Source organism: Callithrix jacchus, chromosome 18 (genome assembly GCF_049354715.1).
Source record: "Callithrix jacchus isolate 240 chromosome 18, calJac240_pri, whole genome shotgun sequence".
Classification (NCBI taxonomy): domain Eukaryota; kingdom Metazoa; phylum Chordata; class Mammalia; order Primates; family Cebidae; genus Callithrix; species Callithrix jacchus.
In genome coordinates, this window is record NC_133519.1 from 8,015,962 (window position 1) to 8,137,857 (window position 121,896).

Here is a 121,896-nt window from a genome sequence, read left to right on the forward strand (position 1 = left end):
ATCATTACCTCTAGTCATCATTTTCTGGCGGGATGTTCCTGGCCATATATGGACACCCTGGGATTGGAGGCTTGAATTCCATTTATTTTCCATCTGTAACAGGTCTGTTCACTAAATTTTCACAAGCAAAATAAAACAGAGAATTATCCCTGAAAAAGAGAAGAGAAATACTCTTCCTTTGGGTCAGATATCTCGATGCTCCCATAGAACACTTTGCTTCTCTGATCTGACTTCCTTTAAATTTTCATTGTTAGAAGTTAGGAAACCGAAGCATTTCCCTGCGCGCCTCTGAAGTGTCTCTCCTTAACAGCACAGTAGGCCTGTTTAAACATCGTGGGATTGGAAAGATTATGTCCTAAACTACAGTTTCTCTCCTTCAGTTATAACAAGAACTATGTGGCCAGGCACGGTGGCTCACGCCTATAATCCCAGCACTTTGGGAGGCCGAGCGGGTGGATCACAAGGTCAAGAGATCGAGACCATCCTGATCAACATGGTGAAACCCCGTCTCTACTAAAAATACAAAAAAAATTAGCTTGGCGTGGTGGCGCATGCCTGTAATCCCAGCTACTCAGGAGGCCAAGGCAGGAGAATTGCCTGAACCCAGGAGGTGGAGGTTGCGGTGAGCCAAGATTGCGGCATTGCACTCCAGCCTGGGTAACAAGAGCGAAACTCCGTCTCAAAAAAAAAAATCACAAGAAACTATGTACCTAGACATTTTTGAAAAATACAATCTTAGCATGGCGGCTTCGAGTATAGTAAGACACCGGCTTATTTGGCTTTGGTTTCAAAATGGCTAACAGGTGGTCAGGAGCGGCTTCTTACGTCTTGGACATGTATCATGAAACTAGCGTCAAGAATTGCTGGCTTCCAGTTTATATCTTTGATCCTATATAAAATAAGCAGTTTTGTGTCTCAAAACAGCTGGTTGGGAATCAATTTACTATCCTTTTTGTTATTTACCATTTTTTTGCATTTGCTTAATCTCCCTGCTGTTAGCAAGAGCAGCAGGAGGACTGAAGTCAGTCCTCCCCTTACGTGAAGTCAGGGATTCAGAGTTTCAGATTTCAGACGATACTATCAGTCCCAGGCACTGATTCTACGGAGTTCCCACTCTGCAGAGGGCCTTGTTCTGTGCTGTGATAATGGTCCCTGCCCTCTAAAGCTTTTGATGCTAAGCGGGGGAAACAAGACTGGTTAACGTATAGGGCTGAGAGCATGTGCTCATCACACACATTCATGTGGGTATGTGAGTGAAATACACATAGAGACACAAAACGACTAATATGGTACAATACAAGTAAGGCTGTCGAAACTGAGCTGATGATCAATGAGGGTAAGTATTGGCTAGATAGTTACGATTAGGTAAGATAGTAGTAAGATAGTAAAATATATGAGGGTTAGAGCACATTAAAGCCAGATTTGATCTTTTAGAAGTAAAGTTATTCAAATTGCTGTTTTAACATAAATTTTAGAACAAACTAGTTGATTAAAAAAATAATAATAACTTTTGGCCAGGCGCGGTGGCTCACGCCTGTAATCCCAGCACTTTGGGAGGCCAAGGCGGGTGGATCACGAGGTCAAGAGATCGAGACCATCCTCGTCAACATGGTGAAACCCCGTCTCTACTAAAAATACAAAAAATTAGCTGGGCCTGGTGGTGCGCGCCTGTAATCCCAGCTACTCAGGAGGCTGAGGCAGGAGAATTGCCTGAACCCAGGAGGCAGAGGTTGCGGTGAGCGGAGATCACGCCATTGCACTCCAGCCTGGGTAACAGGAGCGAAACTCCGTCTCAAAATAAATAAATAAATAAATAAATAAAATAACTTTTTCCTGGCTCTGCCACCGGGGTGAGCTTTATGCCTGGGCTGCTAACCTGACTGTCATGTTTTCCACCTATTTTCCAAAAGGCAGTGGGAATGGCTGCCACTCTTACCAGGGCAAGTACTAGACTTAACTAGAGTCTGAAGAGTCAAAAACAAATACAAGTGGCTGGGATTGTGAGTCGCTGGTTTGGATTCCGAGCTGCTGGTTCCCTCCCACTCTCCATTACCCGTTTCTACAAGGAACTCTTCCCGGTGCCACACTCATGACTGGGGATGCCACAGCTGCTGTCACCTTTTCAGAAGAGGAGAAGCTGCTGTCGGATACCCTGCTTGATTGGGAGTTTATGCGGCCCCAAGAGGAAGAGCACTCTCTGCTCTGTGTGTGCCCTGACAGCACAGCCTGCTGGACATTGCAGCTGCCCGCAGTTAGCATCGTGCCACCAGGTTTTGTCTGGCCAGACTCCAAATCACAAGTTGGAAATAGGCTTTTGTGCTCAGCAAATATCACTGTGATTAAAAAATAGTAGGCATAACCTTTTAGCCCCATAGCGTGGTGCATGGCTAGAAGCCTCCTAGAGCAGGGTCTTCTAACACGGGCTCCTGACCTGGTCTGAGGGCAGTGATGGTAAACTTTACAACTCTAGAGATGTTCAAGCTGGAGGAACAACTGTTCTCCAGTGAGGTGGAAGTTTTGCTCATCATCCTTCCTGGGTTACAGGTTTGCCCTGGATGAATGACCCAGTTGCAAGCAGCGCCTCGTCAGTTCAATGCCATTTCCATTAGCCATTGCTGTGCTAGAGGCATTATATATTATCATGTTTAATGATATTTTTTCTATAGACCAAATTTTAAACTCTATTAAAACAACTATATGTTACAGACCCTGAAACGTTTTCATTCTGTAGGACACTAAAAGTGTCCTAGAAGACCTTCCTCATCCTGTGACACGATTCCTTCCCAAAGCGTTCTCTCTGTTCTTTGGATTTAAAAGAGTAATCATAAAAATATACTGCCCTCAATGTGTAAAGCTATTAATAAAGGTTTCCAGATTTCAACTTAGAGAAGAGGAAACATAAATTAAGAGCACAGAAGTGAAAGAACTGTGCAGCTCTCTCTGATTGCAAGCAGTTTATCTCCGTGCTGCAGTGGGAGGAACCCAGCCTTTGTGACCAAGCAAACAGAACTGCTGCTATTTAGCTGTCTAACCTTGGACAATATATTTAGCCTCTCTGAGCCTCAGGTTTCTGTTTCCTTTTTTTTTTTTTTTTCTTTGAGACAGGGTTTTGCTCTGTCTCCCAGGATGGAGCATAGTGGCACAAATCAGGGCTCACTGAAACCTTGACCTCCCAGGCTCAAGCAATCCTCCTGCCTCAGCCTCCCAAGTAGCTGGGAACACAGGCATGCACCACCAAGCGCAGCTGATTTTTAAAGTTTTTTTGGTAGAGATGGGGTCTCACTGTGTTGCCCAGGCTAGTCTTGAATTCCTGGGCTCAAGTGACTCTCCTGCCTCGGCCTCACAAAGTTCTAGGATTACAGGCATGCGCCACCATGCCTAGCCTTCAGTTTTCTTATTTGCTGGAATTAAGTTAGTTAACAAATACTTATCAAGTTCTCACTGCGTGCTGGGCTGTGTGTCGGGCATTGAGTAGCAGTAAATAGGATAGGCGTGGCTCCTACCCTCATGGAACTTACAGTCTAGCAGGATCAAGTTAAATGAAATCATATAATGTCAAAGTTCTATCCCAAAGTAGGTATTCAATAAATGTGAATCCCCTTCCACTTTCCTTCAAACATCTGATCATTATATATTCTGACACAGTCAAACATCAGATGGCCACAGACAAGTTCATACATACAAGAATTTTGTTGGGAGCCCAGACACCCAGAGTATAAGGTAATTTTTCAGCATTATGTCTCATGAAACTTAGAGCAGTATGCGGTCTTGATTTAAATCCGTGTAACCAAGGGTTTCTATTTATGGTCAACAACGAACCCTTATTTTTGGTGGAGTTTAAGGAATTACACAGATACTGCCTCATCGATGCTTTCAGACCATTCGTGAAGTGAATGAGAATAGGTATTAATATTAGGCCCATTTGACAGATGAGGAAGCGATTGGAAGTAGATTCTTTGGGGCCTCCTTTGTTCCCTAGCGGTAGTCTGCACCGAGGAAGCGCTGAATAGACGCTGTTTACACGGTGACAGGTCCAGCAACTTGGAAAGGAGGGGTATCAGTCAGCAAAAACAGCCGCTGACTCGGGCTTGCATTGCGGCCGCTCAGCTTCTGTCTTCTCGCTCATTCCTTCAGGTGGGTGAGAAATGGGCGACTGGAGTTTCCTGGGGAACATCTTGGAGGAGGTGAATGAGCACTCCACCGTCATCGGCAGAGTCTGGCTCACCGTGCTGTTCATCTTCCGGATCCTCATCCTCGGCACGGCCGCAGAGTTCGTGTGGGGGGACGAGCAGTCCGACTTCGTGTGCAACACCCAGCAGCCTGGCTGCGAGAACGTCTGCTACGACGAGGCCTTCCCCATCTCCCACATCCGCCTGTGGGTGCTGCAGATCATCTTCGTGTCCACCCCGTCCCTGATGTACGTGGGCCACGCGGTGCACTTCGTCCGCATGGAGGAGAAGCGCAAAAGCCGCGAGGCAGAGCAGCTGGGCCAGCAGGCGGGGACCGACGGCGAGCGGGGGCCACTCGGCACGGACCAGGGCGGTGGCAAGAAGGGCGGCGGCAAAGGCACCAAGAAGTTCCGGCTGGAGGGGACCCTGCTGAGGACCTACATCTGCCACATCATCTTCAAGACCCTCTTTGAGGTGGGCTTCATTGTGGGCCACTACTTCCTGTACGGGTTCCGGATCCTGCCTCTGTATCGCTGCAGCCGCTGGCCCTGCCCCAACGTGGTGGACTGCTTCGTGTCCCGGCCCACGGAGAAAACCATCTTCATCCTCTTCATGTTGTCTGTGGCCTCCGTGTCCCTGTTCCTCAATGTGATGGAGTTGGGCCACCTGGGCCTGAAGGGGATCCGGGCTGCCTTCAAGAGGCCCGTAGAGCAGCCCCTGGGAGAGATTCCGGAGAAATCCCTCCACTCCATTGCTGTCTCCTCCATCCAGAAAGCCAAGGGCTATCAGCTCCTAGAAGAAGAGAAAATCGTTTCCCACTATTTCCCCTTGACTGAGGTTGGGATGGTGGAGACCAGCCCAGTCTCTGCCAAGCCTTTCAATCAGTTCGAGGAGAAGATCAGCACGGGACCCCTGGGTGACTTGTCCCGGGGCTACCAAGAGACACTGCCTTCCTACGCTCAGGTGGGGGTGCAGGAAGTGGAGGGCGAGGCGCTGCCTGCAGAGGAGGGAGCCGAACCCGAGGTGGGAGAGAAGCAGGAAGCAGAGAGGGTGACCACAGAGGAGCAGGAGAAGGTGGCAGTGCCAGACGGGGAGAAAGTAGAGACCCCCGGAGTGGGGAAGGAGGGTGAAAAAGAAGAGCTGCAGTCGGAGGTGGCAAAGCAAGGGCTGCCAGCTGAGAAGACGCCTTCACTCTGTCCAGAGCTGACGACAGATGATGCCAGACCCCTGAGCAGGCTGAGCAAAGCCAGCAGCCGAGCCAGGTCAGACGATCTAACCGTATGAAGTGAGGCCAAAGAAAAAAATATGCCCAAGCTTACATAAGGCAAGATGAAAGGAAAAGGTGCCAACCTGATCTGAGTCTTCTGTCCCCTGCCCTCGCCCCAGCCCCTGGTTGGACAGGCAGTGTATGCCACGCAACTAGGAAACAGCCTTTCCCACATCCAGCATAGGGGCTACCAAGATAAACCCATTGACCCACTAAAGTTCCCAGTCTCATAGGACTGCCCTCCTTCCTCCAAACCCAACAGCTGTGGGGGACTCTTCTTTCATGCCCATTTCTCCATAGAAACCCTTAAATCAGAATTGGGGTTGCCTCCTAGCTTTTTACCAGTCTTGTCTCGAGCTCACTAACTCAGCCAGAATCTATCATGCCAGCATTTCTGAAGCAGATATCATATGACCATATTTTGGGGATCTCAGCTCAAAAGTCTGCAGAATACAGGCAGGTAACAAATGTAAGTTACAAGGTGGCCCTGTTCTAATGCAAGGGAGAGAATGGGGCTGTGAAAGCTGGAGAGCAGGAGAAGTTGCTGCTCACTTCCAGGCAATAAGTACCATGAAGTGTTACCTGGTCTTTCCGATTTCTCAAGGGAAGCCAGAAATCCAACTTTTGTTTTTTAGACGGGCTCTCTGTTGCCCAGGCTGGAGTGCAGTGGCACAATCTCAGCTCACTGCAGTCTCAACCTCCCAGGCTCATGTGAGCCTCTCACCTTACCCTCCCAAGTAGCTGGGACTACAGGTGCACACCACCACACCTGGCTAATTTTCATACAGATGGGGTTTCACCATGTTGCCTAGGGTGGTCTCAGACTCCTGGCTCAGCCTCCCATAATGCTGGATTACAGGTGTACACCACCCTGCCTGGCCCATGAAATCTAAATTTTAATTGAAATTTTCAAAAGTGCTAATGTTGGCAACTAAATTTTAAATACAACATGTGGACCAAATGAAATACATGCAGGCCAAATTTAACCTGTGAGGCACCAATTTGCAATATCATCTTATGCTAATTAGCCCAGCTGTCTGATGGAATCAGTCTTATTATTTATGGTCTCAACTTGTTTCTGTGGCTCCCAAACCTTATTTCATTACTTCAGAGTGTTTTGTTTAAATCATCAGTCCAGGAGATATCCAGAGTTCTCCCGGACCATTATTTTGGGTCATGGCAACCCCTGGGTTCTGAAGCAATGATATGCTTTGTATTGGTGGGAATTCTGCCCTGGGTACCATCAGAGAAAGAGAGCAAGATGCCAGAACTCTCCCCGTGACATCAAAAGGCTTTGAGACAGGTTGCAGTTTTCTCCTTGAAGCAAAGAAGATCCTTTGTTTACTCCCCTGTTGCAGCGTCAGTGCTCAGCCTAAATTCTATACCTCTTTTCATCAGGGACTAGAAGCAAACCCAGTTTCGAGCGGAAGGACACCTGCTCACAGGTCTGTCCTAAGAAGAGGCAGCTCTCAGGCCTTGTGCAGGCACAAGACATGTACCAAAAGGGCCATCAGAGTGGCATCAGAGGGAGCCTCACACAAAGTGAGTGCTCACACGGCCAGGATCCCAAAGTGAAGTCCCGGGCCAAGCCTCATCCCTAGAAAGGACACGGAGGCTAAAGGAAACAAGAAGAATCTTGAAGGGCTCCTTGTCCTCGTGTTCCCACGACTCACCCTCCTCATCCCCAGAGTCTAGTCAGGGGAATTCCTCACGTACAAATTCGTATTTCATACTGGGAGCAGTTTTACCCTCAGCCAGTCAATTGCCAGAGCAGGAAGAGAAAACTATGCTTCATGGGCTGCAGTGCCAACGATAGGGTAGGAGTTATAGAAACCAAGTTGACGTGGCAGGGACCTGGACAGGAGCCAGCAAGTGACCCAGAACAGGTGCTTAGAAAAACGGCCTTGGTTGTATTTTCCCAACCCCGATCAGCACCATCTCAAACCGACCAATCCCCTTTGCTTCCTTTTAAGATATTCATTCAAAATATACCTTTCCAAAGCAGGCTCTCTCCAAAACTATTCCTCCCCCTTGACAAAATTTCCATTTCTTGGTGACCCATTTTAAAGCAAAGTGGTCTACAAATTAAACTCATTTTAAGGTTTGTTTGGTAATTACTCCCAGGAAAAACTGCATTTGAAAGAGAAAGACTAAACTGTATATTACCTGGGTATCCCAAAGTGACAAAGCTTCAGTGGGGGAATGTTGAATAGGAGAGGTATGTTTATCTTGAAGACACGTGGCTTTCTGGCCACTCCTTGATCGTACCCCCTGCAGGCAACGTTATTCCACACAGACCTTCTCTATGGTGAATGAATTAACAAGAGCCCAGGCCTGAGAACCAGAGCGAGCATCCTTGACCCTAATGGCGGCACTACTGTTCCTATAGTTTTGTTCCTGAAGACCCAGTTAAAAAGAGCCTTATGAATAACTTGATCATTACCAGAATAAAGTGTCTATCTCAACTAGAGCCTAATACAAAAAAGAAAAGAAAAGGAAAACTGATACCCTGTTCTAAGTAAAACTGCGGTCTGGTAGCAGTTATAGAAATGAGGGCTGCCAGTCTCCTTATCTCAGCTGGGACATACGTGTGTGCGTGAGTGTCTTTCCTCAGTTGAAGCAGCATCCCACTTCAATGCACATACCCACCCTGTCCCCACAGTTTCCCTCTTAGTCTTCCCAATAAAAGGAGAAGCCTATTTAGGAAGAAACAGACACGGGCATCAAGGGGCTGAGATTTTGTTTCTATTTCTGCCATTTAGTAGGCTGTATCATTACTGTGCCTTGAGCTCTCTGTACTTCAGTTTTCTGCCTACAAAGTAGAGCTGGCATTTGTCACCTTCCTACATGCAGGGGTGTCATAAAGGTTGAGTTGGCTGCCAAGCATGAAGCCTGCTGGATCCCTGAGAGATCCAACAGCAGTGAGACTGGCAAGAATGGGAGGTGATGGTTTCCATCTGTGCCCCCAACCTGCCTTGTAGTTACCTGGTGAGAGTTTTTCGGTGTGAAACAGACACTCCAGAGATCAGATTTCTCAGAAGACATTCAAAACAGAATCCTAACCCCATAGGTTTAGTAGGAACCTGAGGCTCATTGACCGTAAGAAATGACTGGAGACAGATTGCCAATTCCTTTCATCTGCTGAGAAAGATGTCCCATCTGAAGCTGCCACGCAACTGCAGCGAGTTTCCATTCAGAAGCAGCTGCATGTCTGTGGTGGTCCTGACTCTAGGCAGCTGCACCCCTCAGCATCTGTTTTGAGGCAAATAATTATGACTGACTCAGGACTATAATCCCCATGGGCTTCATTAAGCCCAGATTTAGTTTCTACTCCTAGTTGGTCCCTTATTAGATAAAAACCCTAGGGCACATGGACCTACCAATAAAAAGACACATTAGACAGCGGGACATCAGGACAGCATCCCCTCCTGGGACTCTGGAGAAGTCCCAGCTCCCTCCAGAGGAAAGGGACTACTCACTTGATAGCAGTTCTAACACTGCCATCCGGGAAGATCTGTGACCAAGGATAGAGGTGCTCCAAGTTCAGTTGGAAAGTTTAGAGCCTGGCTGTGTGAACCCTGGCCTAGCGTTTTGGGCATTGTAAAAAAGCCTGTCTGCTTTTCATCATGTCTTTGTCCCCTGCCACACAGGGGAAGCAGCCAGTACAGCACTGGACAGACATTCCTGAAGTTCTGTGTGACCTGGGGACGGTGCTGACTGCCCTTCCTGACTCTGGGTATGCCAAGATGCCGCTTACCTGCTCTGTGTGACAGTTTTCTCTACATTAATTGAGGGTGATAAGTTCTGCCCCTCCTTCACAAAATGTTATAGATCTTTTTAAACACTCACTAATTTGGAAATAAATGGAAAAAAAAGAAGGCATCATCCAAATTTGTAAGTCCATGTTGTAAAATGTATCCTGAAGCAGTGACGGTCATCACTTTAAATGCTGCATAGATTGTTAACTAAGACACTGATAAAAAGTGAGCCAATAACTAAAATAAGGGAAATAAGTTTGGAGGGACAACAGGTAGTCTTGAATTCCTAAGAATTATGGTACAAAAAAAAAAAAAGAATCTATTTAATCACACAAGAATCGGTTGCTGAAAGAGGTGCTGGAGGTACTCAGCTTACTAGAGCTTACCTATGGAGAAGATCACCCATGGAGAAGTGGAGAAGCATCAACCACTTGGACAGTCTCTGACTCATGGCAAAAGGGACTCCATGGACGCTGACAGAGCTGCATGCTGGAACTCTTCAGTCCAGGTCATGCGGAAGGCCTGTGGCGAGACTGGTACCAACCACTGGTCCTCCCCAGTTCTTGAGGAGGGTTGGGCATACGCTAAGTAAGAATGAGAACACCACCCCAACTACATGTCCCATTCCATTCCCCAGCCTCCTCTTCACTCCCTTCCCTCACCGTGAGTTACCCTCTATGCATATCATGTGCAAATGATTGCACAACCCAACTTAGCAAAGTTTAGATGCGAAAGGTTTGCCTGGTTGGAAGAAAAACTCTTCTGAGCGTAAATACAATCTGTAAAACTAGTAAGTTGGTACCTAGAAGTAATAGCGAAATAGGCAGGGAGACTTTTCCCTTTTTGCAATTATTGTATTATAACTAAATATGTGCTTGGGGAAGGGAGGAGAAAAAGGAAACAAAGTTCTAGGTTCAGCAGTTGGGTAAGAGGAAAGAAAAACTTTTATGAAAGCCAGTTCACCTAGACATTGCAGCTCCCAGAACCAGGAAAAAGGTGGTATTCAGCTCTGGCAGTAGCCACCGAGATGCAGTGGGACATCCCAGGGCCTCCAGTGCCACTGCTTTCTGGAAGTTCGCCCGAACAAAGAAGATTCTAAAAGAATGCATAAGGTTTCCCGAAGGGAAAGTAGATGGCCCCATGGCCTTTTTCTGCAATATTTTCATCTATGAAACAAAGTGTAAAGACTCAGTTTGTCAGGAAACACATTCATAACACACTTCCTGAGGAAATCTCTCCAAAAGAGAGATGCATAATTGGGACGGTGGCCCTGTATTCTCCAACCTTCCACATCCTCGTGTCAGAGCTCGTCATGTGCTGGAATGTTATAAAACAAATAAAATTGACTTGACTTTTCACCATCTTTGTTTTTTTCTTTTTATACGTCAGCTGAACTAGACTGTGAAGAGACGGCCTCAGTTTCCAGTTATTTTTCCTTTGGAGTTGAGGGCCTAGAAAGCAAGGGGAGTGGGGTAAAGGGGGTAAGGGTGGTACATTAGTAAATGTTTAACCACCAGCCCTCTCCAGGATAAAGAGGCTGACTTTGTAGTGTTTGCCAATTTCCTTGGTATAAATTCTCCCACTCCCACCAATTTCAAGCTACCAGCATCATGCCACTGAATGCAGAGTTGGGAAGATGTGCAATACCGTAACATTATAAAGTTTTCTACGATACAATGGATGTGTACCATTCAGTAGGTATAAATAACCTCAAGAACATAGACGATAGTACAATATTTAGGAAGTGTTCAGCTTTCAATATTTATTACCTTTGTGTTTCATATCTCTTTTGTTTAAATTTATATAACTTAATTGTTAATAATGACTATCCTTAACAAATGACTCACAGAATTCCTGAAAATTTGGCAAACGACTCTCGCCAGCCAGTACAAACCAGCTGTAGCACATCACTGCGTGGGAGGGAAGAGAATCTGATTTAGAAAGAACATGAAAACTTTCTTGATCAATGGAGATTTGGTCCATCTTCCCCCCGGCTCCGCCCGTTCACTACACAAATCTCAGGAAAAAATAAAAGGTGTATTTGTTTGGACTATGCAAAGGAATGGTAGAATGATATTTGTTCTCTTCCATGTCAATGAGAACTAAAGAAAGAGTTAAATTTGTTCATTACAGATAAAAATAAACTGATAACAAAATCAAATCAGCCGAAAGCTTCTGTCTGGGATTTATCATGTTACTTCTCTGCTCAAATTCCTTCTACGGCTCTTCATTGCCTACCGATAAATCCTAGATTTCTTTAACATGACTTACGAAGCCTTTCATTACTGACTCCAACCCACCTAGAGACTACAACTGTTTTTACCTGAGCAGAACGTATTCTCCTTCTTTTATAATCTCCATTTCATCTATGGGAAACGTCCTTCCTCAGTTAGATGTAGTCTTGATGAACCCCTAGCATCTCATGGTCAAGGGTCAGGCTTTTTCACCCAAATGGGCCAATCAGACACTCTCTCCCTGGAATGTGAATCCTGAATAGGAGTAATGACGAAACTGAAAATTGGCTGGAATTCATTTATCTTGGCTCCTGAAGAAAAATTCACAATTAGTTTCTTCTTACCTAGATTTCCAGGGGATGTTTGGCTTCACATCTTTCAGATCATCGTTCTTCAGTCTTCCCTCAATTTGCTAAGCTACCCCAGAGTTCCTTTTATTTTTTTAAATTTAACATAGCCAAAATCATCTCTTGCTAACACAGCCCGACTAGTACACCACCTTTCTAGCCTCTCCCATTTGTCTACACATACCTGAGCCCCAGCCTTACAGAACCATTGGCCAGTCCCCAGTATGGACAGTCCTGGCAGATACTGATGAATGTCACATTGTTTCAGGACTGCTCTGTCCAGCCTTTTTCCTGTAGTCAGCTTCTTCTCATCCTACGAGAGTCAGCTCAGTTGTCTTCCTCTTTATGCAATTTTACAAACTTCCCAAGAAAAGTCAGTTGCTCCCACTTCTGTGGTCTCTCAGTACTTCTGTGCCCATTCTGTCATAGCACTTGCCAAATCATTGGATTTACTTGCCTTTCTCCCATCTGACTGCAAGCAATGTTAGGACAGAGATTTTATCCTATATCACTGAATGCTCAGTACTTGGCACAGTGCCCGGAACGTTGTAATGTTTGCTGAATGAATGAATGATTCCTGAAACATCTCCCAGGGCAGGAAGAAGATAATCAGCCAAGTACTCCCCAGCAGTGGAGCAAGCTGACACTACAGAGACATGTATCTGAGGGAGAGGTTCCCTGAAGGTCCCAGGAGTTTCCAGCTTGAAACAAAGCAAACTTTCTTTGTCACAAATAAAGGAAGAAAAAGATATTTTCATATGAATCACTGGATGTTGTCACCTAGCACAACCCTGGAAGCCACATATTAAAGACGCTGTCCCCCAGAGCATCCTTGGAAGCCTTGTGATGAAGTCGTCAGTTTTTGGATGGTTGTAGATCAGAGGGCTTCCTACCCTGCCAATTTCCATTAATTGGACTTTTAGACCTTACATGAAATGAAAAATAAACGTTTATTGTATTAATCCACTCAGATGTCAAGATTTAATCTGTTCTAGTGTCTAGCATTATCTATTACACACCTAACCAAAGGGTACATTGAGGTTAGGTGTGATTATAACAAAAACCTAAAATATGTGGCTTAACAGTCAGAGAGTGGTAAAGAAACAAAAATCAAAGCCTACAAAGATGCAGACCCAGGTTTGAGCCATGCAACTATTTAATAAAAATATTACCTGTGATGACCTGTGTATTCGTTGTATATTGCTGTGTAGCAAATCACTCCAAAATGTACTGGCTTAAAACAACAAACATATATTATCCCTCACAGTTTCTGTAGGTCAGGAATTCTAGAGCAGCTTGGGGGTCTCTCGGAAGACTGCAGTCAAATATAGGTGGGACCTTCGGTTATCAAAGGTTTGACCAGGATGGTAGGATCCACTCATTCACACAACTCATGACTATCAAGTTAATGCTGGCAAGTGGTTTCTCTCCACTTGGGCCCCGCTATGGGGCTGCCTGAGTGTCCTTATGACCCAGTAGCTGGTTTCCCCCAGAGAAAGTGATTCAAGAGGCCAAAGCAGAAACTTCCGTGTCTTTTACGGCCTCACCTTGGAAGAAGTCACGTGCCATCAGTTCATCGTATTCCGTTGGTCATTTTCTTTCAGACTGCCCTGACCACCGTGGAGAGAATAAACTAGAAAGAAGCAAGATTTAAGACAAAGACATCAATTTTGGCTCTTTTTTCTGTTTCATTGATTTCATTGTACGTGTAATATCATTGTAATCTGCTCTAAATGCTTCTGTTCAGTTGTCACCATAAAGGAAGCCCTCATCCGAGGATAATGTGTGGTCATGACCCCATTGGCCAGGACAGTTTTTGTGTCCTCTTTTTTTCTTTTCCTACAGCATCTGTTTTTCTCTGACACTCAGCTTTCCTGAAAACTGTTTAGTGTTTCTAATTCATCCACGTTTTCCAGTTGTATTTTTCTTTCTCATCTGCTGCAGTTTTCATCTTTAAACTAGCTAGATCTGTAGATGGAAGAAACAATGAGGTACCTCCAAAATTGAGTTAGGTCAGTACAACCCAGAGAAAACGATGAGATGAGATCAACACAAGTGACCTGAGCCAATGGAATATAACTTAACAATAAAAAACATCTCCATCATAACTCCAAGGCAGCCATCATGACAAGGAATGTCCTTATGATACCACAAAAATAGTTCATCTCTGTAAGCTCTCTCAGATCAGAAGGTCAACTTTCTCCAGTTTTTTTTCATAACTGTATCAGAGTGAGGCACTATATTCTAGGACAACTCCATATTTTTCTTGAATTACAGATTACTTGTCTTCCTGTAAGTATTTTTTAGAAATTTACTTATCTCTAAGATTTTAAGTATTCTCACCACAAAAATAAGTATCTGAGGATTCTTCTTTACATTTTTATTAATTCTGTTGACCTAACTTTACTGTGTCTACTCAGGTCCTATACCTATTCTGGGACAGATGAGACTCTCGGTTTTATAGATAAGTAATAGATAGGGAACACAACAACAACTAGACAGAGAATAACCTGGAGTCTGTGGGAAGTTTCAGAGACATGAGAAGAAAACGATAAACACCAAAAGAACAGCATAATTTCAAAAGATCTTTACTTAAAAATAAAAATTTATTTATTTAAAATCTGTATTGTACTCTTGAAAAAAGGTTAAAGAATACATGGACTCTATAAAATAATACATGAAACACAAGATAATAAAGTGCTAGACTGAATTGTAAGAAGAGGTGGCAGAGTTAGCAAACAATGCCACAGCAGAATTTAAGAATCAAAAGCAGAATTAGCAATATATAAGACCAAATCAATTCTGTAAAGATTCAATATCAGAAACTCTCCCAAATGCCAAAAGAACGAACAGAGCTAAAAATTGTCAAAGAGCCCGCCGGGCGCGGTGGCTCAAGCCTGTAATCCCAGCACTTTGGGAGGCCGAGGCGGGTGGATCATGAGGTCAAGAGATCGAGACCATCCTGGTCAACATGGTGAAACCCCGTCTCTACTAAAAATACAAAAAATTACCTGGGCATGGTGGCGCGTGCCTGTAATCCCAGCTACTCAGGAGGATGAGGCAGGAGAATTGCCTGAACCCAGGAGGTGGAGGTTGTGGTGAGCCGAGATCGCGCCATTGCACTCCAGCCTGGGTAACAAGAGCGAAACTGTGTCTCAAAAAACAAACAAAAAAAAATGGTCAAAGAAGAAATAATAGATACGGAGGAAAGACAATAAAAATCCAACACATAGATATCGATGCTCCAGGAGAAAAGTCAGGACAAGTGAACCAACCATAAGCTCTAAAGATATAAGGAAATTTCCTTGAGCTGATAAAAGACCTGAAATTGCAAACTGGAAGGGACTCATCATGCACCAGGGAAAAAAATCTAGATAAATTTTGATTTGCAAGTATAAAGACATAATTATATAATTTAGAGATGTAAAGAAACAACCCCTGCCGTGGTTTTTGTGCCACTGAACAGTGGTGCTTCACATTCTTGTCCGCTTGTGAACACAGAGTAGGGTCATACCTCTCTCTTTAGGGAGGCGAGGCTTCCTTGAAGATAATAGACATTTCAAATGTCAACTGCTGAAAAGAGAAAGATTTTAAGATGAGAAAAGAGAATTTGGAAAGTGGACCTTAAACAGGAATGGGAGGGAATTCCTTTCTCTGAGCCTCATTCTCTTGAGTGTGCAAAGAGTCACAATATGCTCACCAGTGCTTCCAAAATAATAAGGGAAAATGGTATCTGCCATAGGGAGGCAAGCTAGGAACTAAGATGGGGAGTTAATGAGTTAATGGATGTCAAGATCTTAAAACAGTACCTGGCACATAGTAAGCACTCCACAAATGTTAGCTAGCAACACCTTCATGATTATCACTCTATGTGATAGGATTACTGTAATCTAGCATAGTATTAGTATTAGTATTATTTGAGACAGTCTTGCTCTGTTGCCCAGGCTGGAGTACAGTGACACTATCTCAGCTCACTGCAGCCTCCACCTCTCAAGTTCAAGCAATTCTCCTGCCTCAGCCTCCGGAGTAGCTGGGACTACAGGCTCGTCCCACCAAGCCTGGCTAATTTTTATATATTTAGTAGAGACAGGGTTTCACCATGTTGGCCAGGCTGCTCTCAAACTCCTGACCTCATGATCCACCCGCCTCAGCCTCCCAAAGTGCTGCGGTTACAGGCATGAGGCACAGCAACTGACCTAGTCTTATTATTAAATGAGGCACCTTAGACTCAGCTTTGATAGAGATTTAAGAGAAGAGTTTATGTGGTCTGGAGGAGTAAAGGAGAGAGATTCCTCCTCTCCCTCAGATGCCACTGTTGGGCATGGGGATGAGTAATAGCTCAAAAGGAAAAGGGAAGCTGGAATGAGCACAGGGAACCAAAACCTCAAGGCTCTCAGTTTCAGCCAGTCCTCTCAATGTGGCAATAGTCCTTCTGGTGCCAACTGTGGATGAGCAGAGTGTTTATCAAGTTACTTACAAAGGGGAAAAAAAATCAGGCTGGCATCATACTTCTCCGTAACACATTAAATCTCAGAAAAGAAGAGAATATCCATAGAATATTGAGGATGAAAAACTTAAGCTGAAAACGCCACAATAAGCCAAATTTCATTCATGTGTGAAGCCAATTGAAAGGAACTCTCAATTATGCAAAATCTCACAATACCTGCAAACCCTTCTTTAAAGAAAAACTTATTTCATAACCCACTCAAGCCAAAAGAAAAGTATTTTTTGTTTTTTGGTTTTGCTCTTGTCGCCAGGCTGGAGTGCAGTGGCGCAATCTCAGCTCACTGCATCCTCCACCTCCCAGGTTCAAGTGATTCTCCTGCCTCGGCCTCACCAGTAGCTGGGATTAGAGGTGTGCGCCATTGCACCTGGCTAATTTTTGTATTATTAGTAGAAATGGGGTTTCACCATATTGGCCAGGCTGCTCTCAAATTCCTGATCTCAGGTGATCCACCCACCTTAGCCTCCCAAAGTGCTGGGATTACAGGCATGAGCCACTATGCCTGGTCAAGAGAAATATTTTTTAAACGAATTCAAGGCCGAGGACGGTGGCTTATACCTCTAATCCCAACAATTTGGGAGGCAGAGGCAGGAGGACCGCGTGAGCCCAGGAGTTTGAGACTAGCCTGGGCACATTGTGAGACCCTGTCTCTACAAAAACTTTAAAATTAGCCAGGCATGGTGGTGCCTGCCTATACTCCCAGAATGAATTAAATGCACCTATGGATAGTTACAAACAGAATACAAATATCATAAGTAATGCTTAACACAAATACATTTTTAAGTAAGTTTTAAAAGTTAGGTCAGTTGGTCAAAGGACACAAAATTTCAGTTAGATAAGAGGAGTAAGTTGAAGAGATCTATTTATACAGTATGGTGACTATAGTTAACAAGAATGCATCGCATTTTGGAAAATCTCTGAGAGTAGATTTTAAGTATTCTCACCACAAAAATAAGTATCTGAAATACTACATAATGCTAATTAACTCGATTGAGCTATTCCACAATGTATACATATTTCAAAACATCGTTTTGTACATGACAAATTTATGTAATTGTTATTTATTAATTAATTGGCTCCCAGATTCCTCCTGGGAGTCACTTTCCGAAATCCCAAGTCCACTGGTCTACATTAGAGTTTATGAATCTACATTTCAAATAAGCTTCCCAAGGCGTTACAGAATCACACTTTGAAGAAAACTGCACCTCTTCATTTTCTAGTTATCAAGTATAGATACTGTCCATGGGACTAGTGGAAAATAAACACTTTTCCTTTGAATACTTGTGGTTTCCTGTCCAACTTACACTGGTGACTTAGTGGGGTACACAGGGGAGTTCAGAGACTCAGGAACCTGGCAAAGTGGGGAAAGCTTTAAGAGAGGATGTCTGTCCACGAAGGGAGGGAGCTGGAGTAGGATGCCATGGAAGTGGTGATGTCCTATGTCTCAAAAGATACCAGACTCACAACTGCATGTGAATCTACAGCTATACCACAATAAGTAAAAAGTTTCAAAAGAAAATCCCTAACAGAGATCACCCAACCACTGGCATGGGCAGGTGCTATGTATGTGCATGGAGAAGAGGTACTAGGGTGTTTCCCAGGGATCTAGTGTTAGTGTCAACTCCTGGACCCAATCCTTCGCATTAATTTGGAGAAAGCAGGTGAAATAGCTGTCAGGATGTGGATGGTGCTGGGAAGTGTGAGAGGACAGTTGTGCACACTGCAGTTGCCATGAAAAAGGGCGGTAAAGTGGTTGGGAGCAAACACTCGCCCAAAGGACACAGACTGATCATCTCCTCAATCGACTCTTTATAGCACATCTATGGGGCTGGCTGTCGATCTCTGGATGAGTGGCAAACAATGGCTAGTAGTTATGAACATGACATGTTTTGAAAACCTCCCTTGGAAACAGCACAAACTGGCGACCCAGGGCCCAAATGGTTTCACGGTCCATGAAGGCAGAACCAAAAGATCTCAGTATTCTAAGAGGATGGCAGCAGCTGGAGGGATCAGGAGAATATTACCAGCAGTAGAGACGGGAGGATGAGCCATTCCAGTGTCAGAGTCCACCATCACCAGTAGACTTGCTTTGAGAAGAGAGTTAATTGGATACTAAATGCAGCGTGTAGGTTTCTAGAGACATTCCTCAATCAAAATCAATCAAAAGCAGTCCCTTGAATCACCCAGGCCTCTCCTTTACCTGGACACAAGTGGTACAGTAGAGAGAATTCTGAACAGTATCACCCAAAGCTTTGCACAGGCCTTAGACCTGTAGGCACTGCACACCTTTCTATGCTATTCCAGGTTACTAAGACTCTGATCCCCACTGTGCACCCCAGTAAGCCACCAAGGTAAACTGCTTGCCTTGATAGGCTCTCTCAGCATTCTGCACTATCACACAATCCTGACTGTCAGGTGCTGCTATGTGGAAATCTACCTGCTTCCCGAATAGATATAGCCAGGACACGAAGTTCTCTGGTTTATGACACTCCCATAGTAGAGCTGCCTCCACAGCTCCTTGAACTTCTGGATCAGGGATTGACATCTCACAGGTAGTTGGTATGACAGAGTTCAATCCAATGAAAGGAAGACACGTTCCCTTGTGTATAATGAATCTGCGGGTCACTTATTCAAACTGTAATAGTCGGAACTCAGAAGCCGGATGTCAGGTCCCCTCAGGATTGTCCTTCTTGGTCTTAACTGTAGCCACTCCTACATACAGTGATTTCCTGGACTGGAGCCAGTTTGCAGAACTATGAGACTACAGGAACTACAAAGACTAGATGGCCCCACGTCGGCGGCAGAATAAGCACCACAGCAATGCATTAAGCCTACATGAAATGAGTGTTGAATGAATGAAGTAGCGACTCAGTGTATATTTGATCCACTGCAACATGATGGGAAGAGGGAAGAGGGAGTTTCTTCCTAAAATAATCCTTCTTCAGACTCTAAAAGAACTGATCCTTGTTTTGCGTTAAAATCTATCTTCATTTAACTTCCAGTCCTTTGCCCTACAGATAACTCTCGGGGCCACATCAGTTCTCCCCATTCTTTCACATGAAGACAGATGTCATGTTCGGAGTCACCTCTCTTCGCCTCCTTCCACCAGCCCTTATCTGGCAGTTCACCTTTGAGCGAGCTCCAAAATTCTACGTATAATCTCTTAAAAGTGTGGTACACGGATTGCAGTACTCCACGTGTGGCCTGACTAGTATGCAGCACGTTATCACCCCGTTTCTACAGACGGCGTGCTTTTCGTTGTTGTCACAGAAATGTATTTGTTAGTTATATTTGTTAATGTCTCATCTGCCTTTCCCGCCTTCCCTCACTTTGTGCAGTCACATTTGTCGAGTCAAGTAAAAGTAATAACATTTAGGACACAATGCCTGACTTACTATAATTACCATTATTATCTTATCAGCTATGATCATTACAAAACAGAATTAGCACTTAGCTCTCAAGCCCTACCTCCTTCAGCCTCAGAAATGATGCTGCATTGCGCCGCATCTGCTTCCCGTTTCGCCCCTAATTAAGCCCCGCCCCTAATTAAGCGCTGGCCCTGAGACCTAAGCGTCCGCCCCACCCACCACGCCGAGCCCGAGGCGGGAAGCTCTAGAGGTAGCCGCTGATTGGCTGGCTGGGGCGCAGCTTGATGGCGTCGGGCTTGCGAGCCGCTGTCCTGGTTGCGGCACCTGGGCGAAGGCCGCCTGAGTGACGGGGCCTGTGGCCCCAGCGTGCCGTGGCCTCGGGGAATGGGAAGTGGAGGCAGGAGTCCTCCCTACACTTCGCGATGAGTTTCCTGATCGACTCCAGCATCATGGTTACCTCCCAGGTGAGTCACCGCCTCCCGCCCCGACACCCGTCAGCCTCCCTTTGCCGAATTGCCCCCTCGGGTCCTCCTTGGTGCGGGCTGATCCCGGGTCTCGCTCCCCCCACGCAGCCTGCACCCGTCACTCCGGGACCCAGAGCGCGAAGAGGGTGTGAGATTGGCTGCGTCCGGTTCCCTCAGCCCCGGCTATCGAGAGGCTGGCCTGCGGCCGTCCGCGGCCCCACCCGGCCTCCATCCCCGGAATTTCAGTCCACTTTAGGAAGGGATCCGGGTCCGCCGGCCTCCACGCTAAGAGCCGGCACCGCCAGCCGAGGCGGCGGCCCTCGGAGCTGCTCGAAGCTTCCGGGCTGCGCCGCGGGCCCTGGACGGGGGAGGCGTGTGTGGTTCCGGGCGCGGGGCATGCGGCGCGCCAATCAGGGCTGGATACTGGGGCGCGTCAGTGCGGGCTTTGCTGTTAGATGTCACATCCTGAATCCTGGTATGGAGACATTTCCTGCTTCAAAATACCAATACAAGGTTATGCCGATACTTAAAAGTATCAGGTTTTGTTTTTGCGCTGACACCTCATCCTTTATCCTCTGCTTAATTACTCACCCTTTTCGGATGTTTTTCTGACCCTCATTTCTTCTCCATTGGACACCTTCATTTATTTGTACAATCAACATTTATCGACCATTCTATAAAGCTCTGAGCGTACAAACATGTAAGACATTGCTCAGTAGAAGCTTCGTCTAGTGAGCCTCTTGCTTTTACCGTGTCATCCATTGTGAATCTGTGTTTTCTTCCTAGCATTTAGCGTGGCACTGGCATCATTTATGTATGTGTTTATGATTTTATTTTTTGAGATCCTGCCTTGTTCATAGCTGTATCCCCACTTCAAGTGCAGGCATTCAATAAATAATTGTTGGCCAACTTAACATTTGTGAAGCTCAGACTACCTATTGACCTTTTTCCCTTCTTCTTTCTAATAATCTAAAGATGGTTTTTTGTTGTTGTTTTTACTTGTTCTCTCAAATGGCAAATGAGAAATAGTTACCTTTTGGGGCTTAAAGTGAACTAAATTTTTCTTCTTTGATTCCGTTTTTATATTGCTTCATCCTAGTACTCAGGTCCGTAGAGCGGAGCATTGTCCTTTTTTCAAAAACTTTTAAAATACTTAAAATATGAAAGAAGAAAAAGCCATCCATAATCCTACCACTGTAATGTAATTTTTTAAAATTTTTTAAATGACCACCTTTTCTATAGTTTTCATAATTATTGTTTTTAATTGGCTGCATAGTATTCAAATGTATTAATGTTAAAAAAAAACACCTGGACATGTAACTCTTCTGCTTAAAATCTTTCTAAGACTACCCAGTGCCCTTAGTGACAACTCAGGGTTGTTTTTAACTCTAGTACTAATTTAAGGGGAAAAAAAAAACACACACACACAATAGTTAATTCGCTTTTTTTTTTTTTTTTTTTTTTGAGACGGAGTTTCGCTCTTGTTACCCAGACTGGAGTGCAATGGCGCGATCTCAGCTCACCGCAACCTCCGCCTTCTGGGTTCAAGCAATTCTCCTGCCTCACCCTCCCGAGTAGCTGGGACTACAGGCACGTGCCACCATGCCCAGCTAATTTTTGTATTTTTAGTAGAGACGGGGTTTCACCTCATTGACCAGGATGGTCTCGATCTCTTGACCTCGTGATCCACCCGCCTCGGCCTCCCAAAGTGCTGGGATTATAGGCGTGAGCCACCGCGCCCGGCCAATTAGCTTTTTTTCATTAGAATAAAGAATATCAGTAGAGAATTGGCTTTGCGTCTTCATAGAATTAAAAAAATAATTAAAAAACAAAAAAGAAAATCAGCTTTGCATTGCAGCCTCTGAGATTTTTAGCATGGAATAATTGATACATTGAACCAAGGAAGTGGCTTTCTAATCTTGTGTGCCTTATAATCATAGACTTTTACTTCACTCATGCATCCGTAGGCAGTAATTGTTAAACCTGCTCTTTACAAACGCGGAGGAAAGACCCAACGACTCCTTTGCATGGAATGTTCTCTGTTCAAATATTTATGCGGCTACTTTATCATCATTTCGGTTTTAGTAAGAATGTCACTGTAGAAAGGTTTTACCTGATACCCTGCCCACAGCCAAAGTAGCTTTCCTTTTCGGGTGCCTTATTCCTCATTTCCATGTTTTATTTTCTTCTTGGCATCTATTACTGTTGTTCATGTGTTTTTTATCCGTCCGTGAAGATACTGTCTTTCTTGTTCTCTCCCGTGTTCTCCGGCATCTAGATCAGTTGCAGGCACATAGTAGAATTATAATGAATATTTATTTAATAAAAAGCACCTGTCTGTAGAAGTGTAGTTACCTTGGAAATACCACCACTGCCCCCTCTGCACCGCGCCCCCTGGACCTGAATTTTTACTGTTTTGTATTAACTGAAAGGTTCATTTCAAATGAAATCTGAAATCAGAGGTCACCTATTGAAGCTTGTTCACAGTGCCACAGGACAAAGTTCAAACTCCTTTATGTGGCTTTTCAGATCCCTTATTGATAGGACCCCAGCTCTTATCAGGTCCCTTATTGATGGGACCCTGGCTCTTCCCTCTTCAGCTGTGGCTCTCACCATTTTCTTCTTCAGACTTCCTCAGCTTTTTTTTTAGTTTCTTAAACTTGGCCATGCAGGCTGTGGTGCCTCCAGATTTCCGCACGGTCTGTGTTCTCTTTCTGGGCCTTTTCCTCACATACCTCCCTTCTTTCAGCCTTCAGATCTCAACTTGAACATCCAAGAGGCTTCCTCTAGACTGGACTAGATGACCCTGTACAGACTGTCATAGTGCCCTTCACCCACTTCCCCTGTCACAGCACTACCTACCACGTTGTTTTGGTAGATTGTCTCCTCCATCGATTAGAAAGTCCTTGAGAACAGCATTCATGCTCTCTTGTTTGCCGTTCTATCCCTTGGACCTGGCACATATTAGGCACTAATAAATATTTGTTCAATGATTAAAAGGCTGAATAAATGATCCAAGAAAGGTGTCTTTTATAGTTAATTCTTTAATAACTATCTTGCTGATGGCCATCGTTTTTTTTTTTTTAACTGTAGCTAATTTTCAACCCAGAGGTCATTTTTATAAAAGCAACTGTTATCTAACTCATGTTTTGAGCTCTCTATACAGTGCTAAGACTTATCAGTTCCAGAGCACACTCTTAAGTCCTAAGGTCAAGACTCAACTCTGTACAATTCTGAAAATATTGTCTCATTTTTAATAAGCTATGTGCCTCCCATTTTATTTGCAAAGCTGTTTGAAATTGCATTTTGCTTCTGCGTTCTTTTTGGATCCTCTATAATCTTCCCAGAATTTGTGTTTATCTTGGATGTAATGAATTCTTCAGCTACATTTGCGTGTGTGTGTGTGTGTGTGTGTGTGTGTGTGGTTTAAAAGTCTTTTTTTTTTCAACTTTTATTTTACTTTATTTTATTTTAGATTTGGTACATGTGCTGGGTATATTGTGAGAACTGAGGTTTGGGGTACAAATGATCCAGTCACCCAGGTACTGAGCATAGTACTTAATAATCATAGTACTCAAAAACTCAGTAATTAGTTTTTCAACCCTTACCCCTTCTCCCTGCCCCAAGTAGTCTCCAGTTTCTATTTTTGCCGTCTTTATGTTGGTGAGTACTCAATATTTAGCTCCCACTTAAAACTGAGAACATGTGATATTTGGTTTTCTGTTCTTGAGTTAAAATTTGCGTAGTATGATGACCTCTAACTATCTAGAGACCTCTATCTATGTTGTTGCAAAGGACATAATTTTGCTCTGAAAGTCTTTTTAAGCTTTCTTTGTCAATGTGAAAGGAGGCCACAATGAAATATTAAAGGTATATGTCTGTTTCTGTTTTCTTCCATTCCCGTCGCCATCATATAAACTTAGAGTTTTTGCTTGTTTTCTCTTCCTTGTCTAAAGTCCCATTTTACAGCGATTTTGGTGATTTCTTTTTAATCATCCATTTCTACTATACATATCACTCTCAGTCCTAACTGCCCACTTCTCTATCTTCATAAGTCATATAAATATGGTCTCTAAATTCTGAATTTTCATCTGTCTCCATGGTAATTATTTATAACAGCCAAAGGATATCCTGGACATTTTCTCCTAATCATTTTGACCCTTTCCTTTTCTACTTGATCTAGATGCTTGGATTCAACTTTCTTTCTTTCTTTTTTTTTTGAGACAGAGTTTCACTCTCATGGAGCAAAACTCCCAGGTTGGAGTGCAGTGCCGTTATCTTGGCTCACCACAGCCTCCACCTCCTGGGTTCAGTCGATTTTCTTGCCTCAGCTTCCTGAGTAGCTGGTATTACAGGCACCTACCACCACGCCCAGTTAATTTTTGTACTTTTAGTAGAGATGGAGTTTTGCCATGTTGGCCCGGCTGGTTTTGAACTCCTGACCTCAGGTGATCCGCCCGCCTTGGCCTCCCAAAGTGCTGGTATTACAGGTGTGAGCCACTGCACCCGGCCCCAGCTGACACCTCTTGTTTGTTTACCTTCATATATAGGTCCACACTTGGATCACTGCTATAGTCTAATACTAATACAGAGGCCTGAAGTCTGCTGTAGAAAATCACACAGCTCTGTAACTTGCCAACGCCATGAGTTTAACCCTCAGCTCACTGAATTATTCTTTTTCTTGACTTTACTCAGCTACTTGTTTCATTCCCCTTAAAGTCTCTCTGAATCTTTGTCACTCTCCTCAAAGCCCCCTTTTCCATACCCACCTCTCTTACTCTTAGCAGATGACCGTGCCTCGTACTTACTCAACAAAAGTGAAGCCAAAAGATATGACCTCCTACTATTAATACTGCCTGCATTTTCATCCGAAAGGTTATCTGTATTCACAACCATTCCTACCTCCTTTCGTCCCATTTCCTCCCAGTAGAAAACGTGGTTCCTCTACTCCGGTTTAAGGCCATTCTACCTACCTTTGATCTTAGAGTAGGCTGCTCTGAGGTGGTTAAAAGCACAGATTTTCTAGATAGACTCAATAAGAGCTGAAAAAAATATGAAGAAAACAAAAACAAAAACACAGATTTTGGAGTCAAACAGGCTTCAGTTCATTCTTGATTCTGACACTTACTATAAATTGGTTAACTTCTTGAACCTCATCTATCTCTGTGAAAATAGGACAATCAAACCCGCCTTACTGGGTTTTGATCATTTTCATGAGAGTATAATGCTAAGTGCTAATTAGAGGGCCTGGAATATAGTAAATGCTCAGTGAAAGTTAGCTGGTGACAATAATAATAAATAATAGTATTGTCAGTTCATCCTTTAGAATTGCATCATCCTTCTCATCTTTCTTTCCTTCCTTTACTGCTTTCTTCCCCCTTGGCCAATAAACTTTCCCTTAAGTCCACATTCTTCTCTAGCCTATTGCCTAATGTTTTCTTGTTTCTCATTCCTTGCTCTCCCTAGAGTAATTTGCATTTACTATCCCCACTGCTCCCGTTCATTCTAACCTGCTAACACTGGTTCCTGCCTCTACCTCCCCATTCAAACTGTTGCCTTATCCTCTAGTGTTTTCCTCTTGGCACATTGCTCTCCTCACTCTAGATACTATTCCCAGGTGATCTCATGTACTTTGGTAGTTTCAGCTCGTAGGTATATCTTACATGCCTTCACAATCTTTCTTTTATTCACATGCTTGCTGGATATCTTGACCCATCTTGCTGGCTGTCCCTCAGGCCCTTAGTGTGTTCAAAACTGAGCTCATTATTTCCCATCCTCTGCCCCCTTTCCTAAATCTCTTCTTCCTCCAATATTCTTTATAGAAATTGGGTAGCTTCACTCTTCAACTCATATTCCAAACTAGTCATCCCTGACTTCTCTCTGCTGATTTTACCTTCTAAACAGTTCTCAGATCTGTTGTCTCCTCTCCTGTCACCAAATGTCTTAATTCAGGGCTTTATCATCTTTCTTCTGAACTCCCATATCACGTTTCCATAATGTTTCTCCTCCTACAATGTTGTTTCCTTCAAATGTGTCTTCCACACAGCCACCATACTGCTCTGCATGACATATCAGACAACCGTCACCACCTTAGACTGTAATCTAAGCTCCTTAGGGTGGCCTTCGGAGCTCTTAGTGATTGGACATCCACTCCTCCTGTCTAGCCTCATTTTTAACCGCTTCCTTCTTTGAATTCCATCTTCTAGCAGCACCAAACCATGTGTAGTTTCCGGCATATACCATGCCATTAACTCTGTGCCTTTACTCATGCCCTTTGCTATCTGGAAAGTCCTGTCCCCCTACCCCACCACCAGTCTTTTCTCTACCTGATTTGTTTATTTGTTCATTTGTTTTGTTTTGAGACAGGGGCTTGCTCTGTCCCCCAGGCTGGATTGCAGTGACATGCTCACGGCTCATTGTAGCCTCCACCTGCCAGGCTCAAGTGGCCCTTCCACCTCAGCCTCCCCATCAGCTGGAACTACAGGCATGCACTACCAAAAATTAGCTTAGTTAATTTTTGTTATTTTTTGTAGAGATGGGGTTTCATCATCCTGCCCAAGCTGGTCTTGAACTCTAGGCTCAAGCGATCCACCCGCCTTGGCCTCTCAAAAGTGCTGGAATTACAGGCACAAGCCACTATGTCCAGCCTCCATACCTGATTCTTACTTATCCTTTGAGAGGGTGGTTTTTAATATGTTAGGGGTGGTGGAAACCTTTGAGTGTGTGACGAATACCTTGGAATACACATAATCCCAAAATTTGCATACAATATCAGGTTTTAACCCCAAATTAAAACTTCCTTCAGCTCAGGCATTACCTTCTCCAGAAAATCTGCCCTAGCCCCTACAGATTGCTTTGGTCTCCCTCTTTCATGTTGTTTTACAGTATCATGTATGTATCTCTATCATTGCACATCCAGGTTATGTTATAATTATTTATGTAGTGTCTTCACTGTATTGTGAGCTTCTGGAGGGGAGTAACCGTCTTACTCATCTTTGTATCTCCAGCACCTAGCATAGCACAGGGGAATTATTACAGAAAATTGAAGATTGAATGCTGAGGAATAAACCATCTTTTATGTAAGCACTTAAGGAGCACCTGCTATGTGCCAGGCTTTGTGCTGGATGCTAAGGATACAAAAACTACAAGACAAACATGGGTTTTGTCCTCATAGAGCTTATAATCTAATGTCAAAAAATATTAAAATCAGGCTTCACAAAACAGTATGGGAAGCACTTTGATGAGGGAAGTACAACGTAGCATAGGGTTATATAAAAAGAGCAATTTATCTGTATTTGGAGGGCAGAGAAGACCTTCCCCAGGGAGTAAATAGGATAACTGGGAGAGGGCTAGAGAGCAGTTCCTGTCAGAGGTCTCAACGGGAAGGAATATGGGTCTAAAGAACCACAGGAAGTTCCAGGGGGCTGAACACATGAGTTTGGTAGGCAGGGCTGGGTAGACTAGTTTGATACCAACCTAGTCTGTGCTGAGCTTCTGAGTTTACACTTGCTCAATCAACTAGTCCCTAGGAAGGCATAAAATCATTTTATTCATAAAGGTCCTAGCCAGTCTAAGAAGAAAAAAGTAGTTGTGTCAGTGTGTGTATATGTATAGAAGGTTCTATCTACTACACACCAGCTTCACCAGCTGTCATGTGGCTATGGTCTCTGCCAGTTTGAAACAAAGCTGACAAGAGAGGGATCCTGCAATCCCTTGGCTTTACACCGAGATGAAACCACTTTACGTGGATTAAGCAGGATGGCGGAGAAGTTAAGAAAACTCTGAAGGAAATACGGAGAAAAAATATTAGGCTTTCTACTGCTCCTCTAATTTTGGTCTCGACTCCTCACTCATGAAGTTTTTATTCTTTTAATTAATTTATTTTTATTTATTTTTTGAGACAGGGTCTCATTCTGTAGCCCAGGATGAAGCGCAGTGGTGCAGTCATGGCTCACTGCAGCCTCAACTTCCTAGGCTCAGGTGATCCTCCCCCCTCAGCCTCCCAGGGGCCTGGGACGACAGGCACCCCCCACCATGCCCAGCTAATTTTTATGTCTCTGTATATTTTTTGTTGAGACAGGGTTTCGCCATGTTGGCCAGGATGATGTTTTTTTTTTTTGAGATGGAGTTTCGCTCTTGTCACCCAGGCTGGAGTGCAATGGCGTGATCTCGGCTCACCGCAACTTCCGCCTCCTGGGTTCAGGCAATTCTCCTGCCTCAGCCTCCTGAGTAGCTGGGATTACAGGCACTCGCCACCATGCCCAGCTCATTTTTTGTATCTTTAGTAGAGACGGGGTTTCACCATTTTGACTCAGATGGTCTCGATCATTTGACCTCGTGATCCACCCGCCTCGGCCTCCCAAGGTGTTTTTTTTAAATACTTGCAATCAAGGATCTTCCATAAGAAGCAAATCTCACTTGGACTCCTTTTCTTTTTCTTTTTTTCTTTTTTTTTTGGAGTGCAGTGGCACGATACCAGCTGTGCAACCTCCGCCTCCCAGATTCAAGAGGTTCTCACGCCTCTCACCCTGGAGTAGCTGGGATTACAGGTACCCACCACCACGCCCAGCTAATTTTTGTATTTTCAGTGGAGACAGGGCTTCGCCAGGTTGGCCAGGCTGGTCTCGAACTCCTGGCCTCAGGTGATCTGCCCGCCTTGTCCTCCCAAAGTGCTGGAATTACAAGTGTGAGGCACTGTGCCTGGCCACTGACTCCTTTTCTGTTTGCGAACTTCTGTGGCTCATATAATAATTATCATAATGTAACTGGGTTTTGGGGTGCCGGGGAGGCAGAGCTCCCCCGAGAGAATATTGTAGTTTTTTGGTCTCTCGCCCTCTCAAGAATGAGAGGGGACCACGGCAGGTGCGCGGTAAGCTCGTAAAGTAAATACCAGACCCAAGAAGTGTTGCAGAAAAGTTATTTATTTAGGTTAAAAAAAGAAGAGAGAGAACTTCCACGAAGAGTGTGCAAGGGGACTCCAGAGGGGAAAACCAGGAGAGAGAAAGACAGCTTCCAGGAGAGTGGAAGGGAATCCAAACATGGAGTCCAAAGGGGTATGCAAGAAGGGGACTTTTAACCTGGGAGAAACCCCCACCTTCTCCTAGACCTCTGGCCAATGAAAGAAGGTCCTTAGAACTTCCGCTGGAGTGATTGACTTTTTGATTCTTCCCTCGCCCGCAAAAATTAAAACAGAGACCGTTAAATCTCCCGGAGGGAGAGAGATGGTGGGAGAGGTGGGGCATGGTCGTGGTGCTGGAAGTTCTTGCCCTTAAAACTACATTCCCTTGTGGACCCGGAAAGAGAACACATTTCTTCAATAATATTGTGGGAAAATATGTACTTCTATTTTTGTCTTACTTAAAGCACACTCTGTAACATGGATAACTTCCAACATCCAAGAGCATTTAAACATTTATTTCCACTGTTATGAGCTGTAATAAGTAGGTCTTATAAGAGTGGATCTTATCTTTAATCCCTGAAATAAGTTAACTGCCTAGTTAGACCTTTTATCCTAAAAGAGTTTCTATAAAACATTTCTCAAAAGAAAATATGTATTGACATTCTGTCTTTCTCCTCCAGATACTGTTTTTTGGATTTGGGTGGCTTTTCTTCATGCGCCAATTGTTTAAGGACTATGAGGTGAGAAGAAATATCATTTTGTTATACTTACACTGTATGAATTTAGATTGTTTTAAATTGGGGCAAGAAAAATGCCTCCATTAAAGAAACATTATGTTCATTTCCAAGATAGGAAGCTTTTGCCAAATAAGTACTATATAACTATTAGATTGGAGAATATAATTAGGCTTAATTGATTCAAAAGTGGGGGGAAAGGCAAGTCACATTTAGCGAGAAGCTAGGAGCAAGGAATATCATGCCTTAGTCATATCAGGATATTCACCAGAGCAAATAGGAGAGAATTCTATAGGAGAGAATTGAATTCATAATGTCTCACAGATGCTCCCTTTCATTTGTCTATCTGGCCCTGAATTGCCAGTCTTACGTTCTAAGTTAATACCAAAATCCTAAGGCTGGTCTTGTTCTTATCCTAAGCTTTGGATTCAGAAGATCACCACCCTAGACTGGACATTTCCTAATTATAATAAGATCAGTGGTTATCGTATACCTTTGGGTGTTATATTATTTCTCGGATGTTATATTTCTTGAATATTCTCCATTAAACTTTTCTGGGGAGTTTATTGTCTGAAAGAGCCCGGGATTCTGCAGATTTTCTTCTGCCCAGTACTTTAAGGACTTCCACGGAGGTTCCAGAACTGATCCAGGATCTGCAGAGTATTGAAGAACCCCTCTGAAGATTAACCCTTATATACAAGTGTCATTTTTTTTTTTTTTTTGGTCAGTGTGCATCAGGAATTCTAAGTGCTACTTCTGACCCTGTCACTTCATCTTCTTGTGCTCAAAATTCTCGATCCACAAGAGGATGCTGGTAATAGTGACTCAAGACTCAGAAGTGCCACCTACTTTGATCTTTTTCTTTAGCTCCAGGCAAATTGCTGTTGTGGCCGTATTTCTGATGACTTGAGAATTTCCTCAAAATAAGCTTTCTGACGTGGAACCAGAAGGAGGTTATCAGTTCAGTTTTTAAACAAGGAAATAACTTCTCGTCTCTATCTGGCTTTTAACAGGTGCGTCAGTACGTCGTACAGGTGATCTTCTCCGTGACGTTTGCATTTTCTTGCACCATGTTTGAGCTCATTATCTTTGAAATCTTGGGAGTGTTGAATAGCAGGTGAGTAAGAGTACTGAGTAACTCTAACTCCTCTTGAAGAGTTCTGTCTACATTCTTTATGGTGGAAAAGCTACCTGGATCTCCTAACTGAAAAAAAACCACTGTGTGAATAGTTTAGTCTCAGTAACTGCAATGATCACAGCAAATATGGGTCACAGCCGCCTAATAACTGATTTGACAAGGATTATGAGATACCAGGAAAAAAAGGTCTGACCATTAACTCTGAAGAACTCATTGGAGTGAGGCTATGAAGCCTCAGTCCCAGGCTTCACTCCTAGAAGCTTTATTTTTCCCATACTGCTCATGACTGAATTCCAGTAACCCCTTCACATTGTTTTGCTGATTGAAAAGCTCTACCTGAAAAGATCAAAATTCCTCAGAGCTGCTTAATGATCTCTCTGAAGACTGAACTCCAGTTCTTACTTAACTTAGTTACTTTCTTTAAGACACTTTTTAAAGGTAACACTTTACTCCCCTTCAAATAACAGACCTGTTAGTTTATTAGACAAATCTGTCCAGAGTATTTCTTGCTTGTGCTGCAAGCTTGAATATTTTTTAGGCCAGCATTTATATGTAGGGTTCATCAGCTATGCTATGCAGACCTTTGTTGTACTGTTTTATCACCACCTGGAAAATATTTTAAGAATAAAGTAGTCTTGCCCTGTAAAGTTAGGACTCAGCACCAAGGTAAGTTTGTTATAGACCCCTGACACTTGAGGCTTGTAGAGAGACTGTACTCTCAAATCCTTCTTTGATAATCAGAGTTGAAAACAAAATTTAAATTAAAAACTTACTATGCAGATGGTTAATCACAAAACAATAAAAGGTTAAGAGAGAGAGTAAGGCGGAAGACACAGTGGCTCACGCCTATAATCCAAGCACTTTGGAAGGCTGAGGCAGGAGGATCACTTGAGTGCAGGAGTTCAAGAGCAGCCTGGACACCACAGTGAGACCCTGTCTCTACAAAAAAATATAAAAATTGGCCTGGCGCAGTGGCTCAAGCCTGTAATCCCAGCACTTTGGGAGGCCGAGGCAGGTGGATCACGAGGTCAAGAGATCGAGACCATCCTGGTCAACATGGTGAAACGCCGTCTCTACTAAAAATACAAAAAATTAGCTGGGCATGGTGGCGCGTGCCTGTAATCCCAGCTACTCAGGAGGCTGAGGCAGGAGAATTGCCTGAACCCAGGAGGCGGAGGTTGTGGTGAGCCAAGATCGCGCCATTGCACTCCAGCCTGGGTAACGAGCGAAACTCCATCTCAAAAAAAAATTAAAATTAAAATTAAAAATGATCAGAGTATGGTAGTACACACCTGTAGTCCCAGCTACTTTAGAGGCTGAAGCAGAAGGATCCTTTGAGCCCCGAGTTTGAGGATCTTCATTGAGCTGTGATCACTGGACAAACTGACAGTGAGACCCTGTCTATTAAAAGGGTGGGGCAGGGGAATCAGGGTTGATAATAGTGGTCTCTTGATAACAATGAATAACATGTATTTTGGTAGAACAGAAATATGTTCTGATTCTTGTGCTTTTAAACTTGTTCTTTAATAATCCAAACTGTTTTTGGATAAGCTAGATATAGATCCTTTGACTGTAGAGAATAGACAAGTATTATTTTACATAATGGTTATTAAATTTTATTATCGCAGCCTGCATCTTTTACTACTGTTTAAGCAGAGGTTGGCAGACTTTCTTCTGTAAAAGGCCAGATAGTAAATATTTTAGGCTCTCTGGACCAGAAGGTTTCTATCACAGCTACTCAGCTCTGCTGTTGTAGAGCGAAAGCAGTCATAGGCAGCATATAAACAAATGAGCATGGCCGTGCTCCAATAAAACTTAATTTGTAAAAACAGGTGGCTGCCAGGCCACGGTTTGCCAACTACTTATCTAAATATTGATCCAGAGGATTCAGATACTCTAAAGCTATAGTTACTGTTTTTGGTAGATGATATCCCCCAACTTTTAACTCATATAGGTGGTTAATAACCCATATAGTAAGAAACATCAGTCATACTTTGGTGTATATTTCTTAAGTTTCTTAAATAGTTAAAGAGGATAAGAAGTAACATTGCTAAAATCTGGTTCTTTTTTGTGTGCTTAATAGAGGATTGGGTTTGTTCAGTGTGAGACATGTCTTCAGTTACACCTGTTTTTTCATGCTAATGTTTCACCCAATTATGGAACAGAAATGTGAGCCTTGATGATGTAGTGTAACTGTGCATTGACTGGATTCAGAATCGTTTTAAAAAAGAATCTTGGCCAAAATATTCCTTTGACTCACCTCTGAGCAGAGATTGTAGGAATTCCTATTCAAATACGTAATCTTGTTGGCATCCTTAATTCTTTTAAGAGAATATCACTTTACTCTCAGCTCAAAAGACTAGTTAAAGCATGTGGTTCACTTTTAATTGGCAGTCCATATGCCAATTAAAGTTGTACTTGTTATTTCAAACCCACTGCCTCCCAAAATCTTTCAGAAGCTTAGCTGAAATACTATGTAGGATTGCCTGGAGGATGTCCAGCTTGTTTCCTTCTCTAAATGCTCTAAAGTAGGTTAATCTAGAGGAGCAAAAAGCTGTCAATATATCTAGTCTAAATGATATTTACTCCCTGTAGGGTAGCTTTTACTGAAGGCTCTTTGTTTTCTGATGCCTGCCATCCGTACTAAGGAAGGAACAGTAAGAAATACCTTTGTGAGCTGGGTGCAGTGGCTCATACCAGTAATCCCAATACTTTGGGAGGCCAAGGTGGGCAGATCACGAGGTCAGAAGTTCAAGACTGGCTGGGCATGGTGGCTCATGCCTGTAATCCCAGCACTTTGGGAGGCCAAGGTGGGCAGATTACCTGAGGTCGGGAGTTCAAGACCAGCCTGACCAACATGGTGAAACCCTGTCTTAAAAAAACAACAACAAAGAAATAGCCTTCTGAAACTCATTGATATTTGTTGTGAACTGAACGCGAGCCTGGGAATCTCGTCAAGCGAGAGGGTCCCAAACCTGGAAGAGAGTGTGCACGGAAAAAAAAGGAGACAGAGAGTGGGGTCTGGAGGACTGATTAGGCTATGCCCAAACAGCAATTTTATTTGTGCAGTAGGTTCCATTATATACTTTTCTACTTAATGTTAAGTCAAATCAAAGCATTTCTTAAATAACAAAAGAAACAAAAAACAATTCTGGGGAACTAGTAAAAGGAACAGATACTGATTTAAAAGGTCAAGGGGGAAGTAGGTGATGCTGATTATCAATATTATCAGAACAACCAGTAACTTGGATAACAATCTTCAATTATCTAGAAGTCACAAGCTCAGCAGTAAATCATGCATCTGCAAAAGACAAGGACCGCAGGGGAGGTCACCAGGCTGAAACAATGCCTGGTAAACAAAGTCATAGAACTGGTTAAGATTAGAAGCCAGAAAGGGGAACACAATACCCAGTTGAATCACTTCAAGGTTCACCCAGCCGTTATCTCATCAACCAAGAAGGCTGAAAATAGTGTTCTGTTTAGTCATTCTTCTCCCAATTTTTCCTCCCCATAGCTCAACACCCTCCAGCCAGGGAAAGTATGTAAGGAATCAAGCTCACCTAATGGCAGAGGCCAAGTTGTTAGCCTCTCGCAGGGGCGATCACCACAGATATTTCTCTGGAAAGGATGTTGTTGATGCCACTGTTAATTACCTTTGCATTTTCTTTTTATGAAATCTTTGAAGAAATGTTATTGTAATCTTGCTAATAATTCAGTAACAATAAATTGATAATAATTCTTCCTTTGAGCGATTAATTTATTTTATTACAGACACTATGATTTTATCTAACGGATCAAAGTTTTTATTTCACATTGACCATTAGAAAACTTATAGCTCAGTTTATGACCTACCCATAGCAAGTTTCTAGAATTCTGTTTTATATTAGCCATCAGGTTTGGCCAAATATTTTACTATCTGTTACCAATTGTTTCTTTCTCTCATCTTTTCTTATAGTTCTTTTCATCATCCTGTATTTTATTTGTCTTTATAAGCCATTTAACCACTTTTGCCTTTTTTGAAACAAGGCCTAAATAAGTTTAAATCAGTAAATACAAAGGACACCATCAAGAAAGTGAACAAACATTTTAAGAACAAGAGAAAATTTTTACAAATTACCTATCTGATAATGGACTGGGACTCTTATCTAGAATATATAAAGAATCCTTACAGTTCAATAATATAATACAATTAAAAAATGACTTAAAAATCTGAGTAGGCATTTCTCCAAAGATGATATACAAACAGTGAGTAAGCACATATGAATAGATGCCCAGTACCATTAGCCATCAAGGAAATGCAAATCAAAACCACAGTGAGATTACCACTTTACACCCATTAAGATGGCTATAACCAAAAAAACAGACAATTGCAAGTGTTGACAAGGCTGAGGAGAAAGTGGAACTCTCATACACTGCTGAGGAAAATGTAAAATGATGTGGCCACGTTGGGAAACAGTAGGAGTGCCTCAAAAGATTAAATACAGATTTATCACCTGACCCAACAATTCCACTCCATTTCTACCTAAAGAGAAAGGAAAACATACATCCACACCAAAATGTATACACATACATTCATAGCATCTCTATTTATAATAGCTAAAAACAGCCCAAATGTCTTCACCTAATGAATACATAAGCAAAATATAATATAGCCAAAAGTAATGGGATGAATATTTTTCAACCATCAAAGGAATTGTTGGTAGATACTATAACACGGATGAACCTTGCAAACATTATGGTAAGTAAAAGAAGCCAGTCACAAAAGATCACATATTGGTGGCTTCCTAGAAACAGAAAGCATATTGCTGCTTTCCTAGAGCCGAAGAGGTTGGGGAGAAGCAGGGAGTGACTCCTAATGGCGACAGGGTTTCTTTATGGAGTAATGAAAATGTTCTAAAATTGACTGAGGTGATGATTTCACAACTCTGAGTATACAAAATCCATTGTATATGGAAACTTTAAATGGGTAAATTATATCTCATTAAAACTTATTTAAAAAGTGCTAAAAGTTTTAATAAAATACATCTTATAAAATGTAATAAAAGTAATTCATGCAAATCAGGTGTTTATATCAAGAGTACAAAAGAAATAATTTTGAGTCTTAATAGCATGTATTACTGTTAGCATTTATTTTCCTTAAATTCTTACATTGGACACTAAGATTGGCATCAATATGGTGACCTCCTGGGAATGGCAGACCACCAGGTTGCCTAAGGCGGAGTGAACTGGCCCAGGTTGGAAACAGAGCAGGTCAAAACTCCTGTGCTGATCAGTAGTGGGAAGAGCCACTGCACTCCAGCCTGGGCACCAGAGCGAGACCTCGTCTCTATAAAAAAAAAGAAAAAAAAAAAAAACAAAATTCTTACATTGGAATAAGATTCCTACTGGTGAGTAAAACAATTGTCATTCTACCAGCAATGGCGTATGTTGATATATGTTAATGGTATATGTTGCCTATGAATATATCAAAAGCATAAACATTTTAATATATGAAATTCTTGGGTTAAAATGGTAGTCATATATGCCTTTCAAAAATTTGTATTTTTTAATCTCTACGAATGAGTAGATTATGAGAGCCTGGTAGCTTTATTAGATAGGATATGTTCAATATTGAGTCCAAAGAGCGAAAGACCCTTTGGAATACTGAAGAGAAAGTTGCTGCCCTCTCTCCCTCCCAGTGACAGTCTTTGACATTCATTTCAGCTCTCGTTATTTTCACTGGAAAATGAACCTGTGTGTAATTCTGCTGATCCTGGTTTTCATGGTGCCTTTTTACATTGGCTATTTTATTGTGAGCAACATCCAGCTGCGTAAGTATTTCACCCTCTCAGTCAGCACAGAGACTGAGATGAGTATTTGAGAGAACTGAAATTGTGGATTGTTTCCTTTCTCCATTAACTTCCAGTGGTTACTGCTATTTGAGGACACCTCACACACAGTATCTTAAAAATGAATATAAAATAAATATTGAATGAATGGCACAAAGTAAATATTGAGTGAATGGTTAGGTTATTTTTTCTGCCACAGCTTTATTTTTCTACTTAATAATGTCTCCTTTAATTCATCCCACATGTTAAACTCAGCTAAATTTTTCTTACAGTGGTAAGGATGCTTTCCCTAAAAATTATACTGTTCATCACTCATGTGCCAAGTGAATTAGCAGCCAAATATTAATTAGCATTATCTTATATTTTTAAATAGAGCAAGCTGTTTAACCTATATCTATTTTTCCTAACAGTTTTGTCTCCTCTGTCTCAGTGCATAAACAACGACTGCTTTTTTCCTGTCTCTTATGGCTGACCTTTATGTATTTCTTCTGGAAACTAGGAGATCCCTTTCCCATTCTCAGCCCAAAACATGGTGAGTATATATGAGAGGGCAGAGATGGGGGGAAGAAGTTTTGTTTAATTTTCTAATGTGAAAAAATTAAATTTCTTGGGGAAAAAATAATAAACTCACAGGTTCTTGGGATTTGGAAAAAAAAATTCCGATTTTGAAGAGGATAGCAAGGTATTTCTCTGAAAAATGTCTGATTTTGAGTCACATTTTCTTCTTCATTAAGAGATAATGCTGGTTTTGGAACTCACTTCTGTTATTCTAGAGTAGAAATTTTTGACCTTCATTTACTGAATATACTTCAAGGGTAAAAGGAAAGAACAGTGTCTAACTCATAGTGTATATGGAACTGCAGCAGTATATTTGTATGTGTATTTGGAGGTCAGGTATCAATAAACTTTTGTCAGATTTCCAAAGAAATCTGTGTGGCCACTGTTTAAGTGATGATAAAGATTGCCTTTAGGGAAGCATATGTATTTGGGGAGAGGTGACATAAAATGCTCACAATTAGTAGATAAAGAAAAGCTTTCCAAGAATCAGTGTTTCCCTTCTAACAAAAAAAGTTCATTTTAAAACAAGAAATTGGGCAGAGCCCTAATGTTTAAGCTAAAAACAATGAACAGAAGTACCTCAGCTAGCAAGTCCCAGAACGATTTCAGAAGCATGTATGACTCTGTCCACGAGGACTAGAGAGCCCGGCTGTAATACATCTACTCAAGCTTTCATACTGGAACTGTTTTAATATACATCTCTTTATTCACCATCCTGCCATAGCCATTATCAGGGTTCTTATTGCAGAAAACAGAATCTACTGTAACTAATTTAAAGCAGAAAATGATAAATTATACAGTATCAGGCAATTTAGAGACTTTCCAGGAAAGCAGGGATGCAAAGCTTAAATGCTATATAGTAAAGAGAAATACGCAACTATGCCACAGTACAAACCGGAAAACCTCACTGAAGTCATCACTTGCCGCTCAAGGTCTGTGACATCAGGGGCCTCTGTCCTAGCTGTTTGAGTTCCTAAGTGCTGTCACCACCCCTGCATTGTTCACTGCTGCATTTGAGGCCTCCCGTAGGCCTGGTTCTCTGGTGAAATCTAGGTAACATTTAGAACCCTATCTTCAAGGAAGTCTAAGAAAGAACATCTGGCTTTCTAGACTCTGCAGTACCAAAAGAAATGCTAGAATAGGATTGGAATTGATGTTGACTGAGCCAGTGTCTATTAGAGAATCTGCCATCCCTCCCACACACCCTTCCCTTTATATTCATTGCCTATTACAGGAATTTCAGGAGAGAAGGGTTGTGAGACGCTCCAGCGGTGGGGTCAGAGATGTGCAGTTTTGAAAAGCATATGCAGTACCATAAATAGTTGTATATTTTCAAATAAGAATAACTGTCTCAAAAATTTCAAATAATGTTAAAGGCCGGAAAACTTAACACCAGCCTACCAAAAACATTGAGACTCTTAGGGTTGAAACTCTTTCACGACCTTTCATGACCTGGCTACTGCTCTCCATACATGTTCCGACTCCAGTCCTGTGAAATCATTTCAAGTTTCTCTTTTTTTCTTTTTCTTTGTGGATAGAGTTTCACTGTCACCCAGGCTGGAGTGCAGTGGCACGATCTCAGCTAACTGCACCCTCCAAAGCTGTCTTCCAGGCTCAAGTGATCCTCCCACCTCAGCCTCCTGGGTAACTGGGGCTACAGGCACATGCTACCACACCTGGCTAATTTTTTATTTTTTCATAGAGATGGCGTTTTCTCCATGTTGCTCAGGATGGTCTCAAACTCCTGAGCTCAAGGGATCGACCCATCTCGGCCTCCCAAAGTGCTGGGATTACAAGTGTGAGCCACCGTACCCGGCCTCAGTTTCTAGAGCTGTTTTATCAGACTGGACAATCCTTCATCCCCAGTCTACCTAGAAAATGTCTACTTATTCTTTCTAGATTCAACTCTCGTCAATTCCTCTAAGAAGATTTTCCTGGCCATCATTAGGAGATATTAATTGCTCCCACCTCAGGGTATTTATATCATCTATAAAACTTATAATTTAATGTTTTCTTTTCCAACTTCCTGATCAACACAGGAGCTGCCTGAGTTCAGAAAACTACATGTTATTTGTCTTTGTATCCCCAGTGCCCATTGTGGAACCTAACATACTACAGGTGTTTAATACATGTTCTTTGAATCAGTGAATGGAAAAAATGGAGTCTCTCCAAAGTGATAGATGAGTTTAATAATTTAACACTCCAGATAGGAATTTAGGAAATGCTAATGTGATCAGCATGCCTATGCCAGTGGTCGAAAAAGACTTGGACTAAAGAGCCCTGCTAGTGTAGTCCTCATATAAACCTATTTCAAATAAACCCACAGACAGGCAGATTTATTTGTGATGGTAGAAGTCAGAGAGAAAAGTTACAAAAGGCCCCTAGGGAGGGCTGCTGACAGGGCAAACACAGGGTCACATGCAGTACAGAGACCTGACTCTGACACCTTTCTCCAGCTTTCTCCTATGTGCATTCAGCTCACATGACCAGTGCGGCCAGGCCATGCCAGAGGGAAGATGAAGGCCGTAGTATCTATTGTCCTTTCATCAACCCCTTTTTCTAAATTCTATTGGATTATCCTGAAAAGGACACTGAGGGAGAAAGCTAGGGAGATAATTTGTTTTATTCTTTCCATAGTACTCCAATAGTCATTACAGTTTTATGCTTGAATATTCAGGTATCTTAATTTATTTAACCCTCTAAGAGAAGTAAGGAGTTAGAAAAGTTTAGCTGGTAGCTGAGAAGTAGCCAACCTTACACTACCTTCTCAGAGCTTTCCCAGGACTGTCCCAGCAACCAGTGTGGTTATTTATTGCTCTGGAGACTAAAAAAAAAATGGGCTGGGCACACTGGCTCACATCTGTAATCTCAGCATTTTGGGAGGCCAAGACAGGGAGATCACTTGAGGCCAGGAGTTAGAGACCAGCCTGGGTAACATGGCAAGACCCCATCTCTACTAAAAATACTGAAATTAGCCAGATACGGTGGCGTATGCCTGTAATCCCAGCTACTCAGGAGGCTGAAACACAAGAATTGCTTGAACCCAGGAGGCTGAGGTTGCAGTGAGACAAGATCATGCCACTGCCCTCCAGTCCCCAGACAGAACAAGACTCTGTCTCAGGAAAAAAAAAAAAAGGCCGGACGCGGTGGCTCGAGCCTATAATCCCAGCACTCTGGGAGGACAAGTTGGGCAGATCACGAGATCAAGAGATCGAGACCATGGTGAAACCCCTTCTCTACCAAAAAGTACAAAAATTAGCTGGGCGTAGTGGTTCGCGCCTGTGGTCCCAGCTACTCGGGAGGCTGAGTCAGGAGAATTGTTTGAACCTGGAAAATGGAGGTTGCAGTAAGCCAAGATCATGCCACTGCACTCTAGCCTGGCCCCTGGCAACAGAGCAAGGCTGTGTCTCAAAAAAAAAAAAAAAAAAAATTCTTACTTATAATTTTAAAAAATCTATAAAAGTACTTCTCGTGCAGTCCCTGACCCTTGGAATGTCCTTAGTGGGAAAGAGTAAGAGATTACAAAAGACTGTAAGGAATCGAATCTGTGTGAGCAGCTGTCAAAGGTGAGATGGTCTTCTGCCAGTCTCCTTATTCATCTGACTTTCCATGTGTTAACTGGTAAATGAAGATAATGATGACTGACTCTTCATAGAAATGCTGAGATTAAGTAAATAGCATCTACAACCAGAAAAAGATGTGTAAAAAAAGGACAAAGACCACCACCATGTTAAAAGGAATAAAGGTAGAGGGCGAATCTTTTTCAGTTTTTCGTATTTAATAACCCATATTAGTCCCTTGGATTTTTCTATGTTCCTGAGTGATACTATATTCAACAAACATTTGTTGAACACCTTCCATGTGCCAGGCAGTAAGGAAAACAAAGATCAGTAAGACATGATTTCTTCTTGTAAAAGGGTTGCAAATTCAAGAGATACATGGAAAGTAGAATCAACGGAATTTAGGTGAGGATTTGTTCGTTCACGTAGCATTACACAGATATTTATTGAGCATCTACTTTATGTTTAGCACTGGAAACAAATCACAAACAAAACAAACTTGGTTTCTGCCCTCTTGAAATTTATAGTCTTGTGGGTGGAACTAGACGAAAAAGAGTTAAATATGTAAATAAAGAATTGCCAGTTGTGATCATTGTCCTCAAAGAGCAAACAGGTTGCTGTGATAGAGAAAAATGCAGAAAAATTAGTGCAAGAAGTTAGATCCATTCTTTCTGACACGGTGATATTTAAGCTGAGATTTAAAGGACAAGACCAAAGGAAGACCCAGTAAGAAGGCACAAAAGACATCACGTAGGCCGGGCGCGATGGCTCACGCCTGTAATCCCAGCACTTTGGGAGGCCAAGGCGGGCAAATCACGAGGTCAAGAGATCGAGACCATCCTGACCAACATGGTGAAACCCCATCTCTACTAAACATACAAACAATTAGTTGGGTGTGGTGGTGCAGGCCTGTAGTCCCAGCTACTCGGGAGGCTGAGACAGGAGGATTGCTTGAACCCAGGAGGCGGAGTTTGCAGTGAGCTGAGATCGCGCCATTGCACTCCAGCCTGGCTCCTGGCGACAGAGCGAGACTGTCTCAAAAAAAACAAAGACATCATGTAAAGCCCTGGGGTAGAAAGACCTTGGTGTATTTAAGGAAAGGCAAGAGATAGAACGGGGAGTAATTGTATAGATTTTATTGTTACGGTGACTCAATAGTTGATTATGTCATTCTAAGACAGGTGAGGGGAAAGATAATTTTAATTTGGTATATGCTGAATTTAAGTTACCTATGCATATCCAGGTGATGTTAAATAAGCAATCGGATGTACAAATCAGGAGCTTAGGGAAAAGGTAGAAATGTATCAGTCCTCATAGAGACGACTCCAGGAATCTAAACAACTAGAAATCATCAGCTAAATGCCATCAGTAATGCTGAGGAAATTGGTGAGATTACCCAAGCAAAAAATGTGTATACTGAAATGAAAGAGAACTCTGGTCCATACAGAGCAAGAAGTGACCGAGAAAAAGCAATTAGAGAAGTGAAAGGGAAAACCTAGAGAAATGGTGTTGTGGAAGCCAAGAAGATACAATAATTTTTTTTTTTTTTTTTTTTTTTTTTTGAGACGGAGTTTCGCTCTTGTTACCCAGGCTGGAGTGCAATGGCGTGATCTCAGCTCACCACAACCTCCGCCTCCTGGGTTCAGGCAAGTCTCCTGCCTCAGCCTCCTGAGTAGCTGGGATTACAGGCGCGCGCCACCATGCCCAGCTAATTTTTTGTGTTTTTAGTAGAGACGGGGTTTCACCATGTTGACCAGGATGGTCTCGATCTCTTGACCTCGTGATCCACCCGCCTCGGCTTCCCAAAGTGCTGGGATTACAGGCTTGAGCCACCGCGCCCGGCCGATAAAATAATTTTAAACAAAAATGATCCAATGTCATGCAAGAGCCAGTAAAACAAGGCTTGGAAAATGGTGAATTTTGCGACCAGTAGAAAATTCATGACCATAGTGTAGAGTGAAGGTAGTTTGTAGTGGAGTGAAGGTAATTTATATCTAATAGCTGATGTTTTTTATAGTAAGGGCATTGGCAAGAGAAGGACACAGGTAGGAAAAATAAAGAGTAACTGCTGAGGAAGATGGGAAGAGATGGCTGACCAAAGGCAAGATAAGGATTAGTCAGTAGTGTGAGAGCTCTCTTAGGACTGAAGAGCATAAATCTGTAATGGCTCCAAAATCAGTGTGAATTCTAGCAATTTTCAGAAGCAAGACATGGGCACAGGGAAGGCAGAGTGTTAAACTGATCCAGAGTTGGGAGTTTGTAGGATTAGCGTTTCAGAAGGAAGATAGTAGGAGATTGAGGGTCCTGGTGAGAGAATTTGAAGCCAGCAAGCCTGGAGTCCAGGCTGGGTGAAGAATGGGGAAGCAGAAGACCAGAGGTCGCACTGACCTCTAGAACGAGTGTAGCGCAAATAAAGGAGAAAGGGAACTTGAAGGCTAGGAAGGGCGGCAGGGGTCAGAAAAGGAATGTTGGAATTTTCAGTTTTGAGGCTGACAGAATTCCTGAATTATAACTCTGGCATTTGACCATAGGAGTGAATGGCTGAAGTGAATTCTATTCCAGAAATCCAATTAAAACTGTTTTTTCTGCAATGCCAAACTTCCTGAGTTATTCTTCAGCATTGCTTTCTCTCATTTATCCCAAGGACATCAGCCAGCAGTATTTAACTGCTAAATTGATTTTCAGCATTCTCAAGTGATATGAAACAATTAATAATTAAGAGACAATTTATCATCTACAACTGATGTGTTTGCCTTTGAATTTCTCATTCATCTGTAAGCTTAGCCCATTTACTAGATGAATTCTGTGTTAATAAACACAGATGCAAAAAAGACAAAAGCAGAAGAGTATGACCTTAGGGGAAATATATATGTATCAAAGATAACTAGCACAAAGTATTTCCAGAAGATTTACTTTCCTCATTTCTTTGCTGTTTTTACCAAAAGTACTTTGCTTTGTTAGCATTCATGTTACCAAGAGTGAACAGTCAGTGACCGTTATTTATAATTACTGTTGTTGTTATTTTACTGCCATCAGCCAATAAAAGACATCACTGTGAAGCATATGGGACAAGAGGAAAATCAGTAAACTTCTAGTATATTTATTATAGATAATCTACACATTGGCCGGGTGTAGTGGCTCACGCCTGTAATCCCAGCACTTTGGGAGGCCAAGACGGGCGGATCACGAGGTCAGGAGTTCAAGATCAGAGTGACCAACATGGTAAAAACCCCGTCTCTACTAAAAATACAAAAAAATTAGCTGGGCATGGTAGCATGCGCCTGTAGTCCCAGCTACTCGGGAAGCTGAGGCAGGAGAATCGCTTGAACCCAGGAGGTGGAGGTTGCAGTGAGCCAAGATCACGCCACTGCACTCCAGCCTGGGCGACAGTGCGAGACTGTAAAAAAAAAAAAAAAAAGATAATCTACACATTAATAATTAAAAGTTGGCTTGTATGAGTTCGTTATGTGTACTGCTTGGTGTTTTCAGTGATGCTTCCTTTTGCAGTGCAGATGAGAGCCATTTTATCTACATTACCTGGCATTAATGTACCCTGATGTTTGTAGGGATTTTATCCATCGAACAGCTCATCAGCCGGGTTGGTGTGATTGGAGTGACCCTCATGGCTCTTCTTTCTGGATTTGGTGCTGTCAACTGCCCATACACTTACATGTCTTACTTCCTCAGGTAACAGAGCACTTTGCAGCTTTTCTTCTTTGCTCCATTACTTCTTGAATACATGTCATATTATGCCACCGTCTTTAAGATTATGTATTAGATCTATGACCCTGTCTTTTTATTCTTCTCTTCCTCTGTCCCTATGGGCATTGACCTGGAAGTCTTTCTAAATAAGTCTTATCACTTGTGTTGCTTTCCTTTATTATTTGTGCTACATTCTATTATTTTTTAAATGGCAAATTTCAATCCGACGCTCCCCTCCCACTTTTTAAAGGCACATTTCTAGTGACCAGCAGTATAAACTAACCCCAACTTCAGCAGTTTAGTTCTCCTAGAGTTTTAATAGAGCAGGAGAAGACAATGCCAACTTAAAAGTGTGCTTAAACATACATTCTAAATGTCACTGACCAAGATCCTGCCACTCCACTCCAGCCTGGGTGACAGAGCAGGACTCTTTCATAGAAAAATACAGCGAGTTGGGCTGGACATGGTGGCTCATGCCTGTAATCCCAGCACTTTGGGAGGCCAAGGTGGGCAGATCACCTGAGGTCAGAAGTTCGAGACCAGCCTGACCAAGGTGGTGAAACCCCATCACTACTAAAAGTTCACAAAATTAACCAGGCATGGTAGCACATGCCTATATTCCCAGCTACTCAGGAGGCTGAGGCAGGAGAATCCCTTGAACCCGGGAGGTGGAGGTTGCAGTGAGCCAAGGTTGTGCCATTGCACTCCAGCCTGGGCAATAAGAGCGAAACTCCGTCTCAAAACAAACACAAAAAAGATAAATATGATGGGTCGATGGGTGTGGCAAACCACCATGGCACATGTATACCTGTGTAACAAACCTGCAAGTTCTGCACATGTATTCCAGAACTCAAAGTATGATTTTAAAAAAAGATATTTTTAAAAATAAAAATAAATATATATATGTATATAAATGTCACTGGATCAAAGCTAAGAAAAACCGTAAGACAGCTGGGTAAATTCCATTTCCCTGAGATCCCAGAGGATTAGCTATAAGAAATGAGAGCAAAAGCATTTTAGTTTATTATGGTCATTTTATTATTTTGTAGAAAAAAGTAGTAACAGTTGAAGTTTATGTGTGTCTCCAGATAACCTGTATCGTGCCCAAGAGTGGGACCCCAAAACATTTTACTAACAGTTTATGCTTGTTGTAGGAATGTGACTGACACCGATATTCTAGCCCTGGAACGCCGACTGCTGCAAACCATGGATATGATCATAAGCAAAAAGAAAAGGTAAGACGTCAGTACTGTCAAACATCTGGGCTCTGTCACAATTGCATTAGGGCCGGGTGCAGTGGCTCACGCCTGTAATCCTAGCACTTTGGGAGGCCAAGGTAGGCGGATCACCTGGGGTCAGGAGTTCAAGACCAGCCTGGCCATCATGGTGAAACCCCATCTTAAAAAAAAACAAGTAAAAGAAAATTTTACTATGAATTAGTGTTGGCAGGGCATTTTATCCTATTCATTTTTGTTATAAGGTGAAGTACTATCAAAGATACAGTGTCGACTGGACACCATGGCTCACACCTGTGATCCCAGCACTTTGGGAGGCCCAGGCAGGAGGATCACGTTAGCCCAGAAGTTCAAAACTAGCCTGGGTAACATAGTGAGACTCCATTTCTTTAAAATAACAATAATACTTTTTAAAAAATTAAAAATATAAAAAATTGTTAAAGGCTGGGTGCGGTGGCTCAAGCCTGTAATCCCAGCACTTTGGGAGGCCGAGGCAGGTGGATCATGAGGTCAAGAGATCAAGACCATCCTGGTCAACATGGTGAAACCCCGTCTCTACTAAAAAAAAAAAAAAATACAAAAAATTAGCTGGGCATGGTGGCGCGTGCCTGTAATCCCAGCTACTCAGGAGGCGGAGGTTGCGGTGGGCCGAGATCGCGCCATTGCACTCCGGCCTGGGTAACAAGAGTAAAACTCCGTCTCAAAAAAAAAAAAAAAAAATTCAGTGTTTTGTGTGAAGGAAAATTCTCAAATTCAATCTCATTTCTTGAATTTAGATTATTCTCCTTGGATAAATTATTAGAATAACTTTTTTTAATTTTTTAAATTATAAATTGACAAATTATAATTATGTATATTTTTATGGCATACAAAGTGGAATAATTAAATCGAGCGAATTAACATATCCATCTTACATGTTTGTATATTTTTTTGTGGTGAACATTTGAAATTTGCTCTCAGTGATTATGAAATATGCAATACATTATTATATTCATCATGCTTTACAGTATGTCACCAAAAAAAACCTTATTCCTCCCGTCTAATTGAAGCTTTGTACCCTTTGACCATCGTCCCACCTACGCAGCTTCTGATAACTATCATTCTCCTCTGCTTCTGTTGACTTGTTTTAGATTCCATATGTAAGTAAGAATATGCAGTATTTATCTTTCTGTGTCCACTCATGTTGCTTAGCATAGTGTTCTCCAGTTACATTCATGTTGTCACAAATGAATTTCTTTCCTTAAGGCTTTATAGTGTCCGTTGTGTATATATGCCATATCTTCTTTATCCATTTTTCTGTTGATGGACATATAAATTGGAACCATAACTTGGCTATCCTAAATACTACTGCAGTGAATGTGGGAGTGCAGATATCTCTTTCACATACTGATTTCAGATCTTTTTGGTAAATACTCAGAAGTGGGATTGCTGGATCATATAACAATTCCCTTTTCAGTTTTTTTAGGAACCTCCACACTGTTTTTCATAGTGGTTGTGCTAATTTTCATTCCCACCAACAGCGTAATAAGGTTCCCTTTTCTCTGCATTCATACCAACATTCTTTATCTTTTGCCCCTTTGATAATAGCCATTCTGACAGGTATGAGGGGATATCTCATTGTGGTTTTAGTTTGCAATTCCTTAATGGTTAGTATATTGAACATTATATGTCTGTTGGCCATGTGTATGCCTTCTTTTGAGAAATAGCTATTCAGGTTCCTTGCCCATTTAAAAATCAGATTATTTGTTTTCTTTCTATAAAGTTATTTAGGGTCCTTATGTATCTTATATACTAACCCCTTATAAGACATACGGCTTGCAGTTATTTTCCCCCAGTCCGTAAGTTGTCTCTTTACTCTGTCAGTTGTTTTCTGTGTTGTGCAGAAGCTTTTTATTTTGATGTAATCCCGTTTGGTTTTTCTCCCGTTGTCTTCTAATAGTTTTATAGTTTCCAATCTTAAGTCTTTTGAGTCAATTTTTTTTTTTTTTTTTTTTTTTTTGAGACAGAGTCTCGTTCTGTTGCCCAGGCTGGGTGCAGTGGAGCAATCTTGGCTCAGTGCAACCTCTAACTGCCTGATTCAAGCAATTCTCCTGCATCAGCCTCCCGAGTAGCTGGGATTACAGGCACGTGCCACCACACCCAGCTAAATTTTTTGTATGTTTAGTAGAGACGGTGTTTTACCGTTGTTGGCCAGGTCAGTCTCAAACCCCTGACCTCAGGTGATCCACCGACCTTGGCCTCCCAAAGTGCTGGGATTACAGGAGTGAGCTACCGCTCGCAGCCGAGTGAATTTTTATTATGTTGAGTGAGGTAAGGGTCCAGTTTCATTCTTCTGCAGATGGGTTTTCAGTTTTCTCAACACCATTTATTGAAAAGACTGTCCTTTTCCCAATGTGTACATGTGGCACCCTTGTCAAAAATCAATTGACCATACATGTGTGAATTTATTTCTGGGCTCTCTATTCTCTTCCCTTAGTCAATGAATGAGTCTGTGCTTATGCTCATATCATGCTGTTTTAATTACTATTGCTTTGTAGTGTAATTTGAAATAAGATAGTATGATGCCCCCAGCTTTGTTCTTTCATTCATGATTGCCTTGGCAATTCCAGTTTTTTGTGGTTCCATATGAATTTTACAATTATTTTTTCTATTTCTATGAAAAATGACATTGGAATTTTGATAGGGATTACATTAAATCTATAGATTGCTTTAGGTAGTATGGACTTTTAACAACACTAATGTTCAATGAACATTCCAAAAATAAAATAAAGAGAACCATCTCACTTAAAATAGCTACAAGAAAAAAATACTTAGGAGTAAATTTAACCAAGGAGGAAGAAAGACCTGGACACTGAAAACTGTACAATATTAATGGAAGAAATTGAAGCAGACACAAATAAATGGAAAGATATCCCATGCTCATGGACTGGTGGATAACTTTTATATTCCAAGAATGGAATATTGTCTATTGTCCTGAATTTTTAAAAAGTCTATTGTCCTGGCTGGGCTCAGTGACTCATGCCTGTAATCCGAGCACTTTGGAAGGGTGAGGCAGGCAGAACATCTGAGATCAGGAGTTCAAGATCAGCCTGACCAAACATGAAGAAACTCTATCTCTACTAAAAATACAAAATTAGCCTGGCGTGGTGGCGCATGCCTGTAATCCCAGCCACTCGAGAGGTTGAGGCAGGAGAATGGCTTGAATCCAGGAGGTGGAGGTTGCAGTGAGCCGAGATTGCACCATTAAACTCCAGCCTGGGCAACAAGAGCAAAACTCCGTATCAAAAAAAAAAAAAAAAGGCTATTGTCCTGAATTTTTACAATCTTTTACATATCTGATTTAGAACTCAGCTTAAGTACTTTTAAAATGTATATTTTCAAATGGCATTTCATAGAAATCTATATCATAGTGGATAAAAGCATAGGCTTTGAAATCAGACTGTGTCTGAATTTGAATCCTTGATCTACATCTTAATGGTGTGACCTTGAACTAGTTACTCTGTTTTTGTGCCTCGTTTGTAAAAATAGAGGTAATAATAATGAGTTAAGACTTAGAACAATGAGTTAGACCCCTTAGAACAATGACCCACATGTAGCTAAGGACAACTACTGAACTTATTAATAATCTCTACAGTATAATCATTTGCTTTTCATGCTTTGCCTTCATTTATTCATTCATAGATTCATTCACTTAATAATTTATAAGGGCCGGGCACGGTGGCTCAAGCCTGTAATCCCAGCACTTTGGGAGGCCGAGGCGGGTGGATCACGAGGTCAAGAGATCGAGACCGATCGATCCAAGATGGCCGACCACTAACAGCTCAGGATTGTAGCTCCCAGTGAAAGCTCAGAGAACGAGACGACGCCACAACTTTAGACGAATTTTCGTCACTCACCGATTAGCCGATTCCCAGTGGAGGAGCCCCACAGGTCGCCAGCGCGACTCTTGTGGCCCCCGCAGCGGTTTGGCCAGCGTCTCGGCGCAGCAGCTCTTCATGCAGAGCCAACGGGACTGCTTTCCCTACTGACCGGAGTTTGGAGCTCCGGGAAGTCAGAGCCGCTTGTTGCAGACTCAAGAGGGAAGCCAGAACAGAGATTCGCGGGCAGAAGAGCACCATCAGTCTTATCGCTGCTATTTAGACCGCCACAGTGGGTTGCTCGGATCCCAGCACTGGGAATCAATAAGTCGGACCTTGACTCAGAAACCTAATTAGAAAGGCGGTTCATCTACAATGAAGGGGAAAAAAACAGCCTAAGAAGGCCGAGTATACTCAAAATCAGAACCCATCAGCAACGGAACAAGCCCTGATGGAAAAGGACTCATCAGCAACGGAACAAGCCCTGATGGAAAAGGACTCATCAGTAACGGAACAAGCCCTGATGGAAAAGGACTGTGTTCCATTATCTGAAGTAGGCTTTAAAAGGTGGATGATAAGAAACTTCTGGGAGTTAAAGGAACTTGTTCTAACCCAATGTAAAGAAACTAAGAACTTGGAAAAAAGATTCGATGAAATGTTGAAAAGAATAGACAATATAGAGAGGAATACAAATGAACTTATGGAGTTGAAAAATACAACACGAGAACTTAGTGAAATATGTACAAGCTTAAACAGCCGAATGGATCAAGCAGAAGAAAGGGTATCAGAGGTCGAAGACCAACTTAATGAAACAAAACGACAAGACAAGAATAGAGAAAAAAGGATAAAAAGGAATGAGCAAAGTCTCCAAGCAATATGGGACTATGTGAAAAGACCTAATATACGCTTGATTGGTGTACCTGAATGTGACGGAGAGAATGAATTCAAGCTGGAAAATACTCTCCAGGACATTATCCAGGAAAATTTTCCTAATTTAGCAAAGCAGAACACTATTCAACCCCAGGCAATACAGAGAACACCACAAAGATATTCCTCAAGAAGACCAACCCCAAGGCACATAATCATTAGATTCACCAAGATCGAAACGAAGGAGAAAATATTAAGGGCAGCCAGAGAGAAAGATCAAGTTACCCATAAAGGTAAGCCTATTAGGCTTACAGCAGATCTCTCAACGGAAACCCTACAAGCTAGAAGAGAGTGGGGGCCAATATTCAATATACTTAATCAACAGAACTTTCAGCCCAGAATATCATATTCTGCCAATTTAAGCTTTACATTTGAAGGAAAAATAAAATCTTTTAGGAACAAGCAAGTACTCAGAGATTTTATTACCACCAGGCCTGCTTTACAAGAACTTCTAAAAGAAGCATTATACACAGAAAGGAACAACCAGTATGACCCTTTCTAAAAATACACCAAAAAGTAAAGAGCATTAACATAAAGAAGAATTTTTATCAACGAAAGGACAAAATAGCCAGTTAATATCAAATGGCAGCAACCCTAAATTTAAATCGACCAAATCTCCCAATCAAAAGATACAGACAAAATCTAACGGTATATCCAAAGATATACATAGACTCAAAATAAAGGGTTGGAAAAAAAAAACGTACCAACCAAATGGAGAGCAAAAATAAATAAATAAAAAGCAGGAGTTGCAACTTTCACATTTCACAAAATAGATTTCAAAGCTACAAGGATACAAGGGTAAAAGGATTAATGTAATAATAAGAGATCTTAACACCCAGATACATAAGACACATAATGAGATTTAGATTCAACGAGACAGAAAATTGATAACGATATCTGGGACTGGAACTAAGATCCAGAACAAATAAACTCAATAGAGCTCTCCATTTTAAACACACAAAATATACATTATCCACAAAATCTAACGATATATCTAAAGATATACAAAGACTCAAAACAAGGGGATGGAAAAAAACTCACCAACCAAATGGAGAGCAAAAATAAATAAATAAAAAGCAGGAGTTGCAATTCTCACACTTAATAGATTTCAAAGCTACAAGGATGCAAGGGTAAAAGGATTAATGTAATAATAAGAGATCTTAACACCCAGATACATAAGACACATGAGATTTAGATTCAACGAGACAACAAATTGATAACGATATCCAGGACTTGAACTAAGATCCAGAACAAATAAACACAATATAGTTCTCCATTTTAAACACATAAAATATGCATTAACCACTTTAAACACTCAAAATATTGATCGGCCATTATTGAAACCCATTCTAGGAATGAAGTAATATTCCTTTTTCCCTCTTTTTCTTTTTTTCCCCTTCTTTTTCTCTTTTTCCCTCTAAAAAAATAAAAATAAAAAATAAAACTTTTCTTTTTGTATATAACATGATGTTTTGATACACATAGTGAAAAAAGAAAAAGAAAAAAAAAAAAGAGAGATCGAGACCATCCTGGTCAACATGGTGAAACCCCGTCTCTACTAAAAATACAAAAAATTAGCTGGGCATGGTGGCGCGCGCCTGTAGTCCCAGCTACTCAGGAGGCTGAGGCAGGAGAATTGCCTGAACCCAGGAGGTGGAGGTTGCCGTGAGCCGAGATCGCGCCATTGCACTCCAGCCTGGGTAACAAGAGCGAAACTCCATCTCAAAAGAAAAAAAAATTTATAGAAAACCTAGTTCATGCCAGGCACTGTACTAGATACTAGGGATAGAGTGATGAACAAGTGAACCATTTCTCACCTTCATGAAGCTTATTACTCTACTCTCTCTATGATCGTTATTATTATCCAATATAAATGGAAACAGGTTTTGAATTGCATGAGTATTTTCACCTTTCGTATTTCCTTCTTCAACACTTTTCTATAGTAAGACCCATAGTCAAGTCAAAGAAGCCTTAATGTAAGAGATAACATTAGAAATTAGAATGATAAAGAAGGCTCAGCTTCACCAACTAATTATTTGTCTCTATCTCTGCATGTCTTTACTAGGATATTGAAGGTAGACACGTGTATAATTTATTTTATTTACATTTATTATTTTACATGAATGTATATAAATGCATATTTTTAAAAATGTAACAATAAGAGCAAGATTCTTCAAAAGTGAAAGATTTATATGTGAACAATATCATTTTGATTCCCAAGGCTATTCTCCTTCTCACTGTATTTCTTTTATTCATATAAAGAGATTAATATATAAAAGTGAAGTCGTGGCCAGGTACTCATGCCTGTAATTCCAGCACTTTGAGAGGCTGAGGTCAGGAGTTCGAGACCAGCCTGGCCAACATGGCAAAACCTAATCTCTAGTAAAAGTGCAAAAATTAGCCTGGCGCAGTGGTACATGCCTGTAATCCCAGCTACTTTGGAGGCTGAGGCAGGAAAACCGCTTGGACCGGGGAGGCATAGGTTGTAGTGAGCTGAGATTGCACCAGTACACTCCAGCCTGGGGGACAGAACGAGACTGTCTCAAAAAAAAAGAGAAGTTGTGACCCATGTCAAGTGTGGATGTGTACTTTTAAGCCATTTCATACTAGTAGTGCTTAGGAATTGACTCTGATCTATATACAGTATATCCGGTTTCCCCTGTAATGCATTGTCCGGTCAGGATCAGGAATGGTTTGTGGTCCAGCAGTAGGTTTTATTAATTTGAGTGGCTCACAGAAGAATCAGCCTCCCAGCATGACCCCATTAGCACAGTCCTTTGCCCAGTGGAACTCACAGGGCAGATAGACAGCTAACATGACAACACAGGGGCCCTTGGGATTCATACAGTGCCCTTGCCATTTTCCACAATATAGAAAAACTTTTTGTTGTTTGCAAGTGGTTTTATACAATAAACATTTTTTTAATAAAAAAGAAAAATTGTTTTTGCAAACACTCATAGTTGGAAAGAAGTAGTGACCAGAAAACCATCTTTCCCCTTAACAGTAGAGGGCCATAGTGAGATGACATACAAGAAAAGTAACATTTGTTATGTACAAAAGAGTTAATGCTCGAAAAAGGGAGGAGGAAAGAGGCAAAAATCTTCCTATTTGGAACAGTGGAGGAAAAAAATGTTAACCTCTACTTTGAATTTGTTTTTTTAGGATCTGTTAGAAATTTTGTAGGGATGGGGGAAGAAATGTATTCACTAGTGAAACTTCAACACCAGCCACAGCCACTCTCAAATGATAATAGACGAAACTTCCAGAAATGACAGTGGAGTTTAAGCAATTCCTTCTATAGAAAATCATGAAAACTGGGAAAAATATTAAAAGCAAGTATTTGAAGTCACTGGAGAAAATAAACAAAGGCAGGTGGAAATTTGAGAAGAGCATCAGGTAACTGTTACAAGTTGATGGCTATCTTGCCTGCATGTGCTCCTCAAGCACCACCCACCCTCCCAGCACCCGCTCAAGTGTACAGGTTGATAAGAGTTTAAATCAGCTGAGTAACTGAAAATTTAAAGGGGGAATTTTGGAAGTGAGGGAAATACAGAAGGACTAAGATCCAAAATCTCAGTGTAAACCCTTCCCAAATCCCTGTATCATCATTAAATAATGTATTTCCATGGTACACACCAAAGAGCCTGAGAAAAAATAGGCAAAAACTAGAAGAGAGTCTATCCTTGATGTACTGAACTCCTTGGTGTGATCTGCAAGGTTGCTGTGCCTCTGATTGAGTGCATTTTCTGGGCTATATGCAGCTTGAACACACAGCTTGGATGACAGAAAGTGAAAGCCTTACTGGCTGGAGGTGTCAGAGGGTAGAACTCAGAACTGGCAAAGCTACTGAAAATTTACGGGATCCCTAGAGGTATAAGATCCACAGAGAGATTATGTCCTAAAATATGACTATAGAATCTGCCCAGACTGCCATCACCCTACACAAAATCAAGCTCAGTGGAGACTTTCGGAGAGTTAGGCTAAAAAAGAAGCTAGAAACCAGAAGACTCAGCAGGAACATTAGCTGCTGCAGGTATGACGGATTTCACAGTTTGAGTCTAAGTAAATTAACTGCTTATTAGTACCAAAAAAAATTCTCGGAAAAACAAACCAGATTCCAAAGTCACTACAATATATTACCTTCAAGAAAATTTGCTAGGCATGTAAAGAAAGGACCGTATGACCAATGTTCAAGATAAAAAGCGGTTCATAGATACTAACTCCAGGTGGGTCCAGATCAAAGATTTCACAAAGACTTGAAGTAACCATTACAAATACATTCAAAGGAAAAGCAGGATAGGATAGTGAAGGAAAGTGTGATCCAAGTGAAAAGAGGGAATCCCAGCAGAGAAGTGGAAACTTTTACAAAACGACAAAACAGAAATCCGAAGACCGAAAACTGCAATAACTGAAATAAAAATTGTACTAGGTAGGCTGAATCGGAGAATTGAGATGACAGAAGAATCAGATCAATAAAAATTCAGGCGGGGCACAGTGACTCACGCCTGTAATCCCAGCACTTTGGGAGGCTGATGTGGGTGGATCACCTGAGGTCAGGAGTTCGAGACCAGCCTGGCCAACATAGTGAAACCCTGTCTCTACTAAAAATACAAAATTAGCTGAGGCAGGAGAATCACTTGAACCCAGGCGGCAGAAGTTGTAGTAAGCTGAGATTGTGCCACTGCACTCCAGCTTGGGCGACAGAGCGAGACTTTTTCTCAAAACATAAAAATTGAGATCAATAGATATCATGTAATCTTAAGAATAGAGAGGTAGAAGATTGAAGAGAAATGGCCAGGTGCTCATGCCTGTATTCTTAGCACTTGGGGAGGCCAAGGCAGGCAGATCACATGAGGTCTGGCGAACATGGCGAAACCCTGTCTCTACCAAAAATACAAAAAAAAAAAAAATTAGCTGGGCATGGTGGTGGGTGCCTGTAATCCCAGCTACTCAGGAGGCAGAGGCTGGAGAATGGCTTGAACTCGGGAGGCAGAAGTTGCAGTAAGCTGCAGTTGTGCCACTGCACTCCAGCCCAGGTGACAGAGCAAGACTCTTACCTCGAATGAAAAAAATATATATATATATATATTTTTTTTTTGAGACGGAGTTTCGCTCTTGTTAACCAGGCTGGAGTGCAATGGTGCGATCTCGGCTCACCGCAACCTCCGCCTCCTGGGTTCAGGCAATTCTCCTGCCTTAGCCTCCCGAGCAGCTGGGATTACAGGCACCCACACATGCCCAGCTAATTTTTTGTAATTTTAGTAGAGACGGGGTTTCACCATGTTGACCAAGATGGTCTTGATCTGTTGACCTCGTGATCCACTCGCCTTGGCCTCCCAAAGTGCTGAGATTACAGGCTTGAGCCACCGCACCCAGCCCAAAAAATATATATATATTTTTTTTTAATGAAGAAAAATGAACAAAAGTTTCAGTAAGAGACGATATGAAGCAGTCCAGCATTGTTTTGATTGGAGTCCTAGAAGAAAAGGAAAGGCAAAAAAAGAAATACCGGCCCAAAACGTAAGAAAACTACATCTGTGTGTACATACAGTTAACCTGCTAAAAGTCAAAGAGGATATATCTTGAAAGCAGGAAGAGGAAAATGATACATATAGGGCAACGGTGGAAAAAAAGTAATGGTTATTCAACAACATTGTAGAATACAAAATAAACAGACAAAAATCAGTTGTAGCCAGGAGCAGTGGTGCGTGTGCCTGACCAGCTACTCAGGAGGCTAAAGCCAGAGGATTGTTTGGGCCCAGGAATTTGAACGCAGCCCGAGAGCAGCATAACCAGACCCAATCTCTCAAACCAAATTCTTAAAAAGTCAATTATATTTCTATAAACTAGCAATGGACATATGGATATCAGATGCTTAAATATATTATTTACAGTCACTCAGAAAATGAAATACTTAGGTGGAAGTCTAATAAAACACGTATAGGACTTGTAACTGAAAATTATAAAACTAATGAAGAAAAAGAAGATGCAAATAAAGAGACATACCATATTTATGGACTGGAAGACAACATAGTAATGATATTCTCCCCAAATTGATACATAAAGTCATTCATTTCAAAATCCCAGTAAGATTTATTTGTAGATATGCACAAAATGATTCTAAAATTTGTACAGAAAGGCAAAATAACTAAAATAGCTGGTATAATTTTGAAAAGAACAATGTGAGAAGAATTCGTCTACCTGATCTTAAAATGTGTGACACAGCTGCAGTAATCAAGACTGTGGTACTGACAGACATAGATCAGTGAAACAGAAAAGAGAACCCAGAAATACTAACCCATGGCCAGGCACGGTGGCTCGTGCCTGTAATCTCAGCACTTTGGGAGGCTGAGGTGGGTGGATCACCTGAGGTCAGGAGTTGGAGACTAGCCTGACCAGTATCGCAAAACCTCATCTCTACTAAAAATACAAAAATTAGCTGGACATGGTGTGCGCCTGTAGTCCCAGCTACTTGGGAGGCTGAGACAGGAGAATTGCTTGAACCAAGGAGGTGGAGGTTGCACTAAACTGAGATCACACCACTGCATTCCCCACTGGGCGACTGAGCAAGATGCCGTCTCAAAAAAAATGACAAAAAAAAAAAAATACACAAATACACCCAGCTAATTTTTGACAAAGATATAAAAGCAGTTCAGTAGAGGAAAGATAGCCTTTCACCAAATGGTGTTAGAGCAATTAGGCATCCATAGGTTAAAAAAATGAATTTAAATCTAAGTTTTACTTACGCCTTACATAAAATTAAAACAGATAATAGACTAAAATGTAAAACTATACGACTTTTAGGGAAAAAAAACAGGGCCGGGTGTTGTGGCTCATGCCTGTAATCCAAGTGCTTTGGAGGCCAAGGCAGGCGGATCACCTGAGTTCAAGACCAGCCTGACCAACATGGTGAAACCCCATCAAAAAAAAAAGCAATAAAGATTAAAAAAAAAAAACAGGAAATAATCTTTGGAATCAAGGGCTAGGCAAAAAGTTCTTTACTTAATACCAAAAGTGCAATCCATAAAAGGAAGAAATGATAAATTGGGCTCCATCAAAATGTAACCCTTTTGCTCTGTAAAAGACTGTTAAGAGGATCAAAAGACAAGCTACCACCTGGGAGAAAATATTTGCAAACCACTTATTTGAGAAAGCACTAGTATCTAGAATAAAAAATGTTCAAAGCTTGTATTTAGAAAGAAAAAGTGCAGTCAGAAAATAGGCAAAAAAGAATGAACGTTTTTACTGTAGAGGATATAAAAATGGCACATAAGCACACGAAGAAGTGTTCAGTGGTGTTAGCCGTTATGTACATGCCATTAAAACCACGTGAGATATCAGTACACACCTATCAGAATAGCTGACACAAAAATTAGTGACAACACCAAATACTAGGAAGGATCACTCGTACAGTGCTGGCATCCGGGTAGAATGGTACAGTCCCTCGGGAACACAGTTTAGGTATTTCTTTAAAAACTAAACATACAGTTACCACACCCCAACAATTGCACTTCTGGGCGTTTATCCAAAAAAATGAAGATTTGTGTTCACACAAAAAACTGTACTTGAATGTTTATAGCAGCTTTATTAGTAGCCCAGAACTAGAAAGAAGTGAGATATCCTTCAGTGGGTGAATGGTTAAACTGTGGTACACTCATGCCATGGAATACTACTTAGCAGGAAAAATGAACAAGCTATTGATACACGCAACGGCCCGGATGAGTCTCTAGAAAATTATGTTGAGTGAAAAAATAATTCCCAAAGGATATATACTGTATTATTCAAGTTACGTATACAATTTTTTTGCTCCCCCTGCCCTCCGCCAAGTTATACATACATTTTTGAATTGACGCAATTATAGAAATGTGAGAGAGATTCGTGGAGAACAGATTAGTGGTTGCCAGAGTTAAGGAGTTGGAGGTGGGAGGGAGGTAAACTTCAGGTGCAGTCTGAGGGATCCTTGTGGTGATGGAAATATCCTGTATTGTGACTCTGTCAATGCCAGTATCCTGGTTGTTCTATAGTTTTGCAAGATGTTTCAGTTGGGGAAATCTGGGTCAAGAGTACCTGGAATCTCTGTATTTTTTCTCAAAACTACATATGAATCTACAATTATTTTGAAAAGTTTAAGAAAAGTACTGGCTGACTTCCTACTAGAAACGGCAGAGACCAGAAAACAGTAGACTGACATTTAAACCACAGTGACATTTTTTAGCTTCTTCTCTTGTATACTGCCACCAAACCTCAGCCAAATGCGTGTTTTTCCGTATTAGGAACTTTTAAATGACACTGGGCTAATAGCAAATAGAAAGTTTCTTGTTGAGCTGCCCTTGTTATAAAGAGGCAATGGTGATGATGATAGGAACGTGAAGATGGGAGGTGATCTAGTTCTACGGTACCTCGTATTGTTGGGGGTTTAATTCCTTTTCACATTTCAGAAGGTTTAATATTGTCACCTTCTTAAATATATGATCATTTCTTTTTCATCTACAACTTATTTGATAAACCAAAATTGGTTTAGAATTAATAGATTCTTAATACAATTGAAAGTAAAAGTGGATTGTTTACAACAAGGCCATCCTTATCTATGTGCAGCCAACTTTTACTTCTAGTGATTTCACTTCTTCGCCTATTATGAGACCACAGCACAGTGTCAATCACCTTTGCATATTCAATCGATTCCACTCCACAGCCAGTCATTAGTGTTTGTTGTATTGTAGACGCTGAAAATAAGGACAATAGAATGGAGCTCTGTACTTCATCTCTCCCGACTGCCTCCTCCCAGCATGTTAAGCTGAAAGGAGCTATTAAATGAGTGGAATAGAACCCTTGCCTTCTTTGTGTATGTGTTCTAGCTTTTTCAACTATGAAAATGTAAAAACCTAGAATTACTAAGCCTTAATCTTACAAGTCAGAATCTCCCTAGGTCGGAGCTTCTTCCTGGTTGTTATTACATCTTCCCAGAATGGTGAGTGATAGGAGATGTATAGTTGGGAGCAGAAAGAGCTAAAAGAGCTGTTTCGTTCACTCACTGTCCAGGCAAAGGCCATTTTCAAAAGGAAGCAGTAAAGTCCAAATGGCTGCCATTCTTTCTTATTAATACCATTTTGGCTAGTGGCTCAACGAATTTCACCCATAGAAATATCATTTGGTCTTTGGTATCATTGGTACTATTTGTATTAGTCCCAGGCATAAATACCAGTGCTGCTTCTTGCTCTTCACCATTTTTGTCTCTTGCCTCCCAAAAATATCCACCTTGAGTTATATTTTTCTTTGGTCCTGCTACTCTATTTTTATTACACTCATCCTGCTTTGGGAGGCCGAGGCGGGTAGATCACGAGGTCAGGAGATTGAGACCATCCTGGCCAACATCGTGAAACCCCGTCTCTGAAAAAAAAAAAAAAAAAATGCTCAGTGAGTTGGCAAAGAGAATAAAAATGAAAAATAAAAAAAGTGACTCATCCTAGTTCATTTTATGCCTGTAGGCCTGGGCCCATTAAACCCTTTAAGTAATCATTTATGTACAAATGATCTTTTTTTTAACCTCACGGGGACTCTGTTAATACCGTTGTGGTGGGCTGGGACATGCCAGCAGCTACCACTGTGCTAGTCAGTCCTCCACAGACTGAGAGGACAAGAGGAAGGAGTGATAGGTTTCCTGTTGATTTATTCAGTCATAGGACAGATTACAGAAGGTGAGGACATTGGACTTAGAGACTAATATTTTAGAAGGGGACAAGTTTATATAAATTTGCTATTTTTTTCCTTTTATCTGCCTTTGAAAAAAAAGGAAGAAAACACATACTGAGTTCCTAACTGTGTACTGGTCGCTTGGGTATGTTAGCTGTTGTATTGTGTCTTTCAGTGGTAACTGTAGTAATTAAAGTATGCATTGCTCTTTGTAGTTGACAACATGAATTCATATTTATCATTTTATTTGTCTTCACGACCATCCAGAGATTGGGAGAAGAAAACTCTAAGACCTCCCAGCTGCCAAGTGGCAGAACAATCCTCAAATTTATTGCCTAGCCCAAATTCTATGCTTCTTCACCCAGGCCACATTGCTTCTAGTTGTAAGTAGTGGAAAAGTAGGACTCCAGGCCAGGCACGGTGGCTCACGTCTGTAATCCCAGCACTTTGGGAGGCCCAGGCGGGTAGATCACCTGAGGTCAGGTGTTCAAGACCAGCCTGGCCAACATGGTGAAACCCCATCTCTACTAAAAATACAAAAAATTAGCTGGGCCTGGTGGCAGCTGCCTGTAATCTCAGCTACTCAGGAGGCTGAAGCAGAATTGCTTGAACCAGGGAGGCAGAAGTTGCAGCCAAGATGGACTGCACCATCGCACTCCAGCCTGAGCAACAAGAGCGAAACTCCCTCTCAAAAAGAAAAAACAAAAAGTAGGACTCGAGAATCAGTATCCTTCCATAAACAGCTCAGTACATGAGGGAGGCAGTCATGAGACTGGAGAGTGGATGGGACTGGACTGTGAGGGTCCCTGCTTCCTTGCTGAGGTTTTATATTTTCTTTCATTTCAGGATGGCAATGGCACGGAGAACAATGTTCCAGAAGGGGGAGGTGCATAACAAACCATCAGGTTTCTGGGGAATGATAAAAAGTGTTGCCACTTCAGCACCAGGAAGTGAAAGTATCCTTTGTTCCTCTGCTTGATTCTTTTTTCAACTCTGGAGGAAGGGCAAATGGAAAAAGTAGTATTGGGATAGTCCCTTCTAAGGTACCTGACTGCATCAGAGTCCAGACTCCTACGAGCTAGGCTTAGGGAGTACCATGTGTACAGTCATCTTTCCAACACCCACACAAGATCATAACATTATGTCTTTGGGCTGAAGCGGTCCTAAAATGTCAGTCTCTCCATTTTACAGATGAGAAAATAGACCCAGAGAGATTAAGTCACACAGTGGTTTGTGGCAAAGCTAGGAACATAACTGTGGTCTCCTCTTCATAGTTCTTTCCGCTACACTATTACATTTCTCACCTCTGAAACACCACCATAAAGCATAATGACTACCTAAAATAAATGGCTTGTATATGGGATGGTAAAGGCCTATTATCTATCTATTTATATAGAGTTTTGCTCTTGTTGCCCAGGCTGGAGTGCAATGGCACAATCTTGGCTCAGCACAATCCCAGCTCACCGCAGCCTCCACCTCCGGGGTTCAAGCGATTCTCCTGCCTCAGCCTGCAGAGTGGCTGGGATTACAGGCATGCACCACCACACCCGGCTAATTTTGTATTTTTAGTAGAGACGGGGTTCCTCCATGTTGGTCAGGCTGGTCTCAAACTCCTGACCTCCGGTAATCCGCCCGCTTCAGCCTCCCAAAGTGCTAGGATTATAGGCATGAGCCGTGGCGCAGGCCCATAAAGGCCAATTTCTAAAGTACTTAGCATTCCTAAACAAATTTTAATTAGCTCTCCTTCTCCAGTGACTCTTTGGTTTCAAGAATCAAGGAGAGGTTGGGTACAGTGGCTCATCCCTGTAATCCCAGCACTTTGCAAGGCCAAGGTTGGCAGATCACTTGAGCCCAGGAGTTCGAGACCAGCTTGGGCAACATGGCAAAACCCCATCTCTACAAAAAATACAAAAATTAGCCAGGCCTACTGGCATGTGCCTGCAGTCCCAACTACTCGGGAGGCAGAGGTGGGAGGATTGCTTGAACTTGGGAGGCTAAGGTTGCAGTGAGCCCAGATAACACCACCTCTGTTGCCCGGGCAACAGAGGTAGACCCTGTCTCAAAAAATAAAAAATAAAATCAAGGAGATTTGATTAAGAGACTAATAAATTGTTCTTTCCTGACTGGTTACGATATTGAACTACTTGCCAAGTTAGGTAACCATATTTCCGTGTAGCTCTGACACTGTTAGGTCAAAACTTGGGGAACTCAGCATGAGGTAGCATGCTCCTATTTGCTTCTCTGGCCCAGGGAAATACAAATTCCTTTTTGCCTCAATTAAAGAATGATGTCTATTCTTGCTATAAATGATGATTTATGTCCTGCTGTAGAGTGAAAATAAGAAGATCAAAGAAAGGCAAGAAGATTATGGAAGAGAAAGAAAAGGGATTGATTTAGATTTATTTAATTTAGATTTATTTAAACATTTATTTCGTATCTCCTATTTCCAGGCCGAGTGCTAAGGAATAAAATGATAATACAGCCTTTCTCCCCAAGGAGTTTACCCTCTAATCATGGGAGAGACAGGCATATAACTAAACCATGTTTGGTGGCCTGAACCATGCCAATAGTAGCCACTAGAGGAACTGAAGGCCACTTACTGATTGCATAATAGTGGGAAAAAATCACAGAAAGGAGGGAGGATTTGGATTGAATGATATGCTTTTATTTTAGAAGGGGCTGTATTTACCGTTTTTATTACTTAAAAGTCCATAAAAGCCAATAATACAGGTATGAGCTGTGTTAGTGATGAGTCAACAAATATATTAGGATTATTTAACCTCCCTGAGCCCCTGTTTTCCAAACAGGGAAGTATGAACTCTACCTGATTGAGTTCTTGGAAAATGACATCGTGTAATGGAAACGGCAGGCTTCGGAGGAGAAAAGGATCTAACTTTGCACCTCCACCAATTAACTGTGTGACTTTGAGCAAGTTATTTAACTCTGAGCTTCACTTTCCTTATATGCAAAATGGATAACACCTCTTTCATGGGATTGTTTAGAGAAGACAATGTTTGAAAAGAAAATGTCAGTAAATCCTAGCCTGTATTAGAACACAGTGTAAAGTGTTCGTTCCCTTTTATAGCATATAAGCATTATAGTTATTCAGATAATGTAGGAGAAAGCTATGCTTCATTATAGATGTTACTATTATGTAACCATTTACAATGTTGAATGTAACATTTGGCTTAATCTAACTAGATAAATCAAAAAACACATGAAACCATCTGTTTGAGCCGCCTGACTTCAGAGAAACTGAGTGGTAATTGTTTGGTGGTGACGCTCCTGATGGAGAAGCTTTTACACACCTGTGTCAGAGGTTGGGCACTTGCTCTGAAATAGCGCTGCTGACTGTGAAACAGGAAATTGAGAATACAGGCAATTCCTGGAATCCACTAGAGGAGAAACCAGAAGTATATGTTTTCTTATTGCCATTTCTTGAAATTCCTATGTGATTTAAACCTTGATGCCCATTTTGTGCCAGATCTTACTCTTATTCAACAGGAAGTGGATGCTTTGGAAGAACTAAGCAGGCAGCTTTTTCTGGAAACAGCTGATCTGTATGCTACCAAGGTACAGAGCAAGGAAACTGAAGTGTGGTTTTTACCAATATGATTAAAGAGAGAACAACACTAAATGGCTTTTTCGGGTTCTCTGTGGCCAAGCAAGAGACACCTCACAGCTCTGATATCAGCCGTGAAGCATTAGGGATGAGGGATCCCTCTTCATGAAATTGCTCCTATCACTAGCAAAATCCTTAATGGAACACTCTCAATAGTAGCAATTGTAGGGCTAGTCAGAAGAAGCTTTTCAACATTTAGGAAGGTGATACATACCATCTCCTACTGACCTTGTATGAAGATGGTAGCTACTTTTATTCCTTTATAAATTAGTGATATTATAAGAGCAATAGTCACCTGTCTGCAATGCATGGCCTAGCCCTATTTTAAAGGATCCAGATCAGTGTCAAAACTGCAAGAAGTAACTTTGCTATGTACACCTAAAATAAAATATAATTTAAATATGTAAAATATGTTAGTAAAGATTGCAAACTGTTTTAATTCTTTTTGAGGACAACTTTACAGGAGTAGCCATATAGAACAGAGGTTAACATAGGCTTTGGAAACAGACCTGAGCCTGCTCACCAGCTGTGTGAATTTCAGCAACTTATTAATCTCTCAGAGCCTCCATTTTTCTCATCTATAAAATTAAGGTAATAGAACATATCTCATAAGAGTCTTAATGAAGACTAAGTGGATAATGCATGTAAGATGTTATCCCAGTCCCTGGCTGAAAGTAAGCATCAGTAAATGTTGGTCGCAGCCACTATTACTATTACAGTGTATGGTTTTTTTTATTTAGCCTGAACAGTGATTCATAGAGGGAAGAATACTTGTGTTGAATATAAATTTATATTTTGCTGAGCACCATGTTTTGTGTTTGTTTTCCCCCAGGAGAGAATAGAATACTCCAAAACCTTCAAAGGGAAATACTTTAATTTTCTTGGTTACTTTTTCTCTATTTACTGTGTTTGGAAAATTTTCATGGTAAGTGTATTATTTTTAATTGTCAGAGTTTAGGTTTTTCCCTAGTAATGGCAGGGTGGTAAGAGTGGATTTGACTGATACATTGAAATAAATTCCAAATGTGATTGAGTCAACAGAGACCATGATCGTTCACATCTCTTGGCTTCATTCTTTTTCCTCTCCCCTTTTTTAGATCATGTAGAAAAGGGAGGTTGCATTTTTCTTCTGTCAGAAATTGTTAATAAGGCTTAGTTTATGAAGTATCTAAATTGAAGCCGGAGCAGTGGCCCATGCCTGTAATCCCAGCACTTTGGGAGGTCAAGGCAGGCAGATCATCTTAGGTCAGGAGTTCAAGACCACTCAGGCCAACATGGTGAAACCCCACCTCTACTAAAAATAGAAAAATTAGCCAGGTGTGGTGGTGGGTGCCTGGAACCCCAGCTATTCGGGAGGCTGAGGCAGGAGAATCACTGGAACCCAAGAGGTGGAGGTTGCAGTGAGCCAAGATCATGCCACTGCACTGCAGCCTAGGGGACAGAGCGAGACTCCATCTCAACAAAAATAACCAATTAATTAATTAATTGAATGTGAACATTTCTTATTTTACATTCTGCTTTCTGTATTATGAGTACATGACTGTATATAACCTCAACTTCTACCTTCAGCTCAGAAGTACTTGTCCTTTTTAGTGTATACCTATTAAGTTCATAGTAAATTCTAAAATGTATTTCCATGGATAAATTCATTCGCCGTACCTATAGCTCTGATTCTTTTGTGGTTTATGTACAGCATCTGTCGTTACCTCTAATTCAGGTATTAATGGATTTCATTGTGATTACGGAAAAGGCTGATTTGGCTGTCTAGTTTGATGACTTTCCTACTGGGATTGTATTTGGGCAAAGAGGAGCTTTGTCAGCTTGTTAGTTAATTTTGATCAATGTAGATGAATAAGGGTTTTGGATGTAAAGTATCTAGTGTTACAATAAATGTATGTCAATACTACTCAGATGACATTTTGAAATCTCCATTCATTGGGAGAGAATGAATGAAGATAGTATGTTCAGTTAGTGAAGCTACTAAAAGGTATTTTCCTAAGATACAGCCTTTAGGGAAGCATGTCTTTTTTTTTTTTTTTTTTTTAAGATGGAGTCTCTGTCGCCCAAGCTAGAGGGCAGTGGCACAGTCTTGGCTCACTGCCACCTCTGCCTCCCAGGCTCAAGCAATTCTCCTGCCTCGGCCTCCCAAGTAGCTGCGATTACAAGTCTGTACCACCACACCAGGCTAATTGTTTTGTATTTTAGTAGAGACAGGGTTTCACCGTGTTGCCCAGGGTGGCTTCAAATTCCTGAGCTCAGGCAATCTACCCGTCTCAGCCTCCCAAAGTGCTGGGATTGGGATTATAGGCATGAACCACCACGCCCAGCCTAGGGAAGCATGTCATTTTTTAACAGCTTTATCGGGGTATAACTGATACATAAACTGAACATGTTAACATATTTATATATCCCTGTGTAACAACCATCACCACAGTCAAGACAGAGAACATGTCCATCCATCACTGCCGTAATATTCCTTGTGTCCTTTATAATGCCTTTCTCCCACACCTCTAGTCTCCAGACAACTGCCAATCTGCTTTCTCTCATTATGTATTAGTTTGTGTTTTCCAGTATGTTATGTAAGTAGAATCCTACAATATATATCCTTTTTCTGTCTGGCATATTTTACTCAGCATGATTATTTTACATTTTATCCATGTTATGATATGTATCCGTAGTTTATTCCTTTTTATTTCTGAGTAGTGTTTCCATGGTTTGGCCATGCCACAATTTTGTTTGTCCTTTCATCTGATGATGGGTATTTGGTTCTTTCCAGTTTGAGGATATTACAGATAAAGTCTCTGTGAACATTTGTGTACAATTTTGTGTAGAGGCATAGGCTTTCTCTTGAGTAGGCACTAAGGAGTGGAGTGCCTGGATCATATGGCAGGTGTAATGTTTAACTTTTGAAGAAACAGCAACTCTTTTCCAAAAATATTGGTGATTAACATTTCTACCTGCACTGTATGAGTGTCAGTTCTTCCACACCCTCACCAACACGCTACATGGCCAGTCTTAATAATTTTAGACATTCTGATAGATATGAGGTGGTATTGCATTGTGGTTTTAATTAGATTTCTTTAATGTCTAATAATATTGAGCATCTGGTCATGTGTTTATTTTCCACCCTTTTTTTTTTTTTTTTTTGGTGAATTATCTGAATCTTTTGCCATTTTTTTTTTTTTTTTAATTTTTGGTTCTGAGGTACATGTGCAGGATGTGCAGGTTTGTTATATAGGTAAGAGTGTACCATGATGATTTGCTGCATCTATCAACCTGTCACCTAGGTATTAAGCCCAGCATCCATTAGCTATTTTTCCTGATTCTCTCCCTCCCCCTGCCCCACCTCGAAAGGTCTCAGTTTGTGTTTTTCCCTTCCCTGTGTCTGTGTGTTCACATTGTTCAGCTCCCACTTATAAGTGAGAACATGTGGTATTTGGTTTTCTGTTCCCGCATTAGTTTGATGAGGATGATGGCTTCCAGTTCCATCCGTGTCCCTGCAAAGGACATGTTCTCATTCCTTTTTATGACTGTATAGTATTCCATGTGTATATGTACCACATTTTCTTTATCCAGTCTATCACTGATGGACATTTGGGTTGATTCCTTGTCTTTGCTATTGTAAATAGTGCTGCAGTGGACATACATGTGTATGTATCTTTATAATGGAATGGTTTATATTCCTTTGGGTGTATATCCAGTAATGGGATTGCTGGGTCAAATGGCATTTCTGGTGCGAGGTCTTTGAGGAGTCACCATACTGTCTTCCACAATGGTTGAGTTCATGTACTTTCCCACCTTCACTGTCAAAGCGTTCCTATTTTCTCTGTAGCCTTGCCAGCATCTGTTGTTTCTTGACTTTTCGATAATTGCCATTCTGACTGGTGTGAGATGGTTTCTCATTGTGGTTTTGATTTGCATTTCTCTAATGATCAGTGATACTGAGCTTTTTTTTTCATGTTTGTTGGCCACATAAATGTCTTCTTTTGAGAATTATCTGTTATGTCCTTTGCCCACTTTTTAATGGGGTTGTTTGATTTTTTTTCTTGTAAATTTGTTTAAGTTCCTTGTAGATTCTGGATATTAGGCCTTTGTCAGATGGATAGATTGTGAAAATACCTCCCATTCTGTAGGTTGCTTGTTCACCCTGATGATAGTTTATTTTGCTGTGCAGAAGCTCTTTAATTAGATATCATTTGTCAATTTTTGCTTTTGTGGAAATTGCTTTTGACATTTTTGTCATGAAACCTTTGCCTGCGCCGTGTCCTAAATGGTATTGCCTAGATTTTCTTCTAGGTTTTTTATAGTTTTGGGTTTTACATTTAGTCTTTTTGATTTGTTTTGTCTTATTTTTTGAGGCCCACAAACATTTTTACTTGTATTGAATGTACTTCATGTTACACTCTACCTTGTTCACTAGTCTAAGTGAGATGATACACGACATATAGAGGAATGTTATTTATAAAATACCCAAAACCTTTCAAGTTTTTTGCTCATTCATTTCACCATGTGCTCAGAAATAATTTGCATCCCTGGGCACAAATTTCATTTCTTCCTTCAGAATGTCCACAGTATGGAACAATTATTGGTAACAAAGTATTGCAAAAGATGCAAAACAAGAACACAAAAATGGAATGCAAGAGGAAAACAACCCATTTATATGGTAGTTTATAAACAAGCTAAGGCCTGAGAAATGAATTTTAGAACTCAATTCAGTTTTTTCCATAAACCAAAGTTATAATATCTTACCTACAAATCATGTACAACTGCTTGTGAAATAGGCTTTCTTTTTTTTTTTTTTTTTTTGAGACAGAGTTTCGCTCTCGTTACCCAGGCTGGAGTGCAATGGCACCATCTCGGCTCACCGCAACCTCCGCCTCCTGGGTTCAAGAAATTCTCCTGCCTCAGCCTCCTGAGTAGCTGGGACTACAGGCATGCGCCACCGTGCCCAGCTAATTTTTGTATTTTTAGTAGAGACGGGGTTTCACCATGTTGACCAGGATGGTCTCTATCTCTTGACCTCATGATCCACCCGCCTCAGCCTCCCAAAGTGCTGGGATTATAGGCGTGAGCCACCGCGCCCGGCCATAAATAGGCTTTCTTAGAATAAACCCATTTTGAATCACTCAGCACAGTTCAAAGACAAAAAGTAAAGATCTTTTGTAGAGAAAAGCCTTTTTTAAAATTTTTTATTTTTTTACAGGACTACCCTATAGGCTGTGCACCCAGAGTAGCTGAGAAAAGCCTTTTAAAGGCCGGGTGTGGTGGCTCATGCCTGTAATCCAAGCACTTTGGAGGCCAAGGTGGGCTGATCACCTGAGGTCGAGAGTTCAAGACCAGCCTGACCAACATGGTGAAACCCAGTCTTTAAAAAAAAGAAAAATAAGAAAAGCCTTTTAAAAACCCAAGAGATGTACTTCACACAGACTAAACCCTGATTTTGCATGTAACGGGCTGTTGATTTGGCTTAATTTTATCACACACAAGACTTGCCACAATAGTGAAGGGAAGACAAAGTCAGGCTAACAACAAAAGAAATCACAAATACAACAACACATTTCAGTTGAGAGCAGGTGCTGTTTATTAAGTGACCAGCTTGGAAAAATAATCATGGCAGACACCTTAGTTCATTCTTCTAATAAGCCTGTTGATCTCATCCTCCCTGGTGCCGGCATCTCCACCCTTCTACAAAATTGGTGGTCTTCTTCTTCATTCCGCCTCGTGGAGAAGATAACTCGAAGGGCCACAGGAAGTTACTTGCTTCTTTGAAGCGTTTTCCAACAGTCTAGATCTCATGAATCAGATCCTCCATGCAGATGATGCCATATTTTCCAAGAGATCGAGCAATCAGAGCGTCATCTGTCAAAGCAATGCGCTTCTTTTTGATTTTGCTGTAACCGTGTTTGTAGATTAGTTCATTTACTGACTTCAGATTTGGGTACCACATGCAATACATGGCTCTACAATCCTCGGCATGTTAATTGAAGCCTTGCTGAGCTTCACAAAGGTTCCACTGAAGATTTGACGAAGGCGAAGAAGCTGCAACACCTTTCGGACCTTTGGGCTCACACCATTGGTACCTCTGATCCTGATGACAGATGCCAGTTTGGGTTCTGCAGGTACACGGAAGTTGCCAGCTTTCCTTGTCATCCTCACCATTCAAACTTCAGTTCTGTACACCTGCCTATATTCCTTGTGATAATGCTTCGCTTTTTCATAGATAAGCTTCCTCCTTACCTTTCGAAGCATCTTTTGGGCAAACTCCTTTCTCAGGCGTTTGATCTTCAGCTCTGCGAAATTCCTTCCCTTTTTCTTAAGGGTTTCTGGCACAGCAGGAACCTTCTTCTTTTTCTTCTCTTCTACACCCTCCATGGTTCCAGCTGGAAAAAGAGCTACATTTAGTCCATCTTGAGTTAATTTTTGTATAAGGTGTAAAGAAGGGTTCCAATTTCAGTTTTCTGCATATGGCTAGCCAGTTTTCCCAGCACTGTTTATTAAACAGGGAGTCCTTTCCCCATTGCTTGTTTTTGTCAGCTTTGTCAAGGATCAGATGGCTGTAGATGTGCAGTCTTGTTTCTGAGTTCTCGGTTCTGTTCCATTGGTCTATGTATCTGTTTTTGTACCAGCACCATACTATTTTGGTTACTGTAACCTTGTAGTATAGTTTGAAGTCACGTAGCGTGAAGCCTCCAGCTCTGTTCTTTTACTTTATGATCATCTTGACTGCACAGGTTCTTTCTTGCTTCCATATGAATTTTTAAATTATTTTTTCTAATTCTGTGAAGAATGTCAATGGTAGTTTAATGGGAGTAGCATTGAATCTATAAATTACTTTGGGCAGTATGGCCATTTTCTTGGTATTGATTCTTCCTGTCCAGGAGCATGGAATGCTTTTGCATTTGTTTGTGTCCTGTCTGAGTCCCTTGAGCAGTGGTTTGCAGTTCTCCTGGAAGAGGTCTTTCACTTCTATTATTAGCTGTATTCCCAGGTGTTTTATTCTCTTTGTAGCAATTGTAAATGGGAGGTCATTAATGATTTGGCGCTCTGCTTGTCTGTTGTTAGTGTATAGGAATGCTTGTGAGTTTTGCACATTGATTTTTGTATCCTCAGACTTTGTTGAAGTTGCTTATCAATTTAAGTAGCTTTTGGGCTGAGACATGGGGTTTTCTAGAAATAGGATTATGTCATCTGCAAACAATGAGAATTTGACTTCCTCTCTTCCTATCTGAATACTCTTTATTTATTTCTCTTGCCTGATTGTGCTGGCCAGAACTTCCAATAGTATGTTGAGTAGGAGTGGTGAGAGAGGGCACCCTGTCTTGTGCTGGTTTTCAAAGGGAATGCTTCCAGCTTTTGCCCATTCAGTATGATATTGGCTGTGGGTTTGTTATAAGTGGCTCTTATTATTTTGAGGTATGTTCCTTTAATTTATTAAAGTTTATTGAGAGTTTGTAGCATAAAGGAATGTTGAATTTTATGAAAGGCCTTTTCTGTGTTTATTGAGATAATCGTGTGGTTTTTGTCATTGGTTCTATTTATGTGATGGATTATGTTTATTGATTCACGTGTGTTGAACCAGCCTTGCATCCTGGGGATGAAACCGAGTTGATCATGGTAGATAAGTTTTTTGATGTGCTGCTGGATTTGGTTTGCCAGGATTTTTGCATCGGTGTTCTTCAGGGATGTTGGTCTCTGATGTTGTTGTAGCTCTGCCAGGTTTTGGTATCAGGATGATGCTGGCCTCATAAAATGAGTTAGGGAGGAGTGCCTCCTTTCCCATTGTTCGGAATCATTTCAGAAGAAATGGTACCAGCTCCTCTTTGTACCTCTGAATTCAGCTGTAAATCCATCTGGTCCTGGGCTTTTTTTGGTGATAGGCTACTTATTACTGCCCCAATTTCAGAACTCATTATGGGTCTATTCAGGGATTCAACTTCTCCCTGGTTCAGTCTTGGGAGGGTGTATGCGTCCAGGAATGTATCCATTTCTTCTAGATTTTCTAGTTTATTTGCATAGAGGTGTTATAGTATTGTCTGATGGTTATTTGTATTTCTGTGGTGTCAGTGGTGATACCCCTCCCCTTTATCATTTTTATTGTGTGTTCGATTCTTCTCTCTTTTTTCTTTATGAGTCTAGTAGCAATCTATATTTTATTAATTTTTTCAAAAAACTGGCTCCTGGATTCGTTGACTTGTCGAGGGGTTTGTTGTGGCTCTGTCTCCTTCAGTTCTGCTCTGACCTTGATGTTTTCTTGTCTTCTGCTAGCTTTGGAGTTCGTTTGCTCTTGGTTCTCTAGTTCTTTTAGTTGTGATGTTAGGCTGTCGATTTGAGCTCTTTCTGGCTTTTCGATGTGGGCATTTAGTGCAATCCATTTCCCTCTTAACACTGCTTTAGCTGTGTCCCGGAGATTCGGGTATGTTGTCTCTTTGTGCTCATTAGTGTCAAAGAACTTCTTGACTTCTGCCTTAATTTCGTTATTTACTAAGGAGTCATTCAGGAGCAGGTTGTTCAATTTTCATGTAGTTGTGTGGTTTTGAGTTAGTTTCTTAGTCTTGAGTTCTAATTTGATTGTGTTGTGGTCTGAGAGACTATTTGTTATGATTTCAGTTTTTTTGCATTTGCTGAGGAGTGTTTTACTTCCAATTATGTGATCAGTTTTAGAGTAAGTGCCATGTGGCACCAAGAAGAATGTATATTCTGTTGTTTTTGGGTAGAGAGTTCTGCAGATGTCTATCAGATCCACTTGATCCAGAGCCGAGTTCCAGTCCTGAATATTTCTGTTAATTTTCTGTCTCAATGATCTGTCTAATATTGACAGTGGGGTGTTAAAGTCTCCCACTATTATTATGTGGGAGTATAAATCTCTTTGTTGGTCTCTAAGAACTTGCTTTATAGATCTGGGTGCTCCTGTATTGGGTATATATATATTTAGGATAGTTAATTCTTCTTGTTGAATTGAATCCTTTACCATTGTGATGTAATGCCCTTCTTTGTCTTTTTTTTTTTTTTTTTGTCTTTGTTGGTTTAAAATCTGTTTTGTCAGAAACTAGGATTGCAACCCCTGCTTTGTTTTTTTTGTTTTTTCTTTTTTTGCTTTCCATTTCCTTGGTAAATTTTCTTCCACCCTTTTATTTTGAGCCTATGTGTTTCTTTGCATGTGAGATGGGTCCCCCAATGCAGCACACCAATGGATCTTGACTCTTTATCCAGCTTGCCATTCCATGTCTTTTATTTGGGGCATTTAGCCCATTTACATTTAAGGTGAATATTGTTATGTGTGATTTGATCCTGTCATCATGACGCTAACTGGTTATTTTGCAGACTTGTGATTGTAGGTGCTTCATAGTGTCATTACTCTGTGAACTTCAGTGTGTTTTTGTAGTGGCTGGTAATAGTTTTTCTTTTCCATATTTAGTGCTTCCTTCAGGAGCTCTTGAAAGGTGTGGTGACAAGTTCTCTAGCATTTACTTGTCTGAAAAGGAATTTATTTTATTATGAAAAGGATTTTATTTCTCCTTTGCATATGAAGCTTACTTTGGCCAGATAAGAAATTCTGAGTTGGAAATTCTGTTCTTTAATAATGTTGAATATTGGCTCCCAGTCCCTTCTGGCTTGTCTGAGAGGTCTGTGTTAATCTGATGGATTTCCCTTTGTAAGTGACCTGGCCTTTCTCTCTGGCTGCCATTAACATTTTTTCCTTCATTTCTACTTTGGAGAATCTAATAATTATGTCTTGGGGTTGATCTTCTCATGAAGTATTTTACTGGAGTTCTCTGGATTTCCTGAATTTGAATGTTGGCCTCTCTTGCTAATCGGGAAGTTCTAGCCTGTCTTGCTAGATTGGGGAAGTTCTCATAGATGATATCCTGAAGTATGTTTTTCAACTTGAAACTTGGTTCCATTCTCCCCATCTCTCTCAGGTACCCCAATCAGCTGCAGGTTTCAGTCTTTCTACATAATCCCATAGTTCTTAGAGGTTTTGTTTATTCCTTATAATTCTTTTTTTTCTAACCTTGTCTGCCTGTCTTATTTCAGCAAGATAGTCTTCAGGTTCTGAGATCCGTTCCTCTGCTTGGTCCCTTCAACTACTGATACTTGTGGTTGCATTGTGAAGTTCACATCATGCGTGCTTCAGCTCCATCAGGTTATGTTCCTCTTTAAACTGGTTATTCTGGTTAACAGCTCCTGTAATAGTTTATCATGGTTCTTAGCTTCTTTGCATTGAGTTAGAACATTACTCCTTATGCTCAACCAAGTTTGCTCTTGCCCACCTTCTAAAGCCTACTTCTGTCAGTTCATCCGTCTCACCCTCGGCCTCAGCCCAGTTCTGTGCCCTGGCTGGAGAGGTGTTATGATCATCTGGAAGAGAAGAGGCACTCTGGCTTTTTGAGTTTTCAGCATTTGTGTGTTGATGCTTTCTCATCATCCTCAGTTTATCTACCTTCAATTTTTGAGGCTGCTGACCTTTGGATGGGGTGTTTTGGGGGGTCTTTATTTGTTGATGCTGTTGTTGTTCATTTCTGTTTGTTTTTCTTTTAACAGTCAGGCCTCTCTTCTGTAGGGCTGCTGCCATTTGCTGGGGGTCCAATCCATACCCTACTTGCCTGGGTCCCTTCCACACCTGGAGGTATCACCAGTGGAGGCTGCAGAACAGCAAAGATGGCAGCCTGCTCCTTCCTCTGGGAGCTCTGTCCCAGAGGGGCACTGATCTTATGCCAGCGACATATATATGGTGCCTGGCAACCCCTGGTGAGGGGTTTCACCTAGTCAGGACACACTGGATCAGGGACCTGCTTAAGGAAGCACTCTGACTGCCCCATGGCAGAGCAGCTATGCTGCACCAAAGGGAATCCCCCCTCCTCTGGACTGCCCAGACTCTTCAGAGCCAGCAGGCAGGAAAGACTAAGTCCGCTGAACTTTGGAGACCATAACCACCCCTACCCCTAAGGGCTCCTTTCCAAGGAGATCAGAGTTCTCTCCATAAAACCCTACCAGAAGTTGCTGAAATTTCTGTGGGGAGGCCCCGCCTGGTGAGGAGGAATGGATCCAGGACCCACCTAAAGAAGCAGTCTGGTCACCGTCTGCCAAAGCACTGTGCTGCACTGCGGGGAATTCCCCCTGGTCCAAACCACCTATTCTCCCCAGCACTGGCAGGGGCAAATGGCAGACGGGACCCCCAGTGATGGCGGCTGCCCCAGGAACTTGGTCATCTTAGGCAGTCTCCAGCCTGCTGCTGCTGGCTGCAACCCCAGTGGCCGTGGAGCATCTGGGCAGCTCTCTGCTTGGGACCCAGGGCCCTGTTGGCATGGGCACACGAGGGGATCTCCTGATTCACAGGTTACACAGATCTGTAGAAGAAGCATGGTTTCCTGGAGGGCGCTGCAATCACTCACCACCTCCCTTGGTTGGGGATGGGAACTCCCTTTGCTCTGTGTGGCTCCCGGGTGGGGCCGCTGCACAACCCTGCTTTTCCTCGCTCTCTGTGGGTTGTGCCAACTGCCTAGTCAGTCTCGATGAGAGAGCCTGGTTACCTCAGCCCGAAGGTGCAGTATTCACTAGCTGTTTTCATTCTTGATGGGAGCCGCCAGCAGCAGCTACTTCTAGTTGGCCATCTTGGCCCCTCCCCCGACCTTGCCAGTGTTTTAATTAAGTTGTTCCTTTCCCCTGTGCTTCCTTCCTGTCTGTCTGCTTATCCTTTTTCTCCTGCTCCTCCTGCAGTCTTATCGCACTGGCTAAAACCTTCAGTACAAAGTTGAATAGAAGTGGTAGGAATAGTCATCCTACCCTTATTCCTGACAATCTCACCATTCAGTATGACATTAGGCTTTCCCCAGATGCCCTTTCTCAGGTTTTTTTCAAAAACCTGGTTCCTGGATTCGTTGACTTTTTTTGAAGGGTTTGTTATGTCTCTAATTACTTCAGTTCTACTCTGACCTTGGTTATTTCTTGTCTTCTGTTAGTCCAGCTAATTTTCGTATTTGTAGTAGAGACAGGGTTTCACCATGTTGACCAGGCTGGTCTTGAACTCCTGACCTCAGGTGATCCACCCACCTCAGCTTCCCAAAGTGCTGGCATTACAGATGTGAGCCGTGGCACCCAGCCTCATGTATACGTTTTTATGTGAACATATGTTTTAATTTCTCTTACATGTACATGTAGGGGTAGAATTGCTGTGTCATATGCTAAGTATATGTTTAACCTTTTAAAGAACTACTAGACTTTTCCAAAACGGCAGCACCAATTTACATTCCTGTCAGCAGGGGACGAGGGTTCTAATTTCTCCACGTCTTCATCAACACTTGTTATCGTCTTTTTTATTATAGCCATCCTCATGAGTATGACAGTGACGTCTCTCTTGTTATTAATATTGGTAACCTGTGACTTCCCTCTTTTGCCTTTATCAGTCTAATAGAAGTTTATTGATTTTATCGAACTTTTTAAAGAACCAACTTTTGGGTTAACTGGTTTTCACTCTTGCCTTGGTCTTTATTATTTCCTTTCTTCTGCTGATTTTGAGTCTTCTTTTTCTAATTTCTTAAGATAGAAACTAAGGCCGGGCGTGGTGGCTCACGCCTGTAATCCCAGCACTTTGGGAGGCCGAGGTGGGTGGATCACGAGGTCAAGAGATGGAGACCATCCTGGTCAACATGGTGAAACCCTGTCTCTACTAAAAATACAAAAAATTAGCTGGGCGTGGTGGCTCACGCCTGTAATCCCAGCACTTTGGGAGGCCGAGGTGGGTGGATCACGAGGTCAAGAGATGGAGACCATCCTGGTCAACATGGTGAAACCCTGTCTCTACTAAAAATACAAAAAATTAGCTGGGCGTGGTGGCTCACGCCTGTAATCCCAGCACTTTGGGAGGCCGAGGTGGGTGGATCACGAGGTCAAGAGATGGAGACCATCCTGGTCAACATGGTGAAACCCTGTCTCTACTAAAAATACAAAAAATTAGCTGGGCATGGTGGTGCACGCCTGTAATCCCAGCTACTCAGGAGGCTGAGGCAGGAGAATTGCCTGAACCCAGGAGGCGGAGGTTGCGGTGAGCCGAGATGGCGCCATTGCACTCCAGCCTGAGTAACAGCAAAACTCCGTCTCAAAAAAAAAAAGATAGAAACTAAGATCACTGATTGGAGACCTTTGCTGATATAGGTGTTTTAATGCTATACATTTCTTGCTATGTACTGCTGTAATAGATCTCACAAATTTTAATGAATTGTATTTCTCATTCAATTCAAAATGCTGATTTCTCTTTGATTCCCTCTTTGATTCATGGGTGATTTAGAAATGTGTTATAAAATATTTGAGGATCTTCCAAATATTATTCTCTAATTGATTTCTAATTTAATTTCATGTGGTGTAAGAACATACTTTGTATGATATGAATCTTTTAAAATGTATTGACTTGGGCCGGGCGCGGTGGCTCAAGCCTGTAATCCCAGCACTTTGGGAGGCCGAGGCAGGTGGATCACGAGGTCAAAAGATCGAGACCATCCTGGTCAACATGGTGAAACCCCGTCTCTACTAAAAATACAAAAAATTAGCTGGGCATGGTGGCGCGTACCTGTAATCCCAGCTACTCGGGAGGCTGAGGCAGGAGAATTGCCTGAGCCCAGGAGGCGGAGGTTGCGGTGAGCCGAGATCGCGCCATTGCACTCCAGCCTGGGTAACAAGAGCGAAACTCCGTCTTTAAAAAAAAGAAAAAAAAATGTATTGACTTGTTTCCTTTCCCAGACAGAATATGGTCATTTGAGCTCATACATGTATCTGAGTAGGTTATATATTCCGCTCTTGTTGGCAGGAGTGTTATATAAATGTCAATTGTGTCAAATTGATTGATAGTATTGTTAGTTTCTGACTAATTATATCAATTATTGAGAGAGGGGGTTCCAGCTATTATTGTGGATTTGTCCATTTCTTTTTTATTTCTATCAGTTTTGCTTTATGTATTTTGGAGCTCTGTCATTAAGTGCATAGACATTTAGAATCATTGTGTACCCCTTGTTGAAATGATCCTTTTATCATTCTGAAATGTCACTTTTAATACCTGGCAGTATTTTTTTGCTATGAAATCTACTTCATCTGACATTAATATCAACATCCTAGCTTTTTTTTTTTTTTTTTTTTAAAGACAGAGTCTTGCTGTATTGCCAGGCTGGAGTGCAGTGGCACCATTCAGGCTCACTGCAACCTCCACCTCCCAGGTTCAAGCAATTCTCCTGCCTCAACTTCCCGAGTAGCTGGGGAAGCTAAGTATATGCTACCACGTCCAGCTAATTTTTGTATTTTTAGTAGAGACGGGGTTTCACCATGTTGGCCAGGATGGTCTTGATCTCTTGACCTCGTGATCCACCCTCCTCAGCCTCCCAAAGTGCTGGGATTACAGGCATGAGCCACCGCGCCCAGCCTCTGACGTTCTAGCTTTCTTTTGATTAGTGTTAGCATAATATATTTTTTCCATCCTTCTACTTTAAACCTATTTGTATCTTTATGTTTATTACAGTGCATTTCTCATAAGCAATGTATAGTTGAATCTCGCTTTTTTCTTCGATCTAACCATTTCATTGACATGTTTAGGCCAGGGATCAGCAATCTATAGCCCACAGGCCAAACCTAACCACTGCCAAAAGCATTTGGAAGTAAAGTTTTATTGGAACACAGCCAAGTCCATTCATTTGTGTATGTCTGTGGCTGCTGTCACACTCCAGTGGCAGAGCTTGCTCACCTTTTGTGCAGACCATTTACATTTAATGTGATTATTGATGAGTTTCAATTTTATTTTTGATTTGGTTGGATTTTTTTTTTTTTTTTTTTCTTTTTGAGACGGAGTTTTGCTCATGTTACCCAGGCTGGAGTGCAATGGCACCATCTCGGCTCACCGCAACCTCCGCCTCCTGGGTTCAGGCAATTCTCCTGCCTCAGCCTCCCAAGTAGCTGGGACTACAGGCACGCGCCACCATGCCCAGCTAATTTTTGTATTTTTAGTAGAGACGGGGTTTCACAATGGTGACCAGGATGGTCTCGATCTCTTAACCTCGTGATCCACCTGCCTCAGCCTCCCAAAGTGCTGGGATTATAGGCGTGAGCCCCCGCGCCCGGCTAATGTGGTTGGATTTTAAACTACTGTGTTGCTATTTCTTTTTTTTTTTTTTGAGACAGAGTTTTGCTCTTGTTACCCAGGCTGGAGTGCAATGGCACGATCTCGGCTCACCGCAACCTCCGCCCCCCTGGGTACAGGCAATTCTCCTGCCTCAGCCTCCTGAGTAGCTGGGATTACAGGCACGTGCCACCATGCCCAGCTAATTTTTTTGTAATTTTTAGTAGAGACGGGGTTTCACCATGTTGACCAGGATGGTCTCGATCTGTTGACCTCGTGATCCACCTGCCTCGGCCTCCCAAAGTGCTGGGATTACAGGCTTGAGCCACCGCACCCGGCCCTGTGTTGCTATTTCTTTTCATTGGTCCCATCTGTTCTTTTTTCTCTTTTTCCTTTTTTCAAACTGCCATCTTGGAGTTTGAGCGTTTTTCATGATTCCTTTTGATATCATTCGTTGACTTATTGGCTATAACTCCTTTTTTGTTATTTTAGTATTTGCTGTTAGAGCATTCAGAAAATAACCACAAGGTATGACTCTGGGATTTCTTGATTCTCTTAATCTGACTTCATCTACCAGAATGTTACCTTTCTGGCTCCTGATAAATTAAGGCATATATGCCATAGCTTTATTCCCCTTGACTCTTTACCAAAAAGAAAGATGGAGTAAATAGGGACTTTTGTTTGCCTGTATATGGTTTGGATTGAGAGTAGAATTGCCTTTTTAGGAACACTGATCTGTAAGATACGTTATAGAGACTATTTATTAGTTTGAGTCACTTTCTGGAAAAGTAAGTGATTGTTAAGATGCTCTAACATAAAAGTCTACATCTTTGCAGGCCACCATCAATATTGTTTTTGATCGAGTTGGGAAAACAGATCCTGTCACAAGAGGCATTGAGATCACTGTGAATTATCTGGGAATCCAATTTGATGTAAGCGTTCTATCAAGATTCTGGTTTGTCATGTTTCTTTATCTGCTACAACTTCCCATTGTTAAGTTAGTCATTTGCATGCTGTAGTTACTGGCTTCTGCTTTTGCTCTTCCCATTCTCCTGTGTATAGTTTGACGGATTCACATGGAAAAAAAATTTTTAAGTTAAATATATTTGAATTGTATTTATTTTTTAATTATACTTTAAGTTCTGGGGTACATGTGCAGATCGTGCAGGATTGTTACATAGGTATACATATGCCATGGTGGTTTGCTGCATCCATCCCCCGTCACCTAATTAGGTATTTCTCCTAATGTTATCCCAACCCAGTCCCCCCACACCCTGCTAGAAAATTTTTATGTTTTGATGTATTCACATGGAAAATTTGTAAAAGGCCAAGATTCTCTTAGCATAAAGCCAGCAGTCATGACTGATACTTAATATTGTCATGGATGCTGATTATTTCTGTAGTTGCTCCTTTACTTGTGTACCCAGCTGCCAGTTTACCATTTTCTCCCCACCAAAGTGTTCAGGTACTTCTCTTTCTGATTCTTGATGAGCTCTTCAAACACACAACTCACCTTTGATGCCCCAAGGGAAAATTAGCCACTAATTAGTGTTCTTTGCTGTAAGAAATGATCTTTATCAGTTAATGTGGACCTTGGGCTAAAGATGGCAACTGTCACCTATGCACAAAGTTGTTTTTTATTGTCTTTTTACCTGTTTCATAATACCACTGTCATAAATACACCCTCGTCCTAATCGAAGTTCAGTGTCTTTATTCATGAATCAGAGCCAGTGACTCTGACTGAATAGGACATTAACAGTAAGACCAACGTCACACTCTTAGTTCCGGTGTAGACCATTTAGCTGTGCTGTCAGCCTAAACCAGTCTGCACGCTCCCCCAGTCAGACATGCCCCTGACCTCAAAGGGACTTGGATAAAATTAAAGTGAACCAGAGCAAACTGAGCCCAATCCTTGAGAAACATCTCAACGGACATGCTTCTTGATGCTAAATCAATAGTGTATCTTCTTTGAGTGTAAAGGAACATAGTATCTTTTCTTTGAGTAGTATACAAATTATATTAAGTATGCTTTACAGGCAAGGTCCTGTGGGTCATGACTGTAGTCCCAGCACTTTGAGAGGCTGAGACAGATCACTTGAGTCCAGGAGTTCCAGACCAGCCTGGGCAACAGTGAAACCCCATCTCTACATAAAATACATAAAGATTAGCTAGACATGGTAGCATGCACCTGTAGTCCCAGCTACGCAGGGGGCTGAAGCAGGAGGATCACTCGGTCTGGGGGAGGCAGAAGTTGCAGTGAGCTGATATAGTGCCACTGCACTCCAGTCCAGTCGATAGAGTGAGACCCCCATCTCAAAAACCAAGAAAAAGTATGCTTTGCTCTTGTTGCATTTATGTTTTCTTCATTTAAGTGTTTTACTGGGCTGAATTTTTAGCAATGCTTTTCCTTTTCTGTACTTTTTGAGGATATTTAATGGCCATGGATATGTACAATCTGTAATTCATCTGTTTACTCCATATTTTTTTATTTTGAATAACAGATCTTTCAGATGTTCGTAATAGCAGCTCCCTTTCAGATACTTTTTGGAACTGAATCAAACACAGGGTCCCAAAACTCCTCACTGTGAAGCAGGAGGAGAAGAAGGATCATGTGGTTCCAATGAGGTGCAGAATTTAGCTATTTCCTAGAATTTAACTGAGAATGTCTACATACTCTTGTTAAAAAGAGAAACATTCCTTGAAGTCTTGGTGGTTAGGGAACTGTTATTCATAGAGACTGAAAATAATCGAGCTATTATTTAGTTTCCTTTTCATTCCTGCTTTTCGTTCATCACAGTAACACTGTACCATCACTTCCATGTTTTTCTCATGTATCATTCTTACCACTTCTCTGTACTTGCTGCCAGCCATAGTGACTCGTGCCTGTAATACCAACCCTTTGGGAGGCTAATCTGGGAGTACTGCATGAGCCCAGAAGTTTGAGACCAGCCTGGACCATATAGAAAGACTGGCTCTACAAAAAATAAAAAATGTTAAGGTTTCAGTAAGTCTGCTAATTAAGATACCCACTGCAGTCTTTCTGTAGGTGCTTTTACCACTTACTTGCTTTCCTCTCTCCCTGAAGAAAAGAAAGCATCAGGTAGGGTCTAATGAAGTTCCCTCTCACGGTCATGTGAATGATCAGAATCTAGTTCAGCCTTTACATCTCTCTGAACAGAGACTGAGCAGTTATGTTTCCTTCCTGTTACGGTGGCAGGTGAAGTTTTGGTCCCAACACATTTCCTTCATTCTCGTTGGAATAATCATTGTCACATCCATCAGAGGATTGCTGATCACTCTTACCAAGGTATGTTTCACCACAGTGTTAAAAGGTACTGCTTATCATTGGTTTAATTAAATATGGTACCATGAGATAATTTTACCTAATTAAGAATTCTGCCTCCTGAGACTTTAAACAACAGTCCCAAGTATTTAAAAGACATACAACAGAATTTTTTAAAAGTTAAACTACTATATAAATTGACGATATATTTACATCATATACCAATTATAGATAGGTACATTTACCAAAGGTAATAGAGTAAGATATGGGTCTATTTCGTTCACTGATGATGCCATGAACCTAGCACATGGTAGGCAGGTATTCGGCTATTTGAGACTAGAAGGGTAAGTGTGAGAATCACTTACAGAGAAGATACGGAATAGGGGAGCAGAGTATGGTGAGTCCTCAGTGTCGTCAGTAGGTTCTGGAAAACAGCGGCTTTAAGCAGAACTATATACACCAAGTCATCAAAAAAGTTCCATTCAGCATTTCGTTATAATGTTGATGAGAAAAATGTGGTTTTGTTATACATCATTTCACTTAAAATCTGTTTCTAAGACCCTATAAATGGCACTGAGGAAGAACCTAATGAATTCAGCTGTTTTCTAATCAGGGTAGGAAGACTTCATGGAGGTGGAAACTGAGCCCTCTCTGATAGGAAAGGTAGGGACTTAGAATCCAGGAGCTGTTTAAATGGAAGAGAAGGGGTTGGGACAGGAAGGGATCTGTAGTCACTTAGCATAGTTTTAGAAAGAGCGCAGGAGCCTAGTAACAATTACAAATGCTTGGAGTGGGCTGGAGTGATCCGACTTAATGTTTTATAGGGATGTTAAGTCATATGTATCACATAGCTTCTGAAGTTTGACAGCAATAGGAATCCTTTCATGTTATGTAATTAAATTGCCTCCAGGGAAAATGATACCTTTTTCAGCAGTCTAAATTAAATCTCTTGTTTATAGCCTTAATCATATTGTTCTATACAGGCTTGTGGCATGGAAGAGCCACTTTTGATCAAATGCTAACCATATTTCTTATTGTTGATGACACAGGAATCTAACAGTGTGGCACACATTTATCTCCCTCTTTCTTGACAGTTCTTTTATGCCATCTCTAGCAGTAAGTCCTCCAATGTCATTGTCCTGCTGTTAGCACAGATCATGGTAAGTTTAATGAGTTCGCTTTATGTTTACAACTGTAAAACATCGGAAATGTGCTTGATACTTTTAAGAATTGTACTAATTTCTTTCGTCCTCCTCCTCACTACATTTAGTCACTTCTGGATTAATTCATGTGACTTACAGGGCATGTACTTTGTCTCCTCTGTGCTGCTGATTCGAATGAGTATGCCTCTAGAGTACCGCACCATAATCACTGAAGTCCTTGGCGAGCTGCAGTTCAACTTCTACCACCGTTGGTTTGACGTGATCTTCCTGGTCAGCGCGCTCTCTAGCATACTGTTCCTCTATCTGGCTCACAAACAGGCACCAGAGAAGCATATGGCACCTTGAACTTAGGCCTACTGCAGACTGTTAGAGGCCAGTGGTCTCAAAATTTAGATAAAAGAGGGGCAGAAAACGGAGGGAACCAGGGCCTGACATTTTACAAACACACACAACGCTGTGGTAGCATTTTTACCGCTCACATACTCCTTCCCCACCGGGTGATACTATGATCACGAGTAGCATCAGCCAGAACATGAGGGAGAGAAGTAACTCAAGACAATACTCAGCAGAGTGTCCTGTGTGGACTTGAGGCTGGTGCAGAAGCGGAGAGGAGCCAAGAGACTCAAGGGGAGAAATACACTGGAACTCTGGGGCAAGAGATGTCTGCGGTAGCTGGCCAAACACACAGGATTTCCGTTTTAAGGTTCACATGGAGAAGGTTACAGCTTTCGCTTGAGATTGACTGTCATTAAAATCAGATTGTAACACTTTGGCCTTAAGTTCATTTTATCAAGCATAGCTTGGTATTATGTAACCTAAGTTAGCATCCCATCCCTCCTCATCTGATCCTGCCACATTAAAATAACTAAGAGGTTTCTGTTCTTTTCCGGGAAGGGGACGGTGTGTCCCTGAAATAGATTCTACCAAAAGGGAGGCTTCAGGTATGTCATTTTTTCTTGATTTCCTGTTAACTAGGTATTATATCCTACATTCAATTCGGTGGTGATGTTTTCTTTCTGTTTTTTCCTATCTGCCCCTCATGCTGCGGGGTGAAACCATGAATAACTTGACTGGGGGAATAAGTCATTTGTGAAAGAAAAATGATGGAAAATTTTTAGAACACTCAGACGTGCAATTTAAGAAAATTCTGAATTTTATTACTAAGGTCTTATCTCTATTGTATTTTGGGTTTCTAGAGGCAAATGAAGGTTAAAGCATAAAAAGTGAATCCAAAACAAACACCATCAAGCGCACTCAAAAGGCAGTTGTTAATGGTATTAGGCAACCACAACGTTGTTACAAAAGCAGGCTTTTAACAGGCTTATCTGCCAAGACGCTTTGATAAGCAGCTGTCGCCCATACAGAGTTAGGAATCATCTTTGGTGCTCAAGGAGCCCGTAGGAGTAAGAGCCATCATACAGAGAAATGCAGTTACGTTGAAGCTTGGAAGAGATCACATGAAGAGTCTAGCTCCTGCCTTACCTCTTCCTAAGTTAACCATAAATTACCCGACAGCTATAGCCACCAGAAAGACAAATAATAACAGAAGACAGTCACACATGACGAATGGTTTCCAGTGAAGGTTTTCTTTAAAGAGACAGTAAACAGGTGGCAACTCATTCCTCGAGAAAGGATTCCTGTTCAGTACCCACAAACAACTCTCAGATAAACAGCCGAGGCTATTTGTTTTCATCACATCTCTGTATCTTCAGAATTGGAAGAAGAATGTGAGGCTGTACTGTGGGCCTGTGTAAAAGAAAAATAGTTCACAGTTGGTAGAGTAACGGAAGGGGTGATCTAGCCTAGGGCCGTGTGACCTGAGTCAGGTGACCTGAATCTACACTTGACGGTTTTCAACATGTTGTTTGACACGTGAACAAATTCCTTAATGTCTGTTTATATTTTTTCTTGTAAGACTAGGATAGTAGTCCTGGCGCGGTGGCTCACGCCTATAATCCCAGCACCTTGGGAGACTAAGGCGGGTGGATTACCTGAGATCAGGAGTTCAAGACCAGTCTGACCAACATGGTGAAACCGTCTCAAAAAATAAAAAAAGACTAGGAAGTCAATTATAGTACTATCCTAAAGAGAAAGTGCAGACTTTTTAAAAGACAACTAGAATAGTCTTTATATAAGCATTCTAGAATACAATCAGTGGGCGTTGTGTGTTCATTAAACTGGGTTTATTCAAGTTAGTATTCCACCAATTAGAATTAAATTAATGGAAAGAAGAACAATATTGAGTTAAACTTTTTTAGAGTCTTGGCTTTGCTATAAATTTCCTTTATGAACTTGGATCAGTCCGTTTACTTTTGGACCTCGAATTCATCTATGAAAAATTGGGCAAAAATATAAAACTGACACTTATCAAGAAATTTAATCCAAATATATATAGAATGCCTAATCTTTCCTAGTAAAAAAAAATGGACTACCTGTCAATTATTTTAAACAATATTGTCTGACTATCACCATTTACGTACTCACTGTGAGCCAGGAACTATTCAAAGCACTTTATTAATATAGTTAAGAATAATCTTAGTTAACATGATCCTGATAACAATTATCCCTGTTTTATGGGTGGGAAAACTGAGGAACGGAAGAAATAAATCTGTTTTCCCACAGCTGACCGATGACAGAACCAGAATTCATACCGAGATCATCTGATTCAGGCTTTTCTGGGGGGTTCCCATTACAATACTGATAAACTTTTTACCTGTTATCAGCTCTAGACAACTGCTGTCAACTGCATGCTGTGAAAGAAATCTGTTGTCCTTATACTGCCTCCTGTCCTCTACAATAACTTGATTTGTTAGTTATCTTTACATTGTCATTTTCTAGTTTTTAAAGAAAGCTGTAGCAAACAGACAATAAACACACTCATTAGGGACTGTACCCACACCCTAGTGAATTAGATCACGAAAGAAACAGACCAACACTCACTCGTTCTTTCGCCATGTGTGAGTCAGGCTCCGACTCCACCACTGTTCCTTCTTTAGAATCTGGAGGGCTGTCAAGCGGATCCGCCAGGGAGGAAACAATAGGGATTTCCTTAGCTTGGAAATAGTCATAGGCTTGCTTTCCGCAGACTAAAAGTGTGACATTCTTCCCACTGCTCTGGATTCTGTCCACCACCTTCTCATAGGCTTCCTCCAGCACATTCACCCCATTCACTTCGATGATGATATCCTCATCCTGCAGCCCAGCCAAGTCAGCAGGGCCACCCTTCTGCACCTGTGAACAGAAGGCCTGCGTTACCTATTTCAAATACAGAGAAGGGCACATCAGACCAGCTCTCCTTCAGGGGAGAGATGAGGAGCTCAAGAATTTATTCTTAACCATGTTATTATTTCTCCTTGAGGTACAGAAGTTGAGAGAGCTGATGCTTTTCTATTTCTGAAAGCTGTAACTTCCATACTCGCATGATTAGCAGTATTATAAATCGTGGTTCCGTGTCATATTATATGTGTTCTGGGGTGAAGCGGGATGAACAGATCCCCCTTCTTCACTCCCAACTTCAGAGCTATAGGGAGTCTTCTCACTATCAGTCCCGACAGGGTAAGGGGTGTTATGCCAGATGCACAGAAGCAAACAAGTATGACTGACTGACAGGGCTGATGGTGACTGTCAACTAGAGTTCAGTCAGCTCACACTGTTGGGAACAGACGGTTGAGAAGCAAAAAAATGTGAGCTGACAACATACTGGTTGCTAACCTGAAGGTATGGGACCATGACAACATTGATCTGAACCCACGTGAGACCCTCGATGTGTGCCTTCAACGTAGTCTCTCTACTAAACCATCAATGGGTGGGAGAAGCTGAGACTATCCTAACTGTGGCTGTGTTTGTTGAGCCGCTGGAACCAGATTACCATACCTCTTTGATGAATGAGCCTGGCAGACCCCGAATCGAATTTAAGTGAAAGCCATAGCCATTTTCACCTTTAGCCAGCCTGCAGAGTTTGGGCTTATGATCTACTTCCTCTGTAGTATCTGACGGACTTGAGACTTTCAGAGAAGCGAAAGTAGGAGCTGGAGCCTCCTTGACAGAGCCATTGGGCAGTTCTTGACTTTTATAGTAGAGAAATGGAGAAAAATGAGCCTTTTGAAAAATAAAGGGAAGAACATTAACTTATTTGTAACCAAATAGTTATACTTTGTTAAATGTGCTAATTTTTAAGGTATCCGTATCATACACTCTTCTTCCAGATGTGTCTGATTGTAGGCTGTAAAATTTCTCTACTGCCCCAACCAGGAAAGGTATAAGATTGTACTTTGTAGTGGAGTAATGTGTATACATGCACACACATGTACATGAACATAAAACCAGTATGGGATGCTGTACAAGGATCTAAAAAGATGTCTAAAAAATTGCTGTCAATTCACTCAGCAATCTATACATAATCCCCTGCTGGGAAATGACACGTGACTGACTAGCCCAGTACCTCATGCAGAGTACATTCTTCCTGCCTTTCAGAAAGATGGTCTTCAGAGCTCCTTAGACACATTAGGAAAAGTAAAACACGACCAGGCGCAGTGGCTCACACCTATAATCCCAGCACTTTGGGAGGCCGAGGCGGGTTGGTCACAAGCTCAAGAGATCAAGATCATCTTGGTCAACATGGTGAAACCCCGTCTCTACTAAAAATACAAAAAATTAGCTGGGCATGGTGGCGCGTGCCTGTAATCCCAGCTACTCAGGAGGCTGAGGCAGGAGAATTGCCTGAACCCAGGAGGCGGAGGTTGCGGTGAGCCGAGATTGCGCCATTGCACTCCAGCCTGGGTAACGAGTGAAACTCCGTATCAAAAAGAAAAAGTAAAACGCAAGACACTTGTGATGGTTAACGTTAGGTACCAGCTTGACTGGATTAAGGAATACCTAGAAACCCAGCAAGGCATTATTTGGGTGTGTGTCTGAGGGTGGTTCCAGAGGGGACTGGCATGCAAGTCCAGATGAACTCAGAAAAGGCAACTGTGTCTGTCGTCTGCTGGAGCTTGATACACTCTTCCTCTCCTGTGCTTGGACATCAGAATTCCAGGTTCTCAGGCCTTTGAACTCCGGGATTTACACTGGCAGCCCCCCAGGTAGGTTCTCAGGCCAAATGCACAGAAGGAGACAAGTATAACTGCCAGTCAGGGTTGATGCCGGTAGTGTGGCTCCGTCAGATTTGGACTGGCATCCCAGGGTCTCAAGCTGGAGAACAGCCTGTCGTGGGGCTTCTCAGCCTCCACAGTCACACAAGCCAATTCCCCTAATCAGCCTCCTCTCATCCCTGTATCTATATATCCTATTAGATCTGTCTCTCTGGAGAATGCTAATGTAACACTTTTTATCACTATCTGAAGACTCAAAGCTACCAGAAGAGACCAACCCACATACACCATAGTAACTGGTGAGAGGGTGACAGCTATTAGATGGTCACGTATTGTAACAAAAGTTAATTCCAAGCCTTGCTGCTTCCCAGCACCGTCCCCTTCCAGTCCTGGGATCTTCTGTACTCCTTCACCATGTATTGTAACCATTACTGTCACTTACACCTAACTCTCACATCTTTCAGCACTTCTAATTCATACCAACTCCCAGACCATCCATGTGAAGATGTCATGGTCTTGAATACCAAAGAGGCATAGAACAGGAAACACTGATTTTTTTTTTAATAGAAGAATTAAGAGCCTAACTGGCTGTTTTCGTTGAGACAATTAGAAGGGTGGACCTGGGTATGGTATGGTCCTGGGTCAGCAGCTAAATAGCTGCCCGCAACTGTCCGGAACATTTGTTGGCGATGAACAGGAAATTGAGCAGTGGAAGGTGAGCACAGTGTGGGCTCTACTGCAAATCGCACTGTTTAGCAGCCTGGCTAAAATTAGATTTTGAGTCCTCTGGTTATCATGTCTCACCACAAGACCACACCTCCTTCCTTTCTATGCGAGAATACCACCAGCGTAGAACCTCCTACTTACCCAGTTCAACTAACTTCAGACCTCAGTGATACACTTGCAACAGTTCCACAATGGAGTCTTTCTCTTTAAAATATGGAAAATTATCAGGTGACTCATTATGTGCACAAATACCTCTGATAACACTACCTGAACAAGCAAATCAACTGTACCTGACAGTCACAGCTCATCTTGAGGCAAAGTGCAGTAACATTAAAACAATGAAATTGTGGCCGGGCTTGGTAGCTCATGCTTGAAATCCCAATACTTTGGGAGGCCAGGGTGGGCAGATCACTTGAGGTCAGGAGTTCGAGACCAGCGTGGTCAACATGGTGAAACCTCATCTCTACTAAAAATACAAAAATGAGGCCAGGTGTGGTGGCTCACGCCTGTAATCCAAGCACTATGGAGGCCAAGGCAGGCGGATCACCTGAGGTCTGGAGTTCAAGGCCAACCTGACCAACATGGTGAAACCCCATCTTTATTTAGAAAAAAAAAATTAGCCATGTATAGTAGCAGGTGCCTATAGTCCCAGCTACTCAAGAGGCTGAGGCAGGAGAATCACTTGAACCCAGGAGGCAGAGGAGAACCAAGAACACACCACTGCACTCCAGCCTGGGCAACAGAGGGAGACTCAAAAAAAAAAAAAACACACATAATGAGATTTTATTTATTTATTTATTTTGAGACAGAGTCCTGCTTTGTCACCAGGAACCAGGCTCACCGCAACCTCCGCCTCCCGGGTTCAAGCAATTCTCCTGCCTCAGCCTCCTGAGTAGCTGGGACTACAGGCGTGTGCCACCATGCCCAGCTAATTTTTGTATTTTTTTAGTAGAGACGGGGTTTCACTATGTTGGCCAGGCTTCGGCCTCCCAAAGTGCTGGGATTACAGGCATGAGCCACTGTGCCTGGCCAAGATTTTATTCATGCTTCAGATATTTGGGTGTCTGGTTTGTGCCCGGGACTGCTAGAGGGCTTTGTTTTATTCACTAATATATCTCAAAGATCCACCCTTCACCCCAACCTACAGGGCTTACTTTGGAGAGGATGAGGGCAAGCCTCGTTTTAGATCAAAGTTCTATATTAACCAAAACAGAAAAATTACAGTTAAATCATTCTATAAGATCAGGAGGGGGTTAGAATCCCCTTTACAACAAACAACTTCAGCAGCCGCCTCCAATTCCTGCTTGACTTTTTCTGCCAAATTCGAAATGACTCATCATTCATGGCAGCTGCAGTTGGTTCTTTTTTTTTTAAAAAAAAGACAGGGTTTTACCACATTGGTCAGGCTGGTCTTGAACTCCGGACCTCAGGTGATCCTCCTGCCTTGGCCTCCAAAGTGCTTGGATTACAGGCGGCCAAGTATGTTAATATATTTTCCATATCTCCTTTCAACTTTAATTAGCTGGTTAGGAGGCTGGGCATGGTGGCTCACACCTGTAATCGAAACACTTTGGAGGCCACGGCGGGTGGATCACCTGAAGTAGGGAGTTCAAGACCAGCCTGACCAACATGGTGAAACCCCCATCTTAAAAAAAAAAAAATTAGCTGGTTAGGAACAAGTAGCATGCCATTAAAGACTTCTATTCAGGTTGATATCAAGTATTTTCTGGGTATGACAGTTCAAGTAACTAAAAAGGCCATTAAACCAATTCATTGTTTAATCCTGCTTACAAGATTCCCTTGAAATATCTCATGAAAATGTGCTGAGGGAGGAATATGGTATAACGAATTACAGATCCAAGAATTTGGGTTCAAATAGCAAAGTACTTAATCTCTCTAAGCTTCAGTTTCCTAATCTATGAGGAGGGCCTAATATATCACCACCCATCGTATTCCTCCCTCTGTATCATTTATTTTGGAATCTGCTATTATTGCATTTTACAGAGAACATTTATCTTGTTCATCTTTACGATAAACACCTAGCAAGACAGATGGTACTTAGAAGGCCCCCAGATACCTGTTAAACTAGACTGAACCTCAATTCTTGTATTAAAAGTGTTCAAAAAAACTTAAAACACGCAGTAGTAGGTGTTATAAGAGCTAAGAGAAAATAGAGTGAGTTTCATTCAGCTTGGTCTTAGTCTGTGTTTCTCTTATTTGCTAAGAGTTTACGAGCTGTTTAATAATCCTTTCTAGGCTTTTACACGCCATTGATAGAACTTAACTGACCTAAAGCTTAAAATCTAATTGTTCCCTATTTTGGGAACAATTTTATTTCCAGACTTAACGTTCTCCATAGATTTTCTCAGATCACCGAGTAAGTCCGCAAATGGTTTCAAAATCTTAAGAACCAAGCACTTAAAACTCCTCAGTCATCTGGCATTCTCGTCACGACCAGCTGGAGGTCAGTTCAGCCTTAATGACGATTGTTAGGCGTCTTCCAGTTAAAGGAGCAAAGTCCTAACAGTGCAAAGTTTGAGGACAGGAGTGAATGGGCCCGGCCTTACTGCGCGAATCGATGGCTATTATTCATATTACTTACCAGCCTGTACATGCTGTCTGTCTCTTTGTCTACCACCAGCAGTGAAGTCTGATCTCCACCCTTTCTAATCATTTCCACCACACTGTCATGATCCAGGGTTTCCACAGACTCGCCGTTGACAGCAACTACCAGGTCATTGTTCTTCAAGCCGGCCTCTTCTGCTGGACTTCCAGAGTCTATGTCCTTGATGATTTGACCTGCCCTCCCGCACCCCCAAAAGTAAAATGATCAGTAAGTCCCCTAGAAAAATAAACATTTTCTGCTGGAGCCCAAAGTCCTGATGAAATAGATAGAAAAGGCATGCTGAGTACAACTCCCCTCCCAGAAAGCTTATCGGCACATTATCTGTTTGTTTCCTGCTCAGAACTCGCTCCAGGAAGTAACCCGGCCATTAACAATGAAGGAGTCTTAATGAAATACTCATGTTACTAAAAGTGCCTGACATTCGGTTTGACCCAAATAGGTACTAAAGGTCTGCAGGTTCCCAGGAAGTCGTGGGCAACTTGTAGCCACGTGTCTTATGTAAAAGCTGTCGTAAAAGACGCGGAAGAATAAAGAACAAAACCCAAAACTGTGGACCTTAAGCAAGCCATGCTGGCATTTTAGTAGCAATTGGACGTGTTCGGTTGAGGACGTATTTGTACGTACACTCCTCAAGGATGTGCCTTTGGCCTTCTGACTTCAACTATCTTTACTGGATGCCGCCAGAGCCCTCACGTTTTTTTTTCTTTTTCTTTTCACTGAGTTTTGCTCTTGTTACCCAGGCTGGAGTGCAATGGTGCGATCGGCTCACCGCAACCTCCACCTTCTGGGTTCAAGCAATTCTCCTGACTCGGCCTCCCTAGTAGCTGGGATTACAGGCACGCGCCACCATGCCCAGCTAATTTTTGTATTTTTAGTAGATGGGGTTTCACTTTGTTGACCAGGATGGTCTCCATCTCTTGACCTCATGATCCACCCACCTCGGCCTCCCAAAGTGCTGAGATTAAATGCATGAGCCACCGAGCCTGTTTGTTGTTTTTTGGTTTTTTTTTTAACAAGCTCCTGTTTCACTTTTCCAGCTAGCTGCTGGGTATCTCCAACAAAATATCTCACATATTTCTCAACTGTAATGTATTCAAACCAAAAATCAGCTCTGCCCTTTCTCCTTCCCAAGGCCCCTCCTCCTGGTTACCTGTTAGTGTAGTGACATCCTCCTAGTCACCAACACTTAGCAACTGATTCTTCCCCAGCATCCAGTCCCCGTATCTAGATGATGGCTAAGTCCTCTGATGCTACCATCATGGCTTACACATCCCACTTCATCTACCCTGAATGCAGTTTGTACTAATTCCTGCCTGGAATTCTACCTAAACTATGACGCACCTTCCTACTGCTCTCCCTTCCCCAGTCCTCCTCTTAGATGCAGATCTGCCTTCAGATCCATCTCAATACACATTCCTGACCAAGTCACTTCCTGGTGCAATGAGCACGGATTTTGGAACTAAACAACTATTTTGCCTTACATAATTACTGTATCTTCTCCAAGTCCTCCATTTCAGCAATTCTTGCATAACTGTCAGGAGTAATTGAGAGGTGCAAAGCCCCCAAGATGTTACAGGCTTTTTTTCTTCTCCCTTTACTGCTCAAAAGACAACTCCCCATAGTCTAATGAGCCAAGTCCAAACTGGTCAATCTTCCATCCAGGTCCCCTCATCACCTCTCTCCAACCTGCCCTTCCAATGAATTCTTTTTTTTTTTTTTTTAAGATGGGGTTTCACCATGATGGCCAGGATCCACCCACCTCGACCTCCCAAAGTGCTAGGATTACAGGCATGAGCCACCGCCCCCAGCCATGAATTCTTACACTACACATCATATGCCAATCAAACTGTGCCCATCTCCTGGCTGTGTTCACATGACTCCTACCTTCCTGGAATGATCTTCCTTGCCCCAGCTCTGTCTGCTTTCCCAAATCTATTCAGGTTATAAGGCCTGAACTCAAGTGCCACCCCTACCAGGAGGGCTTCTGGTAGGTACCTTTTTACTGAGAAAAGCTTACTCTAACCTTGAATTATCACAGTGCTTGATCTGCCCCTGTGTGAAGGTATTTACCTCTATCTCCCTTCATTATGCACAGAAGTCTCTTATCTGCCAAGTGTGGTAGGCTCCTTGACTAAAGAATTCCTGCCTGATTCATGTGATACTCTTTCTCCAAGGCACTGAGGATGTTTTTAACAAAATCAATCAAATTAATATTTGATGAATTAATGTAAACAGAGTGAAAATAGCAACGTATGAGTGACTAACAGTTTATACGGCCTGAACTCATGTTCTTTTATGAATTTACCTTCCCTGAAAGAACCTAGTGCTCTTCCTATTGAGCTGCAAGGAAGGAGGACTCCTGGCTCTCATGCACACCTGGGCCTCAGCTCCAGCAGCGAACTGTAGCTGGCTCACACCGGCTCACAAAAGCCGATTCTTAGCAGTACTTCTGTGTGTTCAGTGACATCGTGTTAGTAAGTTGAAATTGGACATAGGGGAATATTTACATCACAAAAAGCAAATGCTACCAATTTGGACTTTCCCCCACCCCCAGAGCCATCTTACCAGGATACAAATTCTGCCTCATCATTCAGCTATGGAAACTTTAGGATGCCCAATATCAGACCCTCATGTGACTTAGAATCTGACCCAGCTGTGCCTCCTTGTTTCTTGCTGTGCCCCTCATGCATCAGGTTGGGAGCTGAGAGCCTAACAGAACTCTGGAGTCAAACTGGATGAGGAGCTTGTTGGTTACACTGTGAAGTTTCCTGCTCCTGTGCCTCACCTTTCTGTTCTGGGCCTGCCCTCAGATAGAAACCGTAGCCATCCCTTCCTTTCCTCATCTCCACAATTCGGGGCTGGCGGGGTAACAGTTTCAAACTGGCTGTTTCTCTTTTGAATTGTATCTTCTGCTCACGGTGATGCTTGTCAGTTTCTTTGTCCACCAGCAGGAACATGACACGGCTTCCTGACTTCTTCACCTGCAACAACACACAGACGAGGAACCACATCAACCCCCAAGAACAATGTAAGGAATAAAAAAGTTTCCAGCTGGGCGCGGTGGCTCAAGCCTGTAATCCCAGCACTTTGGGAGGCCCAGGAGGGTGGGTCACGAGGTCAACAGATCGAGACCATCCTGGTCAACATGGTGAAACCCCGTCTTTACTAAAAATACAAAAAATTAGCTGGGCATGGTGGCGCGTGCCTGTAATCCCAGCTACTCAGGAGGCTGAGGCAGGAGAATTGCCTGAACCCAGGAGGCGGAGGCTGCGGTGAGCCCAGATCGTGCCATTGCACTCCAGCCTGGGTAACAAGAGTGAAACTCCGTCTCAAAAAAAAAAAAACTTTCTATATAAAGGCACACGGTCTCTAGGTTCCACACAAGATGGGGATAGAAGGCCTGCGTTTAGCTGCAATACTACGTCCTACCAGCTGACTGATAGGTATCTACCTCCACAGCCATAGTTGTTTTTCCCTTACTTATGACCCACCCACATAGGTACTAAGCCCAAGAAGGAGCTGGAATTCAGAAAACCCATAAAGGTGTGTAGGTAAAGGCAACAATAGGAGTTTGGAGAAAAAGAAAGTAAAGCTCCACTTCAAAAAATCATTCTACAAAGAGAAGTTAGTCAATGTTTAAGGTTCCATGTGACCTCAAAGGAGAATCTGTTATCCTCTACTTCCTATGAAATGTTTCAGTATTGCTGGGTGCAGTGGTGCACGCCTGCAATCCTAGCACTGTGGGAAGTCAAGGTGGGCAGATCACCTGAGGTCGGGAGTTCGAGACCAGCCTGACCAACATGGAGAAACCCCGTCTCTACTAAAAATACAAAATTAGCCAGACATGGTGGCGAATGTCTGTAATCCCAGCTACCTGGGGGGCTAAGGCAGGAGAATGGCTTGAACCTGGGAGGCGGAGGTTGTGTGAGTGGAGATCATGCCACTGCACTCCAGCCTGGACAACAAGAGTGAAACTCCAGCTCAAAAAAAAAAAAATTTCAGTATTATCGACTCAACAGTAATTTTATTGACTGAGACAGAGTTTCACTCTTTTTGCCCAGGCGGGAGTGCAGCTGCACAATTTTGGCTCACCGCAACCTCTGCCTCCCAGGTTCAAGCGATTCTCCTGCCTCAGCCTCCCGAGTCGCTGGAATTACAGACATTTGCCACCACGCCCGGCTAATTATTTGTATTCTTAGTGGAGATGGGGTTTCTCCATGTTGGTCAGGCTGGCCTCGAACTCCTGACCCCAGGTGATCTGCCCACCTCAGCCTCCCAGAGTGCTGGGATTACAGGTGTGAGCCACCAGGCCCGGCCCTCAACAGTGAATTTATTATAAATTCAGAGGGTGGTGGCACATGCCCGTAATCCCAGTACTTTGCAAGGCCAAGGCGTGCAGATCACTTGAGCCTAGTTGTTCAATACCAGCCTGGCCAACATAGTAAGACCCTGTCTCTACAAAAAATATAAAAATTAGCCAGGCGTGGTGGTGCACACCTGTAGTCCCAGCTACTCAGGAAGCTGAGGTGGAAGAATCACCTGAGCCCCGGAGGCTGAGACTACAGTGAGCCAAGGCTGTCCCATGACACTCCCACCTGGGTGACCGAATGAGACCCTGTCTCAATCCAACAGTTGAGAGGGGGCTCCCAATCAGATACAAACCAGATCCAAAAGGTAAAGGTAGTAGTTTTATAGACCTCATGTGAAATCAGGGGAGGCTTTATTCCAAACCTCTATATCAACACTGCTTATACCTGTAGTGTGGTCTGTTCACCTTTAACATGAAATCAACTGGGTACTTTTTCCATCATAAACTCATGCTGACCCTACCACCATCTTCCTGTCACCTCCAATGAGAACAGTGGAAGACAGGGTAAGAAAGTACCCTTTGGGGCATACCTTTTCAACCACTTCCTCGTGGCTGGCATCCTCTACGTTCTCTCCATTCACTTCAATCAAGTGATCATCAGACAGAACTCCAGCCTTCATAGCCACACCCTGAGGTGTAATGTCAGTCATGTATACCCCCTTTTTACCTGGAAGAGAGTAGAGGTAAACTCCATGGGGAGGCGAAAGTGACTCCCTGCTGGATGCTAATCTGCCATGGTGACTTCTGATGGGCCCCAGTCCTGTGAATGCCTCCTGACTCTACTTCATTTACCGTCCCGAGTGTGAGAACATGTCAGCCTTGATGTTATCACACAAATTACAGGCCATGATGTAGAGCATTCTTGCCAATCGCAGAGGGCTGCCTTCATACACCTTTTCCCTGTGACAGAGCAGCCCTGTGTCTGGAGAGTAACACTGCAGAGACTGTGGTTTCCGGCTGTCCAAGAAAGTTTGTAAGTTCTCCGACTATATTCCAATATACCGACAAACTGGATTTGCCCGCCTTGTCCTTTGGCTTCTCAGCTCCTTCGGCATCGGAGGACTGTAAGGGCACACACCACCCTTTCACAGAACACTCCATTGCACAGAAAAACCAGAAGTCCGATGGTAAAGACTTTTCTCCCAGTAATGTAAAAATAGAACTTCCAGTTTTAGAGCTAACTCAAACAGCCTTTGGCTTCTGATCTAAAATCACAGCGACAGCTCCTAACACAGAACTTGACACAGCCTTCACTCAGTGGGTTAGAGTAGAATTGTTGAATAGAATTTCTGAGGTCAGCTAAATGCAAAGATGGAATCTTAGGCGGCCCTGGCCTCTTGAACCGGGGGTTACTGTGTCATACGCCCTTTCTTCACGTTTGTAGAATCGGAAAGCGTCTATCACATGCCAGTGAGGTCATCTCACCCATACAGGTGAACAAGGACAGGCACAGGAGGGAGAGAAGAACATGAACATATTTAGGTGGTTCGATTCTGGTGCTACTTAGAGAAATGCTGTTGCTTCTTCAAAGACATTAATAGAGCAATTCCCCTTTAACCACGGAAGATACATTCCAAGACCCCCAGTGGAGCCTGAAACTTTAGACAGTACACCCAACCCTACGTGTTTTAGCCTGTGCTTACATGCCTATCATAGTTTAATGTCTAAATTAGGCACAGTAAGATTCACTGAGGTAACCCTAGCAACCTCAGCATACAATATTTTTAATTTTTTTCTTCCCCGAGAACTTTTCACTTAATAGAAGCACTTGCCAGCTTTTTTTTTCTTGGAGACAGAGTCTCGCTGTGTCATGAGGCTGGAGTGCAGTGGTGCAATCTCAGCTCACTGGAACCTCCACCTCCCGGGTTCAAGCAATTCTCCTGCCTCGGCCTCCCAAAGTGCTGATGGGACTACAGGCACGCATCATCGTTCCCAGCTAATTTTTGTGTTTTGAGTAGAGACGGGGTTTCACCATGTTGGCCAGGATGGTCTCGATCTCTTGACCTCATGATCTGCCTTCCTTAGCCTCCCAAAGTGCTGGGATTACAGGTGTGAGCCACCATACCCAGCCTTTTTTTTTTTTTTTTTTCCTTTTTTTCTCTTAAGATAGAGTCTCACTCTGTCACCCAGGCTAGAGTGCAGAGGCACAATCTTGGCTCACTGTAACCTCTGCCTCCTGGGTTCAAGCAATTCTGCCTCAGCGTCCTAAGCGTGTAGTCCTAAACTGGGACTACAGGCGTCTGCCACCATGCCTGGCTAATTTTTGTATCTTTAGTAGAGATGGGGTTTTGCTGTGTTGGTCAGGCTGGTCTCGAACTCCTGACCTCAGATGATCTGCCTGCCTTGGCCTCTCAAAGTGCTAAAATTACAGGTGTGAGCCACCGCGCCCGTCCCTTTACAGCTTCTCCAACGTATCTGAACTGCCAGCATCACTACCGTTGCATTTTGGGCTATTACTTTTTATTGATACATCACATTTGTACATATTTACAGGGTGTGTGTCATATTTTGATACGAAAAGCATATAATGAACAAATCAGGGTATACAATTTAGGACATCCATCCTTAAACATTAATCATTTCTTTGCGTTGAGAATATTTTGAATCTTCTTACGGCTATTTTGAAATGTACAATACGTTGTTAACTATAGCCACCCCGCGGTGCTGTCTAATGTTAGAGTTTCTTCCTTCTCTCTGTGTGTTTATACCCATTAACCTTCCTTTCTTCAGCCCCACCCTCCCCACACCCCTCCCAGCCTCTGGTATCTCTCATTCTACTCTCTGTCTCCATGAGATCCACTTTTGCTTTTCTTAGCTCCCACATATAAGAACATGTGATATTTTTCTTTGTGTGCTGGGTCATTATGAGGTAAAATGAGGGTTATTTGAACACTGTACTCTAATACCGCGACAGCTGACCTGATAAATGAGTGGTAAGTGACTAACAGGCAGGTAAGCACATGGCGCATGGAGATGCTGGACAGACGGACAATTCACGGCCAGGACGGAGCCGGACAGCGCGAGGTTTCATCACGCTATCCATAATGGCTCACAATGCAAAATCTGTTATTTATGGAATTTTCCATTTACTGTTTCCAGATCACAGTTGTCCGCAGGTAAGGTAACTGAAACTACAGGATAAGGGGGCACTCCTGAATTTCAACCTAGGCAAGGGATCGCTTGGTGATGACTACCTAAATCACTTGTAAGGGGTAACAGTACCTTAAACTCTGCTTCCTGAAACCCTCAACACTTCTCATGCTACCTTGTTATGTATCTGTCAGGAAGAAAACACTTTCCTCATAAAGCCAACCGAAACCATTCACCATGTGCATTAGCACATAAGCCACGAGTAGAATCTGAATTACGCTTTTCCCTTTTTTTTTTTAACCACTTTTCTGATAATAGGCTTCTAAGACATGTCAAGCTTCCTTCGAGTACCCACACCACCGCGTTTCATAACCGACAAAGCTGAGAGATACCCCTTATCGTGAGTTTACATCTCTTGGTACAGGTTAAATAAGCCTTACAAACTGTTTTGAATTTGCCATGGGCCTGCTGCCGTACCACTTGCCAAACCATGACCTCCACCAGTGATTCTCCAGCCCCGGAGAGAACTTGGGCCAGCTAACACAGCTCCTCTGGTTCCAGCCAGCGTCCCCAACGGTCAACTGAACACAGGTTAGTCTGCACCTCTGAAATTCTAGAAACAGAACTTCAAGTGCTTCCTGATGGTCAGGATTTCTCAAATCACTATGTACCCCTCAGCCAGAGCTCAAAGATGCACCTCAGAACAGGTGGGGCTGAGCCACAGCCGAGGATACTATCAAAATGTTACAGGAGGGTGGAGATTTTTGCAGAACTCTCGGCAAAGGTAACAGTGCCCGCACACAGTAGGTGCTCAAGAATTTGTTGAAAAAATGAATGAATATCTGGGCACTCAGGTAGAAAAAGGCGCCAATCTTACTCAAAAGTAGTGTGTTGTTTTTTTTTTTTGAGACGGAGTTTCGCTCTTGTTACCCAGGCTGGAGTGCAATGGCGCGATCTCGGCTCACCGCAACCTCCGCCTCCAGGGTTCAGGCAATTCTCCTGCCTCAGCCTCCTGAGTAGCTGGGATTACAGGCATGCGCCACCATGCCCAGCTAATTTTTTGTATTTTTAGTAGAGATGGGGTTTCACCATGTTGACCAGGATGATCTCGATCTCTCAACCTCATGATCCACCCGCCTGGGCCTCCCAAAGTGCTGGGATTACAGGCTTGAGCCACTGCGCCCGGCCGAAAAGTAGTTATTAAGAAGAATCTTGGTGGGTGACAAGTGGTGGCCAAAATATAAAAATAAAGAAGAATCTCATTTTTCTTGCCTCTCATTCCGTATTCTCCCCTCCATTTTCACCATAAGAGAGCCAGAAAGGAATAACAAGCAACCCTCTGACCCCCTGACCTCAAAGCATCCTCAGTCTTCAAGGTCAGGTCCCTGACATTTAGGGGCATGAGTGCCTCATGTCCCCCATCCCCATGGCTGTCTAATGTCTCTCCCCCACTGTACAACTTACAAGGAGAGAGAGAGGAAGAGGGTGGGCAGGCAGGGCGGGAGGGAGGGAGGAAAGCTGCTGGGAGCTATCTAAAGCAACTGAAAAGTCAGCCAAAGAAATGTCATTCAGCAATAGCATCTTTTTTCTGGAAGCCTGTCTGTGCCGGCACCCCCCACCCCCCACCCCGCAAACTCACCTTGGACAGTTTTCAGAGAGAAGCCATAGCTGCCGCCCTCTTTCATGAGGTAGCAGAGCCGGGGCTGGGTCCGAGACTGCACGCCTCCATTGATGACAGGAGAGAGTGTGCTATCACTCAAACTTGGCTCATTCCGACTTCGACCCAACTCTTTCAAGTCTACCAATGTGTTCACTGCTTTCTCATAGGAATCGCCGTCTAAAACTAGCAAAGTCACTGAATTCCCACTCTTCCTGACCAGATCCACAACCTAGGAGGGAAGAAGAAGAAAACTTTAAAAACCCTCTATCAACTGCCAGAGGGAAATGCTGACCATCTGACTCAGCGTCTGGCCTTCAAGACCCTGCTACTTGGCCCCCGACACCCAAGTAGAAGCAGGTGGTTCCACAGCCGCCTCCATTGCTGCCCTCCCGAGAGCCCGGGGCAGATTAGGCTGAGCTCCTGGCACTGGAATCTAGAGTGTGGCCCAACCCCAGCCCAGCAGGTTCTTAGGTTCTTGCAAGGACTGGTTCTTTCTTTCTTTTTTTTTTTTTTTTGAGATGGAGTTTCGCTCTTGTTACCCAGGCTGGAGTGCAATGGCGCGATCTCGACTCACCGCAACCTCCGACTCCTGGGTTCAGGCAATTCTCCTGCCTCAGCCTCCTGAGTAGCTGGGATTACAGGCACGCACCACCATGCCCAGCTAATTTTTTGTATTTTTAGTAGAGACGGGGTTTCACCATGTTGACCAGGATGGTCTCGATCTCTTGACCTCGTGATCCACCCACCTCAGCCTCCCAAAGTTCTGGGATTACAGGCTTGAGCCACCACACCCAGCCGGAATGGTTCTTTCTAGAGAGGAGTGTTGCCCGAGATTGTGACCGTTCCTCCCAAGTTCATGGGGACAGCGCAGTGTAAGGAAAAGAGCACACTTTCGGGGGCAGACAGGACAGGGTAAGGTCAGACCCTCCCATATATTCATGGCATGAACACGTCAGCAAGCTAAGTTACCTGTACTTAGCTTTATAGTCTGTGAGACTGTAACATCTGCCACACGGGGTCACGATGGGGACTTAAGATAATGAATATGAAATTGCCTGGCACCATTTTTGGTATATAGCAACCATGCAATTCATGGTAGACCTGACGCTATTCAAATCCAAGAATAATGTTTACAGTTCTTGGTTCCTCACAGAGGACCTGAAAGCCAACATAAGGTACAGCGAGAAAGGGGTCCTCAATGAGAACACATGGACACAGGGAGAGGAGCGTCACACGCTGGGCTCTGTCAGGGGGAAATAGGGGAGGGACAGCGGGGGGTGGGGAGCTGGGGAGAGACAGCATGGGGAGAAATGCCAGATATAGGTAAAGGGGAGGAAGACAGCAAATCACACTGCCACGGGTGTACCTATGCAACAGTCTTGCATGTTCTTCACAAGTACCCCAAATCCTAAAATGCAATTTAAAAAAAGAAAGGTGTCCCGCCTTGCCAGTGGCAGCCAGGAAAGAACCAAACTCTACCAACCCCCAAAATTATAATCAGCAGAGATGTGGGCTTCAAAGAGGCCCTGAGAGAGGAGCTCGAGTGTCTCATTCACCTGTGTATGTTCTTCGTCATCCACGAAGACACCGTTGACACTGAGAACTCTGTCCCCGTCCTGGAGGCCAGCCTTCTCTGCCGGGCTGTCCTTCTCAACCACCCGGACCAGGTGGCCCTTGGTGTCCTTCTCAATTCGCAGGAAGAAGCCGTAGTTTTGCCCTTCTTTCTTGGACAGTTTACATTCTCGGGGGTTGAAGGTGGAGGTCATCTCTGTGACGAAAAAAAATTAATAAATCCATAGAAAAGAAAATCTAAGGCCAGGCGCGGTGGCACATGCCTATAATCCCAGCACTTTGGGAGGCCAAGGCAGGTGGATCACGAGGTCAAGAGATCAAGACCATCCTGGTCAACGAGGTGAAACCCCGTCTCTACTAAAAATACAAAATTAGCCAAGTGTAGTGGTGGGTGCCTGTAGTCCCAGCTACTCGGGAGGCTGAGACAGGAGAATCACTTGAACCCAGGAGGCGGAGGTTGCAGTGAGCCGAGATCATCCCATTGCACTCCAGTCTGGGTGACAGAGATGCCATCTCAAAAAATAAAAGCAGAGAAACCAGGCCTTAGAGCTGGTCCAGCATGTTGGAGATGCACTAGGAAAGGTGACTATTAAGGCCCCTGAAGTCTCTAGCCAGAGCAGAGCAGAGATGCCGGATAGAGAAGGGATTCCTGTGGCTAGGTCGGGGCTCTCCCTCCTGGACGCTTTGTCACCCAGGCTGGAGTGCCGTGGCACAATCGCGTTCACTGCAGCCTCTAACTCCTGGGCTTAGGCGATCCTCCCACCTCAGCCTCCTGAATAGCTGGGGCTACAGGCACATACCACTATGCCCTGCATATTAATTTTTTTTTTTTTGAGACAGTGTCTCACTTCGTCGCCCAGGCTGGTCTCAAACTCCTGGGCTCATGTGATCCTCATGCCTCAGGCTCCCAAAATGCTGGAACTACAGATGGGAGCCACCATGCCTGGCCCGAACTAGCTTCCATCTCCACTGTCCTGCCCCTCCTGCCGCCGCTTTGCAGGAAGACAGGACAAGTGTGAAACCAGCAGTGGGGGGCCCCGGCATTATTAAGGGAAAGATTCCTGCCGGTGCCCCCGACACCTGCTGGCTGAAAGCTTTTTCTGTTATAGGAGAATAAGAACGGGGGCCAGGACAGCAGGAGGCTGACACAGAGGGCAGCTGGCCACAACAGAGAGCTGGAGTCTGCTCTTTAAACCACCTGCAGGCCAGCCCTGAAGTTCCCCTCATCACAGGTCCCTACTTACAAATCAGAATAAATCACCTGTCCCTTCCCTCTTGCGGGGACAAGAACGGATGACCATACAGGATATGGGAGAGGGTGGAAAACAGGCCACGGAGTGCTCCCTGCACCCTGGAAGCCATGCCATGGTGATCCAGGCTTCATGCCCACAGAGACATACACTACAAATTGGACAGGAAGCCCCCCACTGCCCAATGCCTGCCATCTCATGCGATGTCAGCAAAGTCTGAAGGCCATGCTGCCAACTCAGTAGCCAAGAAAGGAAGAAACAGACTCCCCATCATGCACCAAGGCAGGAAAACAGCAAAGCCACACTCACCAGTGGTCAGTAGCAGCGCCTTGGGAGAACTCGGCAGCTCCGCCTCAACAGCTGTGACCAGCTGCTGGGAAACCACCACCCCGGGATGAAAGGAGAAAATGTGGCATCGCCAGAGCTGAGTCACAGGCAGACACGTGCATGTGGCCCATTCCAACTCCCTCAGCTTTCACTCCTCTTTCTGCTGATTCCGACCTGTGAGCATCCGTTCAGTTTCATCTTGAGTTCACATCTACGTCCAAGCTCACCTGTAGGTCCCTTACACCTTTCAATTTCACGGAGCCAAAAGACCCCAAAAGAAAAAACAACTCAGATGGCCGGGCGCGGTGGCTCACGCCTGTAATCTGAGCACTTTGGAGGCCAAGGCGGGCGGATCACCTGAGGTCGGGAGTTCAAGACCAGCCTGACCAACATGGTGAAACCCCTCTTTAAAAAAAAAAGTCCGGGTGCTGTGGCTCACGCCTGTAATCCTAGCTCTTAGGGAGGCAGAGGCGGGAGGATAGCTTGAGCCCAGGAGTTCGAGGCCTGCCTGGGCAATATAGCAAAATCCCGCTCTCCACAAAAGGGAAAAAAACAAAAAGACCAAAAAAAAAAAAAAAAAAACCAGAAACACAACTCAGAAAAGAAAGATGAGGCCTCAATGTATGTTACTGGGAGGACCAGACAATAATTATATAAATGAATGAATAAGCTTATTTCAGATAATGATACTTGCCATGAAAAAAATAAAACGGAATGTGAAACAAAACATGCAAAGCCCTCTTAAACTTTAGGGTAATTATCGGAGAACCTCGTTCAAATCCTACAAAATTTAAAATATGTCCTAAATCAGAATAACGGCCACCAGATACTGTGTTCTCATCAAGAGATGAGGCTGTTTGTGATCAGCACATGCCTGCTGGGTTCTGAGGCACTCACAGCCAAGATTCTGCGATCTCACGCCCTGCAGTGTCAACCACAAGCTCTAACGTCTTTCTAGGCCAAGGACAGAAAGTGATGCCTCCTCACTAGGAGAACCAGCCCTGTGTTTGCAGCGCGAGGAAGAGGCAAAGGCTTTCCTGCGTCTCACTGGAGACCTGTGAGCCTGACATACAAGGAAACACAAATCACGCTTCTTGGCAGAATCTCAAGCTGACATTGTTTTACTTTTTATTTATTTATTTATTTTTGAGATGCAGTCTTGCTCTGTCGCCAGGCTGGAGTGCGGTGTCACGATCTCGGCTCACTGCAACCTCTGCCTCCCGGGTTCAAGCAATTCTCCTGCCTCAGCCTCGAGTAGCTGGGACTACAGGCACACGCCACCACGCCCAGATAATTTTTGTATTTGTAGTTGAGACGGGTTTCACCATGCTGGCCAGGATGGTCTCGATCTCTTGACCTCCTCAGCCAGAAGGTAATCTGATAATCTTTAAGACCTCAGGCATTCGAAATCAGTTTCTTTTTTGTCTAGTTGAAGCCAGAAAATTAGAGCCACTTTATACCAGCAGAAAGTGAAATCCTACCACACTAGTAGGGAAACAGCTACGCTGCAAGCCCCCGACTCCCTCCCGCCGCTATGTACCCCCCACCACGCAGCCGTTAATGGATTAATGCTGTGTCCATCAAGCTGCTTATGCCCAGGCCAAAATGATTAACTATTTAACACCCCCAGCTGCACCAATGCGGAAAGCAGGCCCAAACCTCAAAAGCCTGGTCTCACATGGGATCCTGAAACTGCTTCCTTTGCCATCTTGTAGCCAAGGGAGCTGGGCTGTGGTCCACCTCCAGGCCTGGTCTGTTAGTGCACATTCTGGTGTTACTCTGGCCCCTAATTCGGAGCTAGGGTCAGACTCTTTTATAAGACTCGGTCTCGCTCCATGATAAGGATGCCTGGGGCTCTGGAACACAGGGCCTAATTCACTCCACCCCATGTTCTGCCCCTTGACAAAACCTGGAGATCAGACCCCTATGGTGGATAGACACAGAGGTAGTGAAGGCCTATGGATTTCTAGAATATCATTAGCAGCAATCACCTGAAGCTGAAGTCCATTCAATCCAGCAGGCCTTATTCCCCAGTTCAAACAGCCAGAATACATGGTGGCATACACCTGAAGTCGCAGCCACTCAAGAAGCTTAGCAGAGAGGATTTCTTGAACCTGGAGGCAGAGGTTGCTGTGAGCCAAGATCGTGCCACTGCACTCCAACCTGGGCAACAGAGTGAGACCCTGTCTCAAAAAATAAAAAATAGGCCGGGTGCAGTGGCTCAAGCCTGTAATCCCAGCACTTTGGGAGGCCGAGGCAGGTGGATCACGAGGTCAAGAGATCAAGACCATCCTGGCCAACATGGTAAAAACCTTGTCTTGGAAAAAAAAAAAAAGAAAAGAAAAAATAAAAACTGGAGATGAGAGAAAGCTATAACCATTCCTGAGCTCCAGGGGGGAAATCAATAGCTGACCACAAAGTTGTTTATCTGTGGGAAAGAAAAAGTGTTGGCTGGCGGACAGGAACTGCTCCGGGGAAAGGGCCAGTGAGGTTTTCTCTTTCACCAATCTTATTGATGAAAAAGCTAATTATTCCTTTAAACTTGGCTTTCTTCCAAAATGATTAGATTATTGCTGCGAGGAAAGAGAATACTGCGGCCATGGTGAAGAAGAAAAGTTAGATCCCTTTCGGAAGTTAGGAAGCCTCGGTGATGACCGTGAGAAGGAGGGTGCTGTGACCTCTGCATGTGGCCAGAGTAGCAAGAACTAAAAGCCACTGGTCTATTTTCCATAGGAAAGCAGCAGCTGGTGGTACCTAGGGGACTTCTTCCAAGCCGCAGGCAGGCCAAGGGCACTCAGCTCCCAGACATCCTCAACGGGACTGATACACGAGCTCCATCCTGAGCAGCACCCTCACCAAGTCCTCTGAACAGAAAGCTGGAAGTCTGCACTGGGAGCTGTTCCTGTGAGACCCAAACAGCCAGAAGGGTTCAGCTTTGTTGGCCGAGGATGAGGAGGCCTCACCAGGCGGGGTGGCACACCCCTGTAATCCCAACACCTTGGGAGGCCGAGGCGGGCGGATCATGAGGTCAGGTGATCGAGACCATCCAGGCCATGGTGAAACCCCATCTCTGCTAAAATACAAAAAAATTAGCCGCGTGTGGTGGTGCATGCCTGCAGTCCCAGCTACTCAGGAGGCTGAGGCTGGGGAATCGCTTGAATCCGGGAGGCGGAGGTTGCAGTGAGCCGAGCTTGCGCCACTGCACTCCAGGCTGGTGACAGAGCAAGACTCCATCTCAAAAAAAAGAGGTCTCATTTCCCCCCGCAGTTTGTGTAACTGAGACTGGACACTACAGGATGATCCTCAGCAGGGCTCGTTGGAGAAAGAGTGAGACACCATTTCAATTGATCCCAGTGCCAGTGAGGCTTTAGGGAAGCCAGCCTGCCCTGTCAGCCTGCATGTCAAAACCACCGCTGTTCTAAGGTAACTGTTACATGTGTCCTATTTTAAAATATCATGCAGGCCAGGCGCAGTGGCTCACACCTGTAATCCCAGCACTTTGGGAGGCCAAGGCGGGCAGATGGAGATCAGGAATTCAAGACAAGCCTGGGCAACACAGTGAAACCCTGTTTCCACTAAAAATGCAAAAATCAGCCAGGCGCAGTGGCTCATGCCTGGAATCCCAGCTACTCAGAAGGCTGAGGTAGGAGAATCGTTTGAAGCCAGGAGGCAGAGGTTGCAGTGAGCTGAGATCGCACCACTGCACTCCAGCCTGGGCTACAGAGTGAGACTGTCTCAAAAAAATAATAAATGGATAAATATGAATAAATAAAAATAAAAAACATTATGCATCTGGGCATGGTGACTTACTCCTGTAATCCCAGCACTTTGAGAGAGAGGCAGGAAGACTGAGCCCGGGAGTCTGAGACCAAACAAAATGGGACCCTGTCTCTACAGATGTAAAAGTCTTAAAACAATTTAGCCGGGCACGTTGGCACATGCCTGTCGTCCCTGCCACTCGGAAGTTGAAGCAGGAAGATTGAGTACAGAACCTCAAGGATGAGCCCAGATCGCACCAGTGCACTCCAGCCTGGGCAACAGAGCAAGACCCTGTCTCTAAAAAATAAAAATAAATAAAATATCATAGCCTAGACAGGGAAGGGGCGAAGGTGGGGTGAAAGGATCTTGTTTTGGTTTGGTTTGAGATGGAGTTTCACTCTTGTTGCCCAGGCTAGAGTACAATGGCACAATCTTGGCTCACTGCAACCTCCGCCTCCTGGGTTCAAGCGATTCTCCTGCCTCAGTCTCCCAAGTAGCTGGAATTACAAGTGTGTACCACCATACCCAGCTAATTTTTGTATTTTAGTAGAGGCAGGGTTTTGCCATGTTGACCAGGCTGGTCTTGAACTCACAACCACAAGGGATCCACCCACCTCGGCCTCCCAAAGTGCTGGGATTACAGGCCTGAGCCCCTGTGCCCCGCTGGGTGAAGGAATCTTAAAGCCACTTAGCTCATCAAAACTCTGTGATCTCCTGCGAGCTACTCGGAACTCTCAAAGTCACTAGGAGCCTGGCAAAAACACCGAGCATTTCCCAAACACTAAGGCAAACATGGGGTTTTCTGAAACGTTTCCTGCTCAAAAGCAGAGTGCTATTTGTTTAACTCCTGTGAGCTTCCAGATGTCATTCTGAGAAGGAATTCTGGGCAGGGCACAGTGGCTCACACCTGTAATCCCAGCACTTTGGGAGGCTGAGGCGAGCAGATCACAAGGTCAGGAGATCGAGACCATCCTGACCAACATGGTGAAACCCCGTCTCTACTAAAAATACAAAAAAATTTAGCTGGGTGTGGTGGCGCGTGCCTGTAATCCCAGCTACTCAGGAGGCTGAGGCAGGAGAACCGCTTGAAGCCAGGAGGCAGAGGTTGCGGTGAGCCGAGATCGTGCCACTGCACTCCAGCCTGGTGACAGAGCAAGACTCTGTCTTGAAAGAAAGAAAAGAAAAGAAAGGGAAAGAAGGAAAGAAAGAAAGAGACAGAAAGAAAAGAAAAGGAATTCTGGAGCTGCTAGAGACCAGAGAAAACATGAGCCAGGGAAAGTAAATGCTTCTGAAGAAGGAAAATGGTAACTTCTTGAAGAGTGAAGTCCACAGAATATCAGGGTCTTCCTTCATCTCCTCAGTCCTAGGCTTTGTCCACCCACACCCAATCCAGCTGTCTCATGTGAGTGAGCAGAAAAATGTCGTTGAAATCATATAACTCTGCAGACTGTGTGAGGTGATGCTAACAGTAATAAATCATGTCATGATTCAAAAACTCTCTATGGTACATTATCTCATTTTTTTTTTACTTTTTTTTTTTTTAGCTCCCACCATGTGGGAGGGGATTCCAGAAAGCTGGAAATCCCCACATCATCTCATTTAACGCTCACAATCACCTTACAAATTTGTTTCTCGATCCTAGCTGCCCCTCAGAATCACCTGTAGAGATTTACAAAAATTGATACTTAGGCCCCACCTTAGGTCTAATGCAGACCTAAACCAGAGCAAAGGAACCAGAGCTTAAAAATCACCCTAGGTTGGCCGGGCGCGGTGGCTCACACCTGTAATTCAAGCACTTTGGAGGCCAAAGCGGGTGGATCACCTGAGGTCGGGAGTTCAAGACCAGCCTGACCAACATGGTGAACCCCATCTTTAAAAAAAAAAAAATCACCCTAGGCCGCCTTTGATGCCTCCTCTCTCCCCTCAGCCTCAGGATAACTCCCTCCCCTCCCTCATGGGTTACAGAAGAATGTCAAGACTGGGTGAACTAATCACAGCCACCCTGGGCTCACCTTCACCCAACTTGAGAGGCCAAGGTGGCAGCCGGGTTAGAAGAAGCCCTTGGTCACACTGTGCAGTCTTCAGGATCCTGTGTGGCCGCTATCAGTGCCCAACCGACAGGGTAGGAGTGGGCAGCAACCTGTGATCTACGCCTTGTGCTTCCCTCCCCAAGTTCTAGCTGAGTTGAGTGAGCCTAGAACCACACAGATAAAACCACCTCTAACAGTTCTCATGGGCTCTTTATGCTACGAATTAAGATTAGGGGACTGCTCCCTACCTCCCAAACCTAAAGCTTAAAAGCTGAGGCCAGTCCTCATCCTCCTCCAAGCATGTGGGCAGAATTCACTCAGGACTGAGGCCCTAGGACAAGCAATGAGGAAAAGCCGTGGTTGCCAGCTCGACTTCACAGTTCTCTGCTCCCTACCAATCTCTTCCCTTTCCCAAACAATCAGCTTCTCAATTAGCACGCTGGGGCAGGTGAAATCTGTCTAGGATCATGAACATAGTTCCTTCTATTTTCCACTTCAGCATCAGGAAGACATATTACCCAAGCCTGATTTCATTTCTTCATGCCGCAGGCATCTGCCCCTCGCTCATATGCAAAACACCGTCAGGTGGTTGATAGGATAAAGTTATACAGCCACCCTATTCTCAAGAGACTTTATAGTTGAATATAGTTAAGAAAATGTTTTAGAATAAAATAACTCTCCAGGCGCGGTGGCTCACACCTGTAATCCCAACACTTCGGGAGGCTGAGGCAGGTGGCTCACGAGGTCAACAGATCAGACCATTGTGGCCAACATAGTGAAACCCCATCTCTACTAAAAATTGGCCGGGCGTGGTGGCACGTGCCTGTAATCCTAGCTACTCAGGAGGCTGAGGCAGGAGCATTGCCTGAACCCGGGAGGTAGAGGTTGCAGTGAGCAGAGATTGTGCCACTACACTCCAGCCTGGTGACGCAGGAGGACTCTGTCTCGAAAAACAAAAACTAAAACTAAAAAAAAAAACCAAAAAACTGTCATTGTGAGCAGAGTATAAGTGAGGTAAGACCTACAATATGAAACAAATCAAGGAACCCTTCGAGAATTAGGCAGGATTCAATTTAAGCCTACAGATGGGTGGCATTTCAACAAGTGCAGAAGTAGGTCGAGACCATTGTAGACACGGAACAGTGCAGACAGCACGTTTTCAAAGTGGGAAAGTTGGCCAGGCATGGTGGCTCACACTTTAATCGCAGCACTTTGGGAGGCAGAAGCAGGCAAATCACTTGAAGTCAGGAGTTCAAGATCAGCCTAGCCAACATGGCGAAATCCTGTCTCTACTAAAAAAATACAAATATTAGCCAGGCGTGGTGGTGGGCACCTGTAATCCCAGCTACTGGGGAGGCTACGGCAGGAGCATCACTTCAACCCAGGAAGCAAAGGTTACACTGAGCCGAGACAGTGCCACCGCACTCCAGCCTGGGTGACAAAGTGAGACACTGTCTCTAAAACAAGTAATTAAGGGTGCGGTGGCTCACACCTGTTATCCCAGCACTGTGGGAGGCCGAGGTGGGTGGATCACCTGAGGTTGAGAGTTGGAGACCAGACTGACCAACATGGAGAAACCCCATCTCTACTAAAAACACAAAATTAGCTGTGCATGGTGATGCATGCCTGTAATCCCAGCTACTCGGGAGGCTGAGGCAGGAGAATCACTTGAACCCGGGAGGCCGAGGTTGCAGTGAGCCAAGATTGCACCACTGCACTCCGGCCTGGCGACAGAGCAAGTCTCTGTCTCAAAAAAAAAAAAAAAAAAGATGGTCTAGTCATGAGGAATGAGATGGCAACGTCAGTTTGAGGGGGTTTCAAGTAGAAGACTTGACGAAACATCACCTAGAGCTCAGGAGATGCTGGGCGAGAGTCCAGGGTTGGGGCCATCTGCACAGCAGCACTACGTGAAGCCCATGAATGAGGGTAGGAAAGGCAGGGGTCCAAGGATAAAGCCTTTTCAAGGCCTGTATCTAAGTGATAGAAAGATGAAACAAAAGGAATAATCAGAAATAAAAATGCCAAAATGTGAGTGTCATCCAAACTGAAAGAAGAATTTTAAGACGGGATAGTTAAAGGCCAAATAATGCTAAGAGGTAGAGACAATGAAAACTGTCAGAAAATGCCACCGATGTTCAGAAAACGGAAGTCGGGGCAGATGAGAAACTAAGACGTGGATACCAAGTAACAGACGCCAGAAATGTTGCTACATTTGGAAGAGAGAAATTAGAGGGTTGGAGGAGCAGCTGGAGGGAAAAGTGGGGCTGCTGGTGGCTTCTATTTTTAACATTAAGAAAAGGATCAGCAGGTTTCTGTATCCAGGGATGATGTGGAGAACATGGAAGCTGGAGTTAGCCTTGATGAGATGAACAGCTCTTCTCCGGGGCAGGAGAGAAGTGGAAAAAAATGATAGAAGGAAGAAACCAAGGTCACTTACCTCAGCATCAATCTCTCCTATAAGTATTTGACAAAATTCAGGAACTTGGAGAATATGGAGCACAAGCACCACAGAAAAATTCTCTGGGGTCAAACGGGTAAAGCAGCGAAGGTGGCCAGGAGGGGCCGGTGGAGTAGCTGCTGCTTTTTGTGAAAAGATAACTCCATGGCCGGCTGCGGTGGCTCACGCCTGTAATCCTAGCACTTTGGGAGGCTGAGGTGGGTGGATCACCTGAGGTCAGGAGTTCAAGACCAGCCTGGCCATCATGGTGAAACCCCATCTTTAAAAAATAAAATAAAAAATAAATGTCTCTTCCGGTCCTAGGAGCTTCGGGAACCGCGGCTTGGGTGCAGACATGGCCAAGTCCAAGAACCACACCACACACAACCAGTCCCGAAAATGGCACAGAAATGGTATCAAGAAACCCTGATCACAAAGATACGAGTCTCTTAAGGGGGTGGACCCCAAGTTCCTGAGGAACATGCGCTTTGCCAAGAAGCACAACAAGAAGGGCCTAAAGAAGATGCAGGCCAACAATGCCAAGGCCATGAGTGCACGTGCCGAGGCCATCAAGGCCCTCGTAAAGCCCAAGGAGGTTAAGCCCAAGATCCCAAAGGGTGTCAGCCGCAAGCTCAATCGACTTGCCTACATTGCCCACCCCAAGCTTGGGAAGCGTGCTCGGGCACGCATTGCCAAGGGGCTCAAGCTCTGCCGGCCAAAGGTCAAGGTCAAGGCCAAGGCCAAGGCCAAGGCCAAGGCCAAGGATCAAACCAAGGCCCAGGCTTCAGCTCCAGCTTCAGTTCCAGCTCAGGCTCTCAAAGGTGCCCAGGCCCCTACAAAGGCTTCAGAATAGATATCTTTGTCTGCCAATGTGAGGACAGAAGGACTGGTATAACTCCCCTGGGGCTGCCATCTGCATGGGGCTGGGGTCCTCCTGTGCTATTTGTACAAATAAACCTGAGGCAGGAAAAGAAAATAAAAAATAAATTAAAAAAAGATAACTCCATGAGGAACAGGAGGCCAGCATGCCACCTTTCCATTTTCAAGAGACTCTAGAAATCTAGATTTACATAAAATGTCCCCGTTTTAAAAAACGGACAGCTATTTCAGACTTAAAAGAAACTCTATGTAAACCAAAATAGAATGGAGCCCCTGAGCTGGTGGTGAACCAAGGCCAGAGCGTTAGTTCACGACAAAGACTCGGTGAATTGAACTAAAATGTCCAGGAAACAACTTAGGTTAAATATATATAAATATAAAATAAGCATAAGGCAGCAGAGTTCTCATGGATTTTTCTCACAGTGATATACATCAAGCATAGAAAAGGAAAGTAGTAACTTTTAACCTAAGTTGGGGCTTAACATGTTTTTAAAACATAAGGGTAGGCTGGGTGCAGTGGCTCACCCAGCCTATAATCCCAGCACTTTGGGAGGCCAAGACAGGTGGATCACTTGAGGTCAGGAGTTCAAGACCAGCCTGGCCAACATGGTGAAACTCCATCTCTACTAAAAATACAAGAAAAAAAAAATTAGCTGGGCATGGTGGTGGGAGACTGAGGCAGGAGAATTGCTTGAACCCAGAAGGCAGAGGTTGCAGTGAGCCAAGTTTGTACCACTGCATTCCAGCCTGGGTGAAAGCATGAGACTTCATCTCAAAAAAAAAAAAAAAAAGAAAAGAAAAAATCAGCCAGGTGTGGTAGTGGGCACTTGTAATCCCAGGTACTTGGGAGGCTAAGGCAGGAGAATCACTTGAACCCAGGAGGTGGAGGTTGCCGTGAGCTGAGATCATGTCCTTGTACTCTAGCCTGGGTGGCAAGTGAAACTCTGTCTCAAATAAAAAATAAAGTAATTATCTGGGTGTGGTGGTGCATGTGTGTAATCCCAGCCACTCAGGAGGCTGAGGCACAGGAATTACGTGAACCCGGGAGACAGAGGTTGCAGTGAGCTGAGATGGCACCACTCACTCCAGCCTGGGCAACACAGCAAGACTTCATCTCAAACCAACCAACCAACCAACCCATAAAGGTAGGATTGTGAGGATTTCTAGATCTACAAGGAACACAGAGCTGGAATGTTAGACCGTGGGGCCAACATGAATTGGCAGATAAGAAGATCTAGGAGTTTGGAACTGGGGAGATGAAATGTTTCAGGGGCTCAGCAGCATAGTGGGGAGGAAAGAAGGGACTTAGGAAGCACTTTCAGAAGTTAATGGGTTGACACAAGAAAAGTCTTCTGAAAAGATCTTTAGAGCAGAATAGTTCCCCATGCTGCAATTCTAAAGGAGCCATGTGTGTATACAAAAGGCAATCAGTATTTTTGTGTCTGTCTTTCCCTAGGATCTCTTCTGAGTAAAGTCGAGTAGAAACAGCAAGGTTTTGGAGCCAAACCTAGTTTTGAATCCTGGTTTCACTGCTTGTTCACTGTGAGAACATGGGTGAGTTTCTTAATTTTGAGCTGAAGATAGAAGAGCCCCTAAAACCACGTGTATGTGGGTGCAGTGAAGGTAACTTACAGGAGGACACGTGAGGCCTCAGCACAGCTTCTGGAGCATCGAAGTCCCTCCGTGCCAATCACTCTTCCCTGTCCTCTGGTGGAAGCCCTAGTGTAATGGGAATCCCATTTTCTGTGAGAACATTTGAAAGTTGTTCCTGATTTTGTTTTTGCAGCAGACAAGAAGCAATTATAGACTAGAAATAGGCAATCCGCTCAGCCCAGACCACTTCTGCAAAGCGAATTTCAGCTGCTGAAAAGTCAGGGCTGGAGATGTTGTTCCCCATGAAAGAAAGGTCAAATAATAAACTCTGGGCACTTTGACAGAATTTCAAAGACTAAGCTGGCCAGAGAGTTCCACCACCTGGAGTGGATGAGCTCTAACAAAGTGAACATAAGGGACCCAAGGAACAGACATCAGAGGAGATGTCGGAGTGAGTGAAGCATTCCCTTAGCTACAGATACCTGGCGCAGCTAGGGACCTAAGGAACAGACATCAGAGGAGAAGACAGAGTGAGTGAAGCATTACCTTAGCTACAGATACCTGGCGCAGCTAGGGACCTTCACAGCCAAGGAGCAACTAGTGAGCAGGCTCACTCGCAGACAGCATCACTCAAATGCCAAAATATCAGAGAAAGGGCATGGGATAAACAGCATTCTGCTCGGGGGGAGAAAAATAGAAGGGCGCCGTCACCAGCAATGAACTACGATCAGGAACGAAAGAGCCCAGGTACTGTCATCTCTGCTCATCTTCCAAAGTCTGGGACTTACAAGTGGTAGGATTATTCCATAAATATAGTAATCTATACCTGAACCCACCATCACCCTACCTAATAGTAATTAGGAATCAATTATCAATTATACAGTCAGTATCACACCACAAAGAAAACAGAGCCTCTCCCCACAAGGCACTTACGTAACCAACAGCCAATCCATGAAAAAAACTGAACAGTGAAAACTCAGCAGACTGATGGTGAGTAATGTTTAACCCTAGTTACCTTGACTGCGGAAGGGTATCTGACTGTATAACCCAGGATGGAACCACAGAGTAAATTATTTCTGGCTCATTGAGGCATGAGGAGAAGAAAGGGCGGGGTCTCTCTGGCAACATTCAACCAAGACATTATTCGCTTTCCACTGAAGTCCATGCTTGTAAAACACTCTGAACTTCAGCAAGAAAAAAGCAACATTCTCAGGACGCTTGACCAGGTGTATCTGCACAGTGTGGGCTTGAGGAATGCTGTTCCCGCAGCACTTGGTGTATCTGTTCAACAAGAAAGAAAAAAAACAAACCCACTAGACTTTTGTTAGGAAAATACAGTTGGTGGAGACTGCGATATTAAGTCGGCAACGATAGAGAGGCTGAGGATTCCCTACAGGTATCAGCCCTGACTCCAAGGCTTCACGGCTCACATCAGCCATGTCTTCAGAGCCTGCCACGGAGCCTTAGCACGTGCTGTCTCTTCCAACAGCATAAGCAAAAAAAAATCCTACTATATGTGAGCTGGTACTGACAGAAGTCTCTAGCAAGGAAGAGATAAAGGAAATTGAGTTTAGAGATAAAGGAAATTGAGTTTAAAGATAAAGTCAATTTCACCCTTCTTCAAATATATTTTACCTAGAATGCAGATCATATTTAAGGCTGGCCAAATTTCTCCTTTGAAAAGTAAGGCATGGGCCAAGCACAGTGTGGCTCACACCTGTAATCCCTGCACTTTGGAAGGCTGAGGCAGGTGGATCGCCTGAGGTCAGGAGTTCAAGACTAGCCTGACCAACATAGTGAAACCCTGTCTTTACTAAAAATACAAAAAATTAGCTGGGTGTGGTGGCAGGCACCTGTAATCCCAGAGGCTGAGGCAGGAGAATCACTTGAACCCTGGAGGCGGAGGTTGCCGTGAGCTGAGATTGCGCCATTGCACTCCAGCCTGGGCAACAAGAATGAGACTCCATCTCAAAAATAAATAAATAAATAAATAAAAAAGAAAAGCAAGGCATGTGGAAATTGAAATACTCAAGTATATTTATTTTAAATAATAAATATCAAAAACAGAAGGAGAAGCAGGGCTCTAAAATATGTATATGCTTAGTGTACTTTCCCGTTGTGGTATTAACTGGTTTTAGCCAGAGATACACTTGCAATGTGAGAAATTAATGAACTGCATTCCGTTGAGAATCATCTAGAGAAGAGTGATCACAGACTGTCATATAAACGAGAGATAAAGTTTATCTCTCATTTGTGATAAAGAATGGGATCTAATTATCTCAAAGTTCACCTGACCTGCTGATACTAAGCACCTTTCCTACCCCCAGCCACCATACACAATAGTTTGTCCTACACGGAAGACTGGGCTGGAGTTCAAGGTCTTTCACACTTTGATTGCTTATCTAAGAGTTCCACGAGTTGGGAGAGGGATTGTGGAGCCAAGACTGTGTGGAAACAGAAGCACCCCCAGAGAGAGGTCACCCTCATGCTGCTGATAGAACTGGTACCTGAAAACAGCTCAGCCAACCTGAGGGTCAGCTGAGACACGGGTGTTCCCCAAATCAGCATTTTGTGTTCCACAATTTTGGAACTTGTATTTCTACTCCCCTCACTTCTGTTGGTCTGTCTAGACTACACCAGTCCTGCCTCAAGACAAACTTCCTGACCTTGGTTTTATTATACTACCATAAATAGAAAAAAAATCATTCAAGAAAAGGAAGTTCAATCTTCTTGCTCAGGCACTGAGGCTTGGCATAATCCAGCCCCACCTCAGGCCCCCAGCTCCTTGGCAAGCCCCACCTGGTCTCTGCATGGGGGAGAGACCAGTGAGCCTGCCCTTTGCCCATGCCCCGTGCTCTGCCTGGAATCTCTTCCCCACTTCTGACTACTTATTCATAGTCAGTGCTAAGTAAACATTTTTTTCCAAGTGAATGAATTTAAGACCTACCATTTTCTTTTTTTTTTAATTTAATTTTTTTTTAAATTTTTTTAAAGACGGGGCTTCACCATGTTGGTCAGGCTGGTCTTGAACTTCCCGACCTCAGGTGATCTACCTGCCTTGGCCTCCAAAGTGCCTGGATTACAGGCGTGAACCACCGTGCCTGGCAGACCTACCATTTTCAAGGCTCAGTTCAAATTTTTTTTATTATTTACTTTTTTTTTTTTAAACGGGGCTTCACCATGTTGGTCAGGCTGGTCTCAAATTTTATGTTATATACGAATCTTCCCATGACCACCACAGTCTGAAGGTATCACTTCATCATCTGAACTTCAGTTCTCACTCATGTACTTAACAAGTTATATGTAATACCTACTGCAAAGCAGGCATCAGGATTCAACCCAGAAGAGCTACCGTCTGCCCTGAAAGAGCCCGGAGTCCAGAGGGGAGAGTCATGAAGCATAACTGCTCAACAATATTTATTATGGTTGTTTTTTTTTTTTGAGACGGAGTTTCGCTCTCGTTACCCAGGCTGGAGTGCAATGGCACGATCTCGGCTCACTGCAACCTCCGCCTCCTGGGTTCAGGCAATTCTCCTGCCTCAGCCTCCTGAGTAGCTGGGATTACAGGCACGCACCACCATGCCCAGCTAATTTTTTGTATTTTTAGTAGAGACGGGGTTTCACCATGTTGACCAGGATGGTCTCGATCTCTCGACCTTGTGATCCACCCATCTCAGCCTCCCAAAGCGCTGGGATTACAGGCTTGAGCCACCACGCCCGGCCGGTTTTTTTTTTTTTTTTAAGATGGGGTTTCACCATGTTGGTCAGGCTGGTCTTGAACTCCCAACCTCAGGTGATCCACCAACCTTGGCCTCCGAAGTGCCTGGATTACAGGCGTGAGCCACCGTGCCCGGCCTACATTTAATATGTAACGGTATTTAAAGACAAAGGCTTTCTTCTAGTTCTGTACATTTACTGAGCTCCTACTAGGAATGGGAACCAGCCTCAGTAGTTTTTGTGGGTTCCGATTCAGTCCTGATGGCCATTGTACAAGGAAAAAGAAGAGAGTCTGAAGAGTTAACGTGATTTCCCCTGGCTATTTGGATAAGCAGAGGCTGGATTCAAAATCAGCTGAGTCTAGCTTCCTTCCACCATCTACCCTGCCTCCCAAGCCTGAGGTGTAGGCTGTATTCTGGAAATAAAAGTAGTCAGACTGGAAGAGGAAATCATCACAGACAGAAGGAATGCCCGAGCTGCATTGCCAGAATGGTGAATGGCGCGGAAACATCAGAGCACAGTTAGAGGCTTAAAGAAAGCAGCAGGCTGTGAAGCACCCCGGCCTCAGTCCAGTAAACTATAAAGGGGCTTCAGTGTCCATGTCGTGTGTCCCCCGCAAGATAAGCTTGCCTTTTTTTTTTTTTTTGCCTCAGCCTCCCAAGTAGCTGGGATTACAGACGTGCGCCACCATGCCCAGCTAATTTTTGTATTTTTAGTAGAGATGGGGTTTCACCATGTTGGCCAGGCTGGTCTCAATCTCCTGACCTCAGGTGATCCACCCACCTCAGCCTCCCAAAATGCTGGGATTACAGACATGAGTCACTGCACCTGGCCAAAGTGAGATGACTTCTCATGGTAAAGCTCTCAATTAGAGATACTGGTGGCGTGGAGGTGCGAGGCTGATTTAGGAAGCTCTTGCTGGGGACATGCCATTTGAATTCATACCCGACAACGAGGAGCTTGCCTTCAAGTTCGCCAATCCCTCAATCGTAAGTGAGCAAACAAAGGCTCAAGGAGATGGAAAGACAACGACAAGGTCTCCCAACTGACTGTGATTTGTCTCTTCCCACATTCTACAGAGACTTTGGATATACACATTTGAAATCTAGGCATCTTATGCTGTATGTGTGTGGTTTTGGATTTTTTGTTGAGATGGAGTCTCGCTCTTGTTGCCCAGGCTGGAGTGCATGGTGCAATCTCAACTCACCACAACCTCTGCCTCCAGGGTTCAAGTGATTCTCCTGCCTCAGCCTCCTGAGTAGCTGGGATTACAGGCATGCGCCACCATGCCCAGCTAATTTTTGTGGAGTTTTTAGTAGAGATGGGGTTTCTCCATGTTGGTCAGACTGGTCTTGAACTCCTGACCTCAGGTGATTCACCCACCCCAACCTCCCAAAGTGCTGGGATTACAGGTGTGAGCCACCGTGCCTGGCCATGCTGTGTTTTTAAAAGCTGATGTATTTAACAGGGATGTGTGTTCTGAATTCAAGTGACCTGTGTCCTGCTTTCCGCCAGCTGGTTGAGCCCCAAGCTGGAAAACATTCATGGTTTTTTGTTTTTTTGAGACACAGTTTCACTCCGTCTCCTGGGCTGGAGTACGGTGGTGCGATCATGGTTCACTGTAGCCTCACCACAGGCACATGCCACCACATGGGCTTAATTCGTTATTATTTTTCGTAGAGACAGGGTCTCACTTCGTTGCCCAGGCTGGTCTCAAACTCCTGGGCTCAAGTGATCCTCCCACTTCAGCCTCCCAAAGTGCTGGGATTAGAGGCATGAGCCACCGTGCCTGACACACATTGTACTTTTCCTTTCAGTACACTCTTGGAGAAAAGATGACAGGCCTTCACTTGATAGATAGTGAAACTGAGGCTCCAGATGGCTGAGTATTTTGTCTAATGGCCTGTCACTAGCAACGGAATCAAAACTCTGATGATTTGTATCCCGGTCCTGTGTTCTTTCTGCTGGATGAGGAGTAGCTGCCTAGCAAGTGGTCTATGAGGCTAAGACATCACTACCAACAACTTCACACCCTGCGGTGCAGAGAACGCACAAAAGTCAAAGATAAGCACGACTTACTATCAGAACAGAAATTCAAAGACCAGGAGCGATTTGCTGCAGACCTCAGGTGACTGGACCATCCTTCCCTGAGGCAGTCCCCGCTCCCCGCTCTGGCTTCTGGATACAAGACTGAAAGCTGCTATGGCAACACGTTGCAGACACTTTAGTAAATAAAGAAGAATGTGTTCCTCAGAGCCAACCCCCAAATCTTCATAGCTGGATCCAACCCAGACCGCAGTCTTGATAGCCAGTGAAGCCTTAGGGAAGTGTCATAGGTAAGTCTCATGACTCTTCTGCTTAGGAAATAAACAGCTAAGTGGTTTCCAAACCTACCTGCACTGATCAGAATCACCTGGGAGAGCTTTCAGATAACGATCTCTCAATTCACAAAAGACCTGGAGACTTAGAAATCCCAAAAGCGAGAACCTGGGGAATATGTTTTAAAATTCAGCCAGCCTGGAAATGCACTGGTTTTTCTCATGTCTTAGTGCTCCAGTGTGACACAGAGAGGAAAGATGCCTGCTTCTGTTATCTAGTGGGCAAGCTAAGCTAGGCTGCTTCTTTTAAGACTGCTTCCAGAAGTCTTCCCTGCTACCCAAGGCCCCCGCACCAGTAGGAAGATCCCAGGCGTATCCGCCCGGTTCCCCGTGAAGTCTGTTGTCTCACTCCCTTTGGCTGCACATCAAACCCCTGTCCAACCCAGGGAAAGCTTTTTCTGAGATCAGTTTGCCAATTTCTTTGTGAAGCAGATCCTAGCCTGCAAGGGTGAGGGGAATCTCCAGCAGAAAGAATCTCAGAGTGTGGATAATCCCTCACCCCCACCACCACCAAAGGGCCTGGCTCCCTCCCCATGGGACTCTTCTCCGCTCTCGACAGCCAGCTACTGGCTTGGAAAAAGAAAAAGGAAAGAAGGTAGTTCAGGCCCCGGTGGCCAGCATCCTCAAGGAGGACAGGGGCAGCTCTTACCTGGAGCTGGAAGGAAGAGGAGCCGCACTGTTTGTTCGCTCGGGAATTACGTCTCTGTGGGTGAGCACTCGGCTTGCAACTCCCTGGACTTTGAACAAAGATTGATTTAAAAGCTGATGTATTTAACAGGGATGTGTGGTCTGAATTCAAGCGACCTCTGCCCTGCTTCCTGCCAGCTGACTGGGCCCTGAGCTGGAAAACCTGACAAGCCTCAGCAAATGGAGCACGCTGGCCCACCTGCCTGGCCCGGCAGGGATGCCGCTGCCCGCCAGCCGCTCCCAGAGAACGAGGAGGGGAGAGGGGGCGAAGGACAGCCAGGGAGGAGGCGCCTCCGCTTTCC

General features: G+C 43.3%; 3 protein-coding genes, 1 long non-coding RNA gene and 1 pseudogene across 22 annotated transcripts in view; 2 read left to right on the top strand and 3 right to left on the bottom strand.

The window, feature by feature from the left end:
* The window catches only part of GJA8 (gap junction protein alpha 8), a 7,173-nt gene extending 1,623 nt beyond the window's left edge, over positions 1 to 5,550 (top strand). Inside the window, exon 2 of the mRNA XM_017966199.4 lies at positions 4,135 to 5,550. Within this exon, the coding sequence (XP_017821688.4) occupies positions 4,146 to 5,453 (1,308 nt within the window). The 5' untranslated portion in view covers positions 4,135 to 4,145 and the 3' untranslated portion in view covers positions 5,454 to 5,550. The remainder of the gene's footprint in view (positions 1 to 4,134) is intronic.
* A 5,380-nt stretch (positions 5,551 to 10,930) lies between these two features.
* Positions 10,931 to 19,800, bottom strand: LOC103788952 (uncharacterized). Of its 2 annotated transcripts, XR_013529302.1 has the most exons (4): positions 19,748 to 19,800; positions 15,290 to 15,348; positions 13,323 to 13,408; positions 10,931 to 12,700 (listed from the first exon to the last, which is right to left on the bottom strand). It is a non-coding gene; the product is annotated as an uncharacterized LOC103788952 (long non-coding RNA). The 2 variants fall into 2 exon arrangements; XR_004736626.3 differs by lacking the exon at positions 10,931 to 12,700 and having other exon boundaries at positions 13,272 to 13,408.
* A 152-nt stretch (positions 19,801 to 19,952) lies between these two features.
* Positions 19,953 to 84,171, top strand: GPR89A (G protein-coupled receptor 89A). 7 transcript variants are annotated; one of them, XM_078355451.1, is made up of 14 exons: positions 19,953 to 20,111; positions 29,691 to 29,750; positions 30,758 to 30,861; positions 36,586 to 36,692; positions 37,121 to 37,242; positions 44,395 to 44,515; positions 45,685 to 45,765; positions 61,086 to 61,195; positions 63,724 to 63,812; positions 64,694 to 64,786; positions 79,795 to 79,890; positions 82,176 to 82,265; positions 83,336 to 83,401; positions 83,543 to 84,171. In XM_078355451.1, the coding sequence occupies exons 5-14, from the start codon at positions 37,188 to 37,190 to the stop codon at positions 83,747 to 83,749; spliced, it is 1,008 nt and encodes a 335-aa protein (XP_078211577.1). In that variant the 5' UTR covers positions 19,953 to 20,111; positions 29,691 to 29,750; positions 30,758 to 30,861; positions 36,586 to 36,692; positions 37,121 to 37,187; the 3' UTR covers positions 83,750 to 84,171. The 7 variants fall into 7 exon arrangements, with proteins under 7 accessions (XP_078211577.1, XP_002759868.1, XP_035135992.1 ...); XM_002759822.7 differs by having other exon boundaries at positions 37,141 to 37,242; XM_035280101.3 differs by having other exon boundaries at positions 37,210 to 37,242.
* LOC108589004 (large ribosomal subunit protein uL30 pseudogene) lies at positions 69,484 to 70,254 on the bottom strand (annotated as a pseudogene).
* Positions 84,172 to 84,539: 368 nt separating the features above from the next.
* Positions 84,540 to 121,652, bottom strand: PDZK1 (PDZ domain containing 1). 12 transcript variants are annotated; one of them, XM_078355443.1, is made up of 11 exons: positions 121,557 to 121,622; positions 115,828 to 116,093; positions 104,097 to 104,288; positions 102,522 to 102,733; positions 100,945 to 101,194; positions 96,746 to 96,882; positions 94,632 to 94,827; positions 91,823 to 92,019; positions 87,278 to 87,502; positions 86,345 to 86,635; positions 84,540 to 85,150 (listed from the first exon to the last, which is right to left on the bottom strand). In XM_078355443.1, the coding sequence occupies exons 4-11, from the start codon at positions 102,729 to 102,731 to the stop codon at positions 85,097 to 85,099; spliced, it is 1,560 nt and encodes a 519-aa protein (XP_078211569.1). In that variant the 5' UTR covers positions 102,732 to 102,733; positions 104,097 to 104,288; positions 115,828 to 116,093; positions 121,557 to 121,622; the 3' UTR covers positions 84,540 to 85,096. The 12 variants fall into 12 exon arrangements, with proteins under 12 accessions (XP_078211569.1, XP_035135985.1, XP_035135986.1 ...); XM_035280094.3 differs by lacking the exon at positions 115,828 to 116,093 and having other exon boundaries at positions 121,557 to 121,652; XM_035280095.3 differs by lacking the exons at positions 104,097 to 104,288; positions 115,828 to 116,093 and adding an exon at positions 106,106 to 106,228 and having other exon boundaries at positions 121,557 to 121,652.
* Between the last annotated feature and the right edge of the window lie 244 nt (positions 121,653 to 121,896).

Coding starts and splice junctions, on each gene's coding strand:
- GPR89A (XM_002759822.7), top strand. CDS start 20,070: ATGAGTTTCCTGATCGACTCCAGCATCATGGTTACCTCCCAG. Junction 29,751..30,757: donor AATTGTTTAAGGACTATGAG/GTGAGAAGAAAT, acceptor GGCTTTTAACAG/GTGCGTCAGTACGTCGTACA. Junction 82,266..83,335: donor TGCTGATCACTCTTACCAAG/GTATGTTTCACC, acceptor CTTTCTTGACAG/TTCTTTTATGCCATCTCTAG.
- PDZK1 (XM_054247755.2), bottom strand. CDS start 102,731: ATGACCTCCACCTTCAACCCCCGAGAATGTAAACTGTCCAAGAAAGAA. Junction 87,503..91,822: donor CAGACAGCATGTACAGGCTG/GTAAGTAATATG, acceptor ATTTTTCAAAAG/GCTCATTTTTCTCCATTTCT. Junction 85,151..86,344: donor CACACATGGCGAAAGAACGA/GTGAGTGTTGGT, acceptor TCTTTTACACAG/GCCCACAGTACAGCCTCACA.